At 37.8% G+C, this 144,179-nt stretch overlaps 3 protein-coding genes across 3 annotated transcripts; all 3 read left to right on the plus strand.

The window, feature by feature from the left end:
• The first annotated feature begins 2,866 nt into the window (after positions 1-2,866).
• LOC100375315 (pleckstrin homology domain-containing family G member 5-like) lies at positions 2,867-65,437 on the plus strand. The gene is made up of 21 exons (XM_002733401.4): positions 2,867-3,176; positions 28,988-29,049; positions 30,325-30,451; positions 33,533-33,659; positions 35,297-35,372; positions 35,453-35,544; positions 36,259-36,395; positions 37,198-37,304; positions 39,383-39,520; positions 40,238-40,369; positions 43,290-43,418; positions 44,062-44,112; positions 48,423-48,572; positions 49,371-49,481; positions 50,004-50,153; positions 50,312-50,449; positions 52,292-52,411; positions 52,684-52,816; positions 56,611-56,726; positions 63,830-64,863; positions 65,375-65,437. The coding sequence occupies exons 1-21, from the start codon at positions 3,164-3,166 to the stop codon at positions 65,382-65,384; spliced, it is 3,153 nt and encodes a 1,050-aa protein (XP_002733447.2). The 5' UTR covers positions 2,867-3,163; the 3' UTR covers positions 65,385-65,437.
• A 30,713-nt stretch (positions 65,438-96,150) lies between these two features.
• LOC146733865 (orexin receptor type 2-like) lies at positions 96,151-97,338 on the plus strand. The gene has a single exon (XM_085490788.1). It carries the CDS (start codon positions 96,151-96,153, stop codon positions 97,336-97,338), a length of 1,188 nt encoding a protein of 395 aa, XP_085346914.1.
• Positions 97,339-104,130: 6,792 nt separating this feature from the next.
• Positions 104,131-115,018, plus strand: LOC100375466 (acetylcholine receptor subunit alpha-like 2). Its single transcript, XM_006814791.3, has 5 exons — positions 104,131-104,313; positions 106,383-106,531; positions 112,138-112,179; positions 112,467-112,582; positions 114,040-115,018. The coding sequence occupies exons 1-5, from the start codon at positions 104,256-104,258 to the stop codon at positions 114,476-114,478; spliced, it is 804 nt and encodes a 267-aa protein (XP_006814854.2). The 5' UTR covers positions 104,131-104,255; the 3' UTR covers positions 114,479-115,018.
• Positions 115,019-144,179: the final 29,161 nt, after the last annotated feature.

The following is a 144,179-nucleotide window of genomic DNA, read 5'->3' on the forward strand; positions in this document are numbered from 1 at the left end:
CACAACCTGAAATCATCACAAAGATTTAACAATGAACTCATCAACACGTTTCCAGTGTCAAAGCCTTGGTTTAAACCAAACGATATCGATATTTACATCAATTAAAAATCAAGTTTGTCGAATTTACTGAATTAATTTACATTTACAAGGCAACCCATAACTTAAACCCATATTACATAATATTAGAAGCAAGTTCAATAGCTATATTCTGTATCGAAACTCGTTAGATATTATGAGACATTGTTACAGTTCGTGCAAATTTTTACGATTTTGTCAGGAAATGTTATTTAAAAAAATGATTTCATAATCAAACACATCTTTTAGTGTATAGTCATGTATCTGTTTTGTTCTTGTGATGTTATGTGATACTTTTCTTACTCGACCGTTATGAAAAGATGTAATTTTAGCTACTAAGAAATTATCAAGTCAAATTGAAGATTAAATCAAATCAAATCGTTAGGCCAAAAAAAACTTATGTTGCCCTCAAGTCTAAAAACTGGGTCCGTCGGTCGGATTTTGTTTTTTAAACTCGGGGAAAACTAAGGGTATCGTAAATAGCCGAGGTATGTGGGAATCAATCAAACGCATGCTAGATATTAAACACAAAAATCAAAGTGTTTCTTTCGGTCTTTTGTATTTAAATACAGATCAACCCGAGGTTCAAAGTCGCCACTTATCCCCCGGGGATCCTGGGGATCAAACAACGGTCCGGGATTTTAGAGGAAACACTTTTTTACTGCTTAAAATGGTGAGTTTTTAATATTTGAACCTATTAAAAAAAAAAAAAAAAAAAAAAAGAAAAAAAAAAGCGAATTCATTTAGAGGACTGATGCTTTGATTGAAAATATGTCTTCCAAACCCGAGAAACATGTTGTGAACCAGAAATATTAGCATATTAGCATACTGATATATTATCTTTAAGGCGACGTACTCGGACGTAATTTGTTTACGCATTTACCAAGTAGCATACAAATGTCTGAAAACAAATATCACTCATTGATCCATGTCACAACGTTGCCCTAAATCGTTTTATTAACATGAACACATTCGTGAATGTTTAATAACAACTCCAGCAAACACGTCGTTATTTAATCGTTTGATTCTTGACAACCAGATACAGCGCATGCGTATGCACACACATGCACAGAGCGTAAATCAGTGCGACGGCCTTGTTTAAATAAATGTTTGGTGTGTAATGATTATCCATTAGCTCACCGTGTGGTTATAGTGGTATACGCATTTGATTCATATACGAGTAATGACAGTTCCTCTGACGCCCGTGCTCAATTGTAGATGGCGCTGTGTTCTTGAACTGACGGGTTATATTTCCAAAGGGCGAGAATGTTCAAAACCAATGACGAAATTACGACAACGTTGATACCCATATCCATAAAGTCCATATATAAACAAAATAGAACCATATGGTTATGGGATTTGAAAACTATTGTTATCGTAGACTAAGTATCTTTGTCCAATGCTGCACTAACGTAGACTTCCATCTCACATCACTATTGAGCATGGCACCATAAGCGTATTGCTTGATGTTCGTAGTCGATCTATAAAAGCATTAGCTTTCTATATTGACCGTATGTATACAGTTGTCGACTTGGGACTCAATTCCCGCGCGTGCGCAGGTGACGCCCCTCCCGCTTTAACAGTTGATTTTCTTTACATACACCATAACTGGCAGCAATACAGACTAGAATGTTTTACTACCAGTAACACCTGCGTGGAGCGAAACGATCACTCGGCGTAGTCAACAAAGACGCTTACAGCATGGAGCTAAAACAAATTTGTTTAGCTCCATGCTTACAGTGAGTGTAAAGTAATAATATTATGATTGATTCCCGAATAAGTTTTGCAACTTTGGTCTGGTAGAATATTTTTTAGAGTGGACGCGACCCAGACGTCGCGGGCAAGTCCATTTTCAAGTAAAGGAACTGTTAAATTTAGTTCAGTCTCAGTAAATAACAAAAGTTTGACTTCACTGGACAGGTACTGTTTTTGAATTTTCTTAGCATGATGTTTGCCCGCACAATAAACAAACATTTTTGACAATCATTGCTCGCATAAGTTGTCTTTCAGGCCACGATTTATTATATGTCCCAGATACTAGTAATTAAACTAGTTATTTACAAAATCAACAATGGCGGGCAAATGTTTATAGAGTTGCGGCCATAGAAGTGCATATATTTAGCCTTATTTGAGTTGTAGATAATGTCATAGATGCCCGTCAGCGAATATATAACTCACAAATATATAAAAGTTTGCACAACATTTTAATAGAGGGCGCAATTACACATATACCCTCTACATCGTAGCTCAAATTCAATTGTTCATAATGTTAACTTCAATAAAACAACCAAATGTCATGTTATTGAGTGTTATAATGAGATCTTAAATGCTAAACAGTGCTGGAAACATTAGTCCCTCTCTCGAACACCATTAAAAAATGTAAATGTTCCTAACGTCCATTTGTTTTGATCGTGTATATTTACTGTTACTAAGTGGGAAAGAATTAGATAGTCATGATACAACTGTTTGTATGTGTTACGTAGAGGACAGTCCCTCTATCACGATGGTCTAACATTGTAACATTTCCAAATGACGTAATTGCGCACTTCGCTATTTTATTGGCTGGTTGGATTCAACATCCATTAACATTATAAATATGGGTTTGTTGTGTCAATGGTAAATGAATAAATAAATAAATAAATAAATAAATAAATAAATAAATAAATAAATAAATAAATAAATAAATAAATAATTATCTGCCTACTGCGGATAAATTATTGTTGAAATGGCAAGTTTACTCATTTGCAGTTTCTCTGGAGAGGGCGCTGTTTGTATCAAGTCTCCATTTTGACTGTGTTCACCGTGGACGTGATTGGAAAGGGAAAGCCGTTTGACCTCCTTCCGTTTGACGATGAGACGCTAAGGCCTAGAAATAAACCATCCGTGGAGTTGGCATTATTTCTTTATGATCTACCTCATATATAATCAGACGATCCAGTGTTTCAGCGACTGGTGAGGAGGTCAGGTCAGGTGGTTGTAAAATGTACTAAAATGAACACATCCACTGTCTGACGAGTCATCTAGGAACACGCGCAGTTGAAAGGAACCACCGGGAAACGTACACAATAGGCAAAGATTGTAGCAGAGGATGCCTCGTTTTGGTAAGTAAACGATAACAAACGTTGATTTTAAGCTGCAACACAGAGACCCGTTTAGTATGTACGCGACACGCGTAAATCATAGCATGGCTTAGAACAGTCGATGTACAAAACCACCCATGACAATGACATGAATCGTACTCGTCTATAGACACTATTCAGTTACATATATCATATAATACGGACGTACATACAAACAATTATCTATTACTATCACGGTTTGTCATTTCTCGATACACAGTGTGTAAATATATCCGCTGAACTGATGTATCAAAACAATGGACAGTTGAGGATTAGCTCTTTGTGCATGTGGAGATACTCGCTTACATCGAAACCTTGTCGGACCCCCCCCCCCCCCACACACACACACAAACTAATCATGTGTTAGGGTGCAGTCAAGTACAGCAGCCATGTACACATAACTAGTTGTGTGGATGCTTCAAGTACATGTAACTGTGTCCCCCCCCCCCCATCACCCATGCCCATGTATGCTTGGAATTTAAATTGCAGTTATAAATCATATAACTAATTGGCAATATACATTTTTGAGTTACTAAGCAGTTGTGCAAGCATTGTTTTGTATTGTTATTCAGACATGCAAGTTTTATTTATTTGCACTTTGCACACTGTGGTACACCTGCAAATACCAGTAATACACTTGGCTTTAGACCCTGAATGAATAGTCAGTGTTTATGAAGCACGTAGGTACAGTGGGCTAGACTATTCGATATACTGTAAAACCATTTGTTTCACTGACATTGAATTTTAGTTTTAATATCACAAATTTGTCAAGGAAACAACAAGTTTTATTATTATTTTACATGTTCACATAGATTTAATTTACCGGATTTTACTTATCAGCAAAAAAAGCAAAATTAAAACCCAGTGAATAATTAATGCATTTACAGTACTGCCATTCTGAATATGACACGAGCAAATAATAGATTCTGATATGTCATGTGTTACATCAAACTGTGGTGCTATGAGTTTTTGATCTGCACCCAGTGTTACGTCACACTGTGGTGATATGGGTTTTGAACTGCCCTGTGTTACGTCACACTGTGGTGATATGGGTTTTTGATCTGCACCCTGTGTTACATCACACTGTGGTGATATGGGTTTTTGATCTGCCCTGTGTTACGTCACACTGTGGTGATATGGGTTTTGAACTGCCCTGTGTTACGTCACACTGTGGTGATATGGGTTTTTGATCTGAACCCTGTGTTGCATCACACTGTGGTGATATGGGTTTTTGATCCGCACACTGTGTTACATCACACTGTGGTGATATGGGTTTTTGATCTGCCGTGTATTACATCACACTGCGGTGATATGGGTTTTTGATCTGCCCTGTGTTACATCACACTGCGGTGATATGGGTTTTTGATCTGCACCCTGTGTTACATCACACTGTGGTGATATGGGTTTTTGATCTGCCCTGTGTTACATCACACTGTGGTGATATGGGTTTTTGATCTGCCCTGTGTTACATCACACTGTGGTGATATGGGTTTTTGATCTGCATGCACCCTGTGTTACATCACACTGTGGTGATATGGGTTTTTGATCTGCCCTGTATTACATCACACTGTGGTGATATGGGTTTTTGATCTGCCCTGTGTTACATCACACTGTGGTGATATGGGTTTTTGATCTGCCCTGTGTTAGAACACACTGTGGTGATATGAGTTTTTGATCTGCCCTGTGTTACATCACACTGTGGTGATATGGGTTTTTGATCTGCCCTGTGTTACATCACACTGTGGTGATATGGGTTTTTGATCTGCCCTGTGTTACATCACACTGTGGTGATATGGGTTTTTGATCTGCCCTGTGTTACATCACACTGTGGTGATATGGGTTTTTGATCTGCCCTGTGTTACATCACACTGTGGTGATATGGGTTTTTGATCCGCACCCTGTGTTACATCACACTGTGGTGATATGGGTTTTTGATATGCCCTGTGTTACATCACACTGTGGTGATATGGGTTTTTGATCCGCACACTGTGTTACATCACACTGTGGTGATATGTGTTTTTGATCTGCCCTGTGTTACATCACACTGTGGTGATATGTGTTTTTGATCTGCCCTGTGTTACATCACACTGTGGTGATATGGGTTTTTGATCTGCCCTGTGTTACATCACACTGTGGTGATATGTGTTTTTGATCTGCCCTGTGTTACATCACACTGTGGTGATATGGGTTTTTGATCTGCCCTGTGTTACATCACACTGTGGTGATATGGGTTTTTGATCTGCCCTGTGTTACATCACACTGTGGTGATATGGATATTTGATCTGCCCTGTGTTACATCACACTGCGGTGATATGGGTTTTTGATCCGCACCCTGTGTTACATCACACTGTGGTGATATGTGTTTTTGATCTGGCCTGTGTTACATCACACTGTGGTGATATGTGTTTTTGATCTGGCCTGTGTTACATCACACTGTGGTGATATGTGTTTTTGATCTGCCCTGTGTTACATCACACTGTGGTGATATGGATATTTGATCTGCCCTGTGTTACATCACACTGCGGTGATATGGGTTTTTGATCCGCACCCTGTGTTACATCACACTGTGGTGATATGGGTTTTTGATCTGCCCTGTGTTACATCACACTGCGGTGATATGGGTTTTTGATCCGCACCCTGTGTTACATCACACTGTGGTGATATGGGTTTTTGATCTGCACCCTGTGTTACATCACACTGTGGTGATATGGGTTTTGATCTGCCCTGTGTTACATCACACTGTGGTGATATGGGTTTTTGATCTGCCCTGTGTTACATCACACTGTGGTGATATGGGTTTTTGATCTGCCCTGTGTTGCATCACACTGTGGTGATATGGGTTTTTGATATGCCCTGTGTTACATCACACTGTGGTGATATGGGTTTTTGATATGCCCTGTGTTGCATCACACTGTGGTGATATGGGTTTTTGATATGCCCTGTGTTACATCACACTGTGGTGATATGGGTTTTTGATCCGTACCCTGTGTTGCATCACACTGTGGTGATATGGGTTTTTGATCCGCACCCTGTGTTACATCACACTGTGGTGATATGGGTTTTTGATCTGCCCTGTGTTGCATCACACTGTGGTGAAATGGGTTTTTGATATGCCCTGTGTTACATCACACTGTGGTGATATGGGTTTTTGATCTGCCCTGTGTTACATCACACTGTGGTGATATGGGTTTTGAACTGCCCTGTGTTACATCACACTGTGGTGATATGGGTTTTTGATCTGCCCTGTGTTACATCACACTGTGGTGATATGGGTTTTTGATCTGCCCTGTGTTACATCACACTGTGGTGATATGGGTTTTTGATCTGCCCTGTGTTGCATCACACTGTGGTGATATGGGTTTTTGATATGCCCTGTGTTACATCACACTGTGGTGATATGGGTTTTTGATCCGCACCCTGTGTTACATCACACTGTGGTGATATGTGTTTTTGATCTGCTCTGTGTTACATCACACTGTGGTGATATGTGTTTTTGATCTGCCCTGTGTTACATCACACTGTGGTGATATGGGTTTTTGATCTGCCCTGTGTTACATCACACTGTGGTGATATGGGTTTTTGATCTGCCCTGTGTTAGAACACACTGTGGTGATATGGGTTTTTGATCTGCCCTGTGTTACATCACACTGTGGTGATATGGGTTTTTGATCCGCACCCTGTGTTACATCACACTGTGGTGATATGGGTTTTTGATCTGCCCTGTGTTGCATCACACTGTGGTGATATGGGTTTTTGATCTGCCCTGTGTTGCATCACACTGTGGTGATATGGGTTTTTGATCTGCCCTGTGTTACATCACACTGTGGTGATATGGGTTTTTGATCCGCACCCTGTGTTACATCACACTGTGGTGATATGGGTTTTTGATATGCCCTGTGTTACATCACACTGTGGTGATATGGGTTTTTGATCCGCACACTGTGTTACATCACACTGTGGTGATATGTGTTTTTGATCTGCCCTGTGTTACATCACACTGTGGTGATATGTGTTTTTGATCTGCCCTGTGTTACATCACACTGTGGTGATATGGGTTTTTGATCTGCCCTGTGTTACATCACACTGTGGTGATATGTGTTTTTGATCTGCCCTGTGTTACATCACACTGTGGTGATATGGGTTTTTGATCTGCCCTGTGTTACATCACACTGTGGTGATATGGGTTTTTGATCTGCCCTGTGTTACATCACACTGTGGTGATATGGATATTTGATCTGCCCTGTGTTACATCGCACTGCGGTGATATGGGTTTTTGATCCGCACCCTGTGTTACATCACACTGTGGTGATATGTGTTTTTGATCTGGCCTGTGTTACATCACACTGTGGTGATATGTGTTTTTGATCTGGCCTGTGTTACATCACACTGTGGTGATATGTGTTTTTGATCTGCCCTGTGTTACATCACACTGTGGTGATATGGATATTTGATCTGCCCTGTGTTACATCACACTGCGGTGATATGGGTTTTTGATCCGCACCCTGTGTTACATCACACTGTGGTGATATGGGTTTTTGATCTGCCCTGTGTTACATCACACTGCGGTGATATGGGTTTTTGATCCGCACCCTGTGTTACATCACACTGTGGTGATATGGGTTTTTGATCCGCACCCTGTGTTACATCACACTGTGGTGATATGGGTTTTGATCTGCCCTGTGTTACATCACACTGTGGTGATATGGGTTTTTGATCTGCCCTGTGTTACATCACACTGTGGTGATATGGGTTTTTGATCTGCCCTGTGTTGCATCACACTGTGGTGATATGGGTTTTGAACTGCCCTGTGTTACGTCACACTGTGGTGATATGGGTTTTTGATCTGAACCCTGTGTTGCATCACACTGTGGTGATATGGGTTTTTGATCCGCACACTGTGTTACATCACACTGTGGTGATATGGGTTTTTGATCTGCCGTGTATTACATCACACTGCGGTGATATGGGTTTTTGATCTGCCCTGTGTTACATCACACTGCGGTGATATGGGTTTTTGATCTGCACCCTGTGTTACATCACACTGTGGTGATATGGGTTATTGATCTGCCCTGTGTTACATCACACTGTGGTGATATGGGTTTTTGATCTGCCCTGTGTTACATCACACTGTGGTGATATGGGTTTTTGATCTGCATGCACCCTGTGTTACATCACACTGTGGTGATATGGGTTTTTGATCTGCCCTGTATTACATCACACTGTGGTGATATGGGTTTTTGATCTGCCCTGTGTTACATCACACTGTGGTGATATGGGTTTTTGATCTGCCCTGTGTTAGAACACACTGTGGTGATATGAGTTTTTGATCTGCCCTGTGTTACATCACACTGTGGTGATATGGGTTTTTGATCTGCCCTGTGTTACATCACACTGTGGTGATATGGGTTTTTGATCTGCCCTGTGTTACATCACACTGTGGTGATATGGGTTTTTGATCTGCCCTGTGTTACATCACACTGTGGTGATATGGGTTTTTGATCTGCCCTGTGTTACATCACACTGTGGTGATATGGGTTTTTGATCCGCACCCTGTGTTACATCACACTGTGGTGATATGGGTTTTTGATATGCCCTGTGTTACATCACACTGTGGTGATATGGGTTTTTGATCCGCACACTGCGTTACATCACACTGTGGTGATATGTGTTTTTGATCTGCCCTGTGTTACATCACACTGTGGTGATATGTGTTTTTGATCTGCCCTGTGTTACATCACACTGTGGTGATATGGGTTTTTGATCTGCCCTGTGTTACATCACACTGTGGTGATATGTGTTTTTGATCTGGCCTGTGTTACATCACACTGTGGTGATATGGGTTTTTGATCTGCCCTGTGTTACATCACACTGTGGTGATATGGGTTTTTGATCTGCCCTGTGTTACATCACACTGTGGTGATATGGATATTTGATCTGCCCTGTGTTACATCACACTGCGGTGATATGGGTTTTTGATCCGCACCCTGTGTTACATCACACTGTGGTGATATGTGTTTTTGATCTGGCCTGTGTTACATCACACTGTGGTGATATGTGTTTTTGATCTGGCCTGTGTTACATCACACTGTGGTGATATGTGTTTTTGATCTGCCCTGTGTTACATCACACTGTGGTGATATGGATATTTGATCTGCCCTGTGTTACATCACACTGCGGTGATATGGGTTTTTGATCCGCACCCTGTGTTACATCACACTGTGGTGATATGGGTTTTTGATCTGCCCTGTGTTACATCACACTGCGGTGATATGGGTTTTTGATCCGCACCCTGTGTTACATCACACTGTGGTGATATGGGTTTTTGATCCGCACCCTGTGTTACATCACACTGTGGTGATATGGGTTTTGATCTGCCCTGTGTTACATCACACTGTGGTGATATGGGTTTTTGATCTGCCCTGTGTTACATCACACTGTGGTGATATGGGTTTTTGATCTGCCCTGTGTTGCATCACACTGTGGTGATATGGGTTTTTGATATGCCCTGTGTTACATCACACTGTGGTGATATGGGTTTTTGATATGCCCTGTGTTGCATCACACTGTGGTGATATGGGTTTTTGATATGCCCTGTGTTACATCACACTGTGGTGATATGGGTTTTTGATCCGTACCCTGTGTTGCATCACACTGTGGTGATATGGGTTTTTGATCCGCACCCTGTGTTACATCACACTGTGGTGATATGGGTTTTTGATCTGCCCTGTGTTGCATCACACTGTGGTGAAATGGGTTTTTGATATGCCCTGTGTTACATCACACTGTGGTGATATGGGTTTTTGATCTGCCCTGTGTTACATCACACTGTGGTGATATGGGTTTTGAACTGCCCTGTGTTACATCACACTGTGGTGATATGGGTTTTTGATCTGCCCTGTGTTACATCACACTGTGGTGATATGGGTTTGTGATCTGCCCTGTGTTACATCACACTGTGGTGATATGGGTTTTTGATCTGCCCTGTGTTGCATCACACTGTGGTGATATGGGTTTTTGATATGCCCTGTGTTACATCACACTGTGGTGATATGGGTTTTTGATCCGCACCCTGTGTTACATCACACTGTGGTGATATGTGTTTTTGATCTGCTCTGTGTTACATCACACTGTGGTGATATGTGTTTTTGATCTGCCCTGTGTTACATCACACTGTGGTGATATGGGTTTTTGATCTGCCCTGTGTTGCATCACACTGTGGTGATATGGGTTTTTGATCTGCCCTGTGTTACATCACACTGTGGTGATATGGGTTTTTGATCCGCACCCTGTGTTACATCACACTGTGGTGATATGGGTTTTTGATATGCCCTGTGTTACATCACACTGTGGTGATATGGGTTTTTGATCCGCACACTGTGTTACATCACACTGTGGTGATATGTGTTTTTGATCTGCCCTGTGTTACATCACACTGTGGTGATATGTGTTTTTGATCTGCCCTGTGTTACATCACACTGTGGTGATATGGGTTTTTGATCTGCCCTGTGTTACATCACACTGTGGTGATATGTGTTTTTGATCTGCCCTGTGTTACATCACACTGTGGTGATATGGGTTTTTGATCTGCCCTGTGTTACATCACACTGTGGTGATATGGGTTTTTGATCTGCCCTGTGTTACATCACACTGTGGTGATATGGATATTTGATCAGCCCTGTGTTACATCGCACTGCGGTGATATGGGTTTTTGATCCGCACCCTGTGTTACATCACACTGTGGTGATATGTGTTTTTGATCTGGCCTGTGTTACATCACACTGTGGTGATATGTGTTTTTGATCTGGCCTGTGTTACATCACACTGTGGTGATATGTGTTTTTGATCTGCCCTGTGTTACATCACACTGTGGTGATATGGATATTTGATCTGCCCTGTGTTACATCACACTGTGGTGATATGGGTTTTTGATCTGCCCTGTGTTACATCACACTGCGGTGATATGGGTTTTTGATCCGCACCCTGTGTTACATCACACTGTGGTGATATGGGTTTTTGATCCGCACCCTGTGTTACATCACACTGTGGTGATATGGGTTTTGATCTGCCCTGTGTTACATCACACTGTGGTGATATGGGTTTTTGATCTGCCCTGTGTTACATCACACTGTGGTGATATGGGTTTTTGATCTGCCCTGTGTTGCATCACACTGTGGTGATATGGGTTTTTGATATGCCCTGTGTTACATCACACTGTGGTGATAAGGGGTATTTGATATGCCCTGTGTTGCATCACACTGTGGTGATATGGGTTTTTGATATGCCCTGTGTTACATCACACTGTGGTGATATGGGTTTTTGATCCGTACCCTGTGTTGCATCACACTGTGGTGATATGGGTTTTTGATCCGCACCCTGTGTTACATCACACTGTGGTGATATGGGTTTTGATCTGCCCTGTGTTACATCACACTGTGGTGATATGGGTTTTTGATCTGCCCTGTGTTGCATCACACTGTGGTGATATGGGTTTTTGATATGCCCTGTGTTACATCACACTGTGGTGATATGGGTTTTTGATCCGCACCCTGTGTTGCATCACACTGTGGTGATATGGGTTTTTGATCCGCACCCTGTGTTACATCACACTGTGGTGATATGGGTTTTGATCTGCCCTGTGTTACATCACACTGTGGTGATATGGGTTTTTGATCTGCCCTGTGTTACATCACACTGTGGTGATATGGGTTTTGAACTGCCCTGTGTTACATCACACTGTGGTGATATGGGTTTTTGATCTGCCCTGTGTTACATCACACTGTGGTGATATGGGTTTTTGATCTGCCCTGTGTTACATCACACTGTGGTGATATGGGTTTTTGATCTGCCCTGTGTTGCATCACACTGTGGTGATATGGGTTTTTGATATGCCCTGTGTTACATCACACTGTGGTGATATAGGTTTTTGATCCGCACCCTGTGTTACATCACACTGTGGTGATATGTGTTTTTGATCTGCTCTGTGTTACATCACACTGTGGTGATATGTGTTTTTGATCTGCCCTGTGTTACATCACACTGTGGTGATATGGGTTTTTGATCTGCCCTGTGTTACATCACACTGTGGTGATATGGGTTTTTGATCTGCCCTGTGTTAGAACACACTGTGGTGATATGGGTTTTTGATCTGCCCCGTGTGGGTTTTTGATCCGCACCCTGTGTTACATCACACTGTGGTGATATGGGTTTTTGATCTGCCCTGTGTTGCATCACACTGTGGTGATATGGGTTTTTGATCTGCCCTGTGTTGCATCACACTGTGGTGATATGGGTTTTTGATCTGCCCTGTGTTACATCACACTGTGGTGATATGGGTTTTTGATCTGCCCTGTGTTGCATCACACTGTGGTGATATGGGTTTTTGATCTGCCCTGTGTTGCATCACACTGTGGTGATATGGGTTTTTGATCTGCCCTGTGTTACATCACACTGTGGTGATATGGGTTTTTGATCTGCCGTGTTGCATCACACTGTGGTGATATGGGTTTTTGATCTGCCCTGTGTTACATCACACTGTGGTGATATGGGTTTTTGATCTGCCCTGTATTACATCACACTGTGGTGATATGGGTTTTTGATCTGCCCTGTGTTACATCACACTGTGGTGATATGGGTTTTTGATCTGTCCTGTGTTACATCACACTGTGGTGATATGGGTTTTTGATCTGCCCTGTGTTACATCACACTGTGGTGATATGGGTTTTTGATCTGGCCTGTGTTACATCACACTGCGGTGATATGGGTTTTTGATCTGCCCTGTGTTACATCACACTGTGGTGATATGGGTTTTTGATCTGCCCTGTGTTACATCACACTGTGGTGATATGGGTTTTTGATCTGCACCCTGTGTTACATCACACTGCAGTGATATGGGTTTTTGATCTGCACCCTGTGTTACATCACACTGTGGTGATATCGGTTTTTGATCTGCACCCTGTGTTACGTCACACTGTGGTGATATCGGTTTTTGATCTGCACCCTGTGTTACGTCACACTGTGGTGATATCAGTTTTTGATCTGCACCCTGTGTTACATCACACTGTGGTGATATCGGTTTTTGATCTGCCCTGTGTTACATCACACTGTGGTGATATGGGTTTTTGATTTGCACCCTGTATTACATCACACTGTGGTGATATGGGTTTTTGATCTGCCCTGTGTTACATCACACTGTGGTGATATGGGTTTTTGATCTGCCCTGTGTTACATCACACTGTGGTGATATGGGTTTTTGATCTGGCCTGTGTTACATCACACTGTAGTTATACATAATTTAAGCATGTGATAAAGTTGTGATATTCCATAACAAAACCAAAAAATATAAATGTTTGAGAAATGAGTTAAATATAGTTTTGTTTCTAATAAAATCTTATTATGAGTATTAATGTATTTAGATAATAGGTAAAAATTATGAAAGTTGTATTTCAGAATAACGTAAACAACACCAGTTTATTGACTCTTGCAGGGACTAATTCTTTCAGAAAATAGAATTATTATGATAGTGTAAAACCTGTTGATATGTAAAAAATACACATAAATATAAAATAAACAGAATCACAACAATGAGAGGTTAACAGTTTGCTACTATGAAAACAACAAAGTGTGTGTACACATGTGTGAATGATGACATCACTATCTAAACATATAACTGATCTGCCATAGCTAGTACATTTATTGAGTGACATCACTATCTAAACATATAACTGATCTGCCATAGCTAGTACATTTATTGAGTGACATCACTATCTAAACATATAACTGATCTGCCATAGCTAGTACATTTATTGAGTGACATCTCTATCTAAACATATAACTGATCTGCCATAGCTAGTACATTTATTGAGTGACATCACTATCTAAACATATAACTGATCTGCCATAGCTAGTACATTTATTGAGTGACATCACTATTTAAACATATAACTGATCTGCCATAGCTAGTATATTTATTGAGTGACATCACTATCTAAACATATAACTGATCTGCCATAGCTAGTACATTTATTGAGTGACATCACTATCTAAACATATAACTGATCTGCCATAGCTAGTACATTTATTGAGTGACATCACTATCTAAACATATAACTGATCTGCCATAGCTAGTACATTTATTGAGTGACATCACTATCTAAACATATAACTGATCTGCCATAGCTAGTACATTTATTGAGTGACATCACTATCTAAACATATAACTGATCTGCCATAGCTAGTACATTTATTGAGTGACATCACTATTTAAACATATAACTGATCTGCCATAGCTAGTATATTTATTGAGTGACATCACTATCTAAACATATAACTGATCTGCCATAGCTAGTACATTTATTGAGTGACATCACTATCTAAACATATAACTGATTTGCCATAGCTAGTACATTTATTGAGTGACATCACTATCTAAACATATAACTGATCTGCCATAGCTAGTACATTTATTGAGTGACATCACTATCTAAACATATAACTGATCTGCCATAGCTAGTACATTTATTGAGTGACATCACTATCTAAACATATAACTGATCTGCCATAGCTAGTACATTTATTGAGTGACATCACTATCTAAACATATAACTGATCTGCCATAGCTAGTACATTTATTGAGTGACATCACTATTTAAACATATAACTGATCTGCCATAGCTAGTATATTTATTGAGTGACATCACTATCTAAACATATAACTGATCTGCCATAGCTAGTACATTTATTGAGTGACATCACTATCTAAACATATAACTGATTTGCCATAGCTAGTACATTTATTGAGTGACATCACTATCTAAACATATAACTGATCTGCCATAGCTAGTACATTTATTGAGTGACATCACTATCTAAACATATAACTGATCTGCCATAGCTAGTACATTTATTGAGTGACATCACTATCTAAACATATAACTGATTTGCCATAGCTAGTACATTTATTGAGTGACATCACTATCTAAACATATAACTGATCTGCCATAGCTAGTACATTTATTGAGTGACATCACTATCTAAACATATAACTGATCTGCCATAGCTAGTACATTTATTGAGTGACATCACTATCTAAACATATAACTGATCTGCCATAGCTAGTTCATTTATTGAGTGACATCACTATCTAAACATATAACTGATCTGCCATAGCTAGTACATTTATTGAGTGACATCACTATCTAAACATATAACTGATCTGCCATAGCTAGTACATTTATTGAGTGACATCACTATCTAAACATATAACTGATCTGCCATAGCTAGTACATTTATTGAGTGACATCACTATCTAAACATATAACTGATCTGCCATAGCTAGTACATTTATTGAGTGACATCACTATCTAAACATATAACTGATCTGCCATAGCTAGTACATTTATTGAGTGACATCACTATCTAAACATATAACTGATCTGCCATAGCTAGTACATTTATTGAGTGACATCACTATCTAAACATATAACTGATCTGCCATAGCTAGTACATTTATTGAGTGACATCACTATCTAAACATATAACTGATCTGCCATAGCTAGTACATTTATTGAGTGACATCACTATCTAAACATATAACTGATCTGCCATAGCTAGTACATTTATTGAGTGACATCACTATCTAAACATATAACTGATCTGCCATAGCTAGTACATTTATTGAGTGACATCACTATCTAAACATATAACTGATCTGCCATAGCTAGTTCATTTATTGAGTGACATCACTATCTAAACATATAACTGATCTGCCATAGCTAGTACATTTATTGAGTGACATCACTATCTAAACATATAACTGATCTGCCATAGCTAGTTCATTTATTGAGTGACATCACTATCTAAACATATAACTGATCTGCCATAGCTAGTACATTTATTGAGTGACATCACTATCTAAACATATAACTGATCTGCCATAGCTAGTACATTTATTGAGTGACATCACTATCTAAACATATAACTGATCTGCCATAGCTAGTACGTTTATTGAGTGACATCACTATCTAAACATATAACTGATCTGCCATAGCTAGTACATTTATTGAGTGACATCACTATCTAAACATATAACTGATCTGCCATAGCTAGTACATTTATTGAGTGACATCACTATCTAAACATATAACTGATCTGCCATAGCTAGTACATTTATTGAGTGACATCACTATCTAAACATATAACTGATCTGCCATAGCTAGTACATTTATTGAGTGACATCACTATCTAAACATATAACTGATCTGCCATAGCTAGTACATTTATTGAGTGACATCACTATCTAAACATATAACTGATCTGCCATAGCTAGTACATTTATTGAGTGACATCACTATCTAAACATATAACTGATCTGCCATAGCTAGTACATTTATTGAGTGACATCACTATCTAAACATATAACTGATCTGCCATAGCTAGTACATTTATTGAGTGACATCACTATCTAAACATATAACTGATCTGCCATAGCTAGTACATTTATTGAGTGACATCACTATCTAAACATATAACTGATTTGCCATAGCTAGTACATTTATTGAGTGACATCACTATCTAAACATATAACTGATCTGCCATAGCTAGTACATTTATTGAGTGACATCACTATCTAAACATATAACTGATCTGCCATAGCTAGTACATTTATTGAGTGACATCACTATCTAAACATATAACTGATCTGCCATAGCTAGTACGTTTATTGAGTGACTAAGGCCCCTGTAATTATATCTTCAGACACCTGATCTGTTCTAGTGGGTCTATTGTAGGTATGCTAATAGTAAATTCAACAGTCCATGACTACTTTGTATAACACTTGTGAATTACTGTACATCTCACAAAGCAACTCCTTGACTGGTCGATCTATTGGTAAACATTTTAGGTTTAACACACAACTACCGATATAGGGAATTGTGACTTGTGCTCTTAAACATAATTTCATTTAATGAGTAATGACAACATTTTTATTGTTAATATCAATAGGTGGTGCTGTATAGTCACATTTAATTAAGTACTGTAAAATACTTTATTTTTGCTTGGAATTTTTGCTCTTTTCACGGATGGGATGATTCAGTGAAATAAAATCCAGCGAATACATGTATACATTTTACATTCAACAGGTCAAAAACCAGTGCTAATAAATTTTGTACAAACACCCAAGAAATCTTTTTAGTGAAAATTGATTCCAGCTAAAATAAAGTATTTTACAGTAAATTATTCAAACAATTACTATCAGTAGCATATGTGCTTACATAAATGACAGAGTTGTATCTATATTCAGTGTTCTCCCCAGGATGTAAACAGCCTGGCGGTCCCGCCACAGTGCTTCGATTTGCCGCCACACCAGTCTGACACCACCATGGTGATTAGCAAGACCGCCACAGTGCTTTTTTTATTGGGGATCTTGTTACGCTGGTCGGCCCGACCGGCACTCAAAATTAGCACACGGAAACGCTTCCGACCAGGACTATTGTCATATTGTTATTATACTTGCGTACCGACCGACAAGCATCCTGCCAGTGATGGATAATAATTCATAAACAATAGACATAGTCGCGCAATGTGGTAGCGGCTTTGAACAATACAAGTCAATTTTGTAAAATTAGCACCTCTTTGTTTGTAAGTAAATAGACTCTGTCGATAGACGCAGTCTTTAGATTGAAAGCTAAAATTCTTTCTAAATCAATTCCACCCTGATGTAACATGGGCAAAGCGGAATTCACGATCAGTTTACGCTACTCAAGAAAAAACTACGTGTTTATTGCGTGATTGGGTAAAATACATTTGAACTGTTATCATCGTGAATCATGTAAAAACTCTTCTTTCAAGACTTCTTTTACCTTTTAAAAATTGCTAATTGCCTCTTTCGAAAATCATCATGCAGTTTTCATCTGAAATCCATACCAACACATTGTGCTATGACATCGCTTTACTTCCGCAATGTAATTTTTATGATCACGATCCTTTGGAAAACTTTGGGTTCTATCGGCATTACCATGCGGCATTCTGATTGGTTAATGGCGTTTTTGACCCACCGGGTCAAAGGACACATGCTGGTCAACTAATGTGTCACAACTATCATGGCGGGTCTGTATTTTTCAGTGATAGTGATCAAAAATAATTACTCCCGATAAAACTAGTTCAAATTTTACATTTTTTTTCATATAAAAAAAAGAGGTATTTAATTTTTGCGCAGCATCATGACTGAGTAAGAGGAATTATTGGTATAACCGGTGTATAACATCGCGAAGCAAGTTATGTCACGTCGTAACTTTGATGATCGTTTAGAAGTGTTATTTGTTCGTTCATTAATACTGTAAATGTAAACGTTAGAAGCTGATGGTCGGAATAATAACCAGCAATCCCCCAAATAATTACGTGGTCGATTTTTTGAAGGAGAATTTTATAGTAAATAATTTATTTGTTTCTTCTTAGTCTGCAGCATTTGCATTTCGAGAATGTTTCATTTTTAAATTCAAACTCTTCTAAATTGTGAAACGTAATATTTTGACGGAGCTCATTAATATTACAAAAGTGCCCTAATAAAAGTGCTTATAACACTGTGTGAAGCAAATAAATATCTGCCACTTTGTTTTTGAAAATATGTGTTGTTTATTGTGTGGGTGTAAATGTGCTTTGGTCTATTTCCATTATTATGTAAATGATATGCAAATTATATACAAATTAGGACGCCACAGTGGTTTAAATTCCTGGGGAGAACACTGATATTAAAATTAGTTGTATTTCAATAATATATATAATATTTGCAATTTAGTCACAACTATTGCTTTGTTTGACTGCTACAAATTTCGACTTCTAATTTCTAATGATCCTAATTTTCATATGGTTTTGGTGAGAGCTGAATAAATCGAGTTGGTCGCAAATTTAACAATCCTTAAATTATTTGAACAAAAATCATGCAATATGGATTTCCAATGTTGTCATAGAATTGCCATAATCAGATATTTAGTGTCTACATATAATTTAAAAAATAGAAATAAAAAGACACTGTCTTCTCAAATGATCATTAAAAAAAATCATCCAATACATAAAACCATTTTAACTGGTAGAGATCAACTTCAATATCATTGTGGATTATTACATAGGATATCAGATATTTCAACTAAATTCTTATATTATTGTGTTCAACAATGTGTGAAACTCCCTTGTTTTCCTCCTGTTTTTATAGCCTCCATCAGTTACAGCCCTAAACAAAAGCTAGTGGAATAAGTAGTGTACTTATGTTGGGTGGGTTCAAGATGTAATTCTAAGCAAGTTATCATATCAATGGTTATCATACATAATAATAATATGATGTTATTATGTGGATACCAAAAAGTATGCACGAAGACAGTACAACCAGGAGTATGGGCGATGCGACTGTGTACGGTCTGAGTGCATACTTTTTGGTATCCTCGTAATAACTATATTATTATTCATCTTTTCCTCCCAAGGTTGCATCATGGGAATGCTGAAATCAAAAAAGTTTAAAACAGATTGTGCGAACTTCTTTGTATTGAGTCAGGTCAAACTCTGGAATCTGCCATGTTTGTTTTGTTATTATTAGAGGACGCTTAGGGACGACGTCAAAAGATCGATGTCGGATAAAAAACTTAATTCCTTTAGTTTTTTTCCAAACCCCCCTACCCCCCACTGAAACTTAATTGATAAATATTGGTCATGGCGTCAGACTACATTCACCATTAAATACAAATTGATAATGAGTTTATAAATGGATTTTCATTTCTGATTTGAAAAGATGTGTAAATATACTTCCCTACTTGTTTAAATATATTTTGTTTATTATTGCTCATCAGAAATGTAAATGTTTTTTGTTTATTATCTATTTCTTTAGGGAGTTCAATATTTTCCTTCATGTTGTCTCGATAATTGTTGTAGAGATAACAATCCAAAGAAATGTAATTCATCGTCAGCTTCATTTTGAGAACAGTTTATGCAAGTTCTATTTTCAATTGGAGTTTTGGGTTGAGTGTGTCTACCTGTTTCAATAGCAAGGTTATAGTTACTGTATCTAAATTTACATTTACAATTTAATTCTTTCTTCGAGAGGAAGTACAGGTAAATAGGGTTCATAAGTATAACTATATTTTACATATACATAATTATAAACATTACATATACATAATTATAAACATTACATATACATAATTATAAACATTACATATACATAATTATAAACATTACATATACATAATTATAAACATTACATATACATAATTATAAACATTACATATACATAATTATAAACATTACATATACATAATTATAAACATTACATATACATAATTATAAACATTACATATACATAATTATAAACATTACATATACATAATTATAAACATTACATATACATAATTATAAACATTACATATACATAATTATAAACATTACATATACATAATTATAAACATTACATATACGTAATTATAAACATTACATATACGTAATTTTAAACATTACATATACATAATTTTAAACAAATTACATATGTAAAACAGCACCCTTGATGTATATTGAGAGCAATAGTTGCGATGCGAGAGGACTGACTGAATTCATCATTATTGTTTAGTTGAAATATCTGATATCCTATCTAATAAGCCACAATGGTATTAAAGCTGATCTCTACCAGTTAAATTGAATGATTTTTTTAATGATCATATGAGAAGCCTGTCTCAAATAAAACGTTTATAAGAGAGTGTCTTCTCATTTCTATATATATTACATACATGTATACATTGATGTGGAGTTTTAGGTGGTTGTCCCTAGCAACCAGTTCAAATCCTAATATGTTTTTAGCTTCACTTTCATTTAAAATGAGAACGGACATGTTTATATGTGGAAGGTGATTGTTCATTGTCCATCTGTCCCTCCATCAGATTTTTGACTTCTCCCTAAAAAACCAAGTCTGATTGTTTTAAACCGGTCACTGGTAGCATAGTGGTTGTTGCATCAGAATCATGATCGGTAGACCCAAGTTCAAATCCTACCTTAGGTAGAACAAATAGGGTCAATGCCTACCCTGGGTAAGTGTGCCACAGACTCAATGGGAAGGCCAATTCTACTGGCGGAGATTCATTCACTAACTAATTTGACTTTGGGGGAACCTTGGTGAAGGTCTGTGGAGGCCTGTGTTCGTCTGAGCCTGGTTGACGCCAGGATATCTCATTAAAATTGCCATTTGATAGAGAGATGGCCACACAGCCACACATGTAGTATCAAAATGCACTACATACAAAAAAAAAGTCAGAAGAGACAATAACATTCAATGTCACTGTCGCCTGGCACAACAAAAAATTGATTGTTCTGATATGTAACAAATCTCCGGTGAATGTTTATCAGATTTCATCTGTTAGTGAATATTCAAAGCACATGGAATACCCATAGCACATGGAATACCCATAGCACATGGATTACCCATAGCACATGGAATACCCATAGCACATGGAATACCCATGACACATGGAATACCCAAGGCACATGGAATGCCCATGGCACATAGGATACCCATGGCACATAGGATACCCATGGCACTTAGGATACCCATAGCACATGGTATACCCATGGCACATGGAATACCCATAGCCCATGGGATACCCATAGCACATGGAATACCCATAGCCCATGGGATACCCATAGCCCATGGGATACCATAGCACATGGAATACCCATGGCACATGGAATACCCATGGCACATGGAATACCCATAGCACAAGGAATACCCATAGCACACAGAATACCCATAGCACATGGAATATCCATAGCACATGGAATACCCATAGTACATAGAATACCCATAGCACATGGAACACCAATAGCACATTGAATACCCATAGCCCATGGGATACCCATAGCAAATGGAATACATACCCATAGCACATGCTATACCCATGCGCCCATAGGATACCCATGGCACTTAGGATACCCATGGCACATGGGATACCCATAGCACATGGAATACCCATAGCCCATGGGATACCCATAGCACATGGAATACCCATGGCACATGGAATACCCATGGCACATGGAATACCCATGGCACATGGAATACCCATGGCACATGGAATACCCATGGCACATGGAATACCCATGGCACATGGAATACCCATAGCACATGGAATACCCATACGACATGGAATACCCATAGTACATAGAATACCCATAGCACATGGAACACCAATAGCACATTGAATACCCATAGCCCATGGGATACCCATAGCAAATGGAATACCCATAGCATATGCTATACCCATAGCACCATGGCATACCCATAGCACATGCTATACCCATAGCACATGGGATACCCATAGCACATGGGATACCCATAGCCCATGGAATAGCCATAGCCCATGGAATAGCCATAGCACATGGGATACACATGGAATAGGCATAGCACATGGAATAGCCATAGCACATGGGATACCCATGGCACATGGAATAGCCATAGCACATGGAATACCCATAGCACATGGTATACCCATGGCACATGGAATACCCATGGCACATGGTATACCCATAGCACATGGAATAGCCATAGCACATGGAATACCCATAGCACATGGGATACCCATGGCACATGGAATACCCATGGCACATGGGATACCCATAGCCCATGGAATAGCCATAGCCCATGGAATAGCCATAGCCCATGGAATAGCCATAGCACATGGAATAGCCATAGCACATGGAATACCCATAGCACATGGGATACACATGGAATAGCCATAGCACATGGAATACCCATAGCACATGGTATACCCATGGCACATGGAATACCCATGGCACATGGGATACCCATAGCCTATGGAATAGCCATAGCCCATGGAATAGCCATAGCCCATGGAATAGCCATAGCACATGGAATACCCATAGCACATGGGATACACATGGAATAGGCATAGCACATGGAATAGCCATAGCACATGGGATACCCATGGCACATGGAATAGCCATAGCACATGGAATACCCATAGCACATGGTATACCCCATGGCACATGGAATACCCATGGCACATGGTATACCCATAGCACATTGAATACCCATAGCACATGGTATACCCATGGTACATGGGATACCCATGGCACATGGTGTACCCATAGCACATGGAATACCATAGCACATGGAATACCCATAGCACATAGAATAGCCATAGCCCATGGAATAGCCATAGCACATGGAATACCCATAGCACATGGAATACCCATAGCACATAGAATACCCATGGCACATAGAATACCCATGGCACATTGAATACCCATAGCCCATGGAATAGCCATAGCACATGGAATACCCATAGCACATAGAATACCCATGGCACATAGAATATCCATGGCACATGGAATACCCATAGCACATAGAATAGCCATAGCCCATGGAATAGCCATAGCACATGGAATACCCATAGCACATGGAATACCCATAGCACATAGAATACCCATGGCACATAGAATACCCATGGCACATGGAATACCCATAGCACATAGAATAGCCATAGCCCATGGAATAGCCATAGCACATGGAATACCCATAGCACATAGAATACCCATAGCACATGGAATACCCATAGCACATGGAATACCCATAGCACATGGAATACCCATAGCACATGGAATACCCATAGCACATGGAATACCCATAGCACATAGAATACCCATAGCACATATAATACCCATAGCACATAGGAGTTGTTTCTAGAATTTCTTTGAGTACGGTATTATGAAGTATTCAAGAGAAAGTTTACTCTAGTTATGTCACATGTTATGTGACAAATTCAGATTTATTGACAGTTCTCATGTAACTGTAAATTATTATCAATATCAATATTTGCATTGTTTTGGCAACGTTACTTTATACATTGTACTCAAATTAACCACCTTGTTGAATTCTCCTTAGAAACCAAAATGGGATATTAATAAAAAATTATTGCATTGTTTGAAATAGGTTTCATTTGGTTAACAGCAATAATATAATGTTAGTAATAAAATATAATTCATAAAAGTAAAATGTCAAATTAATTATAAAACCACTTAGAAGCCATTCCAATAAATCTATAATGTTCCATTTCTAAGGAACTGGTGGTCAAGTTTTCCCTAAATCAGTTTGTTAAATCCCCAAGATTGTCTTGGATTTCATTTCATTTTCAACATCAAAATCCAATGGATGATTCTGTTTGATATATTTGAAAACAAAGATCAGAATTCATATTTGCAGCAAGTTTTGAACCATATGTGATACATAGAAACATATTTAGCCCATATTGGTACTTACAAGAAGGGCTTGGATATAGATGTGGATATACGAGATGTGTACATACCAGTACAATCTGACCACCTTGGTAGTTGTAAAACGTCAATAAACACCAAACCATGAAGTTGTTGTTTCTAATGTAACAAAGTTCATGAAAGACATGGTTATACAATTTAAGAGCTTAACTAATTAATTGGAATTAAATTGTTGACATATTGTATCTCGTAAATTATTTTGTTATATGTGATTACAATTGACATTATTTTTATACACACATGCCCGGTATCAATTTATTTAGAAGACTTATTTTTGAACACTATGTGCGAAAACACAAACTAAGATTATTTTCGTAATGCGTTGCATTATTAGAATACATCAAGCAGGTATACAGGGATTAATATACATCAAGGCCAGATGAAAACTTGCATTCGTGTAAATGCATAGAATTGTGGGATAATTACTGTTCTTCAATGCAAAACCTGCACTGTGTGACATGACGACCACCGTGAGAACCTTTTAATTAATAATGTGAATTTGTGTACAATGATTTGAAGAACATTGCGGCTAATGTCAGTGGAATAACTGTCTTTCTTTCTTCAGAGGTAAAGTAGTCAGATAAGCATAATCTTAGCACGTCTATACATCAGTGGAGAATGAGTAACCAGAGATTACTAGACTAGTCTACTGTGTAAATAATTTAGATTAATCCATTTATGGTCTAAAATTAATAACTTGTATGTAAATATTTTAAGCTGCTTGTTTATATACATGTAGTTGATTGTATGAAATAATAATAAATAACAACCTAAGGAGTTTATTCTTCACAAGATGGTACAACATGCACATATCAAGCATTGACTCAGAATTCAGTATAGAACTATAACTTGCACATATCAAGCATTGACTCTGAATTCAGTATAGAACTATAACTTGCACATATCAAGCATTGACTCTGAATTCAGTATAGAACTATAACTTGCACATATCAAGCATTGACTCTGAATTCAGTATAGAACTATAACTTGCACATATCAAGCATTGACTCTGAATTCAGTATAGAACTATAACTAGCACATATCAAGCATTGACTCTGAATTCAGTATAGAACTATAACTTGCACATATCAAGCATTGACTCTGAATTCAGTATAGAACTATAACTTGCACATATCAAGCATTGACTCAGAATTCAGTATAGAACTATAACTTACACATATCAAGCATTGACTCTGAATTCAGTATAGAACTATAACTTACACATATCAAGCATTGACTCTGAATTCAGTATAGAACTATAACTTGCACATATCAAGCATTGACTCTGAATTCAGTATAGAACTATAACTTACACATACATGTATCAAGCATTGACTCTGAATTCAGTATAGAACTATAACTTACACATATCAAGCATTGACTCTGAATTCAGTATAGAACTATAACTTGCACATATCAAGCATTGACTCTGAATTCAGTATAGAACTATAACTTACACATATCAAGCATTGACTCTGAATTCAGTATAGAACTATAACTTGCACATATCAAGCATTGACTCTGAATTCAGTATAGAACTATAACTTGCACATATCAAACATTGACTCTGAATTCAGTATAGAACTATAACTTGCACATATCAAGCATTGACTCTGAATTCAATATAGAACTATAACTTGCACATATCAAGCATTGACTCTGAATTCAGTATAGAACTATAACTTGCACATATCAAGCATTGACTCTGAATTCAGTATAGAACTATAACTTGCACATATCAAGCATTGACTCTGAATTCAGTATAGAACTATAACTTGCACATATCAAGCATTGACTCTGAATTCAAATTTAAATGAAACTTGTATATAGATATCAAGTTAATTTTTACATAAATTAGCTCATTTTTATATGTTTCACAGATATCTGATTTCAATAAAACTTTATGCATCAATTAAGGGTTGACATTTTAAATCCTTAGTTTTACTAATCCCTTCACCACCATTAGCAATGCACAAGATTTTTTTTTTTATATTTCAAATTTAATTTTATGAGTTATTCCTTTCTTTCAATTGTGTTATTGTGATATTAATTCTCAGTTATTTCTCATTGTTGTATGAAACTTAAGAGTTTTTTTTTTTAAATTTACCGACTAGTTCTAGAAACAAATAAACTTGTTTTTGTAGCTTTATGAATTTTCTTCAATGCATATGTTATATATCTTAGAGTGATATGCACAATGAGACAAGTACAAAAAATGTAATATCCTGCATATGTGCCCAAACTAATGCATGATGACTCGGTGTGAGTCACAATCCCTATTATATTAACTTGCAATTAGGACTAAAAATAAATACACTCAAGGTGACCTATATCTGTTGCCGTAGATACTTGATGTGAAATTCAGTGAAGTAAAAATGCTAATTATTTTGTTTCAATGTAATACGTGTAATATTTTCACAATAATTTTTCGTGATAATTGCCAGATATGTTTCCATGACAACTATATTGGGTACTCTAGATTTTTATTGTTATCTACATGTAAAGGTGCATTGTCGCTGACAGAATGTTTTTATAAGATTTCTGTGGTTGCTAAGGCCTTAGGATTAAGCCTACATTCTGGGATATATGTTCTTTTGGTGATGCTGCGTATGGTTTACACAATCAACAAAAGTACGAAAAAAAAAATATTCAAAAACAGATACACAATTCTTGTCCCAAGTAAAATTGAAAAATGATGAGAGGGATGTGGTACTCATTTTCACTTTTTTTAAAAAAAATTTCATTATTTTTTTCAAAATTATTAAATAATACAAAGAGAAGTCATATTTTGAATTCAACATCTCATAAATAATGTCTTTAACTCACGCTTTAAGGTTATATTTGAATCAACAGAAATAAGAAATCCTTCTTAACCATACATGGATGACTTCACCAGTATCCCAAATTAAAAAGAAACTACTTTTAAAACCTGTAAAAACCATATTTTTTGTGTGGCCATAACCAGTGTGACACACTTATGTCCAAAACTTTTAAGAATTTAATGTAAAATAAAATGTTAAAATATTACCATACTAATCCTGACAACAGAAATGAGTATTTAGAAAACTGATATAGGCAATAATGTGTATCGTATGTAACTAAACATTAAATGTAATAGAAGATGATGTAAAGGACATCAGATACATCATTGGCAGCATTGTGGGACATCATTTGTATTTCCCATGAGTAAGCCATACAATGTAAATAAATTGGGGATAAGGTATGGGGCAATCTATTAATTCATTTTTTAACCAAAGGACACTGTATTATAGCCTCTCTGATAAAACACAACTCTAATGAAATAGCTATTTTGTACAATACCGAGTCAATTAAATAATAATAATATGTTTATTACATCGTAATGAATAATGACAGTTCATCTTAATTACATGTAAGTCATAAAGTATAAAAAAGTAGGATACAAGACAATAAAGACAACAGATCTAAAAAAGTGTACTACCCTTGATATGTTTTACTAAATAAAGCTTTAAATTAATGAACTACCTGTCTGATCAGGTGTATGTCTTCAGTGTTCATTATTGTAATAAACTTGTTTGTCTTAGAACGATATTGAAAGTCTAGAATTTGGTTTGAAAAATGGCTATACATTTTTGCACATTCATTGTTGTAATTGTCACAGGTTGTAATAAAATAAAATATTAATTACTTTGACTGTAGAAATATCTTTTTGTAAGTGTACATATATATGCTGCAAACATGATAGTTGAGCCATAATTTTGATTTTATTAAGGATGTCTGAGTGCCAAAAAACAGCAAAATATTTGGAAATGAAGTTTTTAGTTTTCAGTGTTTCTCTGAGATATTAGAGCTGCAGAGATAGCAATTAGCAACATGTTTTGCAGCATATTTTGGTTTATTTTTTGGCCAAAAAAATATGGTTATTTAAAATTGCCAATTATACGTAGCAATTAATTTGAGTATAAATTGTGACACCAATCTAGTGTAAACCATAGAATTATAAAAAATAACACACAGGATGTGTTCTTCCATTAATAATCAGTTTTTATGCAAAATAAAAAAATGAATCTGGATATTAACTGTAAATGATTATTACTTATGCATGTACATTATGTGGGAATCTGTACTCAGTGGGCGTTGGTTGGATTATATCGCCTTGACAACAATGGCTACATGTACTATGTGTACAATATTGTACTTGAACATAAACAATTATAATTAGCAATGTTGTATCATGTGAAGACGTTAAATACTTTTCTAACTGGCATTTGTTTTTTCTACAATTTAACCCTTCAATTTAACCCTTCAATTTAACTATTCAATTTAACAATTCATGTTGCTATGAGATTGGTTCTATGGGGAATTCTATAGGCCTACAAGAATAATCCTATGAGAACATACAGGATTCAAAAAATTCTATTCGACTATTGCTAAAAGCCTGTAGTGTTGTAAATAAACTTGCTTTGAAACTGACACCAGTTTATTATGATTTTTTGCAGATTTAGGGTACAGTGATGCTAAGTCATGTCAGTTAGATGGATGCACCGGACTACCAATAAAGGTAATTTACTTTTATGCAGCATTTAGTGTTGTCATTTGATACTTCAGAAAACTGAAAAACTGAAAAATATTTGTAAAATTAAAATCTAAAATTAAAATGTAAATCTTTCTTTTTGCTTACATACTGTGAAATGACTAATTTTCACTGGGTTTAAATTTCGCCGATTTACCATTTCAGGCATATTCAGTGGGTTTTAAATTCAGTTTTATCATTTATATAATGTGTTCTATGCTCAATTTCATATATTCACTGGTGTTTAAATTTAGTGCATTTTCCAGTCAGTGAAACAAGCAAAATTAAAACCCAGTGAATAATTAACTCTTTTACAGTACTAGTATACAGGTTGACCTATAATTGGAGATCCCAAATTGCGCCCTCACATGGCCAAATGTAATTTCACCTGTTTAAACAAAAGTATTGTATTTTTACTATATTGGCAACAATGCAGAAATGTGAACTTTGTTTCCTAGCTTTTGATGTAAATATCTAGTTATCACTGCTTTCCTCCACCATGTCTTGACTGATCATGTTAAAATTTTTACATAAAGGTCATGTCACACATATTTATTATTCATCAGATTTAAGATGTTAAAAAAATCATCAAAATCAAGTATTTCTGCAATTCTGAATCTTGGTCATAGACAGATTTTGTTCGAACTTGGTGTGTACTTTGAACTTTATGGCACCTTAATGCATGTCACTTTGTTTGTGACATCAGACTTAAAATGGCCGACTGGTGGTCACTTGGTTTTAGTGAATGCAATTTTGGAGCCATATTGATATTTTGACATTCTTTCTGACTATTCATGTTCAAATTTTATATATCTCTCAAACTTGAGAACTAAGAAAATTAATACTCTGTGATGGTGTGGTATAGCAATATTTAAACAATATAACGTAGAACCAGAACTTGTTTGCACCCCAACTGAAATTACAATGCAATATGTCATGTTTATCAGGTTATGACTAAACTTTAACCTCTGACCCCACACATTTAGCATCTCATTAATGGATGTACACAAATGATACCAGACACTCATCAATATTTATTAGACCAAAACAAATCACACAGAATCAGAGACTACAGAAAAGCCATTTTGCATTGCATCAGTACGACCAAACTATTTTGATCATAGGGGTGTTATAAATTTAAATGTTAAACAATCATCATAATCATATTCCTGACATGGTTATATTCCAGCTATATTACTATAAACAAAACTATATATCTTAAATTTGATAACTAACTGGCATGGCTTGTTTGATCTGTTCTAGATTTGTCATCATCGTGACTGTCGAGTACAGAATAATCACCAACCATTGGTTCTGTGTGAGTCATGTGATATTAAACTACACTCTGAAGCTTTTGATGGGCATCCACGGTTTGACCTTCGACCTCATGGTAAATATCAAGCAAAATTAGATCATTAAGCAATTGTGACTTTATACATAATAATTTATACACAGTTATGTGCCAATAAGATTATGTTATTTTATATGACAACAGTTTTATTTTGAACAGTATATGAGAAATGTTTCTTTTGAGCATTGTATGAGAAATGTTTGTTTTGAGCAGTGTATGAAAAATGTTGATTTTTTTGAATAGTGTATGAGAAATGTAAATTTTTTGAACAGTGTATGAGAAATGTTAATATTTTGAACAGTGTATGAGAAATGTTTGTTTTGAACAGTATATGAGAAATGTTTATGTTTTGAGCAGTGTATGAGAAATGTTAATGTTTTGAGCAGTGTATAAGAAATGTTAATTTGTTGAACAGTGTATGAGAAATGTTTCTTTTGAACAGTATGAGAAATGTTAATGTTTTGAACAGTGTATGAGAAATGTTAATGTTTTGAACAGTGTATGAGAAATGTTTATGTTTTGAACAGTGTATGAGAAATGTCAATGTTTTGAGCACTGTATGAAAAATGTTAATTTTTTGAGCAGTGTATGAGAAATGTTTATGTTTTGAACAGTGTATGAGAAATGTTTGTTTTGAACAGTGTATGAGAAATGTTTATGTTTTGAACAGTGTATGAGAAATGTTAATGTTTTGAGCAGTGTATGAGAAATGTTTATGTTTTGAACAGTGTATGAGAAATGTCAATGTTTTGAGCAGTGTATGAGAAATGTTAATGTTTTGAACAGTGTATGAGAAAAGTTTGTTTTGAGCAGTGTATGAGAAATTAGATCATTAAGCAATTGTGATTTTATACATAATAATTTATACACAGTTATGTGCCAATAAGATTATGTTATTTTATATGACAACAGTTTTATTTTGAACAGTATATGAGAAATGTTTGTTTTGAGCATTGTATGAGAAATGTTTGTTTTGAGCAGTGTATGAGAAATGTTGATTTTTTGAATAGTGTATGAGAAATGTAAATTTTTTGAACAGTGTATGAGAAATGTTAATGTTTTGAGCAGTGTATGAGAAATGTTACTGTTTTGAACAGTGTATGAGAAATGTTTGTTTTGAGCAGTGTATGAGAAATGTTAATGTTTTGAACAGTGTATGAGAAATGCTAATGTTTTGAACAGTGTATGAGAAATGTTAATGTTTTGAACAGAGTATGAGAAATGTTTGTTTTGAGCAGTGTATGAGAAATGTTAATGTTTTGAACAGTGTATGAGAAATGTTTGTTTTGAGCAGTGTATGAGAAATGTTAATATTTTGAGCAGTGTATGAGAAATGTTCATGTTTTGAACAGTGTATGAGAAATGTTAATTTTTTGAGCAGTGTATGAGAAATGTTTATGTTTTGAACAGTGTATGAGAAATGTTTATGTTTTGAACAGTGTATGAGAAATGTTAATGTTTTGAGCAGTGTATGAGAAATGTTTATGTTTTGAACAGTGTATGAGAAATGTCAATGTTTTGAGCAGTGTATGAGAAATGTTAATGTTTTGAGCAGTGTATGAGAAATGTTCATGTTTTGAACAGTGTATGAGAAATGTTAATTTTTTGAACAGTGTATGAGAAATGTTAATTTTTTGAACAGTGTATGAGAAATGTTAATTTTTTGAACAGTGTATGAGAAATGTTAATTTTTTGAACAGTGTATGAGAAATGTTTATGTTTTGAACAGTGTATGAGAAATGTTAATTTTTTGAACAGTGTATGAAAAATGTTTATGTTTTGAGCAGTGTATGAGAAATGTTTATGTTTTGAACAGTGTATGAGAAATGTTAATTTTTTGAACAGTGTATGAGAAATGTTTATGTTTTGACCAGTGTATGAGAAATGTTTATGTTTTGAACAGTGTATGAGAAATGTTAATTTTTTGAGCAGTGTATGAGAAATGTTAATTTTTTTATACATGCAGTGTTATATGATGTTGGTTATGGAAACAGAAAATAAACAGTATAATGCATGAATCTGAAAACATTGTTACTGTAACCGCTATGTATCAGATATCTCATGAATGGCGCTAGAATAGAAGATTTATTAAATGAGTTCAGCAATTACAGTATAGCATTGATTTTTTTTTTGATTTTTTTTTTTGATTTTGGCTATTTTTACTGACAAAAATCCACTAAATTAAATCCTTGTAAGCATGTACCATAACAGTAGAATTCCTTGTTTCAAATATGTGAATATAAACCCCTGTGAAAATAAATGGTTTTACAGTAAATTACTAATACACACATAAAAATTTATTAAATCTGATATTATACCGGTAGGCTAAGAAATATTCTGGTGATCCTTCAATGTAATAACGCTTGAATCATAAAAACATTGTAAAGCGCCCTCTCTCATTCACTGTTCATGTGCATGTATTATCACCAGTTTATTCTCATACATTTAATGAGGTTCTGACCAAATTGAAAATTATATGACACCTTATTTAGTTTCATTGTTATGGTAAATAGTGTTAGTATGTTGTAAATGAAAAAACAAATTTGGGTCGCAATATTTTAAGGTACTATAGTTTTGGAAAAATTCAAAATTTACATCTATGATGAAATGATTTCTTCATCTTTAGAAATTCAGCTTGGGATGTAAAAGTCATAAATTGTTATTGATATGAATCTTAATAATCTTAAAACATTGATGTATAATTTAGTGAGTTTCCATTGCGATAATAGTTTCCATTATATATTACCCGCTATGTCAAGTTTTTTAAAATTCACATAATGCATTGCATATATGTGCTCAGTAGTGCAAAATTAAACTATATGTATAAGTCAGATTTAATTTCTAACAATCCTTTAGGATAAAATGTAAACCCATCAATGTTTGGAGATATTTCGAGTTATGATTCAATTTGCTTGAATTGACCAATCAGATTCTGTTATTAAAATAATGTCCTTAACTATGAAAACTTTGTGGTATTTCCAAATTAATTCTTGCTCATCATGTTTGTGTTGTTTGAAACTCAAATAATTTTTCAACCTGGTCCTGTCCAGCTGGTCATTGGTTTGTGGTCTTATTGTATTGCACATTACATTGACAACTACGTAATATTCATTTATTCAGGCACCTCTCTCAGTCGTAGTGTTTCAACACGGTCTTGTCCAGCTGATAGGCCTATGTCTGACCCTGAAACTATAGATTCCTCAAAAGATGACGTGACAAGTAGCGGTGTTGATGATGAGATGAAATCGTAAGTTGCACATTTACAAATCTACACCTAATGTACTGTCACAAATCAGGTTTTTGTTTACCCAACTTACAACCTTAGGTAATTGGCGATGGTTGGCATGGTAATCAAAGCTTATCAAAAAATAAGTCACTTTTACACCTTCCAAAAATGAACAGAATGGGATACAAAAATGGTGATCTAATTTAACTAGTCAAGTTTGATTGATAGAAGTTAATATCGAGTTAGAGCGTTTTGTGACTTCTTGCAAAACAAATGCACAAATAATAATCCAATTGATCCTATTACTTTGGATCAAAGATATTTATAAACGCTTTCAGCGGGCTCAAGATATTTACATACACCTAACGCCCGCATGCGGTAGGGACTTTGCAACATCTCCAGACACTTTCCTAGACACTCCAATGACCATTGTAGACGCAATAAAGTTACATACCCGCTCACGTGACAGTTAATCAAAACACCGGACGCGGTATGCCTTTGATGTGGACTATTACATTGCTTTGTAGGTACAAAAATCATTGCTGTGTAACACTTGGGAGAAATATAATACCAACATAAAACTGGGAATGACTTAACAAGAAATGATAAATGTAAATTCCTTTGATTGGTAGTTTGTTGAGATGTTGTCAATGGATTTATATTGATAATATTAGTGTTGTGAGTGTCCCGTTCAATTTTTCGCATAATAGCTGGTTCGAGTTCCATTGCCAGTTTGCCAGAACACTCATCGCCCAGTCAAACTTTCCCTTTCTAATTAGTTTCACCGCCACACTTTCATCATATACCGGTTTCAAATATCCTTTCTATCTCAGACAAAATTCGATAGACTCAACAATTTCTTGTGTAACATTCAGTCGACGACGCCCGCTACTCTTCTCGGAACGTATACAACCGATGCGACAGAAATGCAACACAGTCTCTTGAACCTTTGCCCTCGCTAGTCTAACTTCCTCTGTCATCGATCATTTGCAAGAGGCGAATAATGTCCATCTCAGTGTCTTCGTCTAAACCCTTTGACATAATGGTAATAATTGTTCAAAATCAGAAACTGTCATGAGGGTTATTCCATTATATGTTAGGGGCGTTTTTAAATATTTGTATCAACTAGGTTTATTATTTCTTGAAACTTTCAAAATAGAATTTATTAAATGAACCAGCATATGTATGCATAAAACAATAAAGTATCCGTTATCAATAATGAGTAAAACATGGCTGTTTTCATGAATGTTTGACTGGACGCTTACACGTTGTAATAGTTGAACCCATCTGAAACCCTGGTTCTTTGGTTTGATTAACTGCCACGTAGGCGTGTATGCAACTTTATTGCATCTACAACGGTCATTGGAGTGTCTAGGAAAGTATCTGGGGATGTTGCAAAGTCCCTCTGTAATTACCTACTGAGTGCGGGAGTTAGGTGTATGTAAATATCTTACGCTCGCTGTAATGGTAAAATACTTTGTCACACAAAATCACATTTCCAAAGATTTATTTCACACTCAGAGCATTTTATATTTTTATGAGGAAAGCAGAGAACACTCTGTTGACATTACAGCTTACTGTGAAAGACTTGATATCAAAAACGATACAAAGTTGTGACTAAATACACTTATTCTATATAGAGTTATTGTTGCTTACAGTCCATCCAAAGACAGAAGATCCAGAAGAAGTGTGAAACTACAACGTAAGAAAGCTTACAGACGTCATCACACTGATGTAAGTGCAATAAAATCAATAAAATCTTACATGATGTGTGTTTAATTGCTCATTAATAGATTTCATTATATAATTTTTAGGATCAGAGCAGAGAATGGTTTTCATTAAAGTTTGATATAAGTGATAAAGATGATGTTGAGATCGTTTCAGCAATTAAAGGAAGATCATTAAGGTGTGTTCATTCATCACAGCTCACTGCTTACTGCCCACCAGATATACACAATTGTTTTGTCAGAATGAACATTCTCAATTATGGAGATCATCTTAATTATCCTAACAGAATGATGAATTTAAATTTGAATTTTATTCAGTGAGTTTGTTTTCAGTATTAAACAAATATCTATTTGATGACTTTTAAAAATAACTTGTTTATGAAAAACAAGCCAAGATTGTTTTGCATGCTGTCTAATATGTGTAAGGAGCCATGAATAATTGTGTAAATTTAAACTCTTTAATAACTTATTATTCAACCGTTCTCAACTAAACAAAAGATTGCATTTATGAAAAAAATGAAACAAACATTGAAAACAATATGATTTTTGCACATAGTAATTAAAATCAACTTTTACTTCTACCTCCCTCATTAAAAAAAACTATGTATGTGTTGTGTGCATTTTTTAATTACCCGCAGTCCCTTGGGATTGTGAACAATGTTACATTTATATATAGGCTATAATCACTTATACGTGATGATAGATGGTTGTCATGTCACATCTTGTTTGATTATAGGTCTCATAGCGACGTACACAACATGTAAAATAGTTTCTTTGTTTAAATGAAATTTAAATGAAATTTAAACACAGGCAGAAACCTTCAATAATATTCTAATTCTTCTATATCTTTGGTTTATTAATTCATGAATATATATCAAACTGTTCTTTTTCAGGGATGCTCTGGAATGCATATTTATGTGTCGTAAAATGTCCCTTGATTCTGTGAATATATTCCTAGACCAATCAAACACTCCGTTACCACTACAGTTGGATACCTACCCCCTTGGAGGTCACAGTCTGACAGTTAAAGGTATCTTTTCATTAGAATTATTAGGCCATTGAGTCTTTTATTTGGCAGGGATGTGATATTCCCGATAAAGATCTCATGAATTGAAAAGATCCTGCAAATTGTGGGGTGATAACGTAATTAAAATACCAATTAACATACAAGAACTGGTAAATGTTCACCATAGACTGTTTATGCTAGCAACCATGCTCATTCATAAAGTGTGTTTATGCTAGCAACCATGCTCATTCATAAAGTGTGTTTATGCTAGCAACCATGCTCATTCATAAAGTGTGTTTATGCTAGCAACCATGATCATTCATAAAGTGTGTTTTGCATTTTTGTGTACGACAATAATCATAGTGATTTCTTGCTTTATACACAGTTGAACGTTTCCATGTATCTACTGCATTCTTTAATGCCATTTGCAATTTTTCATTTTGATGTTTGTATAGAACATGAGATCTCATGAAATTGCCATCGCATACACTTGTCACCATACATAAATATTAAAGTTGCATTATCTTATCTTATAAACCTTTGATGGTATTTTTGTATTGACAGTTTTATAACCACCACTAAATAGATGGCTATAATAACTTAATAATATCTTAGTAATTTATCATGTGTCTTCGGTGACCTGTTCTATTTGCATCAAATGTAACATTGTAGTTAAACTCCTTGTAAGGAGAAGTGTTTTAATGTGATGAAATGTGATGCAAATTCTAAACTTTGGAATGAGTGTAAATGTGTTTTGACCAAATACAATGTTTTTTTTTTCTATAGAATTCTAATTTCTCTAATAATAAATGTGTGTACCTTACAGCAAAGGATCCAGTTAAAGATGCATTTAGAAGATCAAGTTTTGATAACACATCAGCTAGAACAAGATTGAAATCAATAAAAGATAAAGACAAGGATAAGTTAAAAGGGGTAAATCAAACCTGATATTTTAAATACTGTAAAATACAAAAAATACATTTTGGCTGTCTTGTATAGAGTTTATTTACACTGATTTTTGATGAGTTGAATAGAGGGAAAATGGTATATTCACTGGATTTTATTCGTCCCCGTTCGGACGAAGTCTGAAAATGGGGACTTATAATTCGGTCTACGACTGTGCGTGCGTGCGTGCAATTCTGTTCATTCTTTGCATGTGCCTAGTACTTTATGTGAGACATATGCACATGCAGTGGTTTAGCGATTCAATACAAAATGGCCGACTGGCAGCCATCTTGTTTTTTGAAAATGTTGTATTTTGGACATACTTTGTCAGTTGTCATTCAAACTTGGTACATAGATTATACATGTTAGGATACATGTCCATGGCGATGTATTTTGCAATTGGATCAAAGATGGTTGACTGGCAGGCATCTTGTTGTTGTTTTTTATGCGGTATCTTAGACGTGCTCTGTCAGTTTTCACTCAAATTTGGCACATACATGTACTTTATACATGTTAAGATGCATGTCCATAACAATTTGTTCCAAAATCTGGTCAAGGATGGTCGATTGACAGCCATCTGACTTTTTGGCCTTACTACTATATTTCCACAATTTATGCACCATTTTCATTCGTATTTGGCACATACATCATACATATCAGTGTGTTTCATAATCAGATCAACGATGGCAACTGTGCAAAAATACTGTAAAACCATTTATTTTCACTGACATTCAATTTTACCATTTCGATGTTTTGAGCATATTCACTGTGTTTTAATTTAACATATTTGTCAAGGAAACAATGAGTTTTAGTTTTACATTGGTACATGTCCATGTAGATTTGATTTAGCAAATTTTACTTATCAGCGAAATTAAAAGACAGTGAATAATTAATGCATTTACAGAACCTTACATTTTAACACATTTATGCAAATCACCATGGAAATATAAGTTGCATTCACGTACAGCTTCTTAGCACCGGCTAAGAGGTCAAATTCTTCAGCCTGCATGTGTGTGAACGCTTAGCATGGGCTAAGGAAAGTACGGATAAATCTGATCCGATTTTGAGACGCGGGTTAATGAAGTGTATGTGAATGCTTAGCCCAGGGCTAAGCGCCCTCTGTGGCGACTTTTGGGTGTGAATATTTTGTACCTGATCAACTATGTGCAACTTTACTGAGTATATGAAAAGACAGCGAAATCTTGAGACAGTTGGACTCCTCGCTGAGGAACAACAAAAATGCTTACCAGGATATGCAAGCTAAATTAGAAGGATTTTTCGTAAGCAGCGACTTAACAAGGTCACCGACGGATGGCGCCCCTTAGCCCCTAGGGACTGGTGTGGATGCAATTGGGTCTAGCCGAAATACAAATATGTGGGATAAGTCTAAATCAGCTTAAATCTTAGCCTGTACTTGGTATAGTGTGAACACTACTACAGTTGAGAATGAGAGAGACACAAAACTTGTTCTATTTTCTCCCGTCTTCGCGTCCGTTGTTAACATGGTTTACATAGATTAGTGAACACAATGTATGTTGCATCCAAATTTTGCATGAAAAATTGCTGTGTTCAAAGAATTCAATTTAAAAAATACCAACCAAGAATTAATCTAAGTAGTATCAGAGGTACATTTCTTGGGGTTTGCAATGCGCATAGTACTGTATGGTGACATCATGTCAAGATCCCATTCAAGTCTCATCTCGTAGAAAGCGAGACTGATACTTCGACTTTCTGACATGACATAGGCAGTTTGTAATAAAACAATAAAACATGTATTACCACATTCATAGTGAAACAATGTAATACATCCAAAATATGCAGAAAATATAATTATCGTAATTCGTCATATCGTGAGCAGCTTTTTTGATCCATCTGGACATCCCAGTATCCTAGCTACCTCGTGCATGTGCATGCGCATTCGCATTTTTCTGATTTGGAACGCTCTGGTAGTATAGAGAAACATGCATATTTGTCAACCAATTTTTATAAACCTAAGGTTAATTATATTTTGAATAATTTTAATTTTCAACAACTATGACAACTATAATCTTATTTTGTTTGTTTAGAGTCAGCGAGGTTTAAAGAATATCATATCTTATATCAACGATAGTATGTCACCATCAGTACCAACCAGTCCACTGCCATCAGGAGGGGAATCTATTAGACGAACACCGTTTAGATTGGGAGAAATGTTTATGAACAAGGTAAGTGTATGCTTAGAAGGTAGAAGTGTGTTTTGCATAAAATGAACAAATATTTCATCAAAACATGCTGTATTCTCATTAATAATTGATTTTCCATCATATAATATAGAAACAATAATTTAAATATGTTCAACTGAATTTATATAGTGCCATGAATAGACTGAGATGTGAAGAGGTTTGGGTTCAAATCCATGCACATTAATTTTAAATTAATAATTGTGAATTCTCGTCAATTTTACGTTTTTGCTCACAACTCTTACAAAGGGGATTTGGATTCAAGTCGATAAACATTTCTTTGTGTTCAGTGCTGAGCTCTTTTGTTATGTACAACAGTAAATATTCTGTTGGTGTCCAGAGAGGGAACCGAAAACATGTCTTAAATTTTAGGTTTTGAATCCAAAAGTATGCATTAGAGACATACCTATGCAGAATTTCATTAACCAGTATTTAATCCATTGGTTACTCTACTGTTATTAGCTTTTGAGCTAACTGATAACAGACATACAAACTATGCATCGCCAAAACATATGTGTGTCAAACAGAAATTTTCATATGGGGTACATGCATGCATGCATGCTGTTTGTTTACTAAATTAATGTTTTGTAATGCTATCAAGAGCATTTAGTCTTTATACATGACCTCAAGAGGTCACACATCCTGGTACTTTTTTGCTGGAAGGCTTAATATATGTTGACAAACCAATCATTTTTATTCTAGGACAAAGAGAGAATGAATACATTAACAGAAAAGTTAGACTTCTATTCAGTTCATGGTATTCCTGATTATCCTGATACAATGAATACACCGAGAAAAAAAAACAAGACTCAAAATGAAAACTTGTATGCACTGGTTAGTCAGTATTTTACTTGTAACATTCAAACATGTAACAAGTGACTTCTAGCAATTTACTGCACTTTTATCACAATGACTTCAATAAATTAATGTCCGGTACCACTTGTATTGATATCATGTACATATCATTTGGATAGGTACAGTCTGGTACCATTTGGACAGGTACAGTCTGGTACCATTTGGACAGGTACAGTCTGGTACCATTTGGACAGGTACAGTCTGGTACCATTTGGACAGGTACAGTCTGGTACCATTTGGACGGGTACTGCCTGGTAACATTAGGACGGGTTCCGCCTGGTACCATTTGGACAGGTACAGTCTGGTACCATTTGAACAGGTACAGTCTGGTACCATTTGAACAGGTACAGTCTGGTACCATTTGAACAGGTACAGTCTGGTACCATTTGGACAGGTACAGTCTGGTACCATTTGCACAGGTACAGTCTGGTACCATTTGGACGGGTACTGCCTGGTAACATTAGGACAGGTACAGTCTGGTACCATTTGGACAGGTACAGTCTGGTACCATTTGGACAGGTACAGTCTGGTACCATTTGGACAGGTACAGTCTGGTACCATTTGGACAGGTACAGTCTGGTACCATTTGGACAGGTACAGTCTGGTACCATTTGGACAGGTACAGTCTGGTACCATTTGGACAGGTACAGTCTGGTACCATTTGGACAGGTACAGTCTGGTACCATTTGGACAGGTACAGTCTGGTACCATTTGGACAGGTACAGTCTGGTACCATTCAGACAGGTACAGTCTGGTACCATTTGGATGGGTACTGCCTGGTAACATTAGGACGGGTTCCGCCTGGTACCATTTGGACAGGTACAGTCTGGTACCATTTGGACAGGTACAGTCTGGAACCATTTGGACAGGTACAGTCTGGTACCATTTGGACGGGTACTGCCTGGTAACATTAGGATGGGTTCCACCTGGTACAATTTGAACGGGTTCTGCCTGGTACCATTTGGACAGGTACAGTCTGGTACCATTTGGACAGGTACAGTCTGGTACCATTTCGACAGGTACAGTCTGGTACCATTTGGACAGGTACAGTCTGGTACCATTTGGACAGGTACAGTCTGGTACCATTTGGACAGGTACAGTCTGGAACCATTTGCACAGGTACAGTCTGGTACCATTTGGACGGGTACTGCCTGGTAACATTAGGACGGGTTCCACCTGGTACAATTTGAACGGGTTCCGCCTGGTACCATTTGGACAGGTACAGTCTGGTACCATTTGAACAGGTACTGCCTGGTAACATTAGGACGGGTCCCACCTGGTACAATTTGAACAGGTACCGCCAGGTACCTTTAGGACGGGTTCCGCCTGGTACCATTTGGACAGGTACAGTCTGGTACCATTTGGACAGGTACAGTCTGGAACCATTTGGACAGGTAGTCTGGTACCATTTGGACGGGTACAGTCTGGTACCATTTGTACGGGTACTGCCTGGTAACATTAGGATGGGTTCCACTTGGTACAATTTGAACGGGTACCGCCAGGTACCTTTAGGACGGGTTCCGCCTGGTACCATTTGGACAGGTACAGTCTGGTACCATTTGGACAGGTACAGTCTGGAACCATTTGGACAGGTACAGTCTGGTACCATTTGGACGGGTACAGTCTGGTACCGTTTGGACGGGTACAGTCTGGTACCATTTGGACGGGTACTGCCTGGTAACATTAGGATGGGTTCCACCTGGTACAATTTGAACAGGTTCCACCTGGTACAATTTGAACGGGTTCCACCTGGTACAATTTGAACGGGTTCCACCTGGTACAATTTGAACGGGTTCTGCCTGGTACCATTTGGACAGGTACAGTCTGGTACCATTTGGACAGGTACAGTCTGGTACCATTTGGACAGGTACTGCCTGGTAACATTAGGACGGGTTCCACCTGGTACAATATGAACGGGTACCGCCAGGTACCTTTAGGACGGGTTCCGCCTGGTACCATTTGGACAGGTACAGTCTGGTACCATTTGAACAGGTACAGTCTGGTACCATTTGAACAGGTAAAGTCTGGTACCATTTGAACAGGTACAGTCTGGTACCATTTGAACAGGTACAGTCTGGTACCATTTGGACAGGTACAGTCTGGTACCATTTGCACGGGTACAGTCTGGTATCATTTGGACGGGTACTGCCTGGTAACATTAGGACGGGTTCCACCTGGTACAATTTGAATGGGTACCGCCAGGTACCTTTAGGATGGGTTCCGCCTGGTACCTTTTGGACAGGTACAGTCTGGTACCGTTTGGACAGGTACAGTCTGGTACCATTTGTGCAGGTACAGTCTGGTACCATTTGTGCAGGTACAGTCTGGTACCATTTGCGCAGGTACAGTCTGGTACTTCCATAACTATGTACGATGATATGCAATGAAGATAAAACAAGCGGAAAAACTTTCACATTTAAAATGATCCCATTTTGTGCTCATCAATTGAATGCAGTTCTAACCAATAGCAACACAGAACACAGTAGGTGTATGGAAATGTTTGTCAGTTCTAACCAATAGCAACACAGAACACAGTAGGTGTATGGAAATGTTTGTCAGTTCTAACCAATAGCAACACAGAACACAGTAGGTGTATGGAAATGTTTGTCAGTTCTAACCAATAGCAACACAGAACACAGTAGGTGCATGAAAATGTTTGATTGCCTGAGCAGAAATGAGCAAGATTTGTGCTACATCCAAAAGCATATTAAACCTTATTTATCACACACTTTGTGAATAAACAAGGACACTATTATTATCTGAGAAGAACACAAACCACAAAATCACTATTTTTTTAAATCAAATGTGATCTTATCTTATAGATCCTTAGTACTGGTAATATCATATAACTTGTATAAGGTTATTATATGAATAATATTGATTGTATGTATATTTCTAGGGAGCTTGGACTGACATTGTTGATGGAGTCAAAGAAATGGGGAAACGGGGAAGAGATCAACAAGAGGCTATATGGGAAATAATGGTTACAGAAGTTACTTATATAAACAAACTAAAAGTTATTACAGATGTAAGTGGCTTTGCATTTTATTTATGATTGGAGAGAGTTACATATGCGTACCGTTAGTATGTTTGCATTGCTTCAGTTGTGGGTTCAATCCCCTCAGTTGACAGCTCACTAAATATAGAATTTACCATTCTGTAAAAAAACGTTGCTGCTACGTCACCATTCTTAGATTAGTTTATTTAGATTACATTCACATATCTTTGGATGCAGGTCTACTATATCATGTGATGAAAACAGTAAAGTATGCACTCAGGAAGTACAACAGCATCAGTTGATACAATCACTGTACACTGAGTGCATACGCTAAAATACTTTATTTTAGCTGAAATTAATTTTCATTTAAAATACTTTTTAGGTTGTTTTGTATGGAATTTATTTAAACTGATTTTTGATGAGTTGAATGTAAAATATAGGAAAAAAAGGTATATTCGATGGATTTTATTTTCACTGAATCATTCCTTCAGTGAAAATAGCAAAAATTATTTCGAAGTGAAAATAAAGTATTTACAGTACTCTCATTATAACATCCATATATTCTGTCCAGATCACTAAAGACATGGTTGAAGAGTTTTATTCTGTAATGAGGCTATCTGCTATTGATCTAAGTGACAAATAAATAAATAATCAAGCTATAACTTTATTACAGGTTTTTTACAGATGTTTACTAAATTTGCAAAATGAAGGTATTTTGAATGAGGTGAGTGTTGTGTGGATAACAACATTTCTTATTGTTTTATTCATATCTGCAATGCAGTATTGGTGGCATTATTGGTCACATGAAATTAGGCTTATATAGTACATTCTGTCCTTTGCATACATTCTGTCCTTTGCATTATTGGTCACATGACATTAGGTTTATAAAGTACATTGTTTTGTGTACATTCTGTCCTTGGCATTATTGGTCACATGACATTAGGTTTATAAAGTACATTGTTTTGTGTACATTCTGTCCTTGGCATTATTGGTCACATGACATTAGGTTTATATAGTACATTGTTTTGTGTACATTCTGTTCTTTGTATTATTGGTCACATGACATTAGGTTTATAAAATACATTGTTTTGTGTACATTCTGTCCTTTGTATTATTGGTCACATGACATTAGGTTTATAAAGTACATTGTTTTGTGTACATTCTGTCCTTTGCATTATTGGTCACATGACATTAGGTTTATATAGTACATTGTTTTGTGTACATTCTGTCCTTTGCATTATTGGTCACATGACATTAGGTTTATAAAGTACATTGTTTTGTGTACATTCTGTCCTTTGCATTATTGGTCACATGACATTAGGTTTATAAAGTACATTGTTTTGTGTACATTCTGTCCTTTGCATTATTGGTCACATGACATTAGGTTTATAAAGTACATTGTTTTGTGTACATTCTGTCCTTGGCATTATTGGTCACATGACATTAGGTTTATAAAGTACATTGTTTTGTGTACATTCTGTCCTTGGCATTATTGGTCACATGACATTAGGTTTATATAGTACATTGTTTTGTGTACATTCTGTCCTTTGTATTATTGGTCACATGACATTAGGTTTATAGAGTACATTGTTTTGTGTACATTCTGTCCTTGGCATTATTGGTCACATGACATTAGGTTTGTACATTGTTTTGTGTACATTCTGTCCTTTGTATTATTGGTCACATGACATTAGGTTTATAGAGTACATTGTTTTGTGTACATTCTGTCCTTTGTATTATTGGTCACATGACATTAGGTTTATAGAGTACATTATGTCCCTGGCATTATTGGTCACATGATATTAGGTTTATATAGTACATTGTTTTGTGTACATTCTGTCCTTTGTATTATTGGTCACATGACATTAGGTTTATATAGTACATTGTTTTGTGTACATTCTGTCCTTTGCATTATTGGTCACATGACATTAGGTTTATAAAGTACATTGTTTTGTGTACATTCTGTCCTTTGCATTATTGGTCACATGACATTAGGTTTATAAAGTACATTGTTTTGTGTACATTCTGTCCTTGGCATTATTGGTCACATGACATTAGGTTTATATAGTACATTGTTTTGTGTACATTCTGTCCTTGGAATTATTGGTCACATGACATTAGGTTTATATAGTACATTGTTTTGTGTACATTCTGTCCTTTGTATTATTGGTCACATGACATTAGGTTTATAAAGTACATTGTTTTGTGTACATTCTGTCCTTTGCATTATTGGTCACATGACATTAGGTTTATAAAGTACATTGTTTTGTGTACATTCTGTCCTTTGCATTATTGGTCACATGACATTAGGTTTATAAAGTACATTGTTTTGTGTACATTCTGTCCTTTGCATTATTGGTCACATGACATTAGGTTTATAAAGTACATTGTTTTGTGTACATTCTGTCCTTGGCATTATTGGTCACATGACATTAGGTTTATAAAGTACATTGTTTTGTGTACATTCTGTCCTTGGCATTATTGGTCACATGACATTAGGTTTATATAGTACATTGTTTTGTGTACATTCTGTCCTTTGTATTATTGGTCACATGACATTAGGTTTATATAGTACATTGTTTTGTGTACATTCTGTCCTTTGTATTATTGGTCACATGACATTAGGTTTATATAGTACATTGTTTTGTGTACATTCTGTCTTTTGTATTATTGGTCACATGACATTAGGTTTATATAGTACATTATGTCCCTGGCATTATTAGACTTATGTTTTGACCTCCGTGTGTCCTTGCGTGTGTGCGTGCGTCTGTGCGTTCGTCCGGACCTGTATCTTAGAAATGCCTTGACCAATCACAATCTAACTTCACACATACATCATACATGATAGCATACATATGCACGTCAATTTGTTTCACGATCTAATTCAAGATGGCTGAATGGCGGCCATTTTTGTGCTAAAAATCATCAAAATCAAGCATTTCCCGACTGTTTACAGATGGATTTTGTTCAAACCTTGTGTATATGTTGGACATTATAGGACCTTGATGAACATCATTTTGTTTTACGATCTGATTCAAGATGGCCGAATGGCGGCCATTTTTGTGCTGAAAAATCATAAAAATCAAGCATTTCTCGGCTGTTTACAGATGGATTTTGTTCAAACTTGATATATACATTAGACATTATGGGACCTTGATGCAAATAATTTTGTTTTTCAGATAACATTCAAAATGGTTGTCCGGTGGCCATTTTGTTTTAATGAATGGGTTTCCAGACCCATATGTCTGACTTGTTTTGACTGATTATGTTCAAATTTTTAATATTCATTATACATCATGTCACAGATATACGGATGTATTGGTTTGACGATCCTTTTCAAAGTGGCCTAATGGTGGCTATTTTTGTGCTAAAATAATTGTTTTATTTTTTAGATTGGATTCTGAATGGCTGACTAGTGGCCATCTTGTTTTAATGAATGGGCTTCTAGAGCCATATCTCTGACATGCTTTGACTGACTATGTTCAAATTTCATATATTCATTATACATATATTAATAATGGCTGATTTTGTTTTAATTAATGCTGTTCCAGAGCAATATCTCTCAATACTCATTTGACGATCAGATACAAATGTCAATTATTTAAATGTTAAACAATCATCATATTCCTGACATGTTTATATTCCAGCTATATTACTATAAACAAAACTATATATCTTAAATTTGATAACTAACGGGGACTGTGCCATGCATGACTTGTTGGTCACATGACATTATGTTCCTGACATTATTGGTCTTTTTGTTTACCATACATGTACATAGATTCAATATTTTATGAACTGAATACATAATATCTAGGCGTTGTCTTTGTCGAAAAATGGTTCATTTAAGTTGGCATGTGCAATTCTGGCTGGAAAAGCTTCAAAGGCAGTGTATGTGGTCAGGAAAGGAATTGGTAACTAGATTTCACCAAAATTACTACAAAAACTATTTGACTCGAAAATTAAACCAATTTTAAACTATGGAGCAGCAGTTATAGGTAATCGGTATTGTAAACCAATTGAAGATGTTCAGTTTAAAAGTGGTGTAAATATATATTAGGTGTGGGGCAAAATACAACCAGCAATGCAGTTATGGGGGAACTCGAACGATATCCACTTAGTATCGGCAGAAATCTAATCCGTATTAAATTTTGGAAACGTATTCTGAAAATGTCATCTGATCGACTCGTTTACAAAGCCTATATAGAGTCTGAAAAATTGGCACAAGCCATGTTTTGCTTTAGCTATTAAGAAATTATTAATTAAATACAATATGCATACTATTTGGGAGAATAGGTTTATCTCCCAAATTACCGATGAAACAACGTTAATTGAAAAGAAAGAGAGAGATATGCGTTAATTGACGATCTTCGTGGACCCCCAAATAGTAGAAATAAGTTACATACGTTTCGCCAATTTAAAACAAATATTTTTTATGAGAATTATTTGGATATCGTTCGTGTTCCCCTGTACAGACAAGCTTTAACTAAACTCCAGTGCTCTAATCATAAGTTACACATTGAGACCAGTAGATATTATGGAACTCCAGTGGAAAATAGAACCTGCCAAATATGTACAGATGCTGTTGAAGATGAAACTCATTTTCTGGTAGTTTGTCCAGCATGTAACCATATTCGAAAACCGCTTTTTGATCGAATTAATCGCATTGAACCACAATTCGAGTTCCTTTCGCCTATCAATAAACTTACATATATTTTTTCTCAGGATAACCATGAAATCATCCAAATTCTTGCAAGATTTGTATACACAGCTTTTCAGATTAGATATAATTTGTTAGTGTGAGTTCCCCAATAGATGAGTTGTGTATGTGTGTGTATATATACAATGTATATGTGTGTGTATATATATATATATATATACATGCATATATATAATACTTTATTTTATTGAGGCGATTAATGTCACGCCTGTAACTTTCGCATTGTAAACTGTCCCCCCCAGGTTAGTGGGGTATATTTCTTTAGAGAAATGGAAATAAATAATAATAATATATTTCATTATCACTTATTACAGATTGATTCTGAAAGACTGTTTAGTAATGTTCTTGAACTGCTTGAAAAACATGAAGAATTTTGGGTTGAAAGACTTGTTAAAATTGTGCAGTATTCCAAACAAACCAAACAACCTCTATCAGCGGTTTACACAGCTGATGCTTTTAGTAAGGTAAGTCAGTTTTTAGCTCTTCTGTCGACAAAGTCGACACAGCGGAGCTGTTCATAATACTGATTGTCCGTCGTCATCGCCGTCGCCAGCGTCCGTCGTCAACTTTACAATTTCAACTTCTTCGGAAAGTCAGAATTTTTTCAAATTTGATATGCGAGTACCTTGGATGGTTCTTTCTCAGATTTCTTCATTTCTTTGTAAAAATGGCAAGTCCGATTGCTTTGATATTACATATATGGGTACTACATGTGGACCTCTCTCAGATTTGTTCATTTCAAGATGATATCTTCAATTCTCTAATTTTGGTGAATATTTTTGTCATTTTTGGTAAAAAGTGATATTTTCGACTTCTTGTTAAAAACAGCAAGTCCAATTGCTTTGATATTACATATATAGGTATTACATGTGGAACTCTCTCAGATTTGTTCATTTCGTGATGATATCTTCAATTCTCTAATTTTGGTGAATATTTTTGTCATTTTTGGTAAAAAGTGATATTTTCGACTTCTCGTTGAAAACCGCAAGTCCGATTGTTTTTATATTACATGTATAGGTACTACATGTGGACCTCTTTCAAATTTGTTAGTTTCGTGGTGATATCTTCAATTATCTAATTTTGATGATTATTTTTGTCATTTTTAGTGAATAGTGATATTTTTGAATTCTTGTTGAAAACATGTTTTGTATTGTGTTTTCAGGTATTTGTCTGACTAATGTGGATTCTGATGTTGTTGAAGTTTGTTTATTGATATTTACATTCCATTTGTGATCATAGAATTTCTATTTCATTGTTGATAGTTTGACAGAAAGTTTGGTGTGTATATGAAATACTGCATTGAAGAATTCTCTTGTGTCAATTACATGAAAACTCAAATCAAGGAGAATGAACTTTTTAAAACTTACGTTGAGGTAAGAATGTACCAAAGTCAAGACAGAATATAACTATAAAAGTAGATAACACATGTCATTCATGTATGAGTTGTGAATATAAAGTTATCTACCATTTCATTTTGTTGGACTAGAGATATGCTTACAGACTTTTGATTACGGCCAGAATAGACACAATATCAACTATAGATGCAACATTCAATCAATAAAGTCTCCATGCAACAAACCATGAGATAATATCTTGGGATTATTAACTATGATAAATTTAACTATATTAATTATTTAGTTATGTTACTTGGGGTACCATAATGTTTTGTAAACCTACATTGCACACCAGCTGTCACTATTTGAAAAGTACATTTAGCTGCAGTTATGTAGATTTACAAAACAATATGATATCTCCTGTAACTATTTTTCTGAGATGGATTGTAAAAATCAAAATAGATGTCCTGCATTGATAATTAATTGATTCTATTGTATCAAGTGTTATTGATTTGATAAAAGAAAGAATCAAAGAGTCACAGAATGTTTGTTTCTTTGTAGTGGTGCGAAAACCAAAGGGAGTGCAATAGACTTAAACTAAGTGATCTGTTAGTGGAACCGCTACAAAGACTTACAAAATATCCACTGCTACTTAAAGCTGTTTATACAAATACACTAACAGAGGCAAACAGAGACAAAATACATGCTGTGGTGAGTCAGGTCAATAATTATCTCAAAATAACAAATTATTTTGGGAATCAATTACTTTTATATCTGTTGTAAAAACTTTGTTTTACGTTTGTTCCATAATTTGTTAGATTGTTTCCTTCTGTTTTTGTTATCATGAATTGTACTTTTATTTTTATTAGATAAAAGAAGTTGAGAGATTTATTTTCAAGATAAATAGAACTTTGAAGTTACGTCATGAAAGAAAGAAGCTGGATGTCATACAAAGTAAAATTGAATCCTATGATGTCATTGACACAGCAAATGAGGAATTGAGTAAGGTAAGTTAGCTATGATGTCATTGACACAGCAAATGAGAAATTGAGTAATGTTAGTTAGCTATGATGTCATTGACACAGAAAATGAGGAATTGAGTAATGTTAGTTAGCTATGATGTCATTGACACAGCAAATGAGAAATTGAGTAATGTTAGTTAGCTATGATGTCATTGACACAGCAAATGAGAAATTGAGTAATGTTAGTTAGCTATGATGTCATTGACACAGCAAATGAGGAATTGAGTAAAGTAAGTTAGCTTTGATGTCATTGACACAGCAAATGAGGAATTGAGTAATGTTAGTTAGCTATGATGTCATCGACACAGAAAATGAGGAATTGAGTAATGTTAGTTAGCTATGATGTAATCAATACAGCAAATGAGGAATTGTGTAAGATTAGTGAGCTATGATGTAATTGACACAACAAATGAGAAATTGAGTAAGGTTAGCTAGCTATGATGTCATTGACACAATAAATGAGAAATTGTGTAAGATTAGTTAGCTATGATGACATTGACACAACAAATGAGAAATTGAGTAATGTTAGTTAGCTATGATGTCATTGACACAGCAAATGAGAAATTGAGTAATGTTAGTTAGCTATGATGTCATTGACACAGCAAATGAGAAATTGAGTAATGTTAGTTAGCTATGATGTCATTGACACAGCAAATGAGGAATTGAGTAATGTTAGTTAGCTATGATGTCATCGACACAGAAAATGAGGAATTGAGTAATGTTAGTTAGCTATGATGTAATCAATACAGCAAATGAGGAATTGTGTAAGATTAGTGAGCTATGATGTAATTGACACAACAAATGAGAAATTGAGTAAGGTTAGCTAGCTATGATGTCATTGACACAATAAATGAGAAATTGTGTAAGATTAGTTAGCTATGATGACATTGACACAACAAATGAGAAATTGAGTAATGTTAGTTAGCTATGATGTCATTGACACAGCAAATGAGAAATTGAGTAATGTTAGTTAGCTATGATGTCATTGACACAGCAAATGAGAAATTGAGTAATGTTAGTTAGCTATGATGTCATTGACACAGCAAATGAGGAATTGAGTAAAGTAAGTTAGCTTTGATGTCATTGACACAGCAAATGAGGAATTGAGTAATGTTAGTTAGCTATGATGTCATCGACACAGAAAATGAGGAATTGAGTAATGTTAGTTAGCTATGATGTAATCAATACAGCAAATGAGGAATTGTGTAAGATTAGTGAGCTATGATGTAATTGACACAACAAATGAGAAATTGAGTAAGGTTAGCTAGCTATGATGTCATTGACACAATAAATGAGAAATTGTGTAAGATTAGTTAGCTATGATGACATTGACACAACAAATGAGAAATTGAGTAATGTTAGTTAGCTATGATGTCATTGACACAGCAAATGAGAAATTGAGTAATGTTAGTTAGCTATGATGTCATCGACACTGCAAATGAGGAATTGTGTAAGATTATCAAGCTATGATGTCATTGGCATAACAAATTATGAAATGAGTAAGGCAAGTCAGTGACAAAAAAAAATGATAATATCACTTGGTAATTAAAGTAAACTATTTTATGGTTGATACCTCAGTAACTTCCAATGTTGATATGTATAATAGAACATAATGTTTTATTCAAATGTATTCATCACAACAACCCTTCTACTGTCGCCCCTGAAATATAATATTATACTAGTTCAACAAACTCATATAGAGCTTATCCTTGACTCAATTGTTCACAAAATTAGCCTTTTCCCGACAAAATTTTGCTTGTTCTGTATTTTTTTCATGTTCATTTTTAATAAAATAGACATAACTATTCGTAAATATCTTATTTTCAGTTAGTTGAAGATTACACACATTTCAACCTATCGTCGCCAATGCTCGGTGCTAACCCAACCGAACAAAGAATGTTGCTACTTGAAGGACCAGTCAGATTAAAAGACAAAGATGGTGGAAAGGTTAGTATGTGTATAAGGAAAATTATTATCATTGCAACCATGACAATATATCACCATGGTAACCATAAGAACATATCACATGACAACCTAGCAACCATGGTAATCTAACACCATGGCAAACTGTATCCATGATTTCAACTGGCTAGAAACCAAGGACAAGGCCATCTTAGTACCATGGCAACTCTTATCACCATGGCGACTCCTATCACCATGGCAACCTATCCCATGATGCTTGACATGCTGTTTATATATCATATGTACATTTCTTCTAGATTGATGTCTTGATGTTTTTGTTTTCTGATATACTACTTATCACCAAACCAACCAAAAAGGGAGATCGAGTTAAAATTATAAAGCCTGTAATGAGGGTGGATCGTATTATATTACAAGAACTGAAAGATTCCAGTAAGTCTACAAGTTAATGCATCTTTCAAATCACTTAAAGTTGCATTTCCACTCTTTATGATCGGCAGAAAATCACTCATCACTTTCAGATTCATATCACTTATAAACTAAAATTCTCAAATTAACTGTCATTTTGAAATGGCCACAGTAGAAATATTTTCCATTACACACTATCCTTCCCACCAATTAAGTAAATTGGTTGTAATCTTAACGATATGCACACACACACACACACGCATACAGGTGTCCCATGAATTGTGGAGCCACCATTGAATTAACTTTTAATATAGTTGAATTAACTTTTAATATAGTTGCGATATGAACTCGATTAAAACGCGTTCCTATATAGGGTTGCGTTTTAATTGGAGTTTAATTAAACTCAATTACAATGCAATACAATGGAGAATTGCACTTTAATTAAGTTTAATTAAACTAGAGTTGAATATCCCGTGACTGAACATAGAAATGTTTGCGAAGCTTAGGTTTAGTATCAGGGTAAGGTATGGTATAATTATATTAATATTAATATAACGTGAACCATACCTTCCCCGATACTAAACCTAAGCTTCGCAAACCTGACTTAAATTCGATTAAATATTAATATAAATTATGAAACATTGTGGAGCCACCAATTTGGGGCTCCACTTGTACAAAGGGCTCCACTTTGTCTGTGTATGTCTGGTCTACAGGCTCCACTTCTACGTCTACACCAACACACACACACACACACACACACACACACACACACACACACACACACACTAAATAATTATATTACGATGAAAAATAATTAAAAATAACTTTTTTTGTTGCTGGCTCAATCATTATTCCTTACTATTGTTTTTCAGTTGAAATTGACAAATTCCATTGTTCAATCTGTCAGAATTTAATGCATGTTCATTCAAGCCCTGAATCGTACAATACTTGTCTGTCTTAACGTCTAGGTTACTGAACTCCAACACTCATAGTCAAGCACCCCCCTCAAAAAATTATATAAATAAGAATTTCAATTCTTCTTGTGCCACATTTAAAGAAAATAATAATGTGAATGTGTTGTCATCATTGATTTTACAGAAATGATGACGAAATTATGCACATTTTACTATAATTCTATTTTCATATCTTCAAAATTTATGAAAATTATTAGGGTCTTTGAAAAAATCATTATATCCATTGTTGAATATTTTCTATTAGAAAAGTCAGAAAATGTCTATAGACCAAGTTTTATATGACTAGAAAGAATGTTTTAGAAGGAGTGGGCAAAGTAGTGGGAGTTAGGCCTTTAGCTGTACAAGTAGTGGGAGTTAGGCCCTTAGCTGTACAAGTAGTGGGAGTTAGGCCCTTAGCTGTACAAGTAGTGGGAGTTAGGTCCTTAGCTGTACAAGTAGTGGGAGTTAGGCCCTTAGCTGTACAAGTAGTGGGAGTTAGGCCCTTAGCTGTACAAGTAGTGGGAGTTAGGCCCTTAGCTGTACAAGTAGTGGGAGTTAGGCCCTTAGCTGTACAAGTAGTGGGAGTTAGGCCCTTAGCTGTACAAGTAGTGGAAGTTAGGTCCTTAGCTGTACAAGTAGTGGGAGTTAGGTCCTTAGCTGTACAAGTAGTGGGAGTTAGGCCCTTAGCTGTACAAGTAGTGGGAGTTAGGCCCTTAGCTGTACAAGTAGTGGGAGTTAGGCCCTTAGCTGTACAAGTAGTGGGAGTTAGGCCCTTAGCTGTACAAGTAGTGGGAGTTAGGTCCTTAGCTGTACAAGTAGTGGGAGTTAGGCCCTTAGCTGTACAAGTAGTGGGAGTTAGGCCCTTAGCTGTACAAGTAGTGGGAGTTAGGCCCTTAGCTGTACAAGTAGTGGGAGTTAGGTCCTTAGCTGTACAAGTAGTGGGAGTTAGGCCCTTAGCTGTACAAGTAGTGGGAGTTAGGCCCTTAGCTGTACAAGTAGTGGGAGTTAGGCTCTTAGCTGTACAAGTAGTGGGAGTTAGGCCCTTAGCTGTACAAGTAGTGGGAGTTAGGCCCTTAGCTGTACAAGTAGTGGGAGTTAGGCCCTTAGCTGTACAAGTAGTGGGAGTTAGGTCCTTAGCTGTACAAGTAGTGGGAGTTAGGTCCTTAGCTGTACAAGTAGTGGGAGTTAGGCCCTTAGCTGTACAAGTAGTGGGAGTTAGGCCCTTAGCTGTACAAGTAGTGGGAGTTAGGCCCTTAGCTGTACAAGTAGTGGGAGTTAGGCCCTTAGCTGTACAAGTAGTGGGAGTTAGGCCCTTAGCTGTACAAGTAGTGGGAGTTAGGTCCTTAGCTGTACAAGTAGTGGGAGTTAGGCCCTTAGCTGTACAAGTAGTGGGAGTTAGGCCCTTAGCTGTACAAGTAGTGGGAGTTAGGTCCTTAGCTGTACAAGTAGTGGGAGTTAGGTCCTTAGCTGTACAAGTAGTGGGAGTTAGGCCCTTAGCTGTACAAGTAGTGGGAGTTAGGCCCTTAGCTGTACAAGTAGTGGGAGTTAGGCCCTTAGCTGTACAAGTAGTGGGAGTTAGGTCCTTAGCTGTACAAGTAGTGGGAGTTAGGCCCTTAGCTGTACAAGTAGTGGGAGTTAGGCCCTTAGCTGTACAAGTAGTGGGAGTTAGGCCCTTAGCTGTACAAGTAGTGGGAGTTAGGCCCTTAGCTGTACAAGTAGTGGGAGTTAGGCCCTTAGCTGTACAAGTAGTGGGAGTTAGGCCCTTAGCTGTACAAGTAGTGGGAGTTAGATCCTTAGCTGTACAAGTAGTGGGAGTTAGGCCCTTAGCTGTACAAGTAGTGGGAGTTAGGCCCTTAGCTGTACAAGTAGTGGGAGTTAGGCCCTTAGCTGTACAAGTAGTGGGAGTTAGGCCCTTAGCTGTACAAGTAGTGGGAGTTAGGCCCTTAGCTGTACAAGTAGTGGGAGTTAGGCCCTTAGCTGTACAAGTAGTGGGAGTTAGGCCCTTAGCTGTACAAGTAGTGGGAGTTAGGCCCTTAGCTGTACAAGTAGTGGGAGTTAGGCCCTTAGCTGTACAAGTAGTGGGAGTTAGGCCCTTAGCTGTACAAGTAGTGGGAGTTAGGTCCTTAGCTGTACAAGTAGTGGGAGTTAGGCCCTTAGCTGTACAAGTAGTGGGAGTTAGGCCCTTAGCTGTACAAGTAGTGGGAGTTAGGCCCTAAGCTGTGCAAGTAGTGGGAGTTAGGTCCTTAGCTGTACAAGTAGTGGGAGTTAGGTCCTTAGCTGTACAAGTAGTGGGAGTTAGGCCCTTAGCTGTACAAGTAGTGGGAGTTAGGCCCTTAGCTGTACAAGTAGTGGGAGTTAGGTCCTTAGCTGTACAAGTAGTGGGAGTTAGGCCCTTAGCTGTACAAGTAGTGGGAGTTAGGCCCTTAGCTGTACAAGTAGTGGGAGTTAGGCCCTTAGCTGTACAAGTAGTGGGAGTTAGGTCCTTAGCTGTACAAGTAGTGGGAGTTAGGTCCTTAGCTGTACAAGTAGTGGGAGTTAGGCCCTTAGCTGTACAAGTAGTGGGAGTTAGGCCCTTAGCTGTACAAGTAGTGGGAGTTAGGTCCTTAGCTGTACAAGTAGTGGGAGTTAGGTCCTTAGCTGTACAAGTAGTGGGAGTTAGGTCCTTAGCTGTACAAGTAGTGGGAGTTAGGCCCTTAGCTGTACAAGTAGTGGGAGTTAGGCCCTTAGCTGTACAAGTAGTGGGAGTTAGGCCCTTAGCTGTACAAGTACAGTATAATAGAATGGAATCTTTAATTGTTACTCCACTTTATATATCTCCAGATACTGCAGCAAGGTTTACTTAGTTTAACTATGTTTATTATTTAGGTGGTTTTCTACTAGTGTATTTAGATGACCATAAGCTAGCTATGTGGGTGTATACATTACAAGTGACTGGTGTTGGCCAATCCAGAGTATGGTTACAACATGTACACAAAGCTAAGGTATGTCCACTCAGTGTTATGGATAAAAATATGGATAAAAAAAGTAAAATTGAGTGTTTGACAGCATTCTGAGCAATAAAGTAAATGATCTCATCTCAGTACTCCAACAACAACATTCTTCTGTTGCTTGCTGATCACTGGTAAATATTGGAAAAAAACAACTTAATAAATACAAAAAATGTGAAGCTTGGGTGGGAAATATTTGCGCTGTAATAATGGCACAGTGAGGACTGTGTCTACATGTATTCAACCAATGAGGACTGTGTCTACATGTATTCAACCAATGAGGACTGTGTCTACATGTATTCAACCAATGAGGACTGTGTCTACATGTATTCAACCAATGAGGACTGTGTCTACATGTATTCAACCTTTTCACTACCAGACTTTCTCGCCAAATTGTTTTTACACTTTTTTCCTTTATTCTTCAATATTTCTAAAAAAAATGAACAGACAAAATTTGAATCAATTTTCAGTTTTTACTCAAATAATTTGGCTATTTTTGTTCCAATCTTCTGAAGAAAAAGTGTAGAATATGAATTGGACTAATTTGTGAATTTGTGATGAAAAGAGGGAACTGGTGGTGAAAAGGTTGATAATCATAGTGGAAATAACTAATAGTATTGCATGGTGTATTTTTTGACAATTCAAACAATTAATCAAAACTGACTCAATTCACTACGTTCAATTACCCAACCATAGACTCCGGTCAGTCAAAATGACTATTTTGAAGTCTAGGCGTTAATCAGCGATTCTGTCGGTGACGGAGAGATAGAATCCAGGTCAAGATTCTTTTACCCCTTACGTCACGAACCCACGTGACCGAGGCCACCTGGCAGCGCCACAGGTAGCCGTCCATCACTCTGATTTTCCCTCCGCCTTGAGTGGAGATGAAATCTAGCGAGCTCTGCTGGATCGCCTGCTTTTTTTTTTCCTGTCCGGATTTATAGCTTGGGTTGTTGCCGCTGCCCGGCATCCGACATTGTAGCTGGTAGGATAAGTTTTCCTTGTCATTTTTGTGTAGTATTTTTCACAACAAAGAAATTAAAACCCGGCGCCTCTACGTAACCAATGGTTGGTTTCGCGGCGGCACCTTTTACAACTGTATTTTGTTTTTTTCCCTCATTCATGTCGTCTTTTATTTACAATGTATTTAGCAATATATAGATGTCATGACAGCACCAGGGCTCGCTGCCGTTTTCTTTCGGGTCTCCTCTCGTTTCGAGTAGACCGTGCAGTGGTTATATTCAGAATTTACCAGCATAGAACCCGCATCCGAGATACTTTGTCGAGATACTACGTGTGGGGTTCGGGGTTATTGCGTGAAGGTGTCTGTTTTTTCACTGGAGTTCTGAGGCCTGAGATTTTCTTTCAGAGCCATCAAAATCAAGACTGACCGCGTCACAGCAAGGTCGCGCGTCCAGTAAACAAATCGGTTAAAGTGAGTTGCATGTTTTGCATGAGTGGAAAGTTCTCATGCTCGACTACAGGTACTTTGTGTACCGGGACGTCGAGTAAGAGGCCCGACGGTGGAGGTACCGATATTTTTCTCGGTCTCCCCTGCTGATCGGAGGGCATCCTCACAGTCTGTTTTTTCAGGCGGTGTTTTTACCCGATTTTACCGGCTGCAGCGAGGCTGTGCCCCTGGAAGCTTCCCTCCTGTGGGGCCCGTTGCGGGTCTTTTTGTGGACCCTTCCTCACACAGTGCTGGGTTTGCCTTCGAGTTGAGGGCTTTGGTCGAAGGACTGTCGGGGCAATTGCGTCCCTGGCAGGGCGGGTAGATCAGACGCAGTCGGAGCGAGCTGTCTCCACTGTGTCCCCTCGGTGGGCAAGCAGGAAGAGACACGAAAGCATGTTTGCATTCAAACACGTCTCTTCCCAGTCACCACCGTTCCCAGTCACGGCTCTCCCACTATTTTGGGAGGGGAGGCCGAGGCTCAGGCTAATTGCACCGGGCCTCCTCTGGAGCCTCGGGCACTGAATGCCAATGGGGTGCTGGCAGCCAAGCCTCGGATCTCGGGGCAGGGCTTTCAGGGTGGGGCACACGTTGACCCCCCCCCACTTTCAGCCAGCTAGGGTTCGTCATGCGGTCACGGTACAACAGTGACACAAGTTCGGTGAGTGGCCAGGTCACAACTTAGTAACTTCTTCAGGCCTTGGGGAACTCACCTCATGGGGAGGGGAGCACACCCCCCCCCTCGCAACCTCCAAACACATGGCCACATATTCCTGTCGTACAGATTGCGCCGGTGTAGTCCGGTTTGGAGACAGCGGGTGACCGATCCCTGGACCTTTCCAGGTGGTGACATCCTGTTACGGGATACCGCTGAAATCTCCATTTCCCCCCGTCAGTGTCTCCCCTGTTGGGCACTGCCAGGGGACTCAATCAGACAGGAAGTAGCAGTTTGCTGGGAAGAACGGCATACACAAGGTACATCAGCCGGAACTAAGTCCAGGGTTCTACTCAAATGTGTTCGTAGTACCAAATCTAGAAGTGGCAGGCATCCAGTTCTGGACCTAGGCAGACTGAATCAGTATGTGTTCCTCGATCGGTTCCACATGGAGACATTCAGGGTTCATCTCTCCATCCACCGTTTTGACTGGCTAGCCCCGCTAGACTTAAGCGAAGCCTACCTGCACATACCGATGCACCCAGCGAGTTGCCATCTCCTTCGAATCGCCCAGCTGGGCCAAGTATTCAAATTTTGGGTGCCCCCCCCCCAGAGTGATGAAACAGGTAGTGCTGCTGCTTCACCAGATGTCGGTACACCTTAATCCATACCCAGACTACTGGTTACCAGCAACCAGGGCAAGGGGTTAATAGCCAAACGCGTCAGGCTAACACAGGATTTACTTCACCAGTTGGGCTTGTGAGTAAATCGACAAGTCCCACCTCGACCCAACGCGCAGTTGGTGTCCCTGGGCATGGAGTTTTGACACAGGTAAGCTTGGCTTAGCTATTTCAAGCGTGTTGCTTAGCGCTAAGCAGCCTAGTCGAATGCCTAGTCAGTGTTCCCTCAGTGTCCCTCCGTGAACTAATGCGGATCATCGAAATGATGACCTCTGTTCAAAGGGTTGTTCCCCAGGCAGCGCTACGCAGCCGCCTGGTATAACACTTGTTATAACGCCGAGCTCTTCTATGGCAACTAGATAGGCGGGTTTCGATCTCGGACCAAGTGAAGGAAGCCCTGCTCTAGTAGTCGTCACTGGCCAACCTCGGGCAGAGGGGCCCCCATGGACCCACTCACCGCAAGTATGACTCTGATAACAGATGCCTCCCCCCAGGGTTGGGGGAGCGCATCTATTGGACAAACAAGCCCAAGGATATGGCTCCTGCATTTGTTTCGGGACTACCATATCAACCGGCTCGAACTGAGAGCAGTGTACTTAGCACTACCACTCTTTCTACCCATAGTTCGAGACCACAGAGTCCTGCTCCGCACAGGCAACGTAGCAGTGGTCTCCTTTAAGAAGGAGGGGAGGGCGCATTCCCCATCGCTGTCAGTCCTAGCGAAGCAAAATCCTCCTTTGGTGCCTGGAATATGTGGAGCTAACCGCACACCACCTTCCAGGGGTGAGGAACAGTCTGGCGACGCCCTTTCAGGGCGACTCCGTCTCCAGAACACGGAGTGGCTGATACCCCAGTGGGTAGCCTCCAGGCTGTTTCGGCTGTGGACGGTCCAAGGTTAGACCGGTTTGCCGCACCCCGGAACACCAAGCTCCCGCCGTACGTAGCACTCCTGCTGACTCCAGGAGCCTGGGCCCACTTAGTTGTGTACGCCTTTTCTCCCTTCCTGCTAGTTCACCAGGCACCGACAAAAACTTTGACAGGTGCACACATGCATATTATCATTGGTCGCACCCAATTGGCCAAGCAGGGCCTAGTTTCCACTTTTGTCAGAAACGATAGTCGAAACACCAGCAGTGCTTCCGGACTTACCGGACCTGCCGTCCCAACCAGATTGCGCACTACCAACGAGCCCAGCGGGTATCACTTACACGCATAGAGGCTCTCATTAGACCCGCACATACGAAAGCTTTATCTGAGTGGGCTGCCAACGTCCTGGCCAGGGCGAACAGGGATTCCACCAATGCAGCCTACATTTCTAGGCTGCGAGCATACACTGGTTAGTGTAGCGGAAGGGAGATTGATCAATACCATCCCTCTATTGGCCAGGTAGCAGGCTCCTTCGTCCACCTGTTTGACGAAGTGGGTTTGTCCTACGCAGTGATCGTTGGCTACAGGTCGGTCTTGTCCCACCACCATTCAAATGTACGGGAACAAGACTAACCGATTGTCCTATTATTAGGAGACTATCTACTGCTTTCCAGACGCTGAGACCCCATACAAGGGAACCGCCCAACTGGGACTTGTCGGCTGTGTTGTCCGCTCTTGGCAGACCGCCCTTGGATGCTCTCAGATCAGCACCACTCAAGATTTTGACGTGGAAAATAGTCTTTCTACTGACCCTTGCCTCAGGTAGGCGTCAGCCAGAGCTGGGGGCATTGTCCTTCTCGGATGATGTACCGCCGTTATGGACAATCAAGTTGTGCTAAAGACACGAATCAAGTTTCTCGCCTAGAACCAAATCCCAGGACACGATCCTCACCCGATCGTCATCCCCCGGCGGTCAAATTTTGTCTGCCCGAAGGGTCAGGAGGAATTGCTTCTCTACCCAGTTTGAGCACGGAGTTGCCACCAAACCGTACTAAGGATTTGGAACGGGGTGCCAGGCACATATCTTTGTGTTATGGCCCAGGCAGGCAGGATATGCCGGCCTCCCCATCTTCCATAACCAGGTGGTTCACTGCGACTGTATTAGAGGTCTATAATACTTTAACTTCCTTGACACAGTCCTTGCAGAGACACCAAGTACAAGCGCATGAGGTCTGTGCGATTGCTAACTCGCTAGTGCTAGCGTCAGGCCCCCCCCCCCCAGCACACATGGAGGGCAGGCTTCTGTAGAACGCAGAACGTCTTTATCAACTACCACCTACGACACACCGAATCCATTGAAAAGAGTCTCTCTAGGTTGGGTCCCGTCGTAGCAGGTCAGTCTTGGTTTGCTGACCCAGCCCGAACGATCGCTAGGGTCCCTCCCTGCGCATAGGCAATAAGTCAGTCCGGCATTTTATGCATACAAATTTCTTTACCATCAGCACTCCCCTGGAAGCTCCCAGGTCTCGCTTTACGGCCTATGCCCTCATGCAGAACTGTTTCGGTCTTTACTTTGAAAGCTTACTACCCCCAGTATTGGGTTAGGGTCTAGCTTTCTTGGGCACACCGAACCCTGTCACCGTAGCAGCATTTTGGCTTCTTGCTCAGGGCCAGCACAGGCAAGGTAAGACACAACCCATTTTTTTTTGGGAGTCTTAACTAGGGTGTTGAGTTTGTTTTCATCCTGGACTGGGAAAAGACTCGGAAAAACCCGCCACCTATCGGTGTCTTACCTTGCCTACAGTTCAAAATAGTCATTTTGACTGACCGGAGTCTATGGTGGGTAATTGAACGTAGTGAATTTAGGCGAGGATTCTCCGAACTCGCCTATTAACATAGTTCATACCCACCATAGACTCTGGGTCCAACCCCCCGACCTCCGCACTCTTTCCGTCGCGTTGGTCTAAGTCCGCAAAGTGGAGAGAAAGGAACCAGAGTGATGGACGGCTACCTGTGGCACTGCCAGGTGGCCTCGGTCACGTGGGTTCGTGACGTAAGGGGTAAAAGAATCTTGAGGTCATGGGGCTTCCCCTGACCTGGATTCTATCTCTCCGTCACTGGCAGAATTGCTGATTAATGCCTACAGTTCAAAATAGTCATTTTGACTGACCGGAGTCTATGGTGGGTATGAACTATGTGAATAGGCGGGTTCGGAGAACCCTCGCCTAAATCTTTAAGATTTCAAATGTTGCATTCTATCTGTATTTCAATAGCAATAAATGTTAAATTATCAATATAATTTACATATTACTGTGCTTTTCTTTGGAATTCATTGTGCCGAGAATGTGATATTTGTTTTCAGACATATGCTCATTTCAGACATGATAATACAATTTGAATATGATGTACATTTACTATTTTATCAAATATTTGCAAAATAATAAATAATAGTCATTGAATATATCTGACATTTGTGATTTAATGACCTGCTGTCAATATTTACTGAGTGGACATCAAATTTAATGATTAAAAATATCTCTGTATCAGATTTCTCTTAGTAAATAATATACTGCACCATAATTGTTAAAGAAACACACCTTCATTTTATTCGTCAGATCATGTCTTGCCACAGAAATTGTGCCATTATCACTGTGCCATTATTTTCTAAATTCACGAGAGAATCAATTTTTGTTTGTTTCATTTTACAAGTCTAAATGCTGTATGAAAGATAGGAATGGTATGTAGGCATTGTTAGACTAGCAGCAGTATTATAAATATGAAAATAGTGGTTTATTCTGACACATGTCAGATCTTTGCAATTTATCCTGACACATATCATGCCTATGTCTCTAATTATATCTTGGCATATGTCAAGTCTTGTTAGTTTATTGACAATATTGGGAATTTTGGAAAACAATGCAAATGCTAGATCTTGTTATGTACATGCTACTGTAATGTAAGCAAAAAAGTAAATTGCCTCTCTTATCTGGTTTTTGTGGGTATCTTAAATTTTGTTTGGAAATAGAAAAATATTTGGCCAGAAATAGTAAGGTAATTTTTAATAAAAAATGGTGTAAATTGGCAGAGCTTATTGAGTAATTAATGGAAATGGTACAGTAACTCTAGTAGTGTATATTGCATATTTTTTTTCCACAAGTTTAATTGCAAATCATTCTAAGCCATTGATTTTGTAATATTTAAATGTAATAATTCTAAAAACAGTGCAGAGTTTGTTTAATAAGAGTACACTATTGTATTATCATCCTAGGTACAGTCTTTTTTATTTTCACTTGTGCTGTATATGTATTTTATAATGGAAAATAAAACAGGTTAATTAAAAAAAAACCTGACACATGTCAAATTTTTGTAATTCCCCAACTCCTGTCTAGACTATACATAAATTTAACCCAACATGTTAACACTGAGTATCATTTTTTCTCACCAGCAATTATACAGGGAAATTCGACACAGATGTAATTTTATTAAAGATGAGAATGATGAAGATAAAATAAATAAAACAACACCGCAACATAAACCAACATCTCAAAGAAGAAGTAGCGCTTCATCTGCATGTTCAGATTCATTCTCAGTATCATCAATATCTCCTGTTAATTTGATAGAAGAAAGTCAAGGTCATGAAGCCGCTGAAAGTCAAGGTCATGAAGCCGCTGCATATTCTCTGACACCCAAAAAATCATCAAATGAGACACTTCAAAGAAACAAATCACGAACTCCTATGAAAGCGACAGCACTGCCCCTATCAACGGATATGTGTGTTTCCTCCAGTGAGGAAAGCAGTCCTCGTGAATCTGTACGAGGACGCAATGTTCTGCCCAATATGTTGAACATTTCGAATAAATTAGGACGATCAGTTTCTGATAAATCAACTCAGAATGTTGTAGGAATGAAGAATTGTAAGTCAAAGGTCAAGAAAAGAATGTCTTGGGGTCCAAGTTCATCCATGGAAGAGGTTCAAAGAGAATGTCATACAAGACAGAATTCTGATACAACAATTATACCTGTTCCCAGGATTATTGAACACAAAGCAACGTCAATGATTGACATCTCTACTGTAGATCCTGAAACTGACTACTATGTGAGCCGAACAAAGAGTATGGAATCTGTAAATGCAGAATCTGAAAAAAAGGAGTTTGTATCTCCTTCAATAACTGTACGCGAATGTGTCTCCGAGACTTCCATCCTGGAAAAAGTTGAAAACACTGTGACTAGTAAAAGTAAAAGTGTAAGAGACATCTCAAAGAGTTCTCCTTGCAAGGAGATTTACAAAAATAAAACACTGCCAAACTCTAAGAATTGTACAACTCCTTGGAATTTTGTGTTTGAAGAAGAAGACATGAAAGATGGAATCAAATCTATTCGAGTTGAAGAAGCAGAGTCAGGTCATCGGAGAAAATTAACGCACGCTGATATTGTACGGCTGCGTAAAAATCTTATTCTCACTGCAACAACAACAGCTTCGTAAGTAGTTTTTTGTCATAATGTTATTTTGTAATTAGACATTTTAATTGTTTTGATTGTTCATTAACAAAACTTATTTTCTTTTGGGAGGGCTGGGTAACATGCATGGATCAAATAATTTCCTTAAAATTATGTTGATGGATAATTTTTTTGGTTGCAGAGATAATTCTAATTTACAAATTTCTTGATTAGATCTAGAATTTAAAATATAAAACTCCAGGATTTGGGGCTTGTAATGTCAATAGGTTGCAGGGCTAAGAGTAAAATTTGAAACATATGGATAAATAAAAAGGTGATTTTGATAAATTGGAATCAACAATTTTGTGTATATAAACCCAACTGTTTTTATTTGGAATCAATTTTCATTAAAATCAAAACTGAATAGTAGCACCTTTCTGCAAAAAAACCCACTACAACACTGAATGCAATCATACAATGTGTGTAGCTGCCATTTGAGTTATTATGTTACCATAACAATTTTTCTATATATTTATATTTTTTTTCTCTACAGAGAAGTCTAGTGAAAATAATTAGACAAACATGCATTGGAGTAGAGAATGTGGAATAACTTAATGACAATTCTGAAGTCACTTCCTGTGTGGCATGCTGGTTCAAATGATGTCATTTCCTGTTTTTGCATATAGATTATATGGATCATATTATTCCTTCCTATGTTATCATACTGGTTACTAGGATGGTGCCATACTATATGTTGTCTGACTTGAAAATTATACCTATTGTATTTTACTCTTACACAGCTAATGAGATTTAATGCAAGTTTTGCAAATGTTGGGAAATATATGGTGAATGGTATAACTTTTTTTTCAAAATCCAATATCAACTCTTTGGACGCCATTATTGTTTCTTGTCAACATTTTGTCTATCATTATTTATTTCTCTATAATTTTTTTGTTTAATTTTGGGCCAAATGGACATCTTGACTACATCAAAATTTTCAAAGAAATATGGCAAAAATTATCATATGTTGGTTTCATTTTGTAAAAGTATACAAAAGTTGAATACAAGATTTCTGAATCGCAATCTATTTCCAAAAATATTCTGAAAATATTCTAAAAGCTGTTTAATATATATTTTGGAAAATGTGACTTTAGCACTCAAAGCTATTAAAGAAATTAAAAAACAGGAGGTCGCAAAAAAAAAAAAGTTGTTAAAGGGGCACTTCCAGTTAAGCCTAATCTCACAACAAATTTACCTTCTGGATTAAAATTAACTTTGTAAACAACATAAACAATAGTATCCCATGATTCTTTGGTGCAATCCCTTGGCTTTAAACGTTTAATTGTATTTATAGTTGCCTGATATATACTGTAGAATACTTTATTTTCGCTTGGAATTTATTTTCGCTATTTTCGCTGAAGGGATGATTCCGTGAAAATAAAATCCAGCGAATATACTTTTTTTCCTATATTTCACATTAAACTCATCAAAAATCAGTGAAAATAAATTCCATACAAAATGCCCAAAAAGCCTTTTAAACAAAAATTAATTCCAGCGAAAATAAAGTATTCCACAGTAGTATAGAATCTGTGATGTCCTACTCACTGTATGTGAATCCACTAATGCCTAACTACAGTGCTCGTAAAATCTCATTATCTATTCAGATTTATTCACATAGATGGATGCCTTGAGAAATATAATACTGTGTCTTGGGATTACCGTAAAAATTGCATTCCTAATAGAAGCTGCACCCACTTTTGAGAACAATTGAGAGCCAGACATTCACCATTTCTCCTGTGTGTAGATCTTTTAAATGAAGTCGCATCCATTCTGTTACATTCTACCATTTGAATAAAAACTCCAGCTTCTATTACAGTAATAAGGCATTCCACAGCATTTATATTTATTTATTTCATCAACCAATCAAATCATATATTACAGTAGGAATTAAAGTAGATGCATATAGTGAGTGGAACATTGCATAGATTCTTATGTGATCTAATATGCTATAAAACTACTACGTACTGCATTGGTTGCGTCATTAAAAAACCATACTGAATCATGCATATCTATGAAGCATATAAAACCCTAACCCAGTATGACTTGATATTTAAATGGCAGGAATAAATATGTACAGTATTTTCTCTATTGGAAGCATGCCTTTAATTGAAGCACACATGTACATGTAAACCAAAATGCATTTATTGCATACTCAAAGTTATAATGTTTTTGACATTTTTTGACATTTTATTACATTGACACATGCCCTACTAATTCAACTCCAGTATTGTCAGCAGATTTGATTTCCAAGAATTTCTCCTTCAGGTGAAAAACTATATTTGACTGAATATATTATTTAACTACCATGTACATTTGATGTGGAAAATTATTTTTAGTATTTATCATTCATAAGCGTTATTGAAATCAGTGAGTTCAGTGAAATTTGACTGAATCGAACACCAATGCATGTCTGAGATGAAATTGAGTTGTGAAATGTTTATCATTATTAGGTATACCAGTGAATGAAAGCATGAATATTTTTTATCTTAAAATATTTATAAATGTTTTATAAATTTCAAATGATGATTGAAAAACAATTTGACCGATCACAAGGCATTATAGTAAAACTAATCAATGATCAAAGGAAACCTGAAAAGATGCAAAGAATCATGGGTAATGGGCATAACCAAAATATCTTGTACATCTGTTGAAAGCAGGTCTTCTAGGGTTACTATTTTATAAATATTTCATAGATTAAAAAATATTCATGCCTTCATGAAATTCACTGTAATACACAATGATGATAAAAAACCATTGTCAATAAAATGAAAATTGAGAGTCATTATTATTGTAATATTTATCACCGAGAATGTATTTATTTTTATGGTCATACAGAGTGGCAACCCATGACAGAACATTTTGCCATTTTTGTTTTGTTTTTGTAAATACCTCATTTCTTCATTCATACCTTTATATCCTACAGAGAATGTAATTGTATTGTGAATCAAAAAAACAGTCTTTGAAGCTCAGTAATTTGGCTTCCTTGTTATCTGTGTCTTGAATTTCATGTGTATTTACTGCATAGTAAATTAATAATAAATATTAATGTATGCTTTATTGATATTATGCAGTATAGTGAAAACAATAGAACATTGTCATTTGTGAAAACTCATTCAGGTGTATTCATGTTTACATCTCATACAAACACTTTCTCTTTTTTACATTGTATCCGTAGAAACAGTTCATGATAGAAATCACATCCCTGCTCAAGCAGAAATCTCCAAAAATGTTTTCACTGGCATTTTAGTCAGGAAAAGATATATAATAATAATATATTGAGATTGCCAGTATGTCATTTCAATAAGAGAGAGAGGGTGGGAATAATTTATGATTACAGAAGTTCAAAAAAATTTTTTTGGGGTTATACTATGCCATACTATTTTGACTTTGATTTTGATTTCTTCATTGTGACTTTGTGGCTGTCGAAATTGTTCATAAATGTAAACGAAATTCATACAACATTCCTAACTTTGAAACCACTCTCCCTTAAATAGTCTAATTGCTGCTGAATTTCTTTAGTACATGTATTCTTGACCACAGAATATTCGGGTATATATTAAAATGAAATATGATATTCTTGCCAAAATTATGTTTATTCATGCATTTGTGAGCAGTGTAATCAAAAGATTTAAATATTCAAGAACTATGTTTGCACATAGTTATGCAAATTAGCCACCAGTGCTTCCGTGTTAAAATTATATTTACCTTTATACCGCAAAAGCTTCCTGTTATTTTGTGTATAACCATCTAAGGGTTTCATTTTGTAATCAATAGAACAGCTCGGTTTTTTTAAAGTATCCATAGTGTGAGACAACATTGAACATGGAACTATTACTACTATATGTGTTGAGCAGTGTCTATAAAGTGAGAGCACTTTTATAACTATCCATACCTTCACTTTGTGATACAATAGATGGTTTTGAGACATGTTAAGGATTCACCCATTGTATCTCATATTTTACTATTTTGTGATGTTATTTGAACTTTGGGTAATATTTTAGATACTGTGGTGATAATATTTTTTGCAATCTTTTAAATATTGTTTCGGTCACATAGACTTTGAAATGAATCATGTTATCAAGTGATTGAATACACACACTACTGTAAAATACTTTATTTTAGATGTAAAGGCATTTTATTTTCACTGATTCAGTCCACTAGTGAAAATAGCGAAAACAAATTTCAATTGAAAATACAGTACTTTACTGTATTTAGAAGTGTGTCTACAACTCACTTTTCCACAGTCTGATATATTTTCGTTATCGCTGCTCGTCCACTGTGCACTGATCTACATTTCTTTTTCTGTTCTAAATATGCTTTGCACAGTGCTTTTAAGTTTACAAATAACAAGTGACACTTTGGGCATTATGTCTTGCATTTGAACTAAGTGAACATGTTAATGTAATAAATATGTCAGCTGGCAGCAGTGACGCATTGCTTGTTCGAGTTTTGAGATGCACACTTTGCCACGCTATTGGTCAGAATTGTTCAAATGACATGCAGGAAAGATGAATAAAGATTCATACAAGCTGAAAATGTACTTTTTGGTTAGATTTTAAGTTTTCAAAATGTACATGTTAACCTTTAAAGGGTGGTCGTCGTTGTGCCACGCATGCGCGAGAAAGATGGGACTAATATACTGTTGCACAGAGTACGAACTGACACGTTTCTAAGCTTTAATTAGGTAACTTTCAGGTGATTGGAAGGTATTGAAGAAGTCACCGGCGGTAATTATGGCAAGTCGCGCCCAGGTCAAACCTCATACTTGTGATTTCCAGGAGAGCGCATTGGATTGTGGGAAATTCAATGTTTATCAACACAAATGTTGCACATGCACAGCGCGACGACCACCGACCTTTAAGTTTGCTCTTCTAATGGAGTAAATGCAGTATATGTTGAATCTGCATGTCATGTTTTACCTAAGTTTTGTTTGGCTAAGAGGTGACTTAATTGTAGTATAACCAGAGGTACATTACTTGGGGTTTGCAACTCGCATAGTACTGTATGGTGATATCATGTCAAGATCCCATTCAAGTCTCTTCTCGTAGATAGCGAGACTGAGGCTACGACCTTCTGACATGACGCATATCAATGTTCAAGGTTTGTAATGAAAAAAATAAACTTTTCTTGTCACTATCATAGTGAAAAATGTAATACAACGAAAATGTACAGAAAATATAGTTCTCGTAATCCGTCATATCGTGGGCAGCTATTTTGATCCACCTGGACATCCCAGTATCCTAGTTACCTCGGGCATGCGCATTCGCATTTTTTCTGAGTTGGAACGTTTATACGAGAGCGAGATTGTGACGGGATCTTGGTATCATGTCACCGTAGTTACAAACCCCAAGTAATGTACCTCTGGTATACCATAGAGAAGAATTGGAGAACAAAAAACATTTGCAATATCCATATTATCTTGTTAGTACATGTATATATTGACTGTATTTATGAATATTTTTGTTGTCATGGGAATGATTTATTTAAATATACTGTATAAATTTGGTGAGTAACAAAAATACACAATTCATATTGAATAATAATAGTCTCATACACCTTGAATGTTTTGTTTTTCATCAAACTTTATTTTATTCAAAAAAGTGAAAAATATTACAAAGTATCTCAGAATGTCATTAATGTTTTTGTAAGTAAATTTACTCAAATCAAGTCAACAGAAGTTATAATTGGCTTTGGTATTTAGGCAAACATACAGTGTGTAGATCTAAAATTTAAGTGCTTAAGGAAAATTAAAAAAAAATTAAAGAAAGTGTTTCAAGTTTACAAATTAAATTTGACCTTGACCCTTGTGGAAGCTGACCATTGGTGATATTTGGTATTTGTCTTAAAAAAAATTTGATAGTCCAAGTTGTTTCAATCTCCATTTAAAATTTATAAAACAATTATTATTAATTTTTTGTATAAAAGACATTCATAGTTTTCTGAAATGCTTTGTATGTATGGATCCAGAACTGCATTTTTTAAAACTTATTGTGTCAAGTTTTAACACAACCCATTTATTCATGCACAACAGAGATCTGCAGTTCTGGAATGTTGAATATATGTGATGCGTAAATGAATGTGCACATGTCAGATATGTGTAAATGAATGTGCACATGTCAGATGTGATGAGTAAACCAATGTGCACATGTCAGATGTGATGAGTAAATTAATGTGCATATGTCAGATGTGATGAGTAAATGAATGTGCACATGTCAGATGTGATGAGTAAATGAATGTGCATATGTCACATATGAGTAAATGAATGTGTACATGTCACAAAGGATGAGTAAATGAATGTGCACATGTCAGATGTGATGAGTAAATGAATGTACATGTCACATGAGTAAATGAATGTGCACATGTCACAAAGGATGAGTAAATGAATGTGCACATGTCAGATGTGATGAGTAAATGAATGTGCATATGTCACATATGAGTAAATGAATGTGCACATGTCAGATGTGATGAGTAAATGAATGTGCATATGTCATACATGTATATGATGAGTAAATGAACGTGCACATGTCAGATGTGATGAGTAAATGAATGTGCATATGTCACATATGAGTAAATGAATGTGTACATGTCACAAAGGATGAGTAAATGAATGTGCACATGTCAGATGTGATGAGTAAATGAATGTGCATATGTCACATGAGTAAATGAATGTGCACATGTCACAAAGGATGAGTAAATGAATGTGCACACGTCAGATGTGATGAGTAAATAAGTGTGCATATGTCACATATGATGAGTAAATGAATGTGCACATGTCAGATATGATGAGTAAATGAATGTGCATATGTCATACATGTATATGATGAGTAAATGAATGTGCACATGTCAGATGTGATGTAAGTGTGAAATCTGAAATTGATCAGTGTGATCCCCTAGCATGTGTTGAGTACTTCTCGATACCGACAGATGAACGCACAATCAATCCATAAGCCCAGTTTTCAGACTTAATCCAAACAATATGTAGAATGAATTGCATGTGTAGTAATTTGACGACACTGATTTTATTTGACACACCACCAGACCCTAGTAATTTACTGATACATTATGTGCCATCATTAAGATGGCAGCACTAGTGTATATCAGTGACTGACTGACACATTATGTGCCATCATTCAGATCAGTGACTTACTGACACATTCTGTGCTATCATTCAGATGGCAGCACTTGTGTGTATATCAGTGACTGACTGATACATTCTGTGCCATCATTCAGATGGCAGCATTAGTGTATATTAGTGACTTATTAATACATTCTGTGCCATCATTCAGATGGCAGCACTAGTGTATATCAGTGACTTACTGACACATTCTGTGCCATCATTCAGATGGCAGCACTAGTGTATATCAATGACTCTCTGATACATTCTGTGTCATTATTCAGATGGCATCACTAGAGTATATCAATGATTCTCTGATACATTCTGTGCCATCATTCAGATGGCAGCACTAGTGTATATCAGTGACTGACTGATACATTCTGTGCCATCATTAAGATGGCAGCACTAGTGTATATCAGTGTCTTACTGATACATTCTGTGCCATTATTTAGAAGGCAGCACTACTGTATATCAGTGACTTACTGACACATTCTGTGCCATCATTCAGATGGCAGCACTAGTGTATATCAGTGACTGACTGACTGACACATTTTGTGCCATCATTCAGATAGCAGCACTAGTGTATATCAGTGACTGACTGACTGACACATTTTGTGCCATTATTCAGATGGCAGCACTAGTGTATATCAGTGACTTACTAATACATTATGTGCACTCATTCAGATGGCAGCACTAGTGTATATCTGTGACTGATTGATACATTCTGTGCCATTATTCAGATGGCAGCACTAGTGTATATCAGTGACTTACTGACACATTCTGTGCCATCATTCAGATGGCAGCACTAGTGTATATCAGTGACTGACTGACACATTTTGTGCCATCATTCAGATGGCAGCACTAGTGTATATCTGTGACTGACTGATACATTCTGTGCCATCATTCAGATAGCAGAACTAGTGTATATCAGTGACGTACTGATACATTATGTGCCATCATTTAGATCAGTGACTTACTGACACATTCTGTGCTATCATTCAGATGGCAGCACTAGTGTATATCAATGACTTACTGATACATTCTGTGCCATCATTCAGATGGCAGCACTAGTGTATAACAGTGACTCACTGATACATTCTGTGCCATCATTCAGATGGCAGCACTAGTGTATATCAATGACTTACTGATACATTCTGTGCCATCATTCAGATGGCAGCACTAGTGTATATCAGTGACTTACTGATACATTCTGTGCTATCATTCAGATGGCAGCACTAGTGTATATCAGTGACTTACTGATACATTCTGTGCATTCATTCAGATGGCAGCACTAGTGTATATCAATGACTTACTGATACATTCTGTGCCATCATTCAGATGGCAGCACTAGTGTATATCAGTGAGTCACTGATACATTCTGTGCCATCATTCAGATGGCAGCACTAGTGTATATCAATGACTTACTGATACATTCTGTGCCATCATTCAGATGGCAGCACTAGTGTATATCAGTGACTCACTGATACATTCTGTGCCATCATTCAGATGGCAGCACTAGTGTATATCAATGACTTACTGATACATTCTGTGCCATCATTCAGATGACAGCACTAGTGTATATCAGTGACTTACTGATACATTCTGTGCCATCATTCAGATGGCAGCACTAGTGTATATCAGTGACTCACTGATACATTCTGTGCCATCATTCAGATGGCAGCACTAGTGTATATTAATGACTCTCTGATACATTCCGTGCCATCATTCAGATGGCAGCACTAGTGTATATCAATGACTTACTGATACATTCTGTACCATCATTCAGATGGCAGCACTAGTGTATATCAGTGACTCACTGATACATTCTGTGCCATCATTCAGATGGCAGCACTAGTGTATATCAATGACTCACTGATACATTCTGTGCCATCATTCAGATGGCAGCACTAGTGTATATCAGTGACTCACTGATACATTCTGTGCCATCATTCAGATGGCAGCACTAGTGTATATCAATGACTTACTGATACATTCTGTGCCATCATTCAGATGGCAGCACTAGTGTATATCAGTGACTTACTGATACATTATGTGCCATCATTCAGATGGCAGCACTAGTGTATATCAGTGACTCACTGATACATTCTGTGCCATCATTCAGATGGCAGCACTAGTGTATATTAATGGCTCTCTGATACATTCCGTGCCATCATTCAGATGGCAGCACTAGTGTATATCAATGACTCTCTGGTACATTCTGTGTCATTATTCAGATCAGTGACTTACTGATACATTCTGTGCCATCATTCAGATCAGTGACTTACTGATACATTCTGTACCATCATTCCGATGGCAGCACTAGTGTATATCAGTGACTTACTGATACATTCTGTGCCATCATTCAGATGGCAGCACTAGTGTATATCAATAAAATGAATGACTAATTTTCCCTGGGTTTAAATTTCACTGATTTACCATTTCAGGCATATTCAGTGGGTTTTAAATTCACGGTTTCGTCATTTAGATAATGTGTTCTATGCTAAATTTTACATATTCACTGTGTTTTAATTTAGCGCATTTTTCCATTCAGCGAAATAAGCTAAATTAAAACCCAGTGAATAATTACCCCCTTTACAGTATCAGTGACTTACTGATACATTATGTGCCATCATTCAGATCAGTGACTTACTGACACATTCTGTGCTATTATTCAGATGGCAGCACTAGTGTATATGCCATCATTCAGATGGCAGCACTCGTGTATATCAGTGACTTACTGATACATTCTTTGCCATCATTCAGATCAGTGTCTTACTGATGCATTCTGTGCCATCATTCAGATGGCAGCACTCGTGTATATCAATGACTCTCTGGTACATTCTGTGTCATTATTCAGATCAGTGACTTACTGATACATTCTGTGCCATCATTCAGATCAGTGACTTACTGATACATTCTGTGCCATCATTCAGATGGCAGCACTAGTGTATATCAGTGACTCACTGATACATTCTGTGCATTCATTCAGATGGCAGCACTAGTGTATATCAGTGACTTACTGATACATTCTGTGCCATCATTCAGATGGCAGCACTAGTGTATATCAGTGACTGACTGATACATTCTGTGCCATCATTCAGATGGCGCACTAGTGTATATCAGTGACTCACTGATACATTCTGTGCATTCATTCAGATAGCAGCACTAGTGTATATCAGTGACTTACTGATACATTCTGTGCCATCATTCAGATGGCAGCACTAGTGTATATCAGTGACTGACTGATACATTCTTTGCCATCATTCAGATGGCAGCACTAGTGTATATCAATGACTTACTGATACATTCTGTGCCATCAATCAGATGGCAGCACTAGTGTATATCAATGACTTACTGATACATTCTTTGCCATCATTCAGATGGCAGCACTAGTGTATATCAATGACTTACTGATACATTCTGTGCCATCATTCAGATGGCAGCACTAGTGTATATCAATGACTTACTGATACATTCTGTGCCATCATTCAGATGGCAGCACTAGTGTATATCAGTGACTTACTGATACATTCTGTGCTATCATTCAGATGGCAGCACTAGTGTATATCAGTGACTTACTGATACATTCTGTGCATTCATTCAGATGGCAGCACTAGTGTATATCAATGACTTACTGATACATTCTGTGCCATCATTCAGATGGCAGCACTAGTGTATATCAGTGACTCACTGATACATTCTGTGCCATCATTCAGATGGCAGCACTAGTGTATATCAATGACTTACTGATACATTCTGTGCCATCATTCAGATGGCAGCACTAGTGTATATCAGTGACTCACTGATACATTCTGTGCCATCATTCAGATGGCAGCACTAGTGTATATCAATGACTTACTGATGCATTCTGTGCCATCATTCAGATGGCAGCACTAGTGTATATCAGTGACTTACTGATACATTCTGTGCCATCATTCAGATGGCAGCACTAGTGTATATCAGTGACTCACTGATACATTCTGTGCCATCATACAGATGGCAGCACTAGTGTATATTAATGACTCTCTGATACATTCCGTGCCATCATTCAGATGGCAGCACTAGTGTATATCAATGACTCTCTGGTACATTCTGTGTCATTATTCAGATCAGTGACTTACTGATACATTCTGTGCCATCATTCAGATCAGTAAATTACTGATACATTCTGTACCATCATTCCGATGGCAGCACTAGTGTATATCAATGACTTACTGATATATTCTGTGCCATCATTCAGATGGCAGCACTAGTGTATATCAATGACTTACTGATACATTCTTTGCCATCATTCAGATGGCAGCACTAGTGTATATCAATGACTTACTGATACATTCTGTGCCATCATTCAGATGGCAGCACTAGTGTATATCAGTGACTCACTGATACATTCTGTGCCATCATTCAGATGGCAGCACTAGTGTATATCAATGACTTACTGATACATTCTGTGCCATCATTCAGATGGCAGCACTAGTGTATATCAGTGACTTACTGATACATTCTGTGCTATCATTCAGATGGCAGCACTAGTGTATATCAGTGACTTACTGATACATTCTGTGCATTCATTCAGATGGCAGCACTAGTGTATATCAATGACTTACTGATACATTCTGTGCCATCATTCAGATGGCAGCACTAGTGTATATCAGTGACTCACTGATACATTCTGTGCCATCATTCAGATGGCAGCACTAGTGTATATCAATGACTCACTGATACATTCTGTGCCATCATTCAGATGGCAGCACTAGTGTATATCAGTGACTCACTGATACATTCTGTGCCATCATTCAGATGGCAGCACTAGTGTATATCAATGACTTACTGATACATTCTGTGCCATCATTCAGATGGCAGCACTAGTGTATATCAGTGACTTACTGATACATTCTGTGCCATCATTCAGATGGCAGCACTAGTGTATATCAGTGACTCACTGATACATTCTGTGCCATCATTCAGATGGCAGCACTAGTGTATATTAATGACTCTCTGATACATTCCGTGCCATCATTCAGATGGCAGCACTAGTGTATATCAATGACTCTCTGGTACATTCTGTGTCATTATTCACATCAGTGACTTACTGATACATTCTGTACCATCATTCCGATGGCAGCACTAGTGTATATCAGTGACTTACTGATACATTCTGTGCCATCATTCAGATGGCAGCACTAGTGTATATCAGTAAAATGAATGACTAATTTTCCCTGGGTTTAAATTTCACTGATTTACCATTTCAGGCATATTCAGTGGGTTTTAAATTCACGGTTTCGTCATTTAGATAATGTGTTCTATGCTAAATTTTACATATTCACTGTGTTTTAATTTAGCGCATTTTTCCAGTCAGCGAAATAAGCTAAATTAAAACCCAGTGAATAATTACCCCCTTTACAGTATCAGTGACTTACTGATACATTCTGTGCCATCATTCAGATGGCAGCACTAGTGTATATCAATGACTTACTGATACATTCTGTGCCATCGTTCAGATGGCAGCACTAGTGTATATCAGTGAGTTACTGATACATTCTGTGCCATCATTCAGATGGCAGCACTAGTGTATATCAGTGACTCACTGATACATTCTGTGCCATCATTCAGATGGCAGCACTAGTGTATATTAATGACTCTCTGATACATTCCGTGCCATCATTCAGATGGCAGCACTAGTGTATATCAATGACTCTCTAGTACATTCTGTGCCATCATTCAGATCAGTGACTTACTGATACATTCTGTACCATCATTCCGATGGCAGCACTAGTGTATATCAGTTACTTACTGATACATTCTGTGCCATCATTCAGATGGCAGCACTAGTGTATATCAGTAAAATGAATGACTAATTTTCCCTGGGTTTAAATTTCACTGATTTACCATTTCAGGCATATTCAGTGGGTTTTAAATTCACGGTTTCGTCATTTAGATAATGTGTTCTATGCTAAATTTTACATATTCACTGTGTTTTAATTTAGCGCATTTTCCAGTCAGCGAAATAAGCTAAATTAAAACCCAGTGAATAATTACCCCCTTTACATTATCAGTGACTTACTGATACATTCTGTGCCATCATTCAGATGGCAGCACTAGTGTATATCAGTGACTTACTGATACATTCTGTGCCATCATTCAGATGGCAGCACTAGTGTATATCAGTGACTTGCAGAATCAGTGCGTACTAACTTAATCATGACTTGCTTACCTAGGCACATAATGGTATGAACCAGCACTATATATGTACAGGTTGTCGCAGTATACTGTATATTTCATCTCACAGAGTATTCTGTCATCCACATATTAGAACACAGGTACGTATGCACTTTACATCGCACTGTCAGTCATTGAGCAGTCACTGTGTTATCATTGTTCACATTACCTGTTGAATCCTATATGGTACGATATGTTTACTTATTAACGTTTGCATCTGCGTGTTTACTGGGCTGTCACTGTGTTATCATTGTTCACATTACCTGTTGAATCCTAGATGGTACGATATGTTTACTCATTAACGTTTGCATCTGCGCGTTTACTGGGCTATCACTGTGTTATACAATTAAAAGTATCCTGGGACATTGACTTTGACGTCGAGTTTGAACAAATCCATGGGTGTATTTGTGAGTATGGTATATTTATACATTGGGATATTAATACATTGGTGATATTTGCAATAGCTTTATTTGTTCGAGTATGATTGTAAATTAGGGGTATATTTGTATACATAGAAGTATATTTGTATACATAGAAGTATATTTGTATACATAGAAGTATATTTGTATACATAGAAGTATATTTGTATACATAGAAGTATATTTGTGTACATAGAAGTATATTTGTATACATAGAAGTATATTTGTATACATAGAAGTATATTTGTATACATAGAAGTATATTTGTGTACATAGAAGTATATTTGTATACATAGAAGTATATTTGTATACATAGAAGTATATTTGTATACATAGAAGTATATTTGTATACATAGAAGTATATTTGTGTACATAGAAGTATATTTGTATACATAGAAGTATATTTGTATACATAGAAGTATATTTGTATACATAGAAGTATATTTGTATACATAGAAGTATATTTGTATACATAGAAGTATATTTGTGTACATAGAAGTATATTTGTATACATAGAAGTATATTTGTATACATAGAAGTATATTTGTATACATAGAAGTATATTTGTATACATAGAAGTATATTTGTATACATAGAAGTATATTTGTGTACATAGAAGTATATTTGTATACATAGAAGTATATTTGTATACATAGAAGTATATTTGTATACATAGAAGTATATTTGTATACATAGAAGTATATTTGTGTACATAGAAGTATATTTGTATACATAGAAGTATATTTGTATACATAGAAGTATATTTGTATACATAGAAGTATATTTGTAGATTGGGACATGTTTATACATCGATATATAATTGTGACCTTGGGGTAAATTCGTATTTATTTATTCACGACTGGGTTTACATGGTTTGGAAAGCCAACTTATAATTAGGCAGAAGATTTACGAATTTGGGAGATAAATGTAGTATAAATTACTATACCTCTGTTTGCCGTACAATTGAAAGTGAGATATTACAATTTAGGCGTGTGATCGTACATTGTACATGAGACGTATATTTTGACAAATGTCGAATAAACTGTTGTTACAAAAAAATTGTGCTTAAATAGTTTTAAAAAATGTTTTGAAAAAAATTAAACAAAAAGAGATTTATATTTATTTATATATGTTGATTTTATATACAGAGCAATGTGAAATAGCTTGTATGTGACCATGGCAAACAGAAACTAATTAATGATAATTTCCTTAAAATAAATAAATTACGAAAATACATGTTTTGTTTTTGGAGTTTGTTCTGCACGAACCTTAAACATTCGACTTAGTTGATAGCATTGGTTAAAATATAAGTAATATTGGTTAAAATATAAGTAATATTGGTTTTAAATTGAATAATTAGCAGGTGATTGTGGCTAATAAGCTGTAGTTTTATTGGGGACAGTATGTGTAAAGTGTCAACAATATATTGTATGTCATTAACCATACCATAGACCTATCAAACGTAACCTATTGGGAGATTATATTACAAAGTCAATTTGAAATCATGAACTGATGACGTCGTATTCTGTTTTGTGTAGATCACAACCACTGTAATATATTATAATGTGTGCCTATATATCAAAGTTGTGTAGTGTTAAACTAAATTCGATGAGCACAATTTTGGTAGGTAGAATTCGGTGAGCACAATTTTGGTAGGTAGAATTCGGTGAGCACAATTTTGATAGGTAGAATTCGGTGAGCACAATTTTGATAGGTAGATTTCGGTGAGCACAATTTTGATAGGTATAATTCGGTGAGCACAATTTTGGTAGGTAGAATTCGGTGAGCACAATTTTGGTAGGTAGAATTCGATGAGCACAATTTTGGTAAGTAGAATTCGGTGAGCACAATTTTGGTAGGTAGAATTCGGTGAGCAAAATTTTGATAGGTATAATTCGGTGAGCACAATTTTGGTAGGTAGAATTCGGTGAGCACAATTTTGGTAGGTAGAATTCGATGAGCACAATTTTGGTAAGTAGAATTCGGTGAGCACAATTTTGGTAGGTAGAATTCGGTGAGCACAATTTTGGTAGGTAGAATTCGGTGAGCACAATTTTGATAGGTATAATTCGGTGAGCACAATTTTGGTAGGTAGAATTCGGTGAGCACAATTTTGGTAGGTAGAATTCGATGAGCACAATTTTGGTAAGTAGAATTCGGTGAGCACAATTTTGATAGGTAGAATTCGGTGAGCACAATTTTGATAGGTATAATTCGGTGAGCACAATTTTGATAGGTAGAATTCGATGAGCACAATTTTGGTAGGTAGAATTCGGTGAGCACAATTTTGATAGGTAGAATTCGGTGAGCACAATTTTGATAGGTAGAATTCGGTGAGCACAATTTTGGTAGGTAGAATTCGGTGAGCACAATTTTGATAGGTAGAATTCGGTGAGCACAATTTTGATAGGTATAATCCGGTGAGCACAATTTTGGTAGGTAGAATTCGGTGAGCACAATTTTGGTAGGTAGAATTCGATGAGCACAATTTTGGTAAGTAGAATTCGGTGAGCACAATTTTGATAGGTAGAATTCGGTGAGCACAATTTTGGTAGGTAGAATTCGGTGAGCACAATTTTGGTAGGTAGAATTCGATGAGCACAATTTTGGTAAGTAGAATTCGGTGAGCACAATTTTGGTAGGTAGAATTCGGTGAGCACAATTTTGGTAGGTAGAATTCGGTGAGCACAATTTTGATAGGTAGAATTCGATGAGCACAATTTTGGTAAGTAGAATTCGGTGAGCACAATTTTGATAGGTAGAATTCGGTGAGCACAATTTTGGTAGGTAGAATTCGGTGAGCACAATTTTGGTAGGTAGAATTCGGTGAGCACAATTTTGGTAGGTAGAATTCGGTGAGCACAATTTTGGTAGGTAGAATTCGATGAGCACAATTTTGGTAAGTAGAATTCGGTGAGCACAATTTTGGTAGGTAGAATTCGGTGAGCACAATTTTGATAGGTAGAATTCGGTGAGCACAATTTTGATAGGTATAATTCGGTGAGCACAATTTTGGTAGGTAGAATTCGGTGAGCACAATTTTGGTAGGTAGAATTCGATGAGCACAATTTTGGTAAGTAGAATTCGGTGAGCACAATTTTGATAGGTAGAATTCGGTGAGCACAATTTTGGTAGGTAGAATTCGGTGAGCACAATTTTGGTAGGTAGAATTCGATGAGCACAATTTTGGTAAGTAGAATTCGGTGAGCACAATTTTGGTAGGTAGAATTCGGTGAGCACAATTTTGGTAGGTAGAATTCGGTGAGCACAATTTTGATAGGTAGAATTCGGTGAGCACAATTTTGGTAAGTAGAATTCGGTGAGCACAATTTTGATAGGTAGAATTCGGTGAGCACAATTTTGGTAGGTAGAATTCGGTGAGCACAATTTTGGTAGGTAGAATTCGGTGAGCACAATTTTGGTAGGTAGAATTCGGTGAGCACAATTTTGGTAGGTAGAATTCGATGAGCACAATTTTGGTAAGTAGAATTCGGTGAGCACAATTTTGGTAGGTAGAATTCGGTGAGCACAATTTTGATAGGTAGAATTCGATGAGCACAATTTTGGTAAGTAGAATTCGGTGAGCACAATTTTGATAGGTAGAATTCGGTGAGCACAATTTTGGTAGGTAGAATTCGGTGAGCACAATTTTGGTAGGTAGAATTCGGTGAGCACAATTTTGGTAGGTAGAATTCGGTGAGCACAATTTTGATAGGTAGAATTCGGTGAGCACAATTTTGGTAGGTAGAATTCGGTGAGCACAATTTTGATAGGAGAATTCGGTGAGCAAGCCATATCAGATAAGAACTTTTTGTCTTAACCTTTTCACCACCAGACTTTCTCTCCCAAATTTGTCTGCACTTGTTGTATAAAATCTTCAATATTTCTGAAAATGGGCCCTAATTGTGGAGCCAACAGACAAAATTTGAGTCAAATTTCGGTTTTTACTCAAAAAACTTGGCTAATTTTGTCTAAGCTACCGAAGCAAAGTGCAAACTATAATCGGGGCTATTGTGGGGGGGGGGCGGCTTATATAGGTTTCAATGGCAAATTTTGCTCACCATTTACCTACTATATAACATAAGATCAGTGAATGTCATAAAATGGTACATCCGTTCACACATACGAACGCGAGCATGTATGTACGTTATGACCGATTTATTACTTGACAACACTATACGCAATGATTTAATCTTCATTTGTGAGCCGAGTTCAATTCTGTTCACAAAAAACAGTGACGGATGAGTCGATTGTACGCGTTTTATCGACTGAACAATAACGATGTCCAAGATGAAATACATCAGCGCGAAATAATCTGATTAAAAAAAGATGTTTTGTTGTTTGGGTATTTGTCTATTATTCTTCACTTTATTTTCTAGTTTCGTAATCATTGCTGCGAAAGCTGCAAATAAGTCAGCAGGTAACTGGGTTTTATTTTAATCAAATTGAGCACAAGATAACAGTGTAAGGAAAAATGGGATGTCCTCGGAAGTTTTCATTTCAAGTAAAAGGCAATTTCACCGTCGCCCACACTATCGATGCAACAACGTGATTACATTGTAACGCACAGGTATTCTGAAGGTATCAAAAAAAAAACTTCCGCCGGAATGGGGGAAGCTAAATATTGTAATCGATCATTCAGTAATCATTCAGACTAACATTGGTGCGACATATGCACTGCCGTATACGCCTATATATAAGCTTTCAGATTATATATAGGCACTGATTAATTTTAAACTTGTTTTCCCCTTTTGATACCTTAAGAATAAATGAAAAAAATCCTTGCGTTTATAAAATTTATAAATAGAAATAAATCGTGATTTCTGCTATATGATTGGTAAAACGGTATGCTTGCCGCTGTATTGCAACATGCCAAGGGAATTCTATGTAACAAGTTATACAGTTTCATACGTGATTTGCTAGTTCACTATATAAATGTGATAGCATTGGATTGATACCGTGTACAACTCCACTCCATTAGTGTCATTTGAAAAATACATCAAACAGCTTATTTCGATTTCAACATTGAGTTAGAAAAAGATCAGTTATTTAAGTGACATGAAAATAAAATCGATAACAGTCTGACAATAAACACAATAGAGGCAAGTTGCTATTAGATTCAAATATTGATAACGAATTTAAAAACGTTGCTTCAAAGTATAATAATCCCAGTGACGTGTCTTGTTGTCTCGCGTAATATCATCACTGTTGACTCTATTAAAGACGCAATATTGTTGATAATATGTAATTTATAAAATTGTTATTTTATATTGTATATTTATGAATACATTGAACTAGAATTTATCACGTTAGTTTTGTATCACACATTTGAGTATTTATTCGATTACACAATGACATTCTTCACTGCGCATGTGCACTGGTTGTATCGGTAAGTACAATAAAAACACTGCACATGCGTATTAACGGAGTTGTGATTTTTCATTCAACGAATATTGCTGTGTTTCCTGTTAAAGGTTTGCTAAACCGGATTTGGTCTACAGTATGAAGCATCGAACTAAGATTTTAAAATTATATGTTTTCGTCAACTAAATGCATCTTTAACATTTGTATGTGTATACTTTTTTGTTTTGTTAAGTATTTGTTTATTTTGAATGTTAACAAATGTATGATTTATTTGAATACGCAATGCATGGTGGCACTATACTGGGGGTACATGAGTCGTCCCACTGATATTTCGATAGTGTACAATGAATACTATATTAGGGGTTGGTATTGAACACGCAATTTCATATTACTGACCAGTCAAATAGAAACACAAATAAGATAATTATCAGATAAATGTTGTGATTCAGAATAAGCCGATATATTCTGATTTTAATGTTATTAGACTTTCTAATTTGTTTATTTATTTATTTAACTTGCAATTTAAATATTGATTGACTTGGCGATGGATTTCAGATGAATGCAATTCATATTTTCAATTTACTGTGTAGGTCGGCAAATTCAATTAATGGTAAAGTGGAGTGGATTATATAAATATTTTAAGGTAGAGACCTACTCGTAAATGAAAATAATACCCTAAATTTAATTTGCAATAAAGTCTATTCTCAGTCGATATGAGGATGCTATAATGTTGACAAAATAACAACCATCATTTTTTTTCGAGAATATATTTTAGAGAATGGCAGTTATTTTGTCAGTACTAGAATGTGTTAGCATTGTTTCTATGGAGGAGATATTATAGCATATTTCAAATTGTTGTCTGGCTACATTTAGTTAATTTTGCATTTTTTTTTTAACTTTGTGTTTTGTAAAATAGCAATTTTTTAAATAATTTTGACCACAAACAGAATATGTTTTGTGTTTCCACGGAAGTATAGTTCCATGGTTGCACATAATAAACCAATGAACATTGTCATGTGATGTTTTATCAACTTTCTTTAAAATTATGAGTAGGCTTCTAAAAACTCGCCATGAACGGACGTGTTGAGATTACATTGACAATGGAGGTCACGAGTTCACTGAGTCTGGCCGTGTATGGTGGGATTAGGCTGATATTAATCGATGGATTAATCTGTACAATTTAAGCTCGCTACTCACTGACCGACTTTGCCTATCTCACTTCATTTCAACGCGTCTAGTCAACAAAGTCACACTAGCGATTATTTGAAATAAATAGTTATTTTTTAGACAAAAATATTTTCGACGAGATCTAGATCAAGTTGTCATGGAGACTGAAAATTGTGTTGGTTTGTCTGTATGACAACTCAACAAGTTGTTAGCGAATCGTCTATATAAAACATTGATCAGATGATTAGATTATCTGGATTCAGTTGCTATAGAGACACGGAGTCTGTATGTGAGCGCGATACACTTATAATGCTGATGTAAAACGCTCGATTATTTATGTGGTGGGATAATAGTGATTAAAAGACACTTTTACTTGTGAATTGTCTCGTGTATTAATTTAAATATTGTCATTGCAAGTTGACGACGTCCAGAAAGATGTCATTGCAAGTTGACGACGTCCAGAAAGATGTCATTGTAAGTTGACATTGACGTAAAAGTGGAATATATAAAGGCAATATACTTGAAAGTGACACTCATAATGTGCTAAGAGAAATACGGTTTTTGAAATACTACATTTACTCTGTTTCTGTATGGATCGTCTGTGTTGCATTCATCAAAGCTAATTAATCATTGCCCAGACTTCCTGTCAACGTATACTAATCAAATTTAAAACATACATTATTATTATCATCTCTTGGGCCCTGAACTTCTTTATTCTCTAAAATGTAATAACAATTTTAATCGAAATTAGACGAGGACATTGTCACCATCTTTGCACAATAACAATTTATTGCAATATACGAGGGCAACATGTCATTAACTACATACAACACAACCAAATGTTACACTATAAGAGAAATCGTTATTTCGGTTTATTTATTCTTATAATATATGTGTTGTAGTTACTGTAAAAATTGTACTTCACGTAACGTGTACACTCGGGCGTCCGGTACTTATATGCTAATGACAACTATATGACTACTAAATAACAACTGCTCATGCGCACAAAGATAATAATTAACAAGTTTAAATGCTGACAGATTTAAAACATTACATATTTGTAATTTAGCAATTCTGATTCTTACAATAATATATTTTCACTGTTTAGACTGTTTCTGATGTCAGACAACATTATATAGAAAAGGCGTGTTTGTTCAATTGGTCGCACAGTGTGATTAATTAATCCGTTAATGAGTTTTAACATTCCTCTGTTTTCTTTTTTTATTTTATTTGTGTTAACTGTTTATTATTTGTACTACACATATATCACCTTGTCGTGTTACCTTAGCAACCATCCTTTATAAAAGGTGCGTTATGATTGGCTATCGCTAGAGTTAAATTTCAACAATATTTTATACATGTATTTGGTTGTGGGCATTTGAGATTACTACCGGTAAGTAAATAATAAATTAAAAAGTGAAACGAGATTTTCACATTTATTTGGTTAGATCCTTGTGAGTTTTCGAGATTACAACGGCTTGTAAAAACTACGGGCAAGTAAATTTATAATAATGTTGTTTTATATTGTATATTTATGAATACATTGGACTAGAATTTATCACGTGATCTGAACACTATAGTTTTGTAGCACACATGTGAGTGTTTGTTCGACATTATTCATTGCGCATGTGCACTGTTTATTTTGGTACGTACAATAAAAACCACTGTACATGGGTATTAATGGGTTATATTTTTAATCAGACGAATATTGTATGTAACAAACAACAATATTAACAAATATTGATTTTTGTTCATATTGCATCTCTAAAAAATTTAATAAAAAATATGATGAGTTTTTGATGAGATTGAATGTAACTGTTCTAAGACGTGTCGCCGTGTTGTTCTCGGTTTACGTGACATCTCAAGTAAATACATCAAGCAAGCACATACGTTCTAAACGCGCTTTGTTTCTGAGCTGTACTAGTTGAGTCGAAGCATACTAGTATATACAAGCTTGCTCCCTGATTGGTCTGACTGCTAGGTGTTAGGGTTGCGTAGCCAATCAGATACAATCTTACAGTAAGATTCACAATGACTCAAGCAATACGGCCTAATCTGACAATTGTAATTAACGTCAATGTGTTCCCTCAACTGTTTTTACTGACGTAATTTCATTAAACGAGAGTGTGGGCCGACATTTTTTATCTATCTGAATCGACAGGTATACATAATTTAATAATATCATGAAACTGACTTGATTTTACTTTCAAGTAAAAAGCAGGATTCCATTGTTAGTTGAGCACTGTGAGAAGTTGTGACACGAACACACATGAGGTGAACCAGTAGCATTTAATAAATTAATACAAACAAATTAAAATATCATATATGTTGAACAATACGATTCCAGATCTTAATCAAATTTAAGGATTGCGTGTCGTTGAAAATCGTGATTAGTCTGAAAGCTTTAATGGTTTCATTGATTTACATTTCATTTTGTAATAGGTGTTTGTGTTTTTACGTTGTGTGTGGATACACTGAATATTGTATTTTACACTCTGATTAATATTACAGCACACTGTAGTCAACTACACATCGTATGTTACAGTGTAGTGCGTGTCTACAATTCACACTACACATCGTATGTTACAGTGTAATGTGTGTCACCAATTCACACTACACATCCTATGTTTCAGTGTAATGTGTGTCACCAATTCACACTACACATCGTATGTTACAGTGTAATGTGTGTCACCAATTCACACTACACATCGTATGCTACAGTGTAATGTATGTCTACAATGCACACTACACATCGGAAGTTACAGTGTAATATATGTCTACGATTCACACTACACATCGTATGCGACAGTGTAATGCATGTCTACAATTCACACTACACATCGTATGTTACAGTGTAATGTGTGTCTACAATTCACACTACACATCGTATGTTACAGTGTAATGCGTGTCTACAATTCACACTACACATCGTATGTTACAGTGTAATGTATGTCTACAATTCACACTACACATCGTATGTTACAGTGCAATGCGTGTCTACAATTCACACTACACATCGTATGTTACAGTGTAATGCATGTCTACAATTCACACTACACATCGTATGTTACAGTGTAATGCGTGTCTACAATTCACACTACACATCATATGTTACAGTGTAATGTATGTCTACAATTCACACTACATATCGTATGTTACAGTGTAATGCGTGTCTACAATTCACACTACACATCGTATGTTACAGTGTGATGCGTGTCTACAATTCACACTACACATCGTATGTTACAGTGTAATGCATGTCTACAATTCACACTACACATCGTATGCTACAGTGTAATGAGGGTCTACAATTCACACTACACATCATATGTTACAGTGTAATGCGTGTCTACAATTCACACTACCTATCGTATGTTACAGTGTAATGCGTGTCTACAATGCACACTACACATCATATGTTACAGTGTAATGTGTGTCTACAATTCACACTACACATCGTATGTTACAGTGTAATGCGTGTCTACAATTCACACTACACATCATATGTTACAGTGTAATGTATGTCTACAATTCACACTGCACATCGTATGTTACAGTGTAATGCGTGTCTACAATTCACACTACACATCGTATGATACAGTGTAATGCGTGTCTACAATTCACACTACACATCGTATGTTACAGTGTAATGCGTGTCTTCAATTCACACTGCACATCGTATGTTACAGTGTAATGCGTGTCTACAATTCACACTACACATTGTATGTTACAGTGTAATGCGTGTCTACAATTCACACTACACATCGTATGTTACAGTGCAATGCGTGTCTACAATTCACACTACACGTCGTATGTTACAGTGTAATGCGTGTCTACAATTCACACTACACATCGTATGTTACAGTGTAATGCGTGTCTACAATTCACACTACACATCGTATGTTACAGTGTAATGTGTGTCTACAATTCACACTACACATCGTATGTTACAGTGTAATGCGTGTCTACAATTCACACTACACATCGTATGTTACAGTGTAATGCGTGTCTACAATTCACACTACACATCGTATGTTAAAGTGTAATGTGTGTCTACAATTCACACTACACATCGTATGCTACAATGTAATGCGTGTCTACAATTCACACTACACATCGTATGTTACAGTGTAATGCGTGTCTACAATTCACACTACACATCGTATGTTACAGTGTAATGCGTGTCTTCAATTCACACTACACATCGTATGTTACAGTGTAATGCGTGTCTACAATTCACACTACACATTGTATGTTACAGTGTAATGCGTGTCTACAATTCAAACTACACATCGTATGTTACAGTGTAATGTGCGTCTACTATTCACACTACACATCGTATGTTACAGTGTAATGCGTGTCTACAATTCACGTTACACATCGTATGTTACAGTGTAATGCGTGTCTACAATTCACACTACACATCGTATGTTACAGTGTAATGCATGTCTGCAATTCACACTACACATCGTATGTTACAGTGTGATGCGTGTCTACAATTCACACTACACATCATATGTTACAGTGTAATGCGTGTCTACACTTCACACTACACATCATATGTTACAGTGTAATGCGTGTCTACAATTCACACTACACATCGTATGTTAGTGTAATGCGTGTCTACAATTCACACTACACATCGTATGTTACAGAGTAATGTGTGTCTACAATTCACACTACACATCGTATGTTACAGTGTAATGTGTGTCTACAATTCACACTACACATCGTATGTTACAGTGTAATGCGTGTCTACAATTCACACTACACATCGTATGTTACAGTGTAATGTATGTCTACAATTCACACTACACATCGTATGTTACAGTGTAATGCGTGTCTACAATTAGCACTACACATCGTATGTTACAGTGTAATGTGTGTCTACAATTCACACTACACATTGTATGTTACAGTGTAATGTATGTCTACAATTCACACTACACATCGGAAGTTACAGTGTAATGTATGTCTACGATTCACGCTACACATCGTATGCTACAGTGTAATGCATGTCTACAATTCACACTACACATCGTATGTTACAGTGTAATGTGTGTCTACAATTCACACTACATATCGTATGTTACAGTGTAATGCCTGTCTACAATTCACACTACACATCGTATGTTACAGTGTAATGTGTGTCTACAATTCACACTACACATCGTATGTTACAGTGTAATGCGTGTCTACAAGTCACACTACACGTCGTATGTTACAGTGTAATGCATGTCAACTATTCACACTGCACATCGTATGTTACAGTGTAATGCGTGTCTACAATTCACACTACACATCGCATGTTACAGTGTAATGCGTGTCTACAATTCACACTACACATCGTATGTTACAGTGTAATGCGTGTCTACAATTCACACTACACATCGTATGTTACAGTGTAATGTATGTCAACGATTCACACTACACATCGTATGCTACAGTGTAATGCATGTCTACAATTCACACTACACATCGTATGTTACAGTGTGATGCGTGTCTACAATTCACACTACACATCACATGTTAGTGTAATGCGTGTCTGCAATTCACACTACACATCGTATGTTACAGTGTAATGCGTGTCTACAATTCACACTACACATCGTATGTTACAGTGTAATGCGTGTCTACAATTCACTCTACACATCCTATATAACAGAGTAATGCGTGTCTACAATTCACACTACACATCATATGTTACAGTGTAATGCGTGTCTACAATTCACACTACACATCGTATGTTACAGTGTAATGCGTGTCTACAATTCACACTACACATCATATGTTACAGTGTAATGCGTGTCTACAATTCACACTACACATCATATGTTACAGTGTAATGTATGTCTACAATGCACACTACACATCATATGTTACAGTGTAATATATGTCTACAATGCACACTACACATCGTATGTTACATTGTAATGTGTGTCTACAATTCACACTACACATCATATGTTACAGTGTAATGTGTGTCTACCATTCACACTACACATCGTATGTTACAGTGTAATGTATGTCTACAATTCACACTACACATCGTATGTTACAGTGTAATGTGTGTCTTCAATTCACACTACACATCGTATGTTACAGTGTAATGTGTGTCTACAATTCACACTACACATCGTATGCTACAATGTAATGCGTGTCTACAATTCACACTACACATCGTATGTTACAGTGTAATGCGTGTCTACAATTCACACTACACATCGTATGCTACAGTGTAATGCGTGTCTTCAATTCACACTGCACATCATATGTTACAGTGTAATGTGTGTCTACAATTCACACTACACATTGTATGTTACAGTGTAATGCGTGTCTACAATTCACACTACACATCGTATGTTACAGTGTGATGCGTGTCTACAATTCACACTACACATCGTATGTTACAGTGTGATGCGTGTCTACAATTCACACTACACATCGTATGTTACAGTGTAATGCGTGTCTACAATTCACACTACACATCGTATGATACAGTGTAATGTGCCTCTACTATTCACACTACACATCGTATGTTACAGTGTAATGTATGTCTACAATTCACACTACACATCGTATGTTACAGTGTAATACGTGTCTACAATACACACTACACATCGTATGTTACAGTGTAATGTATGTCTACAATTCACACTGCACATCGTATGTTACAGTGTAATGCGTGTCTACAATTCACACTACACATCGTATGTTACATTGTAATGTGTGTCTACGATTCACACTACACATCATATGTTACAGTGTAATGTGTGTCTACCATTCACACTACACATCGTATGTTACAGTGTAATGTATGTCTACAATTCACACTACACATCGTATGTTACAGTGTAATGTGTGTCTACAATTCACACTACACATCGTATGTTACAGTGTAATGTGTGTCTACAATTCACACTACACATCGTATGTTACAGTGTAATGCGTGTCTACAATTCACACTACACATCGTATGTTACAGTGTAATGCGTGTCTACAATTCACTCTACACATCGTATGTTACAGAGTAATGCGTGTATACAATTCACACTACACATCATATGTTACAGTGTAATGCGTGTCTACAATTCACACTACACATCGTATGTTACAGTGTAATGCGTGTCTACAATTCACACTACACATCGTATGTTACAGAGTAATGTGTGTCTACAATTCACACTACACATCGTATGCTACAATGTAATGCGTGTCTACAATTCACACTACACATCGTATGTTACAGTGCAATGCGTGTCTACAATTCACACTACATATCGTATGTTACAGTGTAATGCGTGTCTTCAATTCACACTGCACATCGTATGTTACAGTGTAATGCGTGTCTACAATTCACACTACACATTGTGTGTTACAGTGTAATGCGTGTCTACAATTCACACTACACATCGTATGTTACAGTGTAATGTGCGTCTACAATTCACACTACACATCGTATGTTACAGTGTAATGCGTGTCTACAATTCACGCTACACATCGTATGTTACAGTGTAATGCCTGTCTACAATTCACACTACACATCGTATGTTACAGTGTAATGCATGTCTACAATTCACACTACACATCGTATGTTACAGTGTGATGCGTGTCTACAATTCACACTACACATCACATGTTAGTGTAATGCGTGTCTTCAATTCACACTGCACATCGTATGTTACAGTGTAATGCGTGTCTACAATTCACACTACACATTGTATGTTACAGTGTAATGCGTGTCTACAATTCACACTACACATCGTATGTTACAGTGTAATGTGCGTCTACAATTCACACTACACATCGTATGTTACAGTGTAATGCGTGTCTACAATTCACGCTACACATCGTATGTTACAGTGTAATGCGTGTCTACAATTCACACTACACATCGTATGTTACAGTGTAATGCATGTCTACAATTCACACTACACATCGTATGTTACAGTGTGATGCGTGTCTACAATTCACACTACACATCACATGTTAGTGTAATGCGTGTCTACAATTCACACTACACATCGTATGTTACAGTGTAATGCGTGTCTACAATTCACACTACACATCGTATGTTACAGTGTAATGCGTGTCTACAATTCACTCTACACATCCTATATAACAGAGTAATGCGTGTCTACAATTCACACTACACATCATATGTTACAGTGTAATGCGTGTCTACAGTTCACACTACACATCGTATGTTACAGTGTAATGCGTGTCTACAATTCACACTACACATCATATGTTACAGTGTAATGCGTGTCTACAATTCACACTACACATCATATGTTACAGTGTAATGTATGTCTACAATGCACACTACACATCGTATGTTACATTGTAATGTGTGTCTACAATTCACACTACACATCATATGTTACAGTGTAATGTGTGTCTACCATTCACACTACACATCGTATGTTACAGTGTAATGTATGTCTACAATTCACACTACACATCGTATGTTACAGTGTAATGTGTGTCTACAATTCACACTACACATCGTATGTTACAGTGTAATGTGTGTCTACAATTCACACTACACATCGTATGTTACAGTGTAATGCGTGTCTACAATTCACACTACACATCGTATGTTACAGTGTAATGCGTGTCTACAATTCACTCTACACATCGTATGTTACAGAGTAATGCGTGTATACAATTCACACTACACATCATATGTTACAGTGTAATGCGTGTCTACAATTCACACTACACATCGTATGTTACAGTGTAATGCGTGTCTACAATTCACACTACACATCGTATGTTACAGAGTAATGTGTGTCTACAATTCACACTACACATCGTATGCTACAATGTAATGCGTGTCTACAATTCACACTACACATCGTATGCTACAGTGCAATGCGTGTCTACAATTCACACTACATATCGTATGTTACAGTGTAATGCGTGTCTTCAATTCACACTGCACATCGTATGTTACAGTGTAATGCGTGTCTACAATTCACACTACACATTGTGTGTTACAGTGTAATGCGTGTCTACAATTCACACTACACATCGTATGTTACAGTGTAATGTGCGTCTACAATTCACACTACACATCGTATGTTACAGTGTAATGCGTGTCTACAATTCACGCTACACATCGTATGTTACAGTGTAATGCCTGTCTACAATTCACACTACACATCGTATGTTACAGTGTAATGCATGTCTACAATTCACACTACACATCGTATGTTACAGTGTGATGCGTGTCTACAATTCACACTACACATCACATGTTAGTGTAATGCGTGTCTACAATTCACACTACACATCGTATGTTACAGTGTAATGCGTGTCTACAATTCACACTACACATCGTATGTTACAGTGTAATGCGTGTCTACAATTCACTCTACACATCCTATATAACAGAGTAATGCGTGTCTACAATTCACACTACACATCATATGTTACAGTGTAATGCGTGTCTACAATTCACACTACACATCGTATGTTACAGTGTAATGCGTGTCTACAATTCACACTACACATCATATGTTACAGTGTAATGCGTGTCTACAATTCACACTACACATCATATGTTACAGTGTAATGTATGTCTACAATGCACACTACACATCGTATGTTACATTGTAATGTGTGTCTACAATTCACACTACACATCATATGTTACAGTGTAATGTGTGTCTACAATTCACACTACACATCGTATGTTACAGTGTAATGTATGTCTACAATTCACACTGCACATCGTATGTTACAGTGTAATGTGTGTCTACAATTCACACTACACATCGTATGTTACAGTGTAATGTGTGTCTACAATTCACACTACATATCGTATGTTACAGTGTAATGTGTGTCTACAATTCACACTACACATCGTATGTTACAGTGTAATGTATGTCTACAATTCACACTACACATCGTATGTTACAGTGTAATGTATGTCTACAATTCACACTACCCATCGTATGTTACAGTGTAATGCGTGTATATAATTCATACTACACATCGTACGTTACAGTGTAATGCGTGTCTACAATTCACACTACACATCGTACGTTACAGGGTAATGCGTGTCTACGATTCACACTACACGTCGTATGTTACAGTGTAATGCGTGTCTACAATTCACAATACACATCGTACGTTACAGTGTAATGTATGTCTACAATTCACACTACACGTCGTATGTTACAGTGTAATGCATGTCTACAATTCACCCTACACATCGTATGTTACAGTGTAATGTATGTCTACAAGTCACACTACACGTTGTATGTTACAGTGTAATGCGTGTCTACAATTCACACTACACATAGTATGTTACAGTGTAATGCGTGTCTACAATTCACACTACACATCGTATGTTACAGTGTAATGTATGTCTACGATTCACACTACACATCGTATGCTACAGTGTAATGCATGTCTACAATTCACACTACACATCGTATGTTACAGTGTAATGCGTGTCTACAGTTCACACTACACATCTTGTGTTACAGTGTAATGCGTGTCTACAATTCACACTACACATCGTATGTTACAGTGTAATGTGTGTCTACAATTCACACTACACATCATATGTTACAGTGTAATGCGTGTCTACAATTCACACTACACATCGTATGTTACAGTGTAATGCGTGTCTACAATTCACACTACACATCATATGTTACAGTGTAATGCGTGTCTACAATTCACACTACTCATTGTATGTTACAGTGTAATGCGTGTCTACAATTTACACTACACATCGTATGTTATAGTGTAATGTGTGTCTACAATTCACACTACACATTGTATGTTACAGTGTAATGCGTGTCTACAATTCACACTACACATCGTATGTTACAGTGTAATGTATGTCTACAATTCACACTACACATCGTATGTTACAGTGTAATGCGTGTCTACAATTCATACTACACATCGTATGTGAGTACGGTGAATATAACAAAGCCATTGACTTTCATTCCAGATATTCTAACAATGAGTGAAATATACGACTCGCTGCGAGGTGTCAATGGTACAATGCAGTCAGTGGAATTCCTCAGCCAAATGAGTTATTATCAATGTTTACCATTCACAATTGTTGCATCCGTTGTCATGGCAATTGGTATTCCGGGGAATATTCTCATCCTGTGCGTGTACTGGAACAAACGTCAGCAAAGTAGTTCTAACTACTACATATGGACGCTCGCAGTCGTCGATCTTCTTATCTGCATTGCTTTAATTCCACATGAGCTTTACTGGTGTATTAAATATTACAGTTACCATAGCAACGTTTTATGTAAACTCTTTAAGGCTGTTCTTTATTTCAATCAGACGGTTTCGGGGTTGATGATGGCCGCGATCGGACTTGATCGTTATTATGCAATATGTAGACCTCTACTTTTTGCTAATACTGTGGTCAGAGCGAAGCGCCTTGTTATTATTCTTATGGTATTCGGCATTGTCATCGCAATACCGGCGGCATTTATGTTCAACGTGGTTTCAATTCAGTCGACAGCAGATGGCCTTACATTATCAGTTTGTGCAAGACATAAGTCTTCGACAATGACCTTCATTTATGACATCACGTGTATGGTCTGTGTTAATGTCGTCATCGGCGTTGTTGTAGTGTTGTATTGCTTCGTCGGCAGAGTTGTGTTGAAAAGGAATGCAAGGATTGGTGCCAGGGCTGTTGCCAACGGCAGCGCCACTATTAGTCACCAGGGTGGAAATTGGAACCATACAGGAGAAATTCCGACGTGTACAAACAGTGAAGCGGCGCAACGCCGAGACAACACTGAAAACGATAGAACACCGCGTAGCACACTCTCTCCAAATAACAAAAGTACTTTTAACTATAATCGTCCAACGCAACTTTCACAGCCCGTATCGGGTGTAGCCGTAAATACACCAGCTTCAGCTTCAGTCACCAGTGGTTCTATCAGAATGCTTGTTACAGTGACAGTTGTGTTCCTGTTTACGTGGATTCCATTTACGATTGTCGTCGTATTGCGTAGTGTGGGAATTATTTCCGACAGTAATCATATTGGTGTAATTATTACGAATTTCCTGTATGTTGTACCTTATATTAATAATGGTTGTAACCCCATAGTGTATGCTTTTGTCAGCAAAAAGTTTCGTAATGATTCTCAACAAGTACTGCAAAAAATGTGTAGAAACCAATGATGACATAACTTACACATGACAGTTGAAATAAAAATGTAATTATAATAATTGTGATTAATATAATCATTCAGTTGGTTTACTGGGTTCGCTCAGGTTACTAGTACCCATCACCTGGGTTTACTATGGTCTGGCACCTGAAGTGGGTTTACAATGGTCTGGCACCTGAAGTGGGTTTACTATGGTCTGTCACCTGAAGTGGGTTCACAATGGTCTGGCACCTGAAGTGGGTTTACTGTGGTCTGGCACCTGAAGTCGGGGTTACTAGTTCCCGTCACCTGAAGTGGGTTTACTATGGTCTGGCACCTGAAGTGGGTTCACAATGGTCTGGCACCTGAAGTGGGTTTACTATGGTCTGGCACCTGAAGTGGGTTTACTATGGTCTGACACCTGAAGTCATCGTCCGAATTGCACGGTCTCGTGCCTTCGACCTATAGGCTTCTACACGATACCGTGCGGGATCGCATAGGCTAATTGCGTATCTTAAGCAGTGAGATCTGATTGGGCGCGCCTCGAAACAAGGCGCTCAATCAGCTTGGACGTGCCAAATTATAAAACAAAATTCCACCTACAGTTTCTGTCGCTATGAAGACATCCTTCCCACACAAAACTTCGTCGATTGCCTGTACCGGATGAGGCTTGAGGACACCAATACCGAAAACTTTCGCAATTTTATCATCACAAATATCACGATTCATGAACGCCGAAAAGGGATTTGTAACACGCAAACTGATTGGACAATGATTAGCCACAACTGACTACTAGGGACACTGTTAGAATACGCATATTTGATGGTCGTTCTGCCAAGGTCTGTTTAGAGGCTTGGCCGAACAAACTTAGACCTTGGCTAGCGAAGATGACCTGAAGTGGGTTCACAATAATCTGGCACCTGAAGTGGGTTTACTATGGTCTGGCACCTGAAGTGGGTTTACTATGGTCTGACACTTGAAGTCGGGGTTACTAGTTCTCGTCACCTGAAGTGGGTTTACTATGGTCTGGCACCTGAAGTGGGGCTTACTAGTTCCTAACATCTGAAGTGGGCTTACTAGTTCCTGTCACCTGAAGTGGGCTTACTGGCGTCTGATACCTGAAGTGGGGATTACTAGTTCCTGTCACCTGAAGTGGGGTTGCTAGTTCATGTCACCTGAAGTGTGGTTGCTAGTTGCTGTTACATGAAGTGGGCTCACAAGTGTCTGACACCTGAAGTGGGCTTACTATGATCTGACACCTGAAGTGGGGATTACTAGTTCCTGTCACCTGAAGTGGGGTTGCTAGTTCATGTCACCTGAAGTGTGGTTGCTAGTTGCTGTTACATGAAGTGGGCTCACAAGTGTCTGACACCTGAAGTGGGCTTACTAGGCCCTGTAACCTGAAGTGGGCTTACAGTGATCTGACACCTGAAGTGGGGGTTACTAGTTCCTGTCACCTGAAGTGGGCTTACTAGTGTATGTCACCTGAAGTGGGATTACTATGGTCTGACACCTGAAGTGGGGTTTACTAGTTCCTGTCACCTGAAGTGGGCTTACTATGATCTGATACCTGAAGTGGAGGTTACTAGTTCCTTTGACCTGAAGTGGGCTCACAGGGTTCTTACACTTGAAGTGGGCTTACTAGTTCCTGTCACCTGAAGTGGGCTTACTATGATCTGATACCTGAAGTGGGGATTACTAGTTCCTGTCACCTGAAGTGGGGTTGTTAGTTCATGTCACCTGAAGTGTGGTTGCTAGTTGCTGTTACATGAAGTGGGCTCACAAGTGTCTGACACCTGAAGTGGGCTTACTAGGCCCTGTAACCTGAAGTGGGCTTACTGTGATCCGACACCTGAAGTGGGGTTACTAGTTCCTGTCACCTGAAGTGGGCTTACTAGTGTATGTCACCTGAAGTGGGCTTACTATGGTCTGACACCTGAAGTGGGGTTTACTAGTTCCTGTCACCTGAAGTGGGCTTACTATGATCTGATACCTGAAGTGGAAGTTACTAGTTCCTTTCACCTGAAGTGGGCTCACAAGGTTCTTACATTTGAAGTGGGCTTACTAGTTCCTGTCACCTGAAGTGGGCTTACTATGATCTGATACCTGAAGTGGAGGTTACTAGTTCCTTTCACCTGAAGTGGGCTCACAAGGTTCTTACATTTGAAGTGGGCTTACTAGTGTATGTCACCTGAAGTGGGCTTACTATGGTCTGACACCTGAAGTGGGGTTTACTAGTTCCTGTCACCTGAAGTGGGCTTACTATGATCTGATACCTGAAGTGGAGGTTACTAGTTCCTTTCACCTGAAGTGGGCTCACAAGGTTCTTACACTTGAAGTGGGCTTACTAGTTCCTGTCACCTGAAGTGGGCTTACTATGATCTGATACCTGAAGTGGAGGTTACTAGTTCCTGTCACCTGAAGTGGGCTCACAAGGTTCTTACACTTGAAGTGGGCTTACTAGTTCCTGTCACCTGAAGTGGGCTTACTATGATCTGATACCTGAAGTGGGGTTTACTAGTTCCTGTCACCTGAAGTGGGCTTACTATGATCTGATACCTGAAGTGGAGGTTACTAGTTCCTTTCACCTGAAGTGGGCTCACAAGGTTCTTACACTTGAAGTGGGCTTACTAGTTCCTGTCACCTGAAGTGGGCTTACTATGATCTGATACCTGAAGTGGAGGTTACTAGTTCCTTTCACCTGAAGTGGGCTCACAAGGTTCTTACACTTGAAGTGGGCTTACTAGTTCCTGTCACCTGAAGTAGGCTTACTATGATCTGATACCTGAAGTGGAGGTTACTAGTTCCTTTCACCTGAAGTGGGCTCACAAGGTTCTTACACTTGAAGTGGGCTTACTAGTTCCTGTCACCTGAAGTGGGCTTACTATGATCTGATACCTGAAGTGGAGGTTACTAGTTCCTTTCACCTGAAGTGGGCTCACAAGGTTCTTACATTTGAAGTGGGCTTACTAGTGTATGTCACCTGAAGTGGGCTTACTATGGTCTGACACCTGAAGTGGGGTTTACTAGTTCCTGTCACCTGAAGTGGACTTACTATGATCTGATACCTGAAGTGGAGGTTACTAGTTCCTTTCACCTGAAGTGGGCTCACAAGGTTCTTACACTTGAAGTGGGCTTACTAGTTCCTGTCACCTGAAGTGAGCTTACTATGATCTGATACCTGAAGTGGAGGTTACTAGTTCCTTTCACCTGAAGTGGGCTCACAAGGTTCTTACACTTGAAGTGGGCTTACTAGTTCCTGTCACCTGAAGTGGGCTTACTATGATCTGATACCTGAAGTGAAGGTTACTAGTTCCTTTCACCTGAAGTGGGCTCACAAGGTTCTTACACTTGAAGTGGGCTTACTAGTTCCTGTCACCTGAAGTGGGCTTACTATGATCTGATACCTGAAGTGGAGGTTACTAGTTCCTTTCACCTGAAGTGGGTTCACAAGGTTCTTACATTTGAAGTGGGCTTACTAGTGTATGTCACCTGAAGTGGGCTTACTATGGTCTGACACCTGAAGTGGGGTTTACTAGTTCCTGTCACCTGAAGTGGGCTTACTATGATCTGATACCTGAAGTGGAGGTTACTAGTTCCTTTCACCTGAAGTGGGCTCACAAGGTTCTTACACTTGAAGTGGGCTTACTAGTTCCTGTCACCTGAAGTGGGCTTACTATGATCTGATACCTGAAGTGGAGGTTACTAGTTCCTTTCACCTGAAGTGGGCTCACAAGGTTCTTACACTTGAAGTGGGCTTACTAGTTCCTGTCACCTGAAGTGGGCTTACTATGTCTGATACCTGAAGTGGAGGTTACTAGTTCCTGTCACCTGAAGTGGGCCTACTATGATCTGACACCTGAAGTAGGGGTTACTAGTTTCTGTCACCAGAAGTGGGGTTACTAGTTGGGCTTACTAGGTCCTGTAACCTGAAGTGGGCTCACTATGATCTGGCACCTGAAGTGGGCTTACTAGGGCCTGTTACCTGAAGCGGGGGTTACTTGGATCTGATACCTGAAGTGGGGTTACTAGGGTATGACACCTGCAGTGAGGGAATACTATGGCCTGGCACGTTAAGCGGGGGTTACTAGGTCCTGTCACATGAAGAGGGCTTACTATTGGGTCTGACACCTGAATAGAGGTTACTAGGGTCTGATACCTGAAGTGGGGGTTACTAGGGTCTGATACCTGAAGTGGGTGGTTACTAGGGCCTGTCTTCTGAAGCGGGGGTTACTAGGGCCTGTCACCTGAAGTGGGGGTTACTAGGGTCTGATATCTGAATAGAGGTTACTGGGGTCAGACACCTGAGGCGGGGCGGGGTTACTAGGGTCTGACACCTGAGGCGGGGTTACTAGGGTCTGACACCTGAGGCGGGGTTACTGGGGTCTGACACCTGAAGTGATATTACTGGGGTGTGATACCTGAAGTGGGGTAACTGGAATTTGAGACCTGAAGTGGGGTTACTAGGGTCTAACACTCAAATTAGGCTTACTAGGGGATCTGACACCTGAAGTGGGTTTACTAGTGTCTGTAATCTGAAGTGGGGTAACTATCATCAAATATGGGCTTACTGGAATCTATATACAGTAGTGGAATCTGTATGGCCTATACCAGGAGTAGAAATTAGGTAGTGTCTAACGAAAGGTGTGTCAGATAAACATGTGGTACAATGTTCGACAATTAAAGTAAATTTAGCGATATCATTTGCCATTTTTTAAATACATGTACCATGTACCATTTACAATGTCACTATGTTATGTAAAGCTTAACTTTATTGTTACTGAGCTTTCGATTTATCATGATTCGGATGTAGGACGTTTCGGTGGTTTAGTGTTTTTACATGGCTTATAAAACATTCAATATATTTCCATTATATGTGAATTTCCTTATTTCACGCTGTTATGTGTTTCTCTTGTAAAGCGGGGTTCAGCATACTTCTAATAAACATTGAGATACAAACATGATTAAAATTAGATGTTTCGTAGAAGAAAAATCCCACATGTACATCCCATTCAGGAGTAGAATGTATTCTGTGTTCATATCGAGTTTTACAAAAGACGACGACGTACATTATTTATTTTCTAATCTAAGATCATACGTACAACAAAGAATAAGTGTTAATATTTCAATTTTTAATTTAGTCTGTTGGAATATGTGTCATTTTTGTCAATATTCTCAATAACCATGTCAGTACAGAAGGTGATAAGGTGATATTCAGATGGTGACATCGGGATAACGACGCATAGTGTACAATGGTTGTCCCAAGGCGTTGGCCAAACTGCCAAGCCCAGAGAGCAAACAAGTGAACTCAGGTATATGTATCTGTCTAGTATAAAGTAACATGTCTTTTTATAAGGTAAATCACGTGATCCAAATTGATACATCACATGACCCAAAACACATATTGTGATAGGACAGCATTTCAACACACCCGCATAAGTTTCCCGAAAATACATTGAATAAAAATACATTGAATAAAAAATACATTGAATAAAAATACAAAAGTGATTTTAACACCTCTACATCGTGGTTAAATGCTTTACAGGCTGAAACGTCGCAGGTGATAATGTTTTACGAATAATAACAATACACGTAGTGTCATGCACTGTCAGCTGCCCCTATACAACGTACTTGCTAAAAGGGACACGGATTTTGTTTTAGAAAAGCACGCCTGTTGATAGCAATGTGAAGATACGCTTGATATTGTTTCAATACAAGAATCACCCGTGGGAATTCTGACAACGCCCATGATGGGTGTCCGTACGAGCGATATGACATATGGTTAGATAGAATCAGTGTATGTAAAACACCAAGGTTGAAATATCCGCCCACCCTTATCAGTCTGGAATTCACCCTGTGGATGTGCCGGTGCCTATAGTGGTTTCTATAGTCGAAACAAATCCAATAGCAGGTACTATACAATTTTCGTTCGGAATTTATTTTCTTTTTTTTTCGCTGAAGGATAAAATCCAGCGAATATGCATGTAGTTCGTCGCGATGATTTCGTATAGAAACCATCCTTGTATCATGTGTTGTTGTACCAGTATAGTGATATCAATCTGCTAGCATGACTGCGTCTTTGATATTAAATTTCGTTGGTATTTGACCACCATGTTTGTGGCAGTAGGTCAAAACCACGTGAAATTTAATACATTCGTAAATCATGCATTCGTGTAAACCCTAGGTCATTTACATGTCATTATATGTTTCACGCCATTTGAACCGTTTTAATACAAACTGTAATGTAGCCTGCAGCGCAGTGCAATGTTATGATTTACCGTGATGTACTAAACCATGTCACAAAGTAACTGCAAAGTAATCTCTCAATTATGTAGAAATGAAAACGAAAAGACATAAGATGAAATGGCCGCCTCTTGTACATAAATATGTCAGTATTATCTATCGTACAATCCTTCCTATAAATTGACGTTTCCGTATTTTAACTGATTTTCTAACTTGGTTCGGGCAGTTGTTAACATTATATCGCATTACGGGGATTCAAAATGGTGTGTTAAAGCATAAACCTTAAAATACACATTTTAAAGTCTATGGTTAAAGTCGACATCTGTTAAAACTGTTAATTAAAACTTGTTTACAGTGACTACATTGAAACGTGATATCACGTGACAAACCATTAATCGTACAGTAAACAGCAGACGGAATGTTATCTATAAGCCCAGAAGACAGAACTTCAAGCCTGGTCTCAGTTTGATTACAGCTTGACACGGAAAACTCACACCGTGAAAGCTGGTTGTCGAACTCAGTCACAGCGTTCCCTTCCTCTTCACATTAATTGTCATTTATTTGCATGCCGAGATATCCAGGGTATACATACAACAGAATACGTAACCAAACAGAGTCCTGCTGATTTCCGTTTTAACCCGTGTCTGCAATCCATTGGTGTCAGTGTACAGAGCCAGTCTACGTTCGTTTTTACGACTGACTTACAAAATGACTTCTAGATTTACTGTGGTGTGTTGGATATGCATCCTAGCAATATGCTTTACTGGTAAGTTGATGTTTATGTTATTTCCATGGTAACATTGTTAGATTGTCATTCCAGAGACACTATTTACAGCGTATTAGCGTCGGATCTCTAGTACAGTGTATGCTTCACATAGTGGGAACAAAGTGCTTGTGGTGGAATAACGGTCTATGTTTTCAAAAACTCTTGAGAACGCTTTGTAAAGTAAACACTTTTGAACACTATAAACGAGCTGTGTGGAACACATCCCAAATTGCCCATAATGCACTATGATTTATACTATTGGACATTGATTTCTCTAAAAGTGTTTTTATTGACATTAACGTTCTCGTGTGAGTACGATGAATATTAGTAGTTTTATACTGTCGATTTGCTTATCACATAGTATATAGCACAGTGGCGGAACGTAAGCAGTAAAATACCCACAAATTACAATAAAATAAACCATGACGACAAATTCAGGCCACTATGGGCCAATATATGCGAAATGTTTTGAATCTAAACAGCTTCCTAGACATTCATGTTATATAATGACCTTCCCAATTCTTGGATTTTAATTTTAACTGTTTGTTTTTTGTGTGTGCATTATATTCATTCTAATGGATGTTAAAAGATTAAATAAATAAACAAATAAGTGGATGCAATTCGTCAACTGACATGAGCGCAATTCGAGAGTACAACCGTACCTCGTCTCTGCAACGTTCCGAATACAGCGACAGTGTGGAGTTATGTAATACAAACAATTAAACCATATTACATATACTTAGATATATGGTTACTCTGACTCCAACACCAACTTAGTTAACAATTTAAGTTATGCAAAGGGAATGTGCGCAACAGCGACATCTGTTTAACATTCCAGTGACCTGCATACAGACAAACTGGATATAAGTACATAATGTATACATCTACACCGTTTTTTTCTAATCAAATTAAATGCTATCACAGCATGGTTCGCCTAGCAACCGACAAGGTCGCGAAAATACTCACTTTTATGTTGCAATTGTAATCCATTTATAAACTTTGGATTTGTCGGTTACTGCTTTTAAGAAAAAAAATCTGAAAAGAAAACGGTGGTAGCCTATTTCGAAAAACTATACCATTTTTAATGGGAAAGGGAAACGGTGCACGGCAAGAAAATAATATGACCCGCATAATATGAGCAAAGGTTAAATACTTCCATGGTAACCGGGGGGGGTAGCTACTGGTGGGCATCATGTTGCTCGTCGGATCAGACAAGAAACTCTTGCCGTAAATAGTTAGCACAATTTCCCTATAAAACAGATGCAGAAGCACGTCACGCATTGAAATACATGGAGTCTCAATTCTGTATGTACGTTACATGTTACTCTTCAAATCAGATAAGAATGTCTTGTCGTAAGAGGTGAGCACAATTTTATCGAAATAGATCAAGGATTTGAAATCGGGGATGAATCTTTTCACGTACACAGATTTCTAGAACATTTTGTTTACAGTTTTCTGTTTCAATTTTCGTTATATGTATTTGCATACAATGTAGAACTGACCTATATGTATTTCACTGCCTACATACAGTATTCCCAACCCCAGGACACCCGGGTTACATGTCGTCCAACGAACAACTAAACAAATGTGAGAACATTTTCTAAGTACCATGGCGTAAAAACAGCCATTTTGACTAGTTCTACTACATAAACATATCAGTTTTCATGTACGTGTATACAGTGTTGTGTAATTTGATGCAAAGTCAGTTGATGAACATCTTTTAGGGTCCGAGGGTGTGCATAGCCTGCCAAGGTTGCGTGAGTTGCGCCATCCGCGGTGCTCCAACCCAATGATGCCGTTCGGCCGGCGATGGCGCCACTCACGCCCACATGTCAGGCAAGGGTGTGCACTAATCGAAGGTTCAGCCTAATGACTTGTATGTTTGTTTATTGTATTATAATTGCTTTATGATATTTGTGACGTATGCGTAAGCACAAAATCTGTTGTAGACTACTGACCGTTCTGACGATTAATGCACGAATATATTGACCCATGAGTGTGAGAATCTGATTAGCTGGTGAGTCAACGATTTATAATAATATATTACATTATATTATCAATTTATACAGGTGTTCTAAGTACTGGGTCAATCCAGCACAAGTCAAGGTTGTATGGAGATTTATTGATGTCTTACCACAAACTGATCTCTCCGCAAGATGGGAATGAGACACAATTGGTTGTCAAGATGGCGTTATCAGTAGGAAGATTATATAATATTGTAAGTATCGACTCAGTGGGCCACGTTGTGTTGTTCGAACTTGTTACTGATCCACAATCGATCCATCATCTGGATATATTATGTCTATGCAAAATGTGCAAGGGGTCGACTATTTAAAACAATAGGAGTGTCTGGAGATTTGCAAGCTAGACAGACACTATAAGAATACATGCAAGCAAGCTGTTGTGAGACTATTCAATACAGATAATAATATCAAGATAACACATCAAGAAAAAATCTACTAGTCACTCCCCCAGGATTTCAAATGATTGACTTTTAAAGTGGTGTCCTTTTTCGATAGACTGCCTTCTCGCGTGAACAAAAATCAATATCACAGCGGGTGCCGAAAGTACTCAGGTTAAACGGCATTTCCCTCTTATTCACCCTTGTTATGTTGCCATAATTCTAGGAACAGTATTTGTTTGGGCTTCAGCACTTTAAATCTCGACAAGCCCGCGCTCCCACATTTCGAACGGATGAATCGCCTGAGGCGGGAACATTTGAACACAGTTGATCGCAAGCATACAATTCCATTTTAAATTAGTGCACCCCATCAAATATATTGGGAATATCGACATGCAAATGAGTGTTGTTAATTTTGAAAAGTTAAAGGGCGGTAGTCGTCGCGCCATGCATGCGCGAGATATATGGGTCTCATATAAACAAAGATTGCGACTTTGGTTGTACAAACTGAGGCATTACCAAGCTTTAATAAGGTATTTTTTTAGATTGGAAGATATCGAAGGAGTCAGCGGCGGTAATTAGTGCAAGGCGCGCCCAGGTCAAACCTTATACTTGTGATTTCCATTACAAGAGCGCATTGGATTATGGGAAAATCGATGTTTATCAACAAAAATGTCGCACATGCGCAGTGCGACAACTAAGCCCTTTAATTGCAAAGTCATAAAACCACTGGCAGTGTTCCAAACAATATTACAATGTTGCATAAATTTACTTTAGTTCATAAAAATATTTGTAAATATCTTCAGCTTTCATTCAAATATCCTTGCCCAATAGCTCAACATCGTCATCGCCAATACTGTGCATACAACCTTCAATCATATCTGAATATGACGTCATAGGGTCTCCCAATTATAAAAATTGAAATGTTTGCTGATTATACAACCTTTTACCATTGCTTAACTGATCAGTCATGTTTAATTTAGAAAATGTTATATTTATTAAACATTTATGACGCCAATGCCTGTCAGTCACACACTGTAATATTTACTAGAAATATAATACTGCAGCAAGTAATGCAATAAGCTGGTATTTGTTACTCAACCAATAACAAGCTATATCATTGTAGGATTTACACAGTCCTGGGCTTTCTAAGCTGAGCGGTTGGTTCGCAAAGATTTATACTAAAAAGGTTATTACGAGAGTGCCGCAAAGTATGCACTTGAGCCCTGCAACCTTTACAAGAAATAAGAATTTGTTTACATTCGCTAGTCTTAGAAAAAATTGAGTCAATAATTTGGCAAAGTAAAATAGTTTGATTTTCGCCATTAATCCCCTTATCAAATATTTACGCATTTTTTCAAGAATAACGCCGGAATACGCGTCGTGGTGTATGCATTCTGCTTCTATCAGGGGGAAAATCTTCTCCCCGGGGTTCTCCACACTTGTCAGGGGGAAACTCGTCTCGTCTCTATATCTCGTCCCCTTGAGGTACGGGATCGGGAAAGTCACTTTAACTTTACAGTCAAATAAGACACACACAACGAAATACGTTTCAGCTCTCGTCTTAGTCGGTCTTTTGGAGCACTCTATAAGACACAGCGCCCTGGGGAAAAGTCCCCAAGACTCTCGCAAGGCTGAACCAAGACTCGCCCAAGACTGGACTGCCTCAAGGCTCGCCCCTGGACTCTCTCGGACTGCGTCTGTCGTGGAGTATTCGCCAAGACCAACTCAAACTCTCTTTATTCATTTTCAAAACTCTGACCAATTACAATGCAGTAAAAAGACTCTAGGGCGTAACCTTCAATCATAAAGCCAATCACACTAAGTACTGAATACGTCATATCTTTTGATTAATCGTTCACTACATTAATAACTACGGATGTCAGAATAGCGACGGTATCTTGTAATTAGTTCCAAATCACTGAGCCAAGTTCCGTCCAAAACTTCAAATAGACCTAAACGATGACAGATATAACACAGCAATTCGCTAATAATCAGCTAATTAAGTCGGTTAACAGATACGCAAAAACAAATTCATGACACTTCTCTCACAGGCTTCGGCATCGTCCGATTAGCCGGTTTCAGTTCCATGGCCGTTTCTTTTGCAATGTTTGGGTTCATACAATTGAACATACGACAAAGAGGTGTTTTGTGGGTAATACGTTTGAAGTACTGCCTCCAGCAAAACAACACGTTGTCTCTGGTGTTACGCACCAACAATCTCTGAATATTGGATTAAATATTCAAATAGAACGAAACTCTGATATACAAGAACCATACGTAAATAGCCCATGCCCTGTCATGGTGAAAAACGATGCTAATATTGAAAAGGTTAGAAGGCCCATGCCTAATGTCCAACATGTAGGCGATTAATCTCCCCAATACTAAGCTTGATATTCGGTTACAGAAATGTTAAAGGGCGGTGGTCGTCGCGCCGCGCACGTGCGACATTTGTGTTGATAAACATTGACTTCCAACAATCCAATGCGCTCTTCTAATTGAAATCACAGTTATGTATATTTATGATCAATTATAGACTAAATATGACCAATCATAGACTAAATGTGATCAAAGATAAACTAAATATGATCAATGATAGTGTAAATGTGACCAATCATTGACTAATTGTCGCCAATGATAGTCTAAATATGACCGATATTAGACGAAATGTGATTAATGATAGACTAAGTATGACCAATGATAGACTAAATATGACCAATGATAAACTAAATATAACCAATGATAGACTAAATATGACCGATATTAGACTAAATGTGACCAATGATAGACTAAATGTGACCAATATTAGACTAAATGTGATTAATGATAGACTAATTGTGACCAATGATAGACTAAGTGTGACCAATAATAGACTAAATGTGACCAATGATAGACTAAATGTGACTAGTCATAGACTAAATGTGACCAATGATAGACTAAACGTGGCTAGTCATAGACTAAATATGACCAATGATAGACTAAATGTGATTAATGATAGACCTAATGTGACCAATGATAGACTAAATGTGACTAGTCATAGACTAAATGTGACCAATGATAGACTAAATGTGACCAATGATAGACTAATTGTGACCGATGATAGACTAAATGTGACCAATGATAGACTAAACGTGGTTAGTCATAGACTAAATGTGACCAATGATGGACTAAATGTGACCAATGATAGACTAAATGAGACCAATGATAGACTAAATGTGACCAATGATAGACTAAACGTGACCAATGGTAAACTAAATGTGACTAGTCATAGACTAAATGTGACCAATAATAGACTAAACGTGGCTAGTCATAGACTAAATATGAACAATGATAGACTAAATGTGACCAATATTAGACTAAATGTGATTAATGATAGACTAATTGTGACCAATGATAGACTAAGTGTGACCAATAATAGACTAAATGTGACCAATGATAGACTAAATGTGACTAGTCATAGACTAAATGTGACCAATGATAGACTAAACGTGGCTAGTCATAGACTAAATATGACCAATGATAGACTAAATGTGATTAATGATAGACCTAATGTGACCAATGATAGACTAAATGTGACTAGTCATAGACTAAATGTGACCAATGATAGACTAAATGTGACCAATGATAGACTAATTGTGACCGATGATAGACTAAATGTGACCAATGATAGACTAAACGTGGTTAGTCATAGACTAAATGTGACCAATGATGGACTAAATGTGACCAATGATAGACTAAATGAGACCAATGATAGACTAAATGTGACCAATGATAGACTAAACGTGACCAATGGTAAACTAAATGTGACTAGTCATAGACTAAATGTGACCAATAATAGACTAAACGTGGCTAGTCATAGACTAAATATGACCAATGATAGACTAAATGTGACCAATATTAGACTAAATGTGATTAATGATAGACTAATTGTGACCAATGATAGACTAAGTGTGACCAATAATAGACTAAATGTGACCAATGATAGACTAAATGTGACTAGTCATAGACTAAATGTGACCAATGATAGACTAAACGTGGCTAGTCATAGACTAAATATGACCAATGATAGACTAAATATGACCGATATTAGACTAAATATGATTAATGATAGACCCAATGTGACCAATGATAGACTAAATGTGACCAATGATAGACTAATTGTGACCAATGATAGACTAAATGTGACCAATGATATACTAAATGTGACCAATGATAGACTAATTGTGACCAATGATAGACTAATTGTGACCAATGATAGACTAAATGTGACTAATAATAGACTTAACGTAGCTAATGATAGACTAATTGTGACCAATGATAGACTAAATGTGATTAGTCATAGACCATATGTGGCCAGCGATAGACCAAACAACTTAAGGTAAAATTTACAAATATCGGAATGTAGATAAATGCCTTAGCCCTAAATAGTTATCTTTCATTTTTCATTTGTTTTTTATGATTGTTGCCATGCTTACATATGATTGTTGCCATGCTTACATATGATTGTTGCCATGCTTACATATGATTGTTGCCATGCTTACATATGATTGTTGCCATGCTTACATATGATTGTTGCCATGCTTACATTTACGACTTTTTCCAAATCAATAATAAATTATACTACGATTTTTACAGTCTATAATTTGAAATACTTACCAAAATATGACTTTTTCAATAAAAATGACATCACATTTAAATAAAGATAAATACATTCTTAAATCTGGGTAAACATGATAAATTTACTGTTTCATTCTTGTGAGACACGCAACATTTATAACCACAGAACATAATGGCAAATAAAACATAATATGTTTTACTTTGGGTTTATATACGTGCCACTCTTGGAATAAATAAACAGTGAATTTTTAAGTAAGTTCCCAGAAAAGTATTCCAAGTGATTAAACATTGATTCATGCTTTCGTTGAAGAAAATGTTAAGAGTTTGCACAATGGCAACGCATTTCCAGTGTGAAATAGCACCCTCTATAGGCTTAAAGCGTGTAGCAATGTTTAGCGCCTCGCTGGAAGGTTTACCTCAGTTATTTCATGCTGTTGTCATAGTTACTTCGATATTTCGCATTTACTGAAATCATCTTTCTCAAATATTCGTTTGATCCATTTATCATGAAAATAATTTTCTTCAGATATTATCCAATATGATATTAAAATAATTTAATATATCACAGTAGGTCCAACATTGTATACCCAAATATGATTTTATTAAGATGATTGTGACATTATTTTATGTAAATATGCAAATAAGTGGTGGGCTCTCTTCCACAACTTATTGATGTTATTATATGTTTTACCGTAGACAATTATGATAATTTGAAAAAAAATGAGAAGCAACAATATTGTAAGCTTATATTGATATTAATAAATATATAAACTAAAACAAAAAAATAACTAATTATTAATTTTCAGGATTCCGAGAACATGGTAAAAGTGGGGTTGTACAAGAGATTTGTAAGTCCATTTTGTTTATGAGAAAATTCTCTACTATAGATTTGACACATGCCATGATATATTCGTTGATCGAATGTATATAAAGTGGAAGTGACGTAATTGTGGGTCACCTGGAAGTGACGTAATTTTGGGTCACCTGGAAGTGACGTAATTGTGGATCATCTGGATGTGACGTAATTGTAGGTCCAGTGTTACGTGGCGACATGACTTATCGTTAATCCAAAAAACATGACGTCATCGTGTTTGTTGTATTCACTATATCAAAAAGTTTTTCTATCATCTACTAGAAATGGAATGACCATCGTTTACAATGGGATTCGTCAAAATATGGTAATATTGTCAGCTTGCATCTGCCAGTAAGTGTATTGTGGAATCCTGAAATGGATATACATCTGAAACACGGGTGAGTAAAAATCTCATACATCGTTCGAATCGCACAGTTTGTTTGTGCTGACTTATGCCAACTTGGCCGGGTAACCTGAAACAAACTTACCTTGGCCGACGAAGATTGCTCTCATATGACTGGTATATGTATTGCGATATTTCATTACTAAAATTTAATGAGTTACAAAGTTTCACTCTAACACAAACACACATATAATAGCAAAACATTGCAAATACCATCATCGATAAAATATAGGATTTTTTTAAATACCGACTAAGTGCGCCTGAACTGTCTCTGGCACAAATGAATTTAATTATTGTATTGAAACGTTTGAACATATCTAATAATTCTCAAAAACACTGGAAAGACAAACGAATCTTTATAAACTCACTCAACGGGAAAACATTTACTCTACTTGTATTATTATTCTTATCGCCTCGGCGGAATTACATTACATTACATTACATTACATTCCTGCATTTGTCACGTTAAAGTTCATGACATTGTGCTCGGATGTACTTTTTGTGTTTGAAAACGTTTTGTTGTCGCATTTTCTATTTATAGAACCTTTATAAATGTATAACAGATTAAACTATTGATAATATAGCGTATTTAAAACCCGCGTCCTTCAAGTCTGTCAGTGATTGGAGCATGGAGAGTGCATTTATTACAAAGGATTTATGTAAAACTATGTGTAAAAATAAAACATTTCACATGTTGGGATTTGATGTTGATACGCTGTATTCAAGACGGTTTTATCAATGTTTTCTACGCGGAGTGATACACATTTTTCTACTGCGCAGTTTTTAATTATCAAGTGAGTGTTACTTTTTTCAACAAGGATGTTTGTTTCCTTTAAATTTTAATTTTGAAAATGTTATGGACCTAGAACAAAGGTGGTTATAAGGTCACTAATCAGCATACAGCAACACCTCTGACGTCACTAGTCAGCGTACAGCAACACCTCTGACGTCACTAAACACCGTACAGCAACACATCTGACGTCACTAATCAGCATACAGCAACACCTCTGACGTCACTAATCAGCGTACAGCAACACCTCTGACGTCACTAAACACCATACAGCAACACTTCTGAAGTCACTAATCAACGTACTTTTTATAAGCAGACTGGATTTATTTAAGCAAATAACACCGAATAAACGGCAAGGTAAAGACTATGTTTATGTTTATGTTTATTTAGACTGTTGTAATTCCACTATACATTTGAATTCACCTTAATAATAACAGTCAAGCCCACACCTCACAATCAAACTTTAGTCAGATAATATAAAGATATAAGATTACGAAGAGGGCTCTAAGAAAACGACACGACATGGTACGTGACGACTGCCCCGATTTAAACGAATGCATATATCACTAATATATTTATATTATGGCAGAAATAGTTCATACATCTTGCCTTTACATGTAAATTTACAAATTTCAACAACAGAAAATTGTTTCATTTTACAGGACAGAACAATATACTGATTCATCGACATCGACAAATGCCATAGTAGACAACACTGGTGACATTTCTCTGTTCACGTATCCTGCGACACGAACTCAAGTTCAGTGCGAAAACAGCGCCACCAAAGACCAATATGTGTGTTCGTTCGTTTATATACTCTGGACCTACGACAGTACGGAAATAGAGTTGGATTTGATGGAGGATGGCGCCATAGAAACCGACTTGTACAAAGAAAGCCTAGACTGGAAATTAGTTGGCAACTCCAGTGAAAGATTGGAGACGTATTCTCCGGATAATCGCAGTGTTAAAACACATGAACTGGTCTATTCCTTGATAGTCAAACGAAATCAAGACAATACGTCGTCGTGTGTCAAACCTTGTGGTACCTGTTACCTTATTTTATTTTGCTTGTTCTTTTTAAAAACATTCTTTTGCCAGTGATATGTGTAGGTCAGAATTCAATGTGACTTGCTTTCAAAATTAAAGGGCGATAGTCGTCGCACCGCGCATGCGCGAGATATGGGTCTCTTATAAACAAAACTTGCGATTTTGACTGTTGTGCACACCAACCAGTACAAACTGAGAGGTAACCAAGTTTTAATTTGGTATTTGGTTTTTAGAAGTTATCGAACGATTCGCTGGCGGTAATTAGTGGCACCCAGGGCAAAATTTGTAGAAAAGCGCATTGGATTATGGGAGAATCAATGTTTATCAAGACAATTGTCGCACATGGCGGCGCAACGACTACCGCCATTTAAATTTGGAAAGAGCAAAGCTTATTGAACTCAAACTGGCTTCGAAGCCAACAATTGGTCGAGTTATTTTATCGTCCTTTTTCGTAGTTGGTTGTTATAAATAAGTTAAAGACATTGGCCGGCGGTCATTGGTTGTTTAAACCAGAAGTTACGTCACACTTCTGTTTCCGTCGGGCCATGCCTTTAATCCTCCAAGCACCCATTTGATATAACACCAAATAATTGCAGTTAAACGTCAAAATTATAGTGCTGTGAATTCCTGCTTATGTCCAGTCACTTTGTACTATTTGGATAAACATAAGCCATTGGCAGTGTGCGTCGTGCACGTCATCAAACAACCTAGTAACAAGCCAACTTGAAACTCTAAACTTGCATACAGTATCTTGTTTGTTTGTCATTTTTTGTTATTTCAATAAAATCAAAATATTCAGCGAGTTAGACTTGCATATTTGTTGTTGTTGTTGTTTTTTTCAATAAAATGTGAGTGTATATTATAAATGGCGACAATTTACCCGAAAACCCGAAAGCCGCCGTAGCCGCGTTTGCTCCACGGTAACCATCCTTCGACTGTTAAAACACCCACATAGTATTTTATAGAAACAAAAACACCAACAAACATAAAAACAAGAGAGTGTATATAAGTCTACTGAAACCTGCATATTGCCACGGTCTATTGTAGTGAAATTCACTTTTGTTTCATTTGTACCAAGTGACTTGGGGGAAATTATCGCCTTCAAGTTGTCTCTATACACGTCTGCTCGAGGTACGGGATCGGAAAAGTCTCGCACGCAACGAAATACGTTTCAATAGCTAGTCTTTAGCCACACCGAGAACGCCTCAAAGCAAACTGCCTCGTTCGAGACTCTGCCCAGGACTGACCAAGACTCTCTCGCCTCGTGGAGCTTTCTCTGGGACCAAGGACTTCCGTCCAGGACGTCGCATGAGCCTAAATGATGACAGATTATGGAAATGTGTTAAATGATATAAACCAGCTGTCCAATAGAATCTTACTATTAAGTCGTATCAGTGACCGATCTTTAGACAAATAGAAATAAATAATGACACAAGTTCGAATTTGACATCCTGAGTCTGGATTTTTAGTTGACAGCGTGTACTTTACTACTTATAATATTGTCGTATTTCATTGCGCATTGCACATCGTAATGCCTCAATTAATAATTGCACCATATGATTAATTCTGACAGCTGGAGTTCTCCTTCTTGGCCACTTTTACGTAAACGACTGTTATGGGCTGAGCAGTTAATTAACGATAGAGACCCCCTTGAACTCATTTCATTAACAATTCATTCTAGACATGTACCAGGATACTTAAAAGCATTCTCATGCGACTACGAGTCGGCGCCAGCGAGATTCGAAAGCCAACTGTTTAGTCAATACCCAAGCAGTTAACCAATTTGCTACTAGTAGCGAGCTTGCAAATTGGCTGCCCCAATACTTCTGAATCTTGCTGTGACCATGTATAACTGGAAATATCTGTTGATTACTGTGTACACTATTTATACCGCTAATCTGGGAGAAATTAAAAATAGAAAACCCCAATTGTCTCTTACTAGTATAGTAAACTTTCAATAAACAGCGTCCAAACAAATTTGAAAAGAAAATATTATATTATGACAATCATCTGATAGTATGTATTTACTCATCGCTTTGAAATATGTGCGTTAATTTGTCAACAAAAGTTTTTGGTAAATTTGTTAAGCAGAAAGTTAAATATTTTTTTCACAAAATTAACGTGCATACTTTCATGTACCAACTAATATTAAAACAATATAGGCTCGTATAAATGAAAATTGTCCGTTTATTTTTAAAGTTTTCGGTAACTTTATGTCATATTACCGCTATACCGGGACCCAAGATGACATGTTAAATTTGACATCGGTTAATAAATATGTTTACAGTGACCACATCAAAACGTGATATCACGTGACAAACCATTAATCGTACAGTAAACAGCAGACGGAATGTTATCTATAAGCCCAGAAGACAGAACTTCAAGCCTGGTATCAGTTTGAGTATCAACGAGTACAGATTGGCATGGTAAACCTACACGTTGGAAACTGGATGTAGACTGACGTCACATCGAGATATCCTTATTAAACTTCATTTGATATGAACGTTGAAACATTTATAAACATTAAGTGGCCTCCAATTCGAAATAAATTTAGCTAATACAGCAGCGTCGATAGGTGATTGACTGATCTGAAGTAAAACTACCTCCAACGTGTCTAGTACATAGGTTTTGTATTTCATCACACACATGCACATTATATATGTCAATTTAAGATTTGAATTAACTAAAGTCGTGAAAATAGTCTCACTTGTACGTAAAGTTAAACAAGCAGCCTATTGGCTGAGATAGCTCCGCTGTTAGCAATGCACATTTCAATCAAAGAACTGAAGACATCATTAGAAAATGAACAATATGAATAGTATCAAAGCAATCGGACTTACAGTTTTTAACAAGAAGTCGAAAATATCACTTTTTACCAAAAATTACAAAAATATTCACTAAAATAAATTAATTAGAGAATTGAAGATATCATAACAAAATGAACAAATCTGAGAGAGGTCCACATGTAGTACCTATATATGTAATATCAAAGCAATCGGACTTACAGTTTTCAACAAGAAGTTGAAAATATCACTTTTTACCAAAAATGACAAAAATATTCACCAAAATTAGAGAACTGAAGATATCATCACAAAATGAACAAATCTGAGAAAGGTCTACATGTAGTATCTATATATGTAATATCAAAGCAATTGAACTATTGATTTTTAACAAGAAGTCGAAAATATCACTTTTTACCAAAAATTACAAAAATATTTACCAAAATTAGAGAATTGAAGATATCATCACAAAATGAACAAATCTGAGAGAGGTCCACATGTAGTACCTATATATGTAGTATCAAAGCAATTGGACTTGCGGTTTTTAACAAGAAGTCGAAAATATCACTTTTTACCAAAAATGACAAAATATTCACCAAAATTAGAGAATTAAAGATATCATTACAAAATGAACAAATCTGAGAGAGGTCCACATGTAGTACCTATATATGTAATATCAAAGCAATTGCACTTGCGGTTTTTAACAAGAAGTCGAAAATATCACTTTTTACCAAAAATGACAAAAATATTCACCAAAATTAGAGAATTGAAGATATCAACATTAAATGAACAAACCTAAGAGAGGTCTACCCAAGGTACATATACACCAAGTATCAAAGCATTCAGGCTTGTAGTTTTCAAGAAGAAGTCGAAAAAGTAAAACATTGACACGGACGACGAACAATCACTCATATGATAAGCTCCGCTCGACAAAGTCGACAGCGGAGCTAAAAAATGTCTTCAATAGTCGACAAAAATGATTGAATCTCAAGTCACTATGAACAGTGTACAATCACTATAAACAGTAAATAACTGTTACAATTCACTCGAGCGTCATTGCCACAACGGGAAAATAATACATTGACATATTGATCCTGAAAAACATCTTACTATAGTTATCATGGAATTTGTAATTTACATTTCATAAATAAAATTAAGACTCAAGATTCCCACAAAATCAGTCCTGTTAGAGGGCATACTGTGAGCATATGGATGAGCCAAAGATGCGGCAGTTTATTTATGTACGTAGAGAATACACGCCATAGGTTAAAGCGGGAATTGATTCCCAAGCGACGATAGCAACACACGCTTAAAACGCAAAGGCTCATTGGTGGACGCTTGTTTGTAAACAATGACATGCTGTATGCTCGTTGTGTCGTCACCGGAAGCGCTGTTCCAGCACAAACCTGTGTCATATGACGCCTTACTAGCCGATTTTGGCTAAAATTTCGCTCCGCCGCCTCTTTACAACTGTGTTTATACACAGAACTTGATATTACTTTTTACAATTTGGGATGCCTTTGAATCACATATTTTAGTGAAATATTGTTTAGAGAGGGGACAAGGGGGGTAGCTGGTACAGTTTTACGGGAAATAAAAAGGGCTTTTTACAATTTACAAGGAAATAAAAGACGATTTTACAGTTTACAGTGAAAATTGAATTTTGCAGTGAATTGTGTCATCTAGTCGTTTTACAGTTTCGAAAATGTAATTTCCCTGGATTATTCTTTACGACTTTTTTTATTTGGATGTAAATTCTTGTACGTATCGAGAAAAATGACACATTTTTACAGTGTACGAAAAAAATATTTGATTGAGTACGTTGTACGTCTAGCCTGTGATTACAGAATTACGGAATTTATTTTTTCAATTTACGTTGTACGAACAAACAAATATTGCAATTACGTTGAACGAAAATAACCCTTGCCCCCCCCTATGTTTATAGAGTGAAATATTATTGTCATACATAATTCAATCTTTGAAACAACAGAAACTAACACATAATAACGATAATCAAATTTGTGTTTGAAGTTCGAAAGTAGTTGCGTTATTTCCGGTTTCAACTAGTTCGAAAATAGAACGTCCTTGAGCGCAATAAAATCACGCGTAGAACTCCATCCGAACCAGACTCTAGCAGCGTAAACTTATTGCAATTTGCGCAATTTGGGCCCAGTTTGTTCTTAGAAGTTTTCTAAGTTTCATTTATCATTATTTAGCAAACAGGTCTCTGAAACGATTTAATATATCCGTAAAATACGTGTCAATCGACGATTGACTTCGAAACGTTTGAAATTTCGAACCAACTCCCGGCACACCTAGCGTGATATGCGTCAGATCGGTGTAGAAGACGCCGAACTGCAGCGTCAATGGCTGTATGCTATGATCATCTGACGCATGCGCAGGCGATGACTTCCTCGTTTTAACTCCTGAAATATTCAACTTCAATTGATACGACATTCGAAACATAGCAGAGTCGACAGGTAATTGACTGATATTAGTTAAACTGTATCGAGCATGTCTAGTACTTGCATGGAAGACCAAATGAACAAACCGTAATTCATTAGAACTATGTTGTGAATTTTAGGAAACCATTGGTTTTAGTGGGACTATTTGAAGTTGGGTATTTTTCTAATGGAATAATGGTCACAATTCATACACCATTCTATTTAGACAGTTTTGCAGATATGTAGATTTATAAATCAATAGATTGTATAAGTTGTTAGTTACAACTTGTCGCCGACATCAACAATTCTGTTCGGAAATAGTGGTGAATGTAATTAGTTTGTAATTAAATAGGGTTTTAATGTTTGGAGAAAGGTTAAATTATTGTTATATTAAACATTTTTTAGGTTATGTTTGAGTTTGTGAATAGCGGGTGTTGTAGCATAATTCATAGTGGAATTGTCTTAACAACACAATGTGCAGTTATGATTTCATTTTTATTACAGTCAGTCTTTTTATTTCACAATTTCGAGAAACAAAGTTTATTTTTGCCGGAAAGTCACATGTTACTACACGACTCCGTTGTATTACGTTGAAAATATACACATTGTAACTTATTATGTGGTTGTACATTTCACAGAATACAGCATACAGGTAAGGACGTTAGATGATATTAGTAGACACTCAAGAATTGAAATATGTGCGAAAGGAACAGTGTCGTGAAAATGGCGACAACGCGAAAAAAAAATCGTGCTTTATGGTGCAAAGGAAGAGGACGAACGAGAACTGTGGAGTGACACAGAAACAATAGGAAACATAATTAAGGTCAAATTAAATATACATGATGACATTGTGTTCAAAAAATGCGCCGAATATCTGAGGTGATCGGCCAATTGTCGCTATGTTCACAAATGATCATATTTAGGAAGTGCAACTAAGCTTAAAGAGACAGATATAAGTATTAGAGGCAATTAAACGTCCCAAACAAGAGCAACACACAGTTATTCACTAAAGACGTGATCTACGCAAGGAAAGCAGAATAATTGAAACCCGTGTTGTGTACGACAAGTTAATTGTCAGATTGTCACATCAGAAAACGATGACAATCGAAGGTTATGATCACAGGTAAGGTTTAGTCCCCAGGGGATCACTCTATATGCCGTTACTACCCCATGTGCGTTCAAAATTTAGCGAGAAAGAGTGGTGTTTTTCATCTTCTAAAGCGAACCTGCGCGGGAGATAAATAGGCCCCCTTTAAAATGCTAATGTCTGCATTAGGCCCCCAGAAATAAACTCACAGGGTTGCTGCACCTTCTGTAGCCCCCCTCTTGCAACAACCACTTCCATACACCGCCCTAGGCCCCGAATTGGCGGACCCATAAAACAATGAATGACACCAACATGAGTTGCATACACAGCACCATAAGTAGCTTGTTTGAGTTGATCACACTCCACTTGAGTGCAAAAAAAAACAACTGCAGAGAATGCTTGCAATAGGGGTTAGGATGCAGGGGCGGGTACAAGATTTTTTTATGGGGGGTTCCAAACTTTAAAAGATCCGCCACTGGGATGTTCTCAACATATGTCTGCAATAGGGGGTGTTTTTTTTCAATATGTCTGCTCTAGGGGGTGCTAAATTTACATTGCGTCCGCAATAGGGGGTATGGTTTGCCAATGTGCCTATTATTTTTTTAGCAGGAATGCACATGGTGTAAGGTTTGGACCAAGAGATGACAAGCTTAGTGTGCTACATGAAACAATCACAATCTTGTTAATTATCAGGTTATAATTTCATTGTTGTAACTATCTGATTCAATAATGTAATTACGTGCTGTATTTTTTACAAGTAATGAGGTGCGCCCTCTTTTTGGTCATTAATATTACGGCTTATTAGTACTAACTTGGTTGAGAACCGGTGCATTTTATGTGGTAAGATGTGCATGCCCGTAAAAATGTTTTTGATTTTGGCGCGTGAGAATTAAAAGTGACATTAGAAGTGAACTTTACCAATTTGTAAATATTATTACTACGTAAAGTATAGTACATGTGTTCCAAACTCAGGCACTAGACGTGATCCTTGATTACACATTATTACTGCTATCAAAATAACACAGCAATGTGTTCACGTATTATAAACATTTTTCAATAAAATAAAATATTATGTGAGTGTTTAAATTGCGAAAACTGGATTTACCTGGAAACAAACATAATAAACAAATTATTGACATGTCAGCATGAAATGCCATTTTTTAATATTAGGAGTAATACAAGTCAATTAGTACTCACTGCAGCAAACAATATGGCATTACACATGTTTATGCAGCACACACTAGGGCATTACATGTGCTCATGCAGCGAACAATTGGGCATTACATATGTTTATGCAGCACACAATAGAGCATTACATGTGTTCATGCAGCACACAATAGGGTATTACATGTGTTCATGCAGCACACAATAGGGCATTACATGTGTTCATGTAGCACACAATAAGGCATTACATGTGCTCATGCAGCACACAATAGGGCATTACATGTGTTTATGCAGCACACAATAGGGCATTACATGTGTTTATGCAGCACACAATAAGGCATTACATGTGCTCATGCAACATAATATAAGGCATTACATGTGTTTATGCAGCACACAATAGGGCATTACATATGTTCATGCAGCACACAATAGGGCATTACATGTGTTCATGCAGCACACAATAGGGCATTACATGTGTTTATGCAGCACATAATAGGGTATTACATGTGTTCATGCAGCACAATTTTAGGACACTACATGTGTTCATGTAGCACACTGCAGGGCATTGCCTGTATTCATGCAGGACAATATAACATATATTCATGCACCACACTATTAGGTATCACAGGTGTTTATGTAACATACTATTGGGTACCACAGGTATTTATGTAACACAATAGAGGGCATCACAGATGTTTATGTAACACACTAGAGGGCATCATAGGTATTTATGTAACACACTAGAGGGCGTCACAGGTATTTATATAACACACTAGAGGGCATCATAGGTGTTTATGTAACACACTAGAGGGCATCACAGGTGTTTATGTAACACACTAGAGGGCACCATAGGTGTTTATGTAACACACTAGAGGGCATCACAGGTATTTATGTAACACACTAGAGGGCATCATAGGTATTTATGTAACACACTAGAGGGCATCACAGGTGTTTATGTAACACACTAGAGGGCATCACAGTTGTTCATGTAACACACTAGAGGGCATCATAGGTGTTTATGTAACACACTAGAGGGCATCACAGGTGTTTATGTAACACACTAGAGGGCATCATAGGTGTTTATGTAACACACAAGAGGGCAACATAGGTGTTTATGTAACACTGCTGGAGGGCATCATAGGTGTTTATGAAACACACGAGAGGGCAACATAGGTGTTTATGTAACACTGCTGAAGGGCATCATAGGTGTTTATGTAACACACTAGAGGGCATCACAGTTGTTCATGTAACACACTAGAGGGCATCATAGGTGTTTATGTAACACACTAGAGGGCATCACAGGTGTTTATGTAACACACTAGAGGGCACCATAGGTGTTTATGTAACACACTAGAGGGCATCACAGGTGTTTATGTAACACACTAGAGGGCATCATAGGTGTTTATGTAACACACTAGAATGCATCATAGGTGTTTATGTAACACACTAAAGGGCATCGCAGGTGTTTATGTAACACACTAGAGGGCATCATAGGTGTTTATATAACACACTAGAGGGCATCATAGGTGTTTATGTAACACACTAGAGGGCATCATAGGTGTTTATGTAACACACTAGAATGCATCATAGGTGTTTATGTAACACACTAAAGGGCATCGCAGGTGTTTATGTAACACACTAGAGGGCATCATAGGTGTTTATATAACACACTAGAGGGCATCATAGGTGTTTATGTAACACACTAGAGGGCACCATAGGTGTTTATGTAACACACTAGAGGGCATCACAGGTGTTTATGTAACACACTAGAGGGCATCATAGGTGTTATGTAACACACTAGAGGGCATCACAGGTGTTTATGTAACACACTAGAGGGCATCATAGGTGTTTATGTAACACACTAGAGGGCATTACATGTGTTCATGTAGCACACAATAAGGCATTACATGTGCTCATGCAGCACACAATAGGGCATTACATGTGTTTATGCAGCACACAATAGGGCATTACATGTGTTTATGCAGCACACAATAAGGCATTACATGTGCTCATGCAACATAATATAAGGCATTACATGTGTTTATGCAGCACACAATAGGGCATTACATATGTTCATGCAGCACACAATAGGGCATTACATGTGTTCATGCAGCACACAATAGGGCATTACATGTGTTTATGCAGCACATAATAGGGTATTACATGTGTTCATGCAGCACAATTTTAGGACACTACATGTGTTCATGTAGCACACTGCAGGGCATTGCCTGTATTCATGCAGGACAATATAACATATATTCATGCACCACACTATTAGGTATCACAGGTGTTTATGTAACATACTATTGGGTACCACAGGTATTTATGTAACACAATAGAGGGCATCACAGATGTTTATGTAACACACTAGAGGGCATCATAGGTATTTATGTAACACACTAGAGGGCGTCACAGGTATTTATATAACACACTAGAGGGCATCATAGGTGTTTATGTAACACACTAGAGGGCATCACAGGTGTTTATGTAACACACTAGAGGGCACCATAGGTGTTTATGTAACACACTAGAGGGCATCACAGGTATTTATGTAACACACTAGAGGGCATCATAGGTATTTATGTAACACACTAGAGGGCATCACAGGTGTTTATGTAACACACTAGAGGGCATCATAGGTGTTTATGTAACACACTAGAGGGCATCATAGGTGTTTATGTAACACACTAGAGGGCATCATCATAGGTGTTTATGTAACACACTATAGGGAATCACAGGTGTTTATGTAACACACTAGAGGGCACCACAGGTGTTTATGTAACACACTAGAGGGCATCACAGGTGTTTATGTAACACACTAGAGGGCATCATAGGTGTTTATGTAACACACTAGAGGGCATCACAGGTGTTTATGTAACACACTAGAGGGCATCACAGGTGTTTATGTAACACACTAGAGAGCATCACAGGTGTTTATGTAACACACTAGAGGGCATCATAGGTGTTTATATAACACACTAGAGGGCATCATAGGTGTTTATGTAACGCACTAGAGGGCACCATAGGTGTTTATGTAACACACTAGAGGGCATCACAGGTGTTTATGTAACACACTAGAATGCATCATAGGTGTTTATGTAACACACTAAAGGGCATCGCAGGTGTTTATGTAACACACTAGAGGGCATCATAGGTGTTTATATAACACACTAGAGGGCATCATAGGTGTTTATGTAACACACTAGAGGGCACCATAGGTGTTTATGTAACACACTAGAGGGCATCACAGGTGTTTATGTAACACACTAGAGGGCATCATAGGTGTTATGTAACACACTAGAGGGCATCACAGGTGTTTATGTAACACACTAGAGGGCATCATAGGTGTTTATGTAACACACTAGAGGGCACCATAGGTGTTTATGTAACACATTAGAGGGCATCACAGGTGTTTATGTAACACACTAGAGGGCATCATAGGTGTTTATGTAACACACTAGAGGGCATCATAGGTGTTTATGTAACACACTAGAGGGCATCATAGGTGTTTATGTAACACACAAGAGGGCAACATAGGTGTTTATGTAACACTGCTGGAGGGCATCATATGTGTTTATGTAACACACGAGAGGGCAACATAGGTGTTTATGTAACACTGCTGAAGGGCATCATAGGTGTTTATGTAACACACTAGAGGGCATCACAGTTGTTCATGTAACACACTAGAGGGCATCATAGGTGTTTATGTAACACACTAGAGGCATCACAGGTGTTTATGTAACACACTAGAGGGCACCATAGGTGTTTATGTAACACACTAGAGGGCATCACAGGTATTTATGTAACACACTAGAGGGCATCACAGGTGTTTATGTAACACACTAGAGGGCATCATAGGTGTTTATGTAACACACTAGAGGGCATCATAGGTGCTTATGTAACACACTAGAGGGCATCACAGGTGTTTATGTAACACACTAGAGGGCATCACAGGTGTTTATGTAACACACTAGAGAGCATCACAGGTGTTTATGTAACACACTAGAGGGCATCATAGGTGTTTATATAACACACTAGAGGGCATCATAGGTGTTTATGTAACGCACTAGAGGGCACCATAGGTGTTTATGTAACACACTAGAGGGCATCATAGGTGTTTATATAACACACTAGAGGGCATCATAGGTGTTTATGTAACACACTAGAGGGCATCATAGGTGTTTATGTAACACACTAGAGGGCATCATAGGTGTTTATGTAACACACTAGAATGCATCATAGGTGTTTATGTAACACACTAAAGGGCATCGCAGGTGTTTATGTAACACACTAGAGGGCATCATAGGTGTTTATATAACACACTAGAGGGCATCATAGGTGTTATGTAACACACTAGAGGGCATCACAGGTGTTTATGTAACACACTAGAGGGCATCATAGGTGTTTATGTAACACACTAGAGGGCACCATAGGTGTTATGTAACACACTAGAGGGCATCACAGGTGTTTATGTAACACACTAGAGGGCATCATAGGTGTTTATGTAACACACTAGAGGGCATCATAGGTGTTTATGTAACACACTAGAGGGCATCATAGGTGTTTATGTAACACACAAGAGGGCAACATAGGTGTTTATGTAACACTGCTGGAGGGCATCATAGGTGTTTATGTAACACACGAGAGGGCAACATAGGTGTTTATGTAACACTGCTGAAGGGCATCATAGGTGTTTATGTAACACACTAGAGGGCATCACAGTTGTTCATGTAACACACTAGAGGGCATCATAGGTGTTTATGTAACACACTAGAGGCATCACAGGTGTTTATGTAACACACTAGAGGGCACCATAGGTGTTTATGTAACACACTAGAGGGCATCACAGGTATTTATGTAACACACTAGAGGGCATCACAGGTGTTTATGTAACACACTAGAGGGCATCATAGGTGTTTATGTAACACACTAGAGGGCACCATAGGTGCTTATGTAACACACTAGAGGGCATCACAGGTATTTATGTAACACACTAGAGGGCATCATAGGTATTTATGTAACACACTAGAGGGCATCATAGGTGTTTATGTAACACACTAGAGGGCATCACAGGTGTTTTTGTAACACACTAGAGGGCATCACAGGTGTTTATGTAACACACTAGAGAGCATCACAGGTGTTTATGTAACACACTAGAGGGCATCATAGGTGTTTATATAACACACTAGAGGGCATCATAGGTGTTTATGTAACACACTAGAGGGCATCATAGGTGTTTATGTAACACACTAGAGGGCATCATAGGTGTTTATGTAACACACTAGAATGCATCATAGGTGTTTATGTAACACACTAAAGGGCATCGCAGGTGTTTATGTAACACACTAGAGGGCATCATAGGTGTTTATATAACACACTAGAGGGCGTCATAGGTGTTTATGTAACACACTAGAGGGCACCATAGGTGTTTATGTAACACACTAGAAGGCTTCACAGGTGTTTATGTAACACACTAGAGGGCATCATAGGTGTTATGTAACACACTAGAGGGCATCACAGTTGTTTATGTAACACACTAGAGGGCATCATAGGTGTTTATGTAACACACTAGAGGGCACCATAGGTGTTTATGTAACACACTAGAGGGCATCACAGATGTTTATGTAACACACTAGAGGGCATCATAGGTGTTTATGTAACACACTAGAGGGCATCATAGGTGTTTATGTAACACACTAGAGGGCATCATAGGTGTTTATGTAACACACAAGAGGGCAACATAGGTGTTTATGTAACACTGCTGGAGGGCATCATAGGTGTTTATGAAACACACGAGAGGGCAACATAGGTGTTTATGTAACACTGCTGAAGGGCATCATAGGTGTTTATGTAACACACTAGAGGGCATCACAGTTGTTCATGTAACACACTAGAGGGCATCATAGGTGTTTATGTAACACACTAGAGGGCATCACAGGTGTTTATGTAACACACTAGAGGGCACCATAGGTGTTTATGTAACACACTAGAGGGCATCACAGGTGTTTATGTAACACACTAGAGGGTATCATAGGTGTTTATGTAACACACTAGAATGCATCATAGGTGTTTATGTAACACACTAAAAGGCATCGCAGGTGTTTATGTAACACACTAGAGGGCATCGAAGGTGTTTATATAACACACTAGAGGGCATCATAGGTGTTTATGTAACACACTAGAGGGCATCATAGGTGTTTATGTAACACACTAGAATGCATCATAGGTGTTTATGTAACACACTAAAGGGCATCGCAGGTGTTTATGTAACACACTAGAGGGCATCATAGGTGTTTATATAACACACTAGAGGGCATCATAGGTGTTTATGTAACACACTAGAGGGCACCATAGGTGTTTATGTAACACACTAGAGGGCATCACAGGTGTTTATGTAACACACTAGAGGGCATCATAGGTGTTATGTAACACACTAGAGGGCATCACAGGTGTTTATGTAACACACTAGAGGGCATCATAGGTGTTTATGTAACACACTAGAGGGCACCATAGGTGTTTATGTAACACACTAGAGGGCATCACAGGTGTTTATGTAACACACTAGAGGGCATCATAGGTGTTTATGTAACACACTAGAGGGCATCATAGGTGTTTATGTAACACACTAGAGGGCATCATAGGTGTTTATGTAACACACAAGAGGGCAACATAGGTGTTTATGTAACACTGCTGGAGGGCATCATAGGTGTTTATGTAACACACGAGAGGGCAACATAGGTGTTTATGTAACACTGCTGAAGGGCATCATAGGTGTTTATGTAACACACTAGAGGGCATCACAGTTGTTCATGTAACACACTAGAGGGCATCATAGGTGTTTATGTAACACACTAGACGGCATGACAGGTGTTTATGTAACACACTAGAGGGCACCATAGGTGTTTATGTAACACACTAGAGGGCATCACAGGTATTTATGTAACACACTAAAGGGCATCATAGGTATTTATGTAACACACTAGAGGGCATCACAGGTGTTTATGTAACACACTAGAGGGCATCATAGGTGTTTATGTAACACACTAGAGGGCATCACAGATGTTTATGTAACACACTAGAGGGCATCATCATAGGTGTTTATGTAACACACTATAGGGAATCACAGGTGTTTATGTAACACACTAGAGGGCACCACAGGTGTTTATGTAACACACTAGAGGGCATCACAGGTGTTTATGTAACACACTAGAGGGCATCATAGGTGTTTATGTAACACACTAGAGGGCATCACAGGTGTTTATGTAACACACTAGAGGGCATCACAGGTGTTTATGTAACACACTAGATGGCATCACAGGTGTTTATGTAACACACTAGAGGGCATCATATGTGTTTATATAACACACTAGAGGGCATCATAGGTGTTTATGTAACGCACTAGAGGGCACCATAGGTGTTTATGTAACACACTAGATGGCATCACAGGTGTTTATGTAACACACTAGAGGGCATCACAGGTGTTTATGTAACACACTAGAGGGCATCATAGGTGTTTATGTAACACACTAGAGGGCATCATAGGTGTTTATGTAACACACTAGAATGCATCATAGGTGTTTATGTAACACACTAAAGGGCATCGCAGGTGTTTATGTAACACACTAGATGGCATCATAGGTGTTTATATAACACACTAGAGGGCATCATAGGCGTTTATGTAACACACTAGAGGGCACCATAGGTGTTTATGTAACACACTAGAGGGCATCACAGGTGTTTATGTAACACACTAGAGGGCATCATAGGTGTTATGTAACACACTAGAGGGCATCACAGGTGTTTATGTAACACACTAGAGGGCATCATAGGTGTTTATGTAACACACTAGAGGGCACCATAGGTGTTTATGTAACACACTAGAGGGCATCACAGCTGTTTATGTAGCACACTAGAGGGCATCATAGGTGTTTATGTAACACACTAGAGGGCATCATAGGTGTTTATGTAACACACTAGAGGGCATCATAGGTGTTTATGTAACACACAAGAGGGCAACATAGGTGTTTATGTAACACTGCTGGAGGGCATCATAGGTGTTTATGTAACACACGAGAGGGCAACATAGGTGTTTATGTAACACTGCTGAAGGGCATCATAGGTGTTTATGTAACACACTAGAGGGCATCACAGTTGTTCATGTAACACACTAGAGGGCATCATAGGTGTTTATGTAACACACTAGAGGGCATCACAGTTGTTCATGTAACACACTAGAGGGCATCTTTATGTAACACACTAGAGGGCATCACAGTTGTTCATGTAACACACTAGAGGGCATCATAGGTGTTTATGTAACACACTAGAGGGCTCACAGGTGTTTATGTAACACACTAGAGGGCATCATATGTGTTTATGTAACACACTAGAGGGCATCACAGTTGTTCATGTAACAAACTAGAGGGCAACATAGGTGTTTATGTAACACTGCTGGAGGGCATCATAGGTGTTTATGTAACACACTAGAGGGCATCATAGGTGTTTATATAACACACTAGAGGGCATCATAGGTGTTTATGTAACACACTAGAGGGCACCATAGGTGTTTATGTAACACACTAGAGGGCATCACAGGTGTTTATGTAACACACTAGAGGGCATCATAGGTGTTATGTAACACACTAGAGGGCATCACAGGTGTTTATGTAACACACTAGAGGGCATCATAGGTGTTTATGTAACACACTAGAGGGCACCATAGGTGTTTATGTAACACACTAGAGGGCATCACAGGTGTTTATGTAACACACTAGAGGGCATCATAGGTGTTTATGTAACACACTAGAGGGCATCATAGGTGTTTATGTAACACACTAGAGGGCATCATAGGTGTTTATGTAACACACAAGAGGGCAACATAGGTGTTTATGTAACACTGCTGGAGGGCATCATAGGTGTTTATGTAACACACGAGAGGGCAACATAGGTGTTTATGTAACACTGCTGAAGGGCATCATAGGTGTTTATGTAACACACTAGAGGGCATCACAGTTGTTCATGTAACACACTAGAGGGCATCACAGTTGTTCATGTAACACACTAGAGGGCATCATAGGTGTTTATGTAACACACTAGACGGCATGACAGGTGTTTATGTAACACACTAGAGGGCACCATATGTGTTTATGTAACACACTAGAGGGCATCACAGGTATTTATGTAACACACTAAAGGGCATCATAGGTATTTATGTAACACACTAGAGGGCATCACAGATGTTTATGTAACACACTAGAGGGCATCATCATAGGTGTTTATGTAACACACTATAGGGAATCACAGGTGTTTATGTAACACACTAGAGGGCACCACAGGTGTTTATGTAACACACTAGAGGGCATCGCAGGTGTTTATGTAACACACTAGAGGGCATCATAGGTGTTTATGTAACACACTAGAGGGCATCACAGGTGTTTATGTAACACACTAGAGGGCATCACAGGTGTTTATGTAACACACTAGATGGCATCACAGGTGTTTATGTAACACACTAGAGGGCATCATAGGTGTTTATATAACACACTAGAGGGCATCATAGGTGTTTATGTAACGCACTAGAGGGCACCATAGGTGTTTATGTAACACACTAGATGGCATCACAGGTGTTTATGTAACACACTAGAGGGCATCACAGGTGTTTATGTAACACACTAGAGGGCATCATAGGTGTTTATGTAACACACTAGAGGGCATCATAGGTGTTTATGTAACACACTAGAATGCATCATAGGTGTTTATGTAACACACTAAAGGGCATCGCAGGTGTTTATGTAACACACTAGATGGCATCATAGGTGTTTATATAACACACTAGAGGGCATCATAGGCGTTTATGTAACACACTAGAGGGCACCATAGGTGTTTATGTAACACACTAGAGGGCATCACAGGTGTTTATGTAACACACTAGAGGGCATCATAGGTGTTATGTAACACACTAGAGGGCATCACAGGTGTTTATGTAACACACTAGAGGGCATCATAGGTGTTTATGTAACACACTAGAGGGCACCATAGGTGTTTATGTAACACACTAGAGGGCATCACAGCTGTTTATGTAGCACACTAGAGGGCATCATAGGTGTTTATGTAACACACTAGAGGGCATCATAGGTGTTTATGTAACACACTAGAGGGCATCATAGGTGTTTATGTAACACACAAGAGGGCAACATAGGTGTTTATGTAACACTGCTGGAGGGCATCATAGGTGTTTATGTAACACACGAGAGGGCAACATAGGTGTTTATGTAACACTGCTGAAGGGCATCATAGGTGTTTATGTAACACACTAGAGGGCATCACAGTTGTTCATGTAACACACTAGAGGGCATCATAGGTGTTTATGTAACACACTAGAGGGCATCACAGTTGTTCATGTAACACACTAGAGGGCATCTTTATGTAACACACTAGAGGGCATCACAGTTGTTCATGTAACACACTAGAGGGCATCATAGGTGTTTATGTAACACACTAGAGGGCTCACAGGTGTTTATGTAACACACTAGAGGGCATCATAGGTGTTTATGTAACACACTAGAGGGCATCACAGTTGTTCATGTAACAAACTAGAGGGCAACATAGGTGTTTATGTAACACTGCTGGAGGGCATCATAGGTGTTTATGTAACACACGAGAGGGCAACATAGGTGTTTATGTAACACTGCTGAAGGGCATCATAGGTGTTTATGTAACACACTAGAGGGCATCACAGTTGTTCATGTAACACACTAGAGGGCATCTTTATGTAACACACTAGAGGGCATCACAGTTGTTCATGTAACACACTAGAGGATATCATAGGTGTTTATGTAACACACTAGAGGGCCTCACAGGTGTTTATGTAACACACTAGAGGGCATCATAGGTGTTTATGTAACACACTAGAGGGCATCACAGTTGTTCATGTAACACACTAGAGGGCAACATAGGTGTTTATGTAACACTGCTGGAGGGCATCATAGGTGTTTATGTAACACACGAGAGGGCAACATAGGTGTTTATGTAACACTGCTGAAGGGCATCACAGTTGTTCATGTAACACACTAGAGGGCAACATAGGTGTTTATGTAACACTGCTGGAGGGCATCATAGGTGTTTATGTAACACGCAAGAGGGCAACATAGGTGTTTATGTAACACTGCTGGAGGGCATCATAGGTGTTTATGTAACACACGAGAGGGCAACATAGGTGTTTATGTAACACTGCTGAAGGGCATCATAGGTGTTTATGTAACACACTAGAGGGCATCACAGTTGTTCATGTAACACACTAGAGGGCATCATAGGTGTTTATGTAACACACTAGAGGGCATCACAGGTGTTTATGTAACACACGAGAGGGCAACATAGGTGTTTATGTAACACTGCTGAAGGGCATCATAGGTGTTTATGTAACACACTAGAGGGCATCACAGTTGTTCATGTAACACACTAGAGGGCATCATAGGTGTTTATGTAACACACTAGAGGGCATCACAGGTGTTTATGTAACACACTAGAGGGCACCATAGGTGTTTATGTAACACACTAGAGGGCATCACAGGTATTTATGTAACACACTAGAGGGCATCACAGGTGTTTATGTAACACACTAGAGGGCATCATAGGTGTTTATGTAACACACTAGAGGGCACCATAGGTGTTTATGTAACACACTAGAGGGCATCACAGGTATTTATGTAACACACTAGAGTGAATCATAGGTATTTATGTAACACACTAGAGGGCATCATAGGTGTTTATGTAACACACTAGAGGGCATCACAGGTGTTTATGTAACACACTAGAGGGCATCACAGGTGTTTATGTAACACACTAGAGAGCATCACAGGTGTTTATGTAACACACTAGAGGGCATCATAGGTGTTTATATAACACACTAGAGGGCATCATAGGTGTTTATGTAACGCACTAGAGGGCACCATAGGTGTTTATGTAACACACTAGAGGGCATCATAGGTGTTTATGTAACACACTAGAGGGCATCATAGGTGTTTATGGAACACACTAGAATGCATCATAGGTGTTTATGTAACACACTAGAGGGCATCACAGTTGTTCATGTAACAAACTAGAGGGCAACATAGGTGTTTATGTAACACTGCTGGAGGGCATCATAGGTGTTTATGTAACACACGAGAGGGCAACATAGGTGTTTATGTAACACTGCTGAAGGGCATCATAGGTGTTTATGTAACACACTAGAGGGCATCACAGTTGTTCATGTAACACACTAGAGGGCATCTTTATGTAACACACTAGAGGGCATCACAGTTGTTCATGTAACACACTAGAGGATATCATAGGTGTTTATGTAACACACTAGAGGGCCTCACAGGTGTTTATGTAACACACTAGAGGGCATCATAGGTGTTTATGTAACACACTAGAGGGCATCACAGTTGTTCATGTAACACACTAGAGGGCAACATAGGTGTTTATGTAACACTGCTGGAGGGCATCATAGGTGTTTATGTAACACACGAGAGGGCAACATAGGTGTTTATGTAACACTGCTGAAGGGCATCACAGTTGTTCATGTAACACACTAGAGGGCAACATAGGTGTTTATGTAACACTGCTGGAGGGCATCATAGGTGTTTATGTAACACGCAAGAGGGCAACATAGGTGTTTATGTAACACTGCTGGAGGGCATCATAGGTGTTTATGTAACACACGAGAGGGCAACATAGGTGTTTATGTAACACTGCTGAAGGGCATCATAGGTGTTTATGTAACACACTAGAGGGCATCACAGTTGTTCATGTAACACACTAGAGGGCATCATAGGTGTTTATGTAACACACTAGAGGGCATCACAGGTGTTTATGTAACACACGAGAGGGCAACATAGGTGTTTATGTAACACTGCTGAAGGGCATCATAGGTGTTTATGTAACACACTAGAGGGCATCACAGTTGTTCATGTAACACACTAGAGGGCATCATAGGTGTTTATGTAACACACTAGAGGGCATCACAGGTGTTTATGTAACACACTAGAGGGCACCATAGGTGTTTATGTAACACACTAGAGGGCATCACAGGTATTTATGTAACACACTAGAGGGCATCACAGGTGTTTATGTAACACACTAGAGGGCATCATAGGTGTTTATGTAACACACTAGAGGGCACCATAGGTGTTTATGTAACACACTAGAGGGCATCACAGGTATTTATGTAACACACTAGAGTGAATCATAGGTATTTATGTAACACACTAGAGGGCATCATAGGTGTTTATGTAACACACTAGAGGGCATCACAGGTGTTTATGTAACACACTAGAGGGCATCACAGGTGTTTATGTAACACACTAGAGAGCATCACAGGTGTTTATGTAACACACTAGAGGGCATCATAGGTGTTTATATAACACACTAGAGGGCATCATAGGTGTTTATGTAACGCACTAGAGGGCACCATAGGTGTTTATGTAACACACTAGAGGGCATCATAGGTGTTTATGTAACACACTAGAGGGCATCATAGGTGTTTATGGAACACACTAGAATGCATCATAGGTGTTTATGTAACACACTAAAGGGCATCGCAGGTGTTTATGTAACACACTAGAGGGCATCATAGGTGTTTATATAACACACTAGAGGGCGTCATAGGTGTTTATGTAACACACTAGAGGGCACCATAGGTGTTTATGTAACACACTACAGGGCTTCACAGGTGTTTATGTAACACACTAGAGGGCATCATAGGTGTTATGTAACACACTAGAGGGCATCACAGGTGTTTATGTAACACACTAGAGGGCATCATAGGTGTTTATGTAACACACTAGAGGGCACCATAGGTGTTTATGTAACACACTAGAGGGCATCACAGGAGTTTATGTAACACACTAGAGGGCATCATAGGTGTTTATGTAACACACTAGAGGGCATCATAGGTGTTTATGTAACACACTAGAGGGCATCATAGGTGTTTATGTAACACACAAGAGGGCAACATAGGTGTTTATGTAACACTGCTGGAGGGCATCATAGGTGTTTATGAAACACACGAGAGGGCAACATAGGTGTTTATGTAACACTGCTGAAGGGCATCATAGGTGTTTATGTAACACACTAGAGGGCATCACAGTTGTTCATGTAACACACTAGAGGGCATCATAGGTGTTTATGTAACACACTAGAGGGCATCACAGGTGTTTATGTAACACACTAGAGGGCACCATAGGTGTTTATGTAACACACTAGAGGGCATCACATGTGTTTATGTAACACACTAGAGGGCATCATAGGTGTTTATGTAACACACTAGAATGCATCATAGGTGTTTATGTAACATACTAAAGGGCATCGCAGGTGTTTATGTAACACACTAGAGGGCATCATAGGTGTTTATATAACACACTAGAGGGCATCATAGGTGTTTATGTAACACACTAGAGGGCAACATAGGTGTTTATGTAACACTGCTGAAGGGCATCATAGGTGTTTATGTAACACACTAGAGGGCATCACAGTTGTTCATGTAACACACTAGAGGGCATCATAGGTGTTTATGTAACACACTAGAGAGCATCACAGTTGTTCATGTAACACACTAGAGGGCATCTTTATGTAACACACTAGAGGGCATCACAGTTGTTCATGTAACACACTAGAGGGCATCATAGGTGTTTATGTAACACACTAGAATGCATCATAGGTGTTTATGTAACACACTAAAGGGCAACATAGGTGTTTATGTAACACTGCTGAAGGGCATCATAGGTGTTTATGTAACACACTAAAGGGCATCGCAGGTGTTTATGTAACACACTAGAGGGCATCATAGGTGTTTATATAACACACTAGAGGGCATCATAGGTGTTATGTAACACACTAGAGGGCATCACAGGTGTTTATGTAACACACTAGAGGGCATCATAGGTGTTTATGTAACACACTAGAGGGCACCATAGGTGTTATGTAACACACTAGAGGGCATCACAGGTGTTTATGTAACACACTAGAGGGCATCATAGGTGTTTATGTAACACACTAGAGGGCATCATAGGTGTTTATGTAACACACTAGAGGGCATCATGGGTGTTTATGTAACACACAAGAGGGCAACATAGGTGTTTATGTAACACTGCTGGAGGGCATCATAGGTGTTTATGTAACACACGAGAGGGCAACATAGGTGTTTATGTAACACTGCTGAAGGGCATCATAGGTGTTTATGTAACACACTAGAGGGCATCACAGTTGTTCACGTAACACACTAGAGGGCATCATAGGTGTTTATGTAACACACTAGAGGCATCACAGGTGTTTATGTAACACACTAGAGGGCACCATAGGTGTTTATGTAACACACTAGAGGGCATCACAGGTATTTATGTAACACACTAGAGGGCATCACAGGTGTTTATGTAACACACTAGAGGGCATCATAGGTGTTTATGTAACACACTAGAGGGCACCATAGGTGCTTATGTAACACACTAGAGGGCATCACAGGTATTTATGTAACACACTAGAGGGCATCATAGGTATTTATGTAACACACTAGAGGGCATCATAGGTGTTTATGTAACACACTAGAGGGCATCACAGGTGTTTATGTAACACACTAGAGGGCATCACAGGTGTTTATGTAACACACTAGAGAGCATCACAGGTGTTTATGTAACACACTAGAGGGCATCATAGGTGTTTATATAACACACTAGAGGGCATCATAGGTGTTTATGTAACACACTAGAGGGCATCATAGGTGTTTATGTAACACACTAGAGGGCATCATAGGTGTTTATGTAACACACTAGAATGCATCATAGATGTTTATGTAACACACTAAAGGGCATCGCAGGTGTTTATGTAACACACTAGAGGGCATCATAGGTGTTTATATAACACACTAGAGGGCGTCATAGGTGTTTATGTAACACACTAGAGGGCACCATAGGTGTTTATGTAACACACTAGAGGGCTTCACAGGTGTTTATGTAACACACTAGAGGGCATCATAGGTGTTATGTAACACACTAGAGGGCATCACAGGTGTTTATGTAACACACTAGAGGGCATCATAGGTGTTTATGTAACACACTAGAGGGCACCATAGGTGTTTATGTAACACACTAGAGGGCATCACAGGTGTTTATGTAACACACTAGAGGGCATCATAGGTGTTTATGTAACACACTAGAGGTCATCATAGGTGTTTATGTAACACACTAGAGGGCATCATAGGTGTTTATGTAACACACAAGAGGGCAACATAGGTGTTTATGTAACACTGCTGGAGGGCATCATAGGTGTTTATGAAACACACGAGAGGGCAACATAGGTGTTTATGTAACACTGCTGAAGGGCATCATAGGTGTTTATGTAACACACTAGAGGGCATCACAGTTGTTCATGTAACACACTAGAGGGAATCATAGGTGTTTATGTAACACAGTAGAGGGCATCACAGGTGTTTATGTAACACACTAGAGGGCACCATAGGTGTTTATGTAACACACTAGAGGGCATCACAGGTGTTTATGTAACACACTAGAGGGTATCATAGGTGTTTATGTAACACACTAGAATGCATCATAGGTGTTTATGTAACACACTAAAGGGCATCGCAGGTGTTTATGTAACACACTAGAGGGCATCATAGGTGTTTATATAACACACTAGAGGGCATCATAGGTGTTTATGTAACACACTAGAGGGCATCATAGGTGTTTATGTAACACACTAGAATGCATCATAGGTGTTTATGTAACACACTAAAGGGCATCGCAGGTGTTTATGTAACACACTAGAGGGCATCATAGGTGTTATGTAACACACTAGAGGGCATCACAGGTGTTTATGTAACACACTAGAGGGCATCATAGGTGTTTATGTAACACACTAGAGGGCACCATAGGTGTTTATGTAACACACTAGAGGGCATCACAGGTGTTTATGTAACACACTAGAGGGCATCATAGGTGTTTATGTAACACACTAGAGGGCATCATAGGTGTTTATGTAACACACTAGAGGGCATCATAGGTGTTTATGTAACACACAAGAGGGCAACATAGGTGTTTATGTAACACTGCTGGAGGGCATCATAGGTGTTTATGTAACACACGAGAGGGCAACATAGGTGTTTATGTAACACTGCTGAAGGGCATCATAGATGTTTATGTAACACACTAGAGGGCATCACAGTTGTTCATGTAACACACTAGAGGGCATCATAGGTGTTTATGTAACACACTAGACGGCATGACAGGTGTTTATGTAACACACTAGAGGGCACCATGGGTGTTTATGTAACACACTAGAGGGCATCACAGGTATTTATGTAACACACTAAAGGGCATCATAGGTATTTATGTAACACACTAGAGGGCATCACAGGTGTTTATGTAACACACTAGAGGGCATCATAGGTGTTTATGTAACACACTAGAGGGCATCACAGATGTTTATGTAACACACTAGAGGGCATCATCATAGGTGTTTATGTAACACACTATAGGGAATCACAGGTGTTTATGTAACACACTAGAGGGCACCACAGGTGTTTATATAACACACTAGAGGGCATCACAGGTGTTTATGTAACACACTAGAGGGCATCATAGGTGTTTATGTAACACACTAGAGGGCATCACAGGTGTTTATGTAACACACTAGAGGGCATCACAGGTGTTTATGTAACACACTAGATGGCATCACAGGTGTTTATGTAACACACTAGAGGGCATCATAGGTGTTTATATAACACACTAGAGGGCATCATAGGTGTTTATGTAACGCACTAGAGGGCACCATAGGTGTTTATGTAACACACTAGAATGCATCATAGGTGTTTGTGTAACACACTAAAGGGCTTCGCAGGTGTTTATGTAACACACTAGATGGCATCATAGGTGTTTATATAACACACTAGAGGGCATCATAGGCGTTTATGTAACACACTAGAGGGCACCATAGGTGTTTATGTAACACACTAGAGGGCATCACAGGTGTTTATGTAACACACTAGAGGGCATCATAGGTGTTATGTAACACACTAGAGGGCATCACAGGTGTTTATGTAACACACTAGAGGGCATCATAGGTGTTTATGTAACACACTAGAGGGCACCATAGGTGTTTATGTAACACACTAGAGGGCATCACAGCTGTTTATGTAACACACTAGAGGGCATCATAGGTGTTTATGTAACACACTAGAGGGCATCATAGGTGTTTATGTAACACACTAGAGGGCATCATAGGTGTTTATGTAACACACAAGAGGGCAACATAGGTGTTTATGTAACACTGCTGGAGGGCATCATAGGTGTTTATGTAACACACGAGAGGGCAACATAGGTGTTTATGTATCACTGCTGAAGGGCATCATAGGTGTTTATGTAACACACTAGAGGGCATCACAGTTGTTCATGTAACACACTAGAGGGCATCATAGGTGTTTATGTAACACACTAGAGGGCATCACAGTTGTTCATGTAACACACTAGAGGGCATCTTTATGTAACACACTAGAGGGCATCACAGTTGTTCATGTAACACACTAGAGGGCATCATAGGTGTTTATGTAACACACTAGAGGGCTCACAGGTGTTTATGTAACACACTAGAGGGCATCATAGGTGTTTATGTAACACACTAGAGGGCATCACAGTTGTTCATGTAACACACTAGAGGGCAACATAGGTGTTTATGTAACACTGCTGGAGGGCATCATAGGTGTTTATGTAACACACGAGAGGGCAACATAGGTGTTTATGTAACACTGCTGAAGGGCATCATATGTGTTTATGTAACACACTAGAGGGCATCACAGTTGTTCATGTAACACACTAGAGGGCATCTTTATGTAACACACTAGAGGGCATCACAGTTGTTCATGTAACACACTAGAGGGCATCATAGGTGTTTATGTAACACACTAGAGGGCCTCACAGGTGTTTATGTAACACACTAGAGGGCATCATAGGTGTTTATGTAACACACTAGAGGACATCACAGTTGTTCATGTAACACACTAGAGGGCAACATAGGTGTTTATGTAACACTGCTGGAGGGCATCATAGGTGTTTATGTAACACACGAGAGGGCAACATAGGTGTTTATGTAACACTGCTGAAGGGCATCACAGTTGTTCATGTAACACACTAGAGGGCAACATAGGTGTTTATGTAACACTGCTGGAGGGCATCATAGGTGTTTATGTAACACACAAGAGGGCAACATAGGTGTTTATGTAACACTGCTGGAGGGCATCATAGGTGTTTATGTAACACACGAGAGGACAACATAGGTGTTTATGTAACACTGCTGAAGGGCATCATAGGTGTTTATGTAACACACTAGAGGGCATCACAGTTGTTCATGTAACACACTAGAGGGCATCATAGGTGTTTATGTAACACACTAGAGGGCATCACAGGTGTTTATGTAACACACGAGAGGGCAACATAGGTGTTTATGTAACACTGCTGAAGGGCATCATAGGTGTTTATGTAACACACTAGAGGGCATCACAGTTGTTCATGTAACACACTAGAGGGCATCATAGGTGTTTATGTAACACACTAGAGGGCATCACAGGTGTTTATGTAACACACTAGAGGGCACCATAGGTGTTTATGTAACACACTAGAGGGCATCACAGGTATTTATTTAACACACTAGAGGGCATCACAGGTGTTTATGTAACACACTAGAGGGCATCATAGGTGTTTATGTAACACACTAGAGGGCACCATAGGTGTTTATGTAACACACTAGAGGGCATCACAGGTATTTATGTAACACACTAGAGGGCATCATAGGTATTTATGTAACACACTAGAGGGCATCATAGGTGTTTATGTAACACACTAGAGGGCATCACAGGTGTTTATGTAACACACTAGAGGGCATCACAGGTGTTTATGTAACACACTAGAGAGCATCACAGGTGTTTATGTAACACACTAGAGGGCATCATAGGTGTTTATATAACACACTAGAGGGCATCATAGGTGTTTATGTAACACACTAGAGGGCATCATAGGTGTTTATGTAACTCACTAGAGGGCATCATAGGTGTTTATGTAACACACTAGAATGCATCATAGGTGTTTATGTAACACACTAAAGGGCATCGCAGGTGTTTATGTAACACACTAGAGGGCATCATAGGTGTTTATATAACACACTAGAGGGCGTCATAGGTGTTTATGTAACACACTAGAGGGCACCATAGGTGTTTATGTAACACACTAGAGGGCTTCACAGGTGTTTATGTAACACACTAGAGGGCATCATAGGTGTTATGTAACACACTAGAGGGCATCACAGGTGTTTATGTAACACACTAGAGGGCATCATAGGTGTTTATGTAACACACTAGAGGGCACCATAGGTGTTTATGTAACACACTAGAGGGCATCACAGGTGTTTATGTAACACACTAGAGGGCATCATAGGTGTTTATGTAACACACTAGAGGGCATCATAGGTGTTTATGTAACACACTAGAGGGCATCATAGGTGTTTATGTAACACACAAGAGGGCAACATAGGTGTTTATGTAACACTGCTGGAGGGCATCATAGGTGTTTATGAAACACACGAGAGGGCAACATAGGTGTTTATGTAAGACTGCTGAAGGGCATCATAGGTGTTTATGTAACACACTAGAGGGCATCACAGTTGTTCATGTAACACACTAGAGGGCATCATAGGTGTTTATGTAACACACTAGAGGGCATCACAGGTGTTTATGTAACACACTAGAGGGCACCATAGGTGTTTATGTAACACACTAGAGGGCATCACAGGTGTTTATGTAACACACTAGAGGGCATCATAGGTGTTTATGTAACACACTAGAATGCATCATAGGTGTTTATGTAACACACTAAAGGGCATCGCAGGTGTTTATGTAACACACTAGAGGGCATCATAGGTGTTTATATAACACACTAGAGGGCATCATAGGTGTTTATGTAACACACTAGAGGGCATCATATGTGTTTATGTAACACACTAGAGGGCACCATAGGTGTTTATGTAACACACTAGAGGGCATCATAGGTGTTTATGTAACACACTAGAGGGCATCATAGGTATTTATGTAACACACTAGAGGGCATCATAGGTGTTTATGTAACACACTAGAGGGCATCACAGGTGTTTATGTAACACACTAGAGGGCATCACAGGTGTTTATGTAACACACTAGAGAGCATCACAGGTGTTTATGTAACACACTAGAGGGCATCATAGGTGTTTATATAACACACTAGAGGGCATCATAGGTGTTTATGTAACGCACTAGAGGGCACCATAGGTGTTTATGTAACACACTAGAGGGCATCATAGGTGTTTATGTAACACACTAGAGGGCATCATAGGTGTTTATGTAACACACTAGAATGCATCATAGGTGTTTATGTAACACACTAAAGGGCATCGCAAGTGTTTATGTAACACACTAGAGGGCATCATAGGTGTTTATATAACACACTAGAGGGCGTCATAGGTGTTTATGTAACACACTAGAGGGCACCATAGGTGTTTATGTAACACACTAGAGGGCTTCACAGGTGTTTATGTAACACACTAGAGGGCATCATAGGTGTTATGTAACACACTAGAGGGCATCACAGGTGTTTATGTAACACACTAGAGGGCATCATAGGTGTTTATGTAACACACTAGAGGGCACCATAGGTGTTTATGTAACACACTAGAGGGCATCACAGGTGTTTATGTAACACACTAGAGGGCATCATAGGTGTTTATGTAACACACTAGAGGGCATCATAGGTGTTTATGTAACACACTAGAGGGCATCATAGGTGTTTATGTAACACACAAGAGGGCAACATAGGTGTTTATGTAACACTGCTGGAGGGCATCATAGGTGTTTATGAAACACACGAGAGGGCAACATAGGTGTTTATGTAACACTGCTGAAGGGCATCATAGGTGTTTATGTAACACACTAGAGGGCATCACAGTTGTTCATGTAACACACTAAAGGGCATCGCAGGTGTTTATGTAACACACTAGAGGGCATCATAGGTGTTTATATAACACACTAGAGGGCATCATAGGTGTTTATGTAACACACTAGAGGGCATCATAGGTGTTTATGTAACACACGAGAGGGCAACATAGGTCTTTATGTAACACTGCTGAAGGGCATCATAGGTGTTTATGTAACACACTAGAGGGCATCACAGTTGTTCATGTAACACACTAGAGGGCATCATAGGTGTTTATGTAACACACTAGAGGGCATC

Source organism: Saccoglossus kowalevskii, chromosome 15 (genome assembly GCF_978046115.1).
Source record: "Saccoglossus kowalevskii chromosome 15, keSacKowa6.1, whole genome shotgun sequence".
In the NCBI taxonomy this organism is placed as follows: Eukaryota; Metazoa; Hemichordata; class Enteropneusta; family Harrimaniidae; genus Saccoglossus; species Saccoglossus kowalevskii.

Bases quoted from the DNA above. Each gene is read 5' to 3' on its own strand.
- LOC100375315 (XM_002733401.4), top strand. The intron at 49,482-50,003 runs GTAAGAATGTAC...GTTTCTTTGTAG, and splicing joins TTTTTAAAACTTACGTTGAG to TGGTGCGAAAACCAAAGGGA. The intron at 52,412-52,683 runs GTTAGTATGTGT...CATTTCTTCTAG, and splicing joins AAGACAAAGATGGTGGAAAG to ATTGATGTCTTGATGTTTTT.
- LOC146733865 (XM_085490788.1), top strand. From the start codon at position 96,151: ATGAGTGAAATATACGACTCGCTGCGAGGTGTCAATGGTACAATGCAG.
- LOC100375466 (XM_006814791.3), top strand. From the start codon at position 104,256: ATGACTTCTAGATTTACTGTGGTGTGTTGGATATGCATCCTAGCAATA. The intron at 104,314-106,382 runs GTAAGTTGATGT...CAATTTATACAG, and splicing joins CCTAGCAATATGCTTTACTG to GTGTTCTAAGTACTGGGTCA. The intron at 112,583-114,039 runs GTGAGTAAAAAT...TTCATTTTACAG, and splicing joins GATATACATCTGAAACACGG to GACAGAACAATATACTGATT.